Source organism: Bombina bombina, chromosome 4, assembly GCF_027579735.1.
Source record: "Bombina bombina isolate aBomBom1 chromosome 4, aBomBom1.pri, whole genome shotgun sequence".
NCBI lineage: Eukaryota > Metazoa > Chordata > Amphibia > Anura > Bombinatoridae > Bombina > Bombina bombina.
Genome location: NC_069502.1, coordinates 214,846,677 through 214,990,855, shown reverse-complemented (window position 1 = coordinate 214,990,855; position 144,179 = coordinate 214,846,677).

Below are 144,179 nucleotides of genomic sequence, written 5' to 3'. Positions count from 1 at the left end.
CAAGTTGGACCCCTAGATGTCGAAGGGTGGTTCGCGACCATTGGAAGGAGTACGATGTTTGTAGGATATCCAGTTCAAATGTTGGGATGTATACTGGTAGAGCCTCCGTTTTAGTGACATTTACCTTGTAGTAACTATGAGCTCTGAACTCAGTGATAATATCAAAGAGCGCTGGTAGGGAGCCTATTGGGTTTGTTAAAAAGAGCGTAACATCGTCTGCGTACAGTGCGATCTTCGCAGTCGCTCCTCCAAGTTGGACCCCTCTCACTATATGTGATTGCCTAATAGCCTGGGCTAGGGGTTCAATAGCCATGGAAAAAATTAAGGGTGACAGGGGGCATCCTTGTCTGGTGCCATTGGTGATACATATTTCTGGAGAGGCAAACCCCATCCCCTTAACCACTGCAGTGGGGCAGGAATACAGGGCGCGGATTGCCTTAATCACGTCCTCTGGTATGCCAAATTGAGCAAGCGTATGCCATAAGTATTCCCACCTGACCCTGTCAAACGCTTTTTCTGCATCCAGTGACAGGGCCAGCATGGGCAATCTCAAACGGGAGGCTTCTGTAAGTATGTTCAACATTTTTCGGGAATTGTCTGGGCCTTCTCTACCAAACGTAAAACCGACCTGGTCCGTATGTATCACCTTCGGGAGTAGGCTATTAAGGCGGTTAGCCCATAGCTTTGCGTATAGTTTTACGTCACCGTTGATCAAGGAGATCGGTCTGTAACTCGTACATAGTGAGGGATCTTTGTTTGGTTTAGGAATGGGCAGAATTACTGCTTGTAAAAATTCTTTATGGAATGATCCTGCCTCTCGGGCTTCAGAAAAGACTCAGAGGAGGATCCTATGCAATTCCGGTTTGAACAATTTATAGAAGGCTGTCGGGTACCCATCTGGACCTGGAGCCTTGTTATTCTGAGTATGTTCAATGGCTAAATTAAGCTCATTTAGGGAAAATGGAGTTTTGAGTGCATCTCCATCTTCGTCTGGGAGGGTTGGCAAACCCAGCGTCTGTAAGAAGTGTACTACCTCACGTGAGGAGGACTCATTGGTAGCCATCAAGGGCTTAAGATGGTACAGGTCAGAGTAATAATCCGCGAACTTCTCTCCAATTTCTTTAGGTGAGTAGACCAACATATTGCCTCTCTGGAGGGATAAGATCCTAGCTGCCGCTGTCCTGCTCCTTAATTTATGGGCAAGTAGGGTTGAGGCCTTATTACCTTGGCAGTACATCAGCTTCTTGAATCTAGCATAAGAGTCTTTAACTCTCTGCAGATCTCTATCCGCCAATTGCATTCGCAGTTCCTTAATTTTATCGGCTAAGCGTGTAGTTGGAGAGTTTTTATTCTCCTGCTCTACAGCACGAAGCTCGGCCATAAGGAGGCCCAAGGGCAGACCTTCTTGACGTCGTAGCATTGCTTGTCTTCGAATGCATATCCCTCTTACATACGCCTTCAAAGCAGCCCATACTGTTTGGGAGGACATATCCGGGGTTTCGTTTATTCTCAGAAACTCTACAATAGAGGCTTGTAAGGAGGTTCTGAATGTTTTATCTTGGAGCATTTGTTTTGGGAATTTCCAGCTAGGTCTAGATTCTGTAGTTAAATCAGTAGAGAGAGTGAACATCAGAATATCATGATCCGACCATGGACAGACCCTGATGTGTGATGTGAGGACTCTGTTAAGTGTCCATGAGTCAGTGAAGAAATGGTCGAGCCTCGAGTAGGAATTATGGGGTCTAGAAAAATATGTATGGTCTCTGTCATTGTGGTGCAATGCCCTCCAGATGTCATACAGATTATGTTGGATAATGCATTGCCGGAATTTGTTAGCAGTAGTTAGTAGTTAGAGTATGTGTCTATTGTTTTCCCACTCTGAACCTTCTTGTCTAGCAGGGGGTCCCATATCATGTTAAAGTCACCCCCTAGTATGGTCGTCCCCGCTTTGTGTTTCTCAATTTTTGACAGTGCTTCTTTCAGGAACTTAGACTGCAATTGGTTTGGGGCGTATATGTTCACTAGAGTGAATAGTATACCGTTTAGTTTACAATTGAGTAGTAGGAACTGCCCCTGGTTATCTTTCACAGCGTGAATATGTTCAAAATGCATGGATTTGTGTATGGCAATCGCTACCCCTCTAGATTTCTCAGTATGAGAAGATAGGACTACTACAGGATATTCCAAGGTCCTATAGGGGGCCAGGGTGGACGCCAACCAATGTGTCTCTTGTAAAAACATAACTTGTACTTTCAGAGACTTCATGGTATTGGTAAGCATACTTCTCTTTTCCTGTGAGTTAAGTCCTTTGACATTTAATGTTGCAAAGGAAATGTTATTAGGGGTTGATGCCATGTTGAGTTTGGAGGGGGGGGTATTGGATAGGGAAAGGGAAGTTAGAGGGAAGGGTTTTGGTGGTAGACTCATCCCGCCTGGATCTGCGCACCGAAGTGTGGCCCTCGTCCCAACTTGTAAATCGTATTAACGATCAAGAGGGACCACTAGGGATTATTTCCTGTATGGAGCTTAATTTTACCTAGAGAATGATGAAAAAGGGATATATTGAATAAGTGAACAAAAGACACAACTATTCAGTTCAGAAAATATAATAAATGTCTTATAAATTTAAACCAAGTGTATCGATGTTAGTAAGTGAGGTTTTAAATACTTTATCAGGTATGGTGAACCGCTGGATCACCAAAGGGAGAAGCGTGTCTAGATACTAAACTGACTTCTCCAGTCCCCGTAAGAGGGGATAACACAAATAGAATTTGCGTATATGGGGGGGGGAGGAAGTGGTACAAGTATTTAACTTGTATGTAGAGATTGACTGTCATTGGGGGAGTGTGAATAAAAGGAATATACCAATGTTTTTCCATTAAACTAAATAAAGCAACACAATTCTGCAAACATAGTAACACGTAAGGTCAGTAATATAAAATATGTTAGAAACTCTAGTATTACACTAAACATTTAGGTCATCAACATATAGGTGCCTGAGGGAGATTAAACCAACTGTGGGACTGAAAAGGAATGGGGAGACCCCGTAAGTCCCAACAGAGACAAATGGTTACTGAGGGAGTAGAGCAGGTGCTGCTGGGCAAGCGCCCGTTCTCCTATGGGAGGTCGCAGGTCTCCCCATATCCCTTGCGTGGTAGATAGCTAATATCTAGGAAATACATTTAACAATACATACATTTTTTCTTTTTTTTTCTCTTTCTTTTTCCCTTTTTTGTATTATTAGCTATAGACCAAAACTGTTTATTTATCATTTGGTAATCTATACACCAGTGTATTCTTCTTAAAACTAAATAAAACATCACGTTTCTGTGAGCACAGTCATATTTAACATTAGTGGTAGATAATACGCTTTAACTCCATTAACTCTCAGAACAATTTAGTACTATAACCTGTGTATGACTAAGGGAGATCAAGCAACCTATAAAGCTAGAAGAAGAGGGGGGATCCCACGAGTCCCATAAAAAAAAAATAAAAAAAAAATGGTGGTTAGTGAGGGAATAGAGCGGGTATCGCTGGGCATGTGCCCATTTCCCTATGGGAGATCGTAGGGTTCCCCCTCTCCTTTGGGGAATAGTTAACTAACATATGATAAATACATTTAACGGTGTTTTACTAGCCTCAGACCAGAGCTCTTTGTTTATCATTTGGAAGGCTTTTGTAGCCTAGGGGTAAAATCTGGGGCGCCCGCCCATATTTCAGTGGTAAGAGGAACGTCCTTTACATTCGATCTTTGTAACGGTTGGGTCATATCCGTAATATCCGACCGGTCCCTAGAGAGCAAAGAGTCAGTGTCCTTCCGGGGTTTAGGAGGAGCCAGGCCCCAGTCCTGTAACAGGTCGAAACCTTCTTTAGGGGTAAAAATCGTGTGAGTCTCACCATTTTTAGAAACTATAAGCCTTGTCGGATATCCCCATCTGTATCTGATATTTTCCGTTCTCAAAATTTGGGTGATGGCTCTGAAGGAATGTCTCTTCTGCAAAGTGTAGCTGGAAATGTCCGGGAACACCGCAATTTGTTGAAACTTATCAGGAAGTTGGGGTTTGTTAACCAGTTCTCTCATTATCTTCTCCTTGTGGGTAAAGAAATGGATCCTAGCTAGGACATCTCTAGGCTTTTCTTGAGAGACAGATCTGGGTCGGGCTACTCTGTGGACTCTGTCGAGTAGGAGACCAGGCATCTCCGCAGTGGACAGTAAGATATTACAGAACTCCAGAACATAAGACTCCAGGTCTTGAGGGCCAACCTCTTCAGGTATTCCGCGGAATCTCAGATTGTTCCGTCGGGAGCGATCTTCCATGTCGGCTAGTTTTAGTTCTAGGTCAGATATTTGAATTGCTAAGTTTTGGGAATAGGCTTGTAGGTGGGCATGGTCTACAGCTAGATCTTCTTGCTTACACTCCAAAGTTTTGGTGCGTTCTCCCAATGCACTAATTTCTCTAAGGAGCTCAGCTGTGGAACCCTTAATTTCCTTTGTCAGTGTCTCTTGAAGGAGGTTCATTCGCCTGGTTAAAACATCCACAATGTTTGCAGATAGAGTATCTGGTATAGGAGATTGGGAGTCTATACTGCCTTCAGATTCACTACCCTCCAATGCAGAGGTGGATTCCCTGTACATTTGGCCTTTTCCAGTATGATGGTTTTTAAAATGATCTGCAACTGTTTTTCCGGGAGGGTGAGACGGTTTAGTTTTCCTTTTGGAAGTTTGGGACATGGTTTCAAGCTTGTTCCTTCTGCCAAATCAGGTGTTGGAACCCTAGCTCTGTAGTGTAGAATATGTTAAAATAGAACAATGGTGAGGAGAGTGATACTAAAGTCCCCCTGACGTCAATCTTGGTTTAAGTAGCCATATTTAGCAGTGGTCTGATAGCCAAAGTGAAATTCTGCTGCTCCTCCCTTGGTATTATCAAATCTTGGTCAGTTCTCCTTACGGGTGGGTAAAGTGGGAATCTCAATAAACACCCTCTCCAGGGAAGCTGCCCTCACCTGGCCAGGACGGGAAAAGGAAATGAGGATATGACCTGCTGTCTCTTCGTACAGCAGGTAATGAATGGAGAGAGTGTCAGAGGCTATCAGAGGAGTTAGGCACTAATCTATAGTACCTGCTGAGTAGCAGCACATCCAGGGGTTTGTGCTACTGTAGTATCCTAGAAATTGGGTAGTTCAGTTGCACTCTTAAATTATGGATAAACAGTCTTTTATACAAAAGTATCTCGCTCTGAATCTAATACACAAGGACAGACAAATGCAGCCTTTCAAATGGCCAACCTGTAACTTGTAGATATTGGAAATATTATAGTAGGTAGGCCCTGTAGGTAAAAATAAGTGTTAGACAGATATAGTAAGTAAATAACACTCCACTCTGGGCTGAGAGCTCAGAGACACATAGGCTGACGCAGCAGCAATAATATAACACAGTAATGCTGCAGGTTATTGTGAGAATATAATTTCCACAGTCTATCTGAGGCTGTGCTGCATATATGTAACCACTGATAGAGGGCAGCTTCAGGCAAAGCGATTGGTGATGCCCCTGAGAGATACCAATTGGGGAATATTTGGATACCTAGAGCTCCTCTCTTAGATGGTACACTGAGGAGCCTCTAATTGCTCGTACTTTAAGGTGCTGCTCCCAGGGTCACTGGCAATATCAAGGTATGTGAGATGAAAATGTCCCAGAGAAGTACACTCTAAGTGCTTAGGTGGCTAATAGGATGCCTTTCAAACTTTCCCCCTTCTACTGCTCCTTCTTGTTTTGTTTGGGGGGTAATGGACCCTATGAGTGTTTTAATTTACGTTGGGGGTTAAACTAGTAAGTTTGGCTTCACGGTAAATACCAATCCAATAGTTACGTGGGTAAACCTCTAGATATATGTCCTAAGGGTATTCTCTCCCCTTTAGCACTGTGATAGAGCTCTATAGTTTCTCCATATAGTACAAGATGTTGCACAACATATGAACACAGTAGTTTACATATACATATATAGAAAATATTAATTGCAGCTGCAGTTTATAATGAGATTAGTGAGAGCAATATCCAGAACACAACAGTAGTAATATAACTTTATCAGGCTAAAACCTGTAAGAGACCTGTGAACAAGAGAATTGTTATTGTTAATGCAGGGTGTGAGATGAGACTACACCTCAGGTAGCAAACCTAAGGACTGTAACGCTGGTGCAGCAGCTCAAGTATCTGATGTGAAATCTGGGTAGAAACTCACCGCTGCAGGGGGTGGATGTATATCTGGAATTGTTATGTCGCAGATAGTCTTTGCACTATGGTATCTGTAGTATCAGGCTCCATGGGCCCATATATGGGAACAGCCCATGAACAAATGTAAGTTTAAGTATAAGTCACCTCAGGTTGGTAATGTATACCGTTGACTTAATGGGGCCTCCTGATAGTGGCAAGTTATATCTCTGGTGTGGCTCGAAAAACTAGTGGGAGAAGGATAGGGGGGAGTGTCTAGTAAGCTGGAAGGGTGTCTTCAAAGATGTGAAGCAAAGTGGCAAGGTGTAGGTTTAGGACTTTATAAGGTCAATACCTGTATGTCCGCGTGGGCCCAGCTATTATATCCAGGTTTTGTAGGCACAGGGTCTCACCGTTACTGTCTGGAGGCTGCTTTCATAGGCCGCTCTGTTAGGCACCCGTGGGGGTGAGGAACTAGCTATCTTCGGTCGTCTGGTAACGACAGCAGCGCTCCTCCAGATAGACTCTATTTGGGCCAAGTCGGAGCTAAGTGAGGAAGCAAGGCCCCAAGATGGCGCAGGTTCGCACCTTTTCCAGAGGACTGCGCAACAGGTAGGCCTGGCTACTATTTCTGTGGGAACCGGGAGCCTCGGCCTCTATATTTCCCTCTCCAATCAGGAAAGTGGTTGTCCTCTTGTTGATGTGCTGATCTTCAGAGTCCTTGAGCTACGGCAGGTTAGGATATCCAGTACCGACCTCTTCTAGACAGGTGTCCCGGCCTCTGGGTGCGGGCTCCGTAGCGGATCCCCGACCCTCCGGAGCAGAGTGACAGACAGCTGGGTAGTAGCTGGTGATAGCAGGGGGAAGTAGTTTCTGAGTCTCCGGAGCGGAGCCCCGACCCTCCGGAGATAAGGACTCGTAGTAGGTAGCAGCGAAGAATGGCCTCAGTGTCCGCCTCACCTCTGGCGGCTCTTCTCCCGCAATCAAGCAGGGTTCTCTAGGGAATAGTAGGTGCACAGTTAATAGATTCTCCGGAGCGGAGCCCCGACCCTCCGGAGAACTGGCTCCCTTGTCAGTGTTGTCCGCAGCCTCTTTTAGGTAGGTCCCGCTGTAAGCAAATGCAGGGATAGTAGGAAACTGGCTGATTTTATAAGGTTAGTCTCATTAATCTCCAAATGCAAGGGAGGGTCCAGCTTAGCTTTAAAGTAGTGCTTGGGCTGATATTTCAGCAGTAGATTCACTATTAAACACTGTTTTGTCATTATTTCAGAGCAGAGCTCCTCTCAGACACGTCTGCTCAGTTCAGCGGTTAGCTCCGCCCCCCTGTCTCACCTTTTTAATATAGTCTGATAATAAAAGTAGTTTCTTTCCACCAGCAAAACGACTCCCATTGAGTAAACCACCAGATAGAGAGTACCTATCTATACCCCTCTCTAAGATTTTGCACTATCTTGCACTTACTTACATTTTACATTTAAATTTTTTTTAAAAAAAATAAAAAAAAAATTAAATTTAAATTTTAAATTTTATTACACTTCCATTAGCTGTTTATCAATCTAGTCCGATTTAGAATGAAGCTCTCTAACCAAGTTTCTATACTTAGGTTCCAAACAATACACCTCAACCATATATCTTCTGGCTCCCATTTAAGTCCTTAATCCGAACTTTTAGCTTATTCCTAACTGTGTAGGCCCACTAGTAATGGTTTTTATGAGGAACACACTTTTTAATGTTTCGATCCTGCCCCTTATTCTAATGCTGCGTTCCAGTCCCTTTTGCAACTAAGTCCATCATAAGTATTCTTTGATTCATTATTATTTTCGGTCCGATATATTTTTGTCAGACATTATATAGGTCCCCTAACCAATTCACATCGCTTTATTTACTTTTCTATGACCCTTCTAGATCCGTTATTTAAGAGGAAAAATTTGTTAGTCTTTTTAGTCATACACTCTTTATTATATAGAAAAAAATCTTCTTTACGACTTTGTAACCTATATTTCATACAGTAAGGAATTGGGAGTCCATTTTAATAGGGCCTAGTTCATTTACATGTGAGCACCAATAAGCTGGTTATCCAAGTATTTGCACCTAATACTACCTGAATTTAATATTCCTAATTTTCAGCATCTTACAAATCCTATTGTTTACTTATGGGCACCTAATACTGCCTGAATTTAATATTCTAAACCGTCAGCACCTTACAAATCCAACTGTTCATTTATTTTTCACCTATAAATCTACAAACGTCTATAAAAATCCTATGGGAATATATTCCCTTTAGTGAGGTTGTCACTAGATATTTTTAAGAACCAAGTTTTAGATCTGCCCTCTTCTCTTTCTCAGTTCTTACTCTACTTTTCTAAAAAATAAAAAATCACACTGAGTGAATCGCTAGAGAATAGAATCCTCTATGCACAATTTACAGGATCCCTCTCAGCATAAATCGGAACAGGGATTATGGATTATCCGCTGTGTAACACTAGGTTAATCAACATATCCCATGTATTTAACATAATACACTATTCATACTGAATCTGAGGAGTTTTAATTCCGCCCAGATGATATGTAATACTGCTGCAAAATAAAGATGTTTTGCGTATTTATTTTCATCTCTCTTTTGTCCCAAAGCGAACCCTGCCCCGCCAATGAAATAACAGAAGAAGCCACACACCTCCAAAAAGGGCCAATTATGTAACTTTCAATATATGCCATTAAGAACTAAGGAACCACAGACACACCTTTTTTTCATCCAATTAGAGGCGCATACCCTATGTCGTGACGTCACGACCAATCAGGTTGGTCCGTTCACGGACCCAGTTATTGTTAGCCCACTATAGCAATTTCTTAAATGATAGATGTTTATTACATAAAAATACTCCATTTGAATTCCTCATTTGAAACCCACAATCTATATCCCTACGATTACTATTCTTAGATCGGACTAGTAACCTTGGACCGGAAGTGACGTCACGAATCAAACGAAGCTAAAAACATTTATCACGAAACTCAACTAATCAAAAAAGTATTAATTTTATAAAATCATCTTGTTCCTCCTGTCGAAATAAAATCTTAACAAATCTATATATTATACTTATTGGTTAAAGTGAAAAATAACGAAAATAACGAAACCGGAAGTAAACAAGTTTTGCTATATCCGGTCATTGACCCTATATAAGGCCACTATCCAGCACCTATAAACCAGTCTTGATAAAGGCCTAGCACGGGCCGAAACGCGTAGACCAGCACTGGTAAGCCTTATTCTATTATTGCCAACTTTAAAGGACAATCTACACTATATTTGTTTTGTTCTTTTTTCCACAGGTGGATCGTATATTTTTATATTTTTTTTTTTTTTTTTTTTTATTTTATTTTTTTTTTTTTCTTATTTTTTTTTTTTTCGGATTTCTTCTCAATATGGCACTGTGATTGCAGACTGTTTATTCTCACCACACTATATATATTATTATTTTTTATTTATTTTTTTGATTGACATTTACTACTACGCCCTTTTTCACTATATTGATACTTTATTATACATTGGATATCAACTAATTTGATTTGGATTCATTCCTCACTTTTTCATCACTGGATTCTATTAGCACCTAGTTATTTGAACTACCTTCATTATTTGGATATAAAAAAAATTTTGTGAACTATTGTGGACTTCGACAAAAAATTTTTTTTGTGAATTATTGTGGACTTTGACACATTTTTTACACTATTTTTTACACTATTTTTACACCTGTTTTTTGAAGAGTCAGGACTACCATTATTGTTTTTATTGTTTTATACTGTTGATTCATTTCTGGAACTGTTTTTCAATTGTTGTTGCATTTCTGTACCCCTTGTTTTTATTATCACTCATTGAAGGTTTTATCCCCCACTCATGGATCCATGAAGTGTACTTATTATATTACAACATCATTGTTTTTATAATTGTTATATATAAATTTTCTTATTGAAGTGTTTTGTGTAAAGTGGTATCTGTGAGGAATCACTTTTATTAAATTAAATTAAATTATTTTCAAGCCCTCTTCTGGTTCTTTTACCTTAGCCTCCTTAGGGTAGGCGCCTGGGTTCACTACTTTTTTCATACTATTTCCTTTAAGGGTACTAGCTAGGAGTCACCCGCCCCCAGGCACAGAGGTTTTCCTTTCGGCGCTTAGGTTTACTACCTCTCCACTATCTTAGATAAAATAACAGAAGAAGTTTAAACAGAAGTATCTGGACTTTGCTGGACAGATATAGGCTTTTACAAAAGGCTGTAGAAATGTTAATTGCAAAGTCTGATGTGATAGATACTCATAAGTGGTCACAATAAGTATAATACTGCTGAAGTTTTTTTTGTGTGTGAAAATATTCTCGCAAAGAATTGATAATTAAATTATTCCACAGTCGATATAATGCAATTTAAGAGCTGCGTGGTATTGAACGTGGTTAAATATGAAATTGTATGGAAAAAGCTGTGGTCAGGATATATACATAGTTTGATGTGATAGATGACTCATAGTTTGTTACAATAAGTTTTATATTGTTGAAAAGTGAATTTTCTTTTTCTCCCTGTACCCCTTAATGGTTATAAAAGAACTATCCCTGTAAAGAACCGATGGTGAATTGATATAATAGAATATGATGGGTGGTACAAGGTAAATATAGACTATTTATCTATTAGCTTAGGGTTTGAATTTAACTCTTCCTTAAAGAGCAGCTACTGATGCATATATTGCATACAGTTTGTCCAGGCACTATATTCATTTGGTAATGTAAAATATAATGTGCCAATGTAAAAAGTGAATACTTTCATTAATGGGATAACGAGCTGGACATTATGGGTATACTGACTTTAAAGGTCTATATACATATTTATAAGTATCTTGGTGTCAGGATAAGTTTAATATTGTATTTAGGATTCTAGAAATAATTCATGTTTGACACTAAACGGTACATAGAGCTCAATATACTAAGTTTAAACTAGTTACAGTACCCTAAACACAAAACAGAGAAGGGGAAAAAGGAAATATACATACAGTTAGTTGCCCTTAATTGGGTACTGTGTTTCCTGGGAATAGGGATAAGTATCCTTACTAAGTCAAGACTGCTTATGAGCGTTAATTACGGCATAGCCTTAGATTTTCTTTACTGCACTGGCACATTTCTTTTTTTTCCCCCTATTGGGTCCCTGAGGCCCCTGATGCACTTTTGTCCTGGAAAGGTCCTACACCAGTAGTTTTCTCTTTTTTTTTCTTCTTATTAATGGATACATTTTTTACACTTTCTTCCCACAAACCATTAGCTATGCCGCCCAAATCCAAAGATAGAAAAGGACCCAGGATTAGTGATATTTGCCCTAGCTCCCAGGAAGAGATCTCCTCCTTCTCTGGAGAGAATAAACAGCTATTAAAGCAAATGTCTGAGTTATTCACACCTCAATTAGAAGGTATCAAATCTGAACTAGCCAATCTTACGATAGAAGTTAGACAGTTTGCCAATAGGGTTGAGGAAGCAGAGTTGAGAATTTCTAGCTTAGAGGACCAAGTGAATAATCAAGAGATAAAGGTGAATATGCATGAAAAGGAAATTGCTACCTTGCATGCCAGGATTGAGGATCTCGAGGATAGGTCCAGACGCAATAATGTCAAATTAGTTGGTCTTCCGGAAAACACGGAGTATAAGGACCTTTTATATTTTGCATCTGACCTGCTCCCACAGTGCGTAGGCTTAGTAAATCAACCCCCTATTCTAATTGAAAGGGCACATAGAATAGGACCAATTAAGGAAAATTCCATTAGACATGCAAAACCTAGAACAGTTATAATAAAATTTCTCAATTTTCAAGATTAGATAAATATAATGCAAAATTATCGCAAAATGCAGGAGTGTAAAATGGAGCAACATAAACTATTAATTTTTCAGGATTTTTCAGCTGAAACTGCAGCTAAAAGGAGAAGAATGGCTCTATTTTGCACAAAACTTATTAACGCTAAATTTAATGCAAGGTTAGTCTACCCGGCTAAAATCATAGTTAATACGAATGGCACGACACAAATAATTACTGAAGTGGATGCTGCACAAACCTTATGTGAAGAACTAAAAATAAGTGACTAGAAGTAGCTGGGTTTTCTTTTCTTTTTTTTCTTCTTCTCTTATCCAGGCTATTGATAGAATCAGAGATGGCGAATGGCTGATATGATGATATGTGTTTATGTATGGTGTGTCTATGTGTTTTTTATCCCCTCCTCTCTCCTCCCCTTCTATTAGTTTCTCTTTATCCTAAATGAATATTAATAAAAATCATTTTTTTATCGTGGGATGTAGGTGGGATAACATTCCCTATTAAAATAAAGTCTATAATAAATTATTTAAATTCCTTTAACCCACAAATTGTTTTCTTGCAAGAGACCCATCTAAAACCTGAGGAGGCGTTAAAATTAAAATCTAAATGGGTTGGAAATATAGTATATTCACCTTATTGTGTAAGAAAAAGGGGAGTTGCGATTCTGTTTAATAGGAGTTTGCAATGTGATATCTTGTCGCAAAATATAGATTTGCAGGGGAGATACCTTATAATAGAAATATTAATCCAGGGGGTAAAGTTGGTTTTATGCAATGTATACTGCCCTAATAAACCTGACAAAGGATTTTGGGATAGCTTGAAGGCTAAATTATTGTACTATAATAATCAGAAAATTATTATAGGTGGAGATTTCAACATAAGCCCCCAGGCCTCGGCTGGATAGGTTTAAATGCGTAAATAAATGTGAGCAAGGTAGGAAAAGGATACTTTCAAATGTTGTCACAGACCTAAATTTAACTGATATTTGGCGTACCCGATTCCCTGACATTAAAGCATTTACATGCGAATCAAAGTCATTCCATACACTGTCGCATATAGATTTTTGTATTAAATCAAGTTATGTCTGCAGATATAAAGGATATTGTTATTTCAGATCATGCTGTGATATTGCTCCAAATCAAGGCTGGGCCAAATGGTGGCCCTAATTTTACTAGGCTCTCTTTTCCCTCTTATTTAATAAATAATTTACATTTTACCAATTGGCTGGTCGAGAAGTGGAATGAATATAAGCATAGTAATAGTTCATTTTTGTCCAAATCTGAGATTTATTGGGAAGCCTTTAAAGCATTTATTAGGGGTGAGATAAGAGCGTATTTATGTAAATGGAAAAAGAAAAACAGGGCTAGAGAAACTCAGTTAATCAATCAGGTTAGAAACACTTATGAAGCATACATTAATAACCCGGTTAAACTATTGTGGGATAAATATTTAGAGAAAAAAAAAGGAATGGGAGCGGATTTATAAGAGGGAGGAAACGAATATGCAGAATAAACAGAATAAACAACATTTCTGGAATAACTTTAAAATCCCTAAGATTGCGGAATAAGACCTAGACGCATTAAATCTTCCAATTACAGTTGCAGAAGTGTCAGATTAAAATAGCAAAAACAAATAAAGCCCCGGGCCTGATCAACTTCCTGCTGAACTATACAAAATCTTAAAAGATTATATTTCAGACACGTTAGTGAGTCTCTTTAATTCATACCTTATAGAGAACAAAACCCCTTCAAGGTATTTTTCGGCTTCTATTATCACTTTAATATATAAAAAGAATAAAGAATCAGAAAATATGTCTGCTTATACACCAATATCCTTACTAAATAGCGATTACAAAATTTGTATGTCTATTATAGCAAATAGGTTAAAAACTTATATGGGGAATTGAATACATACAGATCAAGTTGGGTTCATGCCAGGCAGAAATGTATCTAAAATTATACGTAGGGTTCTAACAATTTTTTAATATTTTTGGAATGAAAATAAGGGTAAAGAAACTCTGAATAGATCCAACTTGGCGTTATTAGCGATTGATGCTGAAAAGGCATTTGATCTCATTAATTGGGATCATCTATTTACATCACTCTTGCAGTTTGGATTTAAAGAGAATTTTTTAAGCTTAGTACAGGCAATTTATCAAAATCCAATCTCTAATCTACTTATTAATTCTGAACTTACACAAGATATTACTTTAGAAAAAGGCACCCACCAGGGCTGTCCCCTTTCACCTCTCCTGTTCAATCTATCTCTAGAACCATTCGCGATTAAATTTCGGCAAGAATTATCTGGGATAATGGTTGGGTCGATTAAAACAGTCCTTACTTTATATGCGGACAATTTACTCCTATTTGTGAATGACTCATATCATTCAATTGAGCATTTTCTAGTTCTGGCAACAAAATTTGTATCCTTTTCAGGCTACAAAATTAACCCTGAAAAGTCAGAAATCTTATGGATTATTCAAAAGAAGGCTTTAAACCTTCAGTGCCGTTTAAGTCAGTAGAATCAATTAATTACTTACGCCTAGATTTAGAGTTTTGTCGATAAAGACCCGCAGTGCTAACGCTCCTTTTTTTTACAGAGCACCCTTAAGACAACGCTGGTATTTAGAGTTGTCTGAATGGCAGCATTAGCCTCAGAAAAGGGAGCATTGAGCATAATTTAGCTCCACTTCAACCCTCAATACCAGCGCTGCTTACGGTAGCTGTAAGCTGGAAAAACGTGCTTGTGCACGATATCCCCATACGAAACAATGGGACTGAGCTGGCTGAAAAAAAACCTAACACCTGCAAAAAAGCAGCGTTCAGCTCCTAACGCAGCCCCATTGTTTCCTATGGGGAAACACTCTCTAAGTCTACACCTAACACCCTAACATGAACCCTGAGTTTAAAAAATCCTAACCTTACACTTATTAACCCCTAATCTGCCATCCCCGCTATCGCTGACACCTGCATAATGTTATTAACCCTTAATCTGCCGCTCCGGACACCACCGCAACCTACATTATAGCTATGAACCCCTTATCTGCTGCCCCTAACATCGCCAAAACCTATATAATATTTATTACCCCCTAATCTGCCACTCCAAACGTCGCTGCCGCCTACCTACAATTATTAACCCCTAATATGCTGCCCCCAACGTCGCCCTACTATAATAAAGTTATTAACCCCTAAACCTAAGTCTAACCCTAACCCTAACACCCCCTAACTTAAATATAATTTAAATTTAACAAAATAAATTTACTATAATTAAATAAATTAATCCTATTTAAAACTAAATACTTACCTATAAAATAAACCCTAATATAGCTACAATATAACTAATAGTTACATTGTAGCTATTTTAGGATTTATATTTATTTTACAGGCAACTTTTTATTTATTTTAACTAGGTACAATAGCTATTAAATAGTTCATAACTATTTAATAGCTACCTAGTTAAAATAATTAAGAAATTACCTGTAAAATAAATCCTAACCTAAGTTACAAATACACCTAACACTACACTATCAATAAATTAATTAAATAAATTACCTACAATTAGCTAAACTAAAATACAATTAAATAAACTATCTATAATACAAAAAAAAACACAAAATTACAGAAAATATTTTTTTTACAAGAAGTTTAAACTAATTACACCTAATCTAAGTCCCCTAATAAAATAAAAAATCCCCCCAAAATAATAAAATGCCCTACCCTATTCTAAATTACAAAGTAATCAGCTCTTTTACCAGCCCTTTAAAGGGCTTTTTGCAGGGCATTGCCCCAAAGTAATCAGACCACAGATCCCCTTACATCAATTGCATATCCTATCTTTTCTATGGGATTTGCCTAATGCTGGTATTACGAGTCTTGGAAGAAGTGAGCGATAGACCCTCTACCGACAAGACTCCTACCGTCAAAAAAGTCAGTAGTTAAGAGTTTTATGGTCTAACGCGGGAACATAAAGCTCTTAACTACTGTGCTATAAAGTACACTAACACATAATCTACCTATGAACCCCTAAACCGAGGCCCCCCCACATCGCAAACCCTATAATAATTTTTTTTTAATCTGCCGCTCCGGACACCGCTGAAGAGGTCCTCCATCCGGTAGAGGTCTTTATCCAAGAGGCGTCTTCTATCTTCATCCATCCGGAGCGTAGCCATCTTCCATACAGCCGACGCAGAGCCATCCTCTTCAACCGACGGACTAACGAAGAATGATGGTTCCTTTAAGGGACGTCATCCAAGATGGCGTCCCTCAAATTCCGATTGGCTGATAGGATTCTGTCAGCCAATCGGAATTAAGGTAGGATAAATCTGATTGGCTGATTCAATCAGCCAATTAGATTGAAGTTCAATCCGATTGGCTGATTGGCTGATCCAATCAGCCAATCGGATTGATCTTGCATTCTATTGGCTGATCGGAACAGCCAATAGAATGCGAGGTCAATCCGATTGGCTGATTGGATCAGCCAATCAGATTGAACTTCAATCTGATTGGCTGATTGAATCAACCAATCAGATTTTTCCTACCTTAATTCAGATTGGCTGATAGAATCCTAAAGGAACCGTCATTCGTCGTTACTCCATCGGTTGAAGAGGATGGCTCCGCGTCGGCTGTATGGAAGATGGCTCCACTCCGCTCCGGATGGATGAAGATAGAAGACCCCGCTTGGATAAAGACTTCTACCGGATGGAGGACCTCTTCTTACCCTGCTTGGATGAAGACTTCTACCGGATGGAGGACCTCTTCTTGCTCCGCTTGGATAAAGAATTCGGCTCGGCTTGGTGAAGACGACTCAAGGTAGGAAGATCTACAGGTGGTTAGTGCTTGGTTTATTTAAGGGGGGTTTGGGTGGGTTAGAGTAGGGGTATGTGGGTGGTGGGTTTTAATGTTGGGGGGGTTGTATTTTTTTTACAGGTATAAGAGCTGATTACTTTAGGGCAATGCCCCGCAAAAAGCCCTTTTAAGGGCTGGTAAAAGCTGATTACTTTGTAATTTAGAATAGGGTAGGGCATTTTATTATTTTGGGGGGCTTTTTTATTTTATTAGGGGGCTTAGATTAGGTGTAAATGGTTTAAACTTTTTGTATTTTTTTTTTATTTTCTGTAATTTAGTGTTTGTTTTTTTTGTATTATAGATTAGTTTATTTAATTGTATTTTAGTTTAGCTAATTTTAGGTAATTTATTTTATTAATTTATTGATAGTATAGTGATAGGTGTATTTGTAACTTAGGTTAGGATTTATTTTACAGGTAATGATCGGAACAGCCAATAGAATGCAAGGTCAATCCGATTGGCTGATTGGATCAGCCAATCGGCTTGAACTTCAATCTGATTGGCTGATTGAATCAGCCAATCAGATTTATCCTACCTTAATTCCGATTGGCTGATAGACTCCTATCAGCCAATCGGAATTAGAGGGACGCCATCTTGGATGACGTCCCTTAAAGGAACCGTCATTCATCGTTAGTCTGTCGGTTTGAAGAGGATGGCTCCGCGTCGGCTCTATGGAAGATGGCTCAGCTCCGCTCCGGATGGATGAAGATAGAAGACGCCGCTTGGATAAAGACTTCTACCGGGTGGAGGACCTCTTCAGCGGTGTCCGGAGCGGCAGATTAAAAAAAAATATTATTATAGGGTTTGTGATGTGGGGGGGGCCTCAGTTTAGGGGTTCATAGGTAGATTATGGGTGTTAGTGTACTTTATAGCACAGTAGTTAAGAGCTTTATGTTCCCGCGTTATACCATAAAACTCTTAACTACTGACTTTTTTTGACAGTAGGAGTCTTGTCGGTAGAGGGTCTACCGCTCACTTCTTCCAAGACTCATAATACCAGCATTAGGCAAATCCCATAGAAATGATAGGATACACAATTGATGTAAGGGGATCTGTGGTAGCCTTGAGTCGCGGAAAGAAAGTGAGTGGTAGACCCTTTCCTGTCTGACTCTAAATACCAGCGGGCGTTAAAAAGCACTGTTAGGACCCCTTAATGCTTTTTTTGACGGCTAACGCCAAACTCTAAAATCTAGCCGATAGGGATTAAAATTCATAGGGATCCTGCTGCTTGGTATGAATTAAATTATACACCTTATTTTTATAAGTATAAAAGAGATTTAGATAACTGGAAGACGCTTCCTATCTCACTTTCTGCTCGGGTCGCTATGATTAAGACAATTTTTTTTCCTCAACTGTTATACCTATTACAAAATCTTCCGTTTTTGATTAAGGCCAAAGATATTATTCTGTTTAATTTTGCAACAGCAGGATTCATTTGGAAACAAAAACGCAAATGAATTTCTACATATAATCTTAGTCTACATACATATGCAGGTGGATAAGCATTTCCTAACCTTAGGTACTACAACTTAGTCATGCTCAGTAAATATATTTTAGACTGGATCAATGAGAAAGAATACACAACAAACTTGCAACTAGAGTCAGGACTTGTAACACCATATTCTCTGAAAGCTCTGATGCATCTATCTAAGATAGAACTCCCTAAATGCATAGCATGGACGGGGATATTTCTAAATCGCATACTGGCTTGGCATAAACTATGTGATGAATTAGATATCAGTTGGAAATCCTCCAAATACTTACCAATATGTGGGAATCCAAAATTTCGTAGTGGGATTTCCTCTAGTAGGAATGAGACGCTTGATTTTGTTAAGTCTTTTACGGATTTACAGAAGGAGTATATGATCCATAAACATACGCCTAGATTTAGAGTTCTGCGTTAGCCGTCAAAACCAGCGTTAGGGGCTCCTAACGCTGGTTTTGGCTGCCCGCTGGTATTTAGAGTGAGTCATGAAAGGGTCTAACGCTCACTTTGCAGTCGCAACTTTTCCATACCGCAGATCCCCCTACACCATTTGCGTATCCTATCTTTTCAATGGGATCTTTCTAACCCTGGTATTTAGAGACTTGGCTGAAGTGAGCATTAAAAATCTAACGACAAGACTCCAGCCGCAGCAAAAAGCCAGGAGTTAAGAACTTTCTGGGCTAACGCCGGTTCATAAAGCTCTTAACTACTGTGCTCTAAAGTACACTAACACCCATAAACTACCTATGTACCCCTAAACCGAGGCCCCCCCACATCACCGCCACTCTATTACATTTTTTAACCCCTAATCTGCCGACCACACACCGCCGCAACCTACGTTATCCCTATGTACCCCTAATCTGCTGCCCCTAACATCGCCGACCCCTATATTATATTTATTATGTTCTGATCAGCAAATAGAATGCAAGCTCAATCTGATTGGCTGATTGGATCAGCCAATCGGATTGAACTTGAATCTGATTGGCTGATTCCATCAGTCAATCAGAATTTTCCTACCTTAATTCCGATTGGCTGATAGAATGCTATCAGCCAATCGGAATTCAAGGGACGCCATCTTGGATGACGTCCCTTAAAGGAACTGTCATTCATCGGGAAGTCGTCGGCCAGGATGGATGTTCCGCGTCGGGGGGATGAAGATGGATCCGGAAGAAAGAAGATTGAAGATGCCGCTTGATAGAAGACTTCAGCCCAATGATGGACCTCTTCAGCACCCGCTTGGATCAAGGCTTCAGCCCGATGATGGACCTCTTCAGCCTGATGATGGATCTCTTCAGCCCGATGATGGACTTCTTCAGCCCCCGCTTGGGCTTGGATGAAGACTTTGGAGGCTCCTCTGGACGGATCGGTGATACCCGGCGTGGTGAAGATAAGGTAGGGAGATCTTCAGGGGCTTAGTGTTAGGTTTATTTAAGGGGGGGTTTGGGTTAGATTAGGGGTATGTGGGTGGTGGGTTGTAATGTTGGGGGGGTATTGAATGTTTTTTTTTTACAGGCAAAAGAGCTGAATTCTTTGGGGCATGCCCCGCAAAAGGCCCTTTTAAGGGCTGGTAAGGTAAAAGAGCGTTTGTATTTGTATTTTAGAATAGGGTAGGGCATTTTTTTATTTTGGGGGGCTTTGTTATTTTATTAGGGGGCTTAGAGTAGGTGTAATTATCTTAAAATTGTTGTAATCTTTTTCTAATGTTTGTAAATAATTTTTTTATTTTTTGTAACTTAGTTCTTTTTTTATTTTTTGTACTTTAGTTAGTTTATTTAATTGTATTTATTTGTAGGTATTTTATTTCATTAATTTATTGATAGTGTAGTGTTAGGTTTAATTGTAACTTAGGTTAGGATTTATTTTACAGGTAATTTTGTAATTATTTTAACTAGGTAGCTATTAAATAGTTATTAACTATTTAATAGCTATTGTACCTGGTTAAAATAAATACAAAGTTGCCTGTAAAATAAATATTAATCCTAAAATAGCTACAATATAATTATAATTTATATTGTAGCTATATTAGGGTTTATTTTACAGGTAAGTATTTAGCTTTAATTGGGATTAATTTATTTAATAAGAGTTAATTTATTTTGTTAGATAAAAATTATATTTAATTTAGGGGGGTGTTAGTGTTAGGGATAGACTTAGCCTTAGGGATTAATACATTTAATAGAGTAGCGGTGAGGTCCGGTCGGCAGATTAGGGGTTAATACTTGAAGTTAGGTGTCAGCGGTGTTAGGGAGGGCAGATTAGGGGTTAATACTATTTATTATAGGGTTATTGAGGCGGGAGTGAGGTGGATTAGGGGTTAATACATTTATTATAGTAGCTGTGAGGTCCGGTCGGCAGATTAGGGGTTAATAAGTGTAAGTAGGTGGCGGCGACGTTGGGGCGGCAGATTAGGGGTTAATAAATATAATATAGGGGTCGGCGGTGTTAGGGGCAGCAGATTAGGGGTACATAGGGATAACGTAGGTTGCAGCGGTGTACAGAGCGGCAGATTAGGGGTTAATAATAATATACAGGGGTCATCGATAACGGGGGCGGCAGATTAGGGGTTAATAAGTGTAAGGTTAGGGGTGTTTAGACTCGGGGTACATGTTAGGGTGTTAGGTGCAGACTTAGGAAGTGTTTCCCCATAGGAAAAAATGGGGCTGCGTTAGGAGCTGAACACTGCCTTTTTGCAGGTGTTAGGTTTTTTTTCAGCTCAAACGTCCCCATTTTTTCCTATGGGGATATCGTACACGAGCACGTTTTTTAAGCTGGCCGCAACCGTAAGCACCGCTGGTATTAAGAGTTGCAGTGGCAGTAAATATGCCTATACGCTCCCTTTTTTTGGAGCCTAACGCAGCCCTTCTGTGAACACTAAATACCAGCGGTATTTAAAAGGTGCGGGAGAAAAAAAGCACGCGTAGCTAACGCACCCCTTTGGCTGCAGAACTCTAAATCTAGCGGATAGGTTTTTTGCCTATTTACAGTTGAGACATTTCCATTGGAAGCTTTGGGAAGATAACAAATCAGATTGGAAGCTAGGCGGTATTAATGCAGCAATTAATCTCTATAAACAAGGCACTGTGTCCATCTCTTTTACGTATAATATGTTGCTTAATAAAGCCGATCAGATGCGATTAAATGTGTTACTAATGAAATGGAAAACAAATTCTCCGTCCATTACTATTGCAGAGATAGAGGATAGTTTTAGATTAGTACAAAAAGCAACCACTATAACCTCCTGGAGAGAATCCCATTGCAAACTCTTAAATATGGTTTATGTAACTCCCGTGCAACTTAATAAATGGTACCAAGATGATAATAATGTTTGTTTGAAATGTAGCAATGTGAATGCTGACCTTATGCACTTTTTCTGGAGCTGCCCTAAGGTTAAACAATTTTGGAATAAGGTCAACTTTTGGTTTTCCTTAAGCATAGAGGAGGAATTTATTATAAGTCCACTAAAAATATTTTTTCTGTGTAACTATCAAAAATATAAACAATACAAGACAATTAATACATTGATTCTTGTAGGGCGTAACCTAATATTGTCGAATTGGAAATCCAATTGTTCACCGTCTTTCCAAACTTTTAAAGCTATGGTAGCCAATACAATTATATCTGAACAATATTACAGTGATATATATCTAGAGGGGAAAATGGAGAAATATCTCCAAAAATGGTTAGCTCTAATAAGAACCTTTCCTATTTAACTTCAGCAACAGTTTATAACTATCTTTAAAAAAACAACTCTCTTCTATTCATTGATCCAAATGGGTAGATTACCGGCGGATTGGGCATAGGTATGTTTTACTATCCGGGTCTGTCGGTAATAGTAAAGATGTTTTTTCTGAACGATGGGAAGGCATTACGGTAACAGGATGGGCGGCCAAGGTAGTAAAAGGGTGGTTGAGAGACCGGTAATGGGATATTTATTGTGTGTAGATATGGATGAATACGATGGTTGGATGTTGCGGTATAGATTGAGACTGGAGATTTACTGAAGTGTTGTAATCATAGGAAACTAAGGAAATACGGTATAAAAGATGAAAGAGACGGAGAAGAGGTGAGGAGAGTTGGAGGGGCTTTTTTTTTTTTCCCCTCTTCTTTTTTCCTTTTGTTGTTGTTTATTGTTTTTGTTGTATGGCAGGGACTATGCATGTTTTCTGGTTTATGTTTTGAGGCAAAATTAAAAACCTACCTAACAACATTCAAAATATTAGATGAAACTTAGAAAAGGTTACGATACTCTGATTATTAGACTGGTGACAGCATGTCATACACTTGGTTTGATTTTTATATGTTTAGAAATGTATCAACTGTCATTGGTCGCAGGCTTAAAATGCTATTTATTGCTTATTTATGTTTTATTAATCACCCTGCGTGGTGGACTGAATGTGTGTGATTTTAACACAACTTCTTTTGTTAACCTTTTGTAGTCTGATATGCTGTTGGTCTATAAATAAAGATTTTAAAAAAAAATTGTAAAAAATATTAAATCAGAGTTTCAGAGTCAGTTTACAAGATACACCATTGGTACAGATTTTTAGAATAGTTAATTATATGGAAATGTTCTTTACTTTATATATATGTTGAGGTATCTCTTATCCCCAAAAATATCTCAAATACATACATGCTTGACAAGTATAATTTGGGTTTCCAGCATAATATGCTGATTTGAACTCTACAGATTCCACAGAATAAATTAGCTTTAAATGCAAAATATCCTGGTCATGCTACAAATAAGTAGTCAGTGTGCTCTCACTGAAAACTTTATATAATTTCTTAAATAAACCTAGAGGCTACAAATAGTTTGATTATAGTAGCTGCCAAAGCTGAAATGTGTGTGTGTGTGTATATATATAATAGGATCCCAGTTGACAATATATAGTTAAGTTTCATCTCATCTTAAAGTATACACACAAATCATAATTCAAAGTAATCAAATCTCCATAGAAAATATGCTATGACGAGCAAATTTTATTTGATTTGTGAGTGATAAATTCACAATATTGTTTTGTGAGTCTGATCTTTGTGTGCATTACAATGGTCTTATTTTCAATGTTAACATTTCCTCAGTGGGTTTAATCACATCATAAACTGTGTCCCAAAAAGATGTCTGCATGCAAAACATTTGTAACAGTGAACATTATAGGAATTAACAGGATGCCATAAATAAAGCCAGAACTCTAGAAAAGGTAGTTAACCTAATGGAGAAGGTAAATAAAAATACCTTGATGCAACAAAATATGTATATGACCTGAAGTTTAAAGTTAATACAGTCTAGATTAAAATAGTTTTAGTGTTTAGAAAAATAAACCATTTTACCTTAAGAACCAGCAATGAAGTTTATTACACAATATTAAAAGTACCCCAATAAAAGGAAAAATCTAAGTTGCACACTACTTTTAAATTCATCTCCTTTTTCCAATGTTAAATGTTTTTTTGCACATGCTTAGATCACATATTAATGAACACAGTTGTTCTCAGGTGTGATTTAAAGGGACATAATACTCATATGCCAAATCTCTTGAATATGATGCAGCATAACTGTAAAAAGCTGACAGGAAAATATCACCTGAGCATCTCTATGTAAAAAAGGAAGATATTTTACCACAAGATGTCCTCAGATCACCGGAGTAAGTGCTCTTTAAACCGTTATCTTTCAGTTACGGCCCAGCTGCCGGTAAAAAAATAAAAATAAAAAAGGAAGAAATGAACAGCAGCCAATCAGCATCAGCAGTGCTGAGGTCATGAACTATTTTACTGTGATCTCATGAGCTTTCACTTAACCCTCATGAGATTTCATAGTAAACTTCCTTAAAGTGAATAAGGAAATAACATGAGTGTGCATGAGGCACACTCCCTCTGCAGGGAGTGGGGAATGGGTGTCATATGGCAATTTTTTGACTGGCCAGTTAGCAGCCTTGCTGCAGTGTTTTGTACCAACTGAAGGCGATGGAGTAGTTTTTCTGGGAGACCAAAAAAAGTGTATTGCAGAAGTCCAAACGTGATGTTGCCAAAGCATGCATGATCTTGGGATGATCTTCTATAGAAGGGTAGGTGCTTGATCCTGGCTATATTCTTTAAATGAAAAAATGAAGCTTGTACTATGGCTAATATATGACATTTCACGGAAAGTTCACTGTCAAGCATAACACCAATATTTTTTGCTAGATTTTAGATTTGTATTTGTGTGTCACATGCGCATGAAATTGTAAAAGCTTTGCAATAAATATCAAAATACTTTTCACCTTTATCTACCTTCCAAAAATAAAACACATATGATATTATGTATTATAATATATAAAACTAGACTATCTACAACTAAATAAACAGGAAAACAACCAAATATATTAATTAACCACAATGAAAACAAGTTTTACATGTATTAATAATGATATCCAAAAAAAAAAAAAATGTATGTATTTACAAATATGTATATTGTCTCAAGAGCCACACACAATAGAACAAATGTTGTGAGCTAAATCCAATTGTTTTCACAAACACTTGGTAACTTGATAGACACAGAACCATTCACTGGTAAGAAGATTATTTCCTTATTCATACTGTACAACTAATATAAATTTTTGCTATGTTTTTTATTTGTTCTCAGTAACATTTTTGACTTTCATATTCTTATAATGGGCTAGATTACAAGTGGAGCCAACCTATAACACAGGGTGCGGTATTCTTAGTGTGACCCTGCGCTAAGAATAATGCACAAGTGGTATAGTAAAATAGATTTACAAGAGAATCTTATTTATCACACATAGTGATAGCACAAGGTGTCCTGTTATCACTCATATTATAATTGGTTGCAACCAATCTCAATACAACATAGCGCTGGGAAATTTAGCCCTTTGTAGACCTGAAGTAAAGTGTTAACATTTGAATATATTCAAAAAACGCATGTGTAATATATTAAAGTAAAATATTGAACTCACAATTATACATTAGGTGACAATGGAGCCAAATTAAATGTACTTTATTGTCCCCAGTTTTTTAATATTTTTCATAACCTTTGCCTCCAAACCCTCTAATACTATCTGTAACAAAGCCCTATTGTGGTTCTTATTATATCTCTCTAATTGTAACTTCATCATATACTCCTCTAACACATTTTCTGCCCCCTTTATTAATAGTTGTTGGGTTACCACAAGGTTCAGTTATTGGTCTCCTTTTTTCAGTCTGCACATAAAATGTTGGGTTTTCTTAGGGCGGGGTTATTGGTCATGGTCACTTTCTCTTTTTAATTTACACATGATAATTAAGCTATTTGATTATGTACAGTGGCCTTGATTGCAAGTGGAGCAATACATTTTTATCACTCATGAGCGCTAACTGTGCTCAAGGCAAAACATTAGCACTCCCATGTTAGCACTGGTATTACCAGTTAAACGTTTGAGCGATAGCGAAAAACTCAGGCATGCTAACTTTAGCACTCTGGATATTGTGAACACACTAACTCCATCTCCCTTCCATGGGGCACTCTAAAAATCTTTTTCAATTTATTTCTCACGTGCTAACCCAAATATGGGCTAGACCAACTGCGCCAAGGTGTCAACTAAAACCAAAAACCAAGGTGCATTAGCGATACTTATACTTTAAATTCCTATGTTCTTCACTTAGAAGAAAATGTTCTTTTTATTTTTAAATATACATTTCTCTCTCTCTCTCTCTCTCTCTCTCTCTCTCTCTCTCTCTCTCTCTCTCTCTCTCTCTCTCTCTCTCTCTATATATATATATATATATATATACAGTATCTCACAAAATTGAGTAAACCCCTCACATTTTTCTAAATATTTTATTATATATATTTTATTTTCATGTGACAACACTGAAGAAATGGCACTTTGCTACAATGTAAAGTAGTGAGTGTACAGCCTGTATAACAGTGTAAATTTGCTGTCCCCTCAAAATAACTCAACACACAGCCATTAATGTCTAAACAGTTGACAACAAAAGTGAGTACACCCCTAAGAGGAAATGTCCAAATTGGGCCCAATTTATCATTTTCCCTCCCTGGTGTCATGTGACTCGTTAGTGTTACAAGGTTTCAGGTGTAAATGGGGATCAGGTGTGCTAAATTTGGTTTTATCGCTCTCACACTCTCTCATACTGGTCACTGGAAGTTCAACATGGCACCTAATTGTAAAGTACTCTCTGAGGATCTGAAAGAAAGAATTGTTGCTCTACATAAAGATAGCATAGGCTATAAGAAGATTGCCAAGACCCTGAAACTGAGCTGGAGCACGGTTGGCAAGACCATACAGTGGTTTCACAGGACAGGTTCCACTCAGAACATGCCACAACATGGTCGACCAAATAAGTTGAGTGCACGTGCTCAGCGTCATATACAGAGGTTGTCTTTGAGAAATAGATATATGAGTTCTGCCAGTATTGCTGCAGAGGTTGAAGGGGTGGGGGGTCAGCCTGTCAGTGCTCAGACCATATGCCGCACACTGCATCAAATTGATCTGCATGGCAGTCGTCCCAGAAGGAAGTCTCTTCTAAAGATGATGCACAAGAAAGCTCACAAACACTTTGCTGAAGACAAGCAGACTAAGGACGTGAATTACTGGAACCATGCCCTGTGGTCCAATGAGACCAAGATAAACACATTTGGTTCAGATGATGTCAAGTGTGTGTGACAGCAACCAGGTGAGGAGTACAAAGACAAGTGTATCTTGCCTACTGTCAAGCATGGTGGTGGGGGTGTCATTGTCTGGGCCTGCATGAGTGCTACCTGGGGAGCTACAGTTCATTGAGGGAACCATGAATGCCAACATTTACTGTGACATACTGAAGCAGAGCATGATCCCCTCCCTTCAGAGACTTGACCACAGGACAGTATTGCAACATGATAACAACCCCAAACACACCTCCAAGATGACCACTGCCTTGCTAAAGAAGCTGAGGGTAAAAGTGATGGACTGGCCAAGCATGTCTCCAGACTTAAACCCTATTGAGCATCTGTGGGGCATCCTCAAACGGAAGGTAGGGGAGCGCAAGGTCTCTAAAATCCACCAGCTCTGTGATGTTGTCATGGAGGAGTGGAAGAGGACTCCAGTGGCAACCTGTGAAGCTCTGGTGAACTCCATGACCAAGATGGTTAAGGCAGTGCTTGAAAATAATGGTGTCCACACAAAATATTGACACTTTGGTCCCAATTTGGACATTTCCACTTAGGGGTGTACTCAGTTTTGTTGCCAACGATTTAGACATTAATGGCTATGTGTGTGTGTATGTGTGTGTATGTTTATATGTATGCATATGTGCTTGACTGATGACATAGGGGGACAGAGAAATGAAAGAAAAATTAAATCTGTCAGAAAAAAAATATTGCTCATTTGAAATTCAAAGTAAGTGTTTATATTTAGTGATCATTTAAGTTTATAACTTATCAGCCTATAATAAATGTATTAACCCCTAAACCGCCACACTCCCGCCTTGCAAACACTATAATAAATAGTATTAACCCCTAATCTGCCCTCCATAACATCGCCGCCAACTACCTACAATCATTAACCCCTAATCTACCGCCCGCAACGTCTCCGCTACTATAATAAATTTATTAACCCATAAACCTATGTCTAACCCTAACACCCCTTAAGTTAAATATACTTTAAATGAAACAAAATAATATTCCTAAAATTAACTAAATTAATCCTATTTAAAACTAAATACTTACCTATAAAATAAACCCTAATATAGCTACAATGTTTTGTATTACAGAATAGTTTATTTTATTGTATTTTATTTTAGGTAATTGTAGGTAATTTATTTAATTAATTTATTGATAGTGTTGTGTTAGGTGTATTTGTAACTTTAAGGTTAGGATTTATTTTACAGGTAATTTTGTACTTATTTTAACTAGGTAGCTATTAAATAGTTATTAACTATTTAATAGCTATTGTACCTAGTTAAAATAAATACAAAGTTGCCTGTAAAATAAAAATAAATCCTAAAATAGCTACAATGTAATTATTAGCTATATTGTAGCTATATTAGGGTTTATTTTATAGGTAAGTATTTAGTTTTCAATAGGATTAATTTAGTTAATTTTAGGAATATTATTTTGTTTCATTTAAATTATATTTAATTTAGGGGGTGTTAGGGTTAGGGTTAGACTTAGGTTTAGGGGTTAATAAATTTATTATAGTAGCAGCAACGTTGCGGGCGATTAGGGGTTAATAATTGTAGGTAGGTGGCGGCGATGTTAGGGAGGGCAGATTAGGGGTTAATACTATTTATTCTAGTGTTTGCGAGGCGGGAGTGCGGCGGTTTAGGGGTTAATACATTTATTATAGTGGCGGCGAGGTCTGGTCGGCAGATTAGGGGTTAATAAGTGTATGTAAGCTAGCGGCGACATTGGGGGGGCAGATTAGGGGTTAATAAATATAATATAGGGGTCGGCGGATTAGGGGTTAATAGAGATAATGTAGGTTGCGGCGGTGTCCGGAGCGGCAGATTAGGGGTTAATAATATAATGCAGGTGTCAGCGATAGCGGGGCGGCAGATTAGGGGTTAATAAGTGTAAGTTTAGGGGTGTTTAGACTCAGGGTACATGTTAGGGTGTTAGGTGCAGACTTAGAGAGTGTTTCCCCATAGGAAACAATGGGGCTGCGTTAGGAGCTGAACGCTGCTTTTTTGCAGGTGTTAGGTTTTTTTTCAGCCCAAAATGCCCCATTGTTTCCTATGGGGATATCATGCACAAGCACGTTTTTCTAGCTTACCGCTACCATAGGCAACGCTGGTATTGAGGGTTGAAGTGGAGCTAAATTAGGCTCAACGCATCCTTTTTTGAGCTTAACGCAGCCCCTCAGACAACTCTAAATACCAGCAGTGTTGGAAGGGTGCGTTGGGATAAAAAAGCAGCGTTAGCTACGCGGGTCTTTACCGACAAAACTTGTGAGAGCGTGCACCCTAAGTTGCAATGGAAATGAACAGGCACGGAAGTTATTCTAGCTTTTGTTCTATCTCAGGAGTGCTGTTCTCTCTCTTTTGATATATATAAACATACATCTTTAGACATGTATATCTATGTATGTCTATGTTAAAACCCTTTGCCTGTCTTTTGATTTTCTAACACCTGAGACCTCATATCTTTGAGCCCTTATAGCTTTTATTGTGCATTTAAAAAAAAATACAAAAATATTAGATAGTGTTATTATGAATGTAACTGTACTTTTACTGTATTTTTAGTGTGTTTTGTGACAATTTTTTGTTTTGAGAAACATGTAACCAGAGCTCTGAGGACACGCTATACCGACACTAGTTAACTTTAATTGTTCTCAAGTGATCACATTTACTTTCAACGTACAATACGAGAGATAGATCTGAAGCTTGCAAACAGCAGCGATAAACCACTTTTCGCTTGCACATCGTATTTGATTGGGCTGATTTCTGTTCCCCGCCTCAGAGCAGGCGAACAAGTTATCGAGCAGCGGTCTTTAGACCGCTGTTTCATAACTTCTGTTTCCAGTGAGCCTAAAGGTTTGCCGGTAACAAGGGGCATTAAGCTCCATTCAGTGCTTGATAATTCAGCCCCATAGTATTGATATACAGTGTACTAATATGTTTTTAAAACAATACTTCCCCTTAATATTCATTAAATTCTTTAATTGGTAGCTAATTGAATTAAGAGATATAATAAATGTTGTGACAAAATAAATACAAATATTTTAGGTTTCTCAATACCATAACAATTTCATAGGTAACACATTTTCTATTAAATAAGATGCCTGTGCAATGAAATACAAAACCTAGTTTAGTGTAAGAAAGTATTTTAGTAAACCTAGGTAAAGTTGTGAGAAATATTTTAAGATTAAGATATTAATCAAGAAAAAAAACATTAGGAAAGAAAAATTAAAAATATAAATACTATACCACATACTAAAGTGATACAGAAACGTCTTTTAAACATTACTGTTTAAGACTTGGTTCAGAAGGTTGCTCAAACAATTTGTTTGGGAGAAAATACAATAAATTAGTTTAAATTAAGAAATCCTATTTGTAATTTTTACATTAAAAAGATTAAATACAATTTAAAATAGAATCTGTTTCAACGAACTGAAAAATGTAAACAATATTGTAGAAATAATGAGTAATTAAAGACCTAGAAAATGTAAACATCCATATAAATAATATAATTGAAATAACACTGGAGCACCATACCTTTAATTTGCAGAGACTATCTGGTCCTTGCTCTAGCCAAGCAATTGTTGAAATGTGTTGTTCCAAGTGCTGAACTTTCTGTTAACTCATTCTCTCGTACCTTCTGGTTTGCTGATACTGACATATCTGCTAGTTGTTGTAACTTCTAATCCTTGTTTACCTACAAGCTGCACTCAACCTTGTATTTATTTTATTAAGAATATTAAATAAAAAATGATAATAATATATTGCATTATATAGTAAAGCTAACAAAGAAAAAGTCTTCATATTTCTCATTAATAATCTAGTATTACCAATTTACTTTCTTAATCTAAAAATGTCTTAAAACTGAAAAAGAAGACTAAAGGGAAAAGTATGAGAAAAAGCCATTCTACATCAACATCAGTAAATGCAAAGACGTCTAGCAGTAATGAAACCAGTTGCGAATGGCTAGGTATTTCATTTAAAAAAAGTGTATAAACATTAAACAACGTTATGACTTGAATATGCTTTCTGTTTACTTAACACAGAAAATACTACAAGGAAAGTTCTCCAATACTAATATTTTTTCTTCACTAATATTTCTTTGTAGATTTTTCCCTGCAGTCTTGTTTTAAGAAAAGAAAGTTGAATATCTAAATTTGAAAATAAAACTCTGAGATTTACCTTACTACGCTCAGCTGCATGCAAGTAAAAGTATGTCAGCCTATTCTAGAAGATCCTCATTTATCAGCTCCTGCATTTAGTTTATTTTTCCAATTAAAGGGACAGTCTACATCAGAATTTGTATTGTTTTTAAAGATAGATAATCTCTTTATTACCCATTCCCTAGTTTTGCATAACCAGTTTTAATAATACACGTTTCACCTCTGTAATTACCTTGTATCCCTGCCTCTGCAAACTGCACACTTATTTCAGTTTTTTTTTTTAAAAACTTGCATTTAAGCCAATCAGTGCTGACTCCTAGGTAACTTCACTTGCGTGAGCTCAATGTTATCTATATGACACATATTAACTAACGCCCTCTAGTGGTGAAAAACTGTCAACATGCATTCAGATTAGAGGCAGCCTTCCCGGTCTATTAGCATATTAACTATTATATTATTCTAAAACAAATCCAAAATAATTTTATGTTTTTTTTTTTTTTTTCGAAAGATAACATGCAGCTAAACATATTACTATCATGATACTGAGAATCTAATGTGATGATGTAACACAGCTATCAAATGTACAGCAAGTTAGGGGGAACTTCCAGTGAGCGTCCATGTTCAGACACATAAATGCATGCTGCTTCAGCTTTTCAACAATAATCGTAAAATATAAACTTTTAAAGGAATCATCCATGAGAGAAATTCACAGAACTTAAATCTCCCATAGAAGATGCTCCAAACAAGCTCAGTAATACAGGAATTCCTGCTGGCATCAGTGCTCGCAGCCACTGTAACATCAAGGCCACCACTATACCCCTCGGCAGGGTGTACCTGGGCCCTGTTGTTACACAGCACTCTGTGTGCCTTACTCTAAACTTTATATTATATTACCTGTGGTGATGGGAGATCGTATTTTATTGATATTAACGAACTGTTGACTTCACGTTATGCATTTGCTGAATCTTTCGGTTTGCTTCCTGTTCCTTGCAGCAAGATACTATGGATATAGATACTTCTGTTAACCCTAGTGGTATCATCACTGAAGATAAACACAAGGACATTTTTACCTTCACAGACGAGGACGCTGAGTTTATCCGGTTTGGATCTATTGAAGAACAACAAGTTCATCAATTACAAACTATGTACAATACATTACCTAAGTTAAAACAGAGAGAAATAGACCTAAACCTTCATGGTTCATATTTGTCCGATTACCATAAAAAGAGGATGATACCAAGGGGCTTCAGAATCAGAAATATCCCCACGATTGGAAGGTCTAATAATGAATTTTGCATCAATTGGTGCAAAATTCTTAATAAATGTTCATTTGATTTAATGTTACTAGTTATTAGGGAGGTTGGTCGTCTCCTGAAAAAAGTTAAGACCAAAATACAATCATTTGAACTAGAGAAACAAGGACTTTTTGAATCTGATACCCGGACTGATTAGCTGACCAATAAACAGGAACTCATTGCTTTTAAAAACCACAAATTATACATGGTCACACAAGATTACACATACAAATCAATGTATAGATGGATGATGTCACCCGAAGAGAGGAGATCTTTCAGGCCTAGACGGGATAGAAGGTATACTACAAAAATCCATTACCACGGTGGATACGAGCTCTGGCGATAGCTCAGGGACCGAAACTCAACATGAGGATGCTACCATTGCCCATAGGGGAGTTACTACTAGATCAAGAGGAAACAGAAACCAATGGGAGTCATCCATTACTAACTCAGCATCATTACCTCCGTTGGCCGCTCATACATCAGCTAAGCGTTTTTTAGGAAGAGGCAGAGGTCACACATGAGGTGAGGGGGCACTGCCCACTGCCACCAACAACGGAGGCCATATAAAACATAGTTTTCAATATCAGTTAACAAACACTATCCAGGACTGAAGAGAGTCTGCTAAATAAAGGTCTATCTTTCATGCCCTCTTCCAAAACGACTTCGATGTGTACATTGACATCCAGAGATTTGATGGAAACCTCAGATTAAAATAATTTTTCAACACTAGTCTGGAACAAGGGGGTGATTTCAGGCCTAAAGGGGTCATTTGATCCATCCTCTAATAATTCGACCATTAGTACACTCACTGGCTTTCTCTTTAAGAAAATCAAGGATAGACCTCAAATGAGAATGAGGGATAATCTAACTAAGGATGAAGATTGGCCCTCAAATCCCTAAGAGAAGATACCTCAATTGTGATACGCCCCACAGATAAGTTATGTTAAGACATATCTACCTTTGGGGGGAGATCCCACTTCCCGTTTAAAAAAGAAAATTGACACACTACTTCTGGAGTTCAAAGAGAGAGCACTGATTACACAACAGGACTATAACTTCTTAAGTTGAGATCATCCACTTATTCCTCTCCTCTACACTCTACCAAAGATCCACAAAAATGCTGCTAAACCTCCAGGGAGGCCTATAGTTTTGGCCAGAGGCTCACTACTTCAACCTCTAGCCCAGTTTGCGGACTTCTATTTGCAACCTTTGGTCAAAACTATGCAATTCTATATATGGGATTCCAATGATTTCATCACCCGGATTACAGAGTTGGATAACATCACTGACCTTGACCTTTTGGTAACCCTTGATGTGTCAAGCCTCTACGCGGTCATTCCCCATCATAAGAGTATTATGGCCATAACCCAGGCTTTGAGAAAAGAGGTATATATTGGCCCCTCTGAAGAAGTAATAATTGATCTGCTTACATTATGCCTAACGGAGAATTACTTCTTATTTGACACAACATTTTATCTACAGATTTCCGGAACGGCAATGGGGTCGAATGTGGCCCCATCTTTGGCCAATCTGTTCATGGCACAAAATGAGTCATCTCTGATGAAAGTTTTTGAAAAAAACTACATTAGATATTATTCTCGTTATATAGATGATTTGTTCTTGGTATGGGGAGATGGAGAAAGAAGTTTACTTGATTGGATTGACCATCTAAATTCACTTGCGAGTCCCATCAAATTCACACATACAGTTAGCAACACAATGGTTGATTATCTAGATGTCAGGGTGTTTAAGGTGGAAGGAAGATTGGGAACAACCTTATTTTGCAAAGACACTGACTGCAACTCATTACTCCATGCAAGGAGCTGCCACCAACCAAGCCTCATTCGTAATATTATAAAAACAAAGAGTTATACAAAGATTCTACACTCAGACTCTTTGCTAATCCCAAAGGTGATGCAACCTCGAAACACTATCACCTCAATCAAAGATAGAAAGAAGAGGGGGGTGTGGGATAGTGCTTAGACAGCTGCGAGTCTTGTTAGATGAATTAGGTATATGTACTCCCAGATAGATTTTATATCTATACTTTCATCTACTTAGGAGGGTCCCTGATTAGGGTTCTCAAACTTGGATGTATCTGCCTTAGTGTATTATAAAGTGCTAACGTATGTGTTTCGGTCTTAAAACTGTGATATAAAGATTCTTAAATAGTTACTATATCTGAAAGGGGTCTTTATGCCTTATGACTTATATGTCACATATATGTCACACATAGGTTTGGAAAATGAAATCAAAGATTGGAGTTTGGTGTTAAAAATATATATATATATTATTCCTATACAGAAGAAAATCCTAAAAGAGGTTAATAAACAATAAAATCTAGCACATTGATGCCAGCATCTAAATCAATATTTAAAAAAATGTTAAAATTTTTATTCTTATACAGGTGTAGCACATTACCAATTTTTCTGATGATTCTATGTTCCTGTTTCAGTTTAGGAAAAAAGCTTTTATTTGTAACGTTACATTCAGATCGGATGGTTACTTTTTCTCATAAGGATGTATCACGTGATCTTAGTTATGTCTCTCTCGTGATATATTTTGATATAACGTTGCAAATATAGTTTTAGGGTATACTACTATCTATATAGGTGTGTTTATACCGTGTATTTGCAAACATACAATAGTATTCCTAATTAGTTACTGCTTAGTTTACACCCTTATTTCAATACATATATTTCTCACAGTGGTACATAGTTTTTTTCAATTTTTTCGTGATATCTTAGTGGAAATGTTCTTTGGAAAAGTGTCTCTTATTTAAAAACCTTGATACAGTGTCCGTATTCTGGATTCCTCAGTCCAAGTATGTGACCGGCCGGTCTCTTAGTTGTGAAGTGGCTCCGTCTATTTTCCTGTGCCGTCCTTCTCTTGGTTTTGGATCCGGGTCAGATTGTAGTCCTTGAGGTATTTCCCAGATCGAGTTGTTAAATTTTCCTTTATGTCTGTGTTACCCTTAGCTTGTGATTGGGGCTTACTGGGTCCTGGGGCAGGAATTACACATATGGAGTCTGTCCCTTTCAGTGTGGGATATGGCTCGATGTACCTGCCCTAACCAGCTCGAACACAACAAAGCCTCTCACCTGCTGGGTTGAATTCTTTGGTTATCGGATAACTGCAAGCAATCTCTACGCATTTCAGCCTGGGGCCTTTATCAATTATTATCATTCGTAATATTCCCAAGGAACAATATCAAAGAGTAATAAGAAATAACACCAATGAAGTATTGTGTGAACAACAACTACAAGAGATGACACAATGCTTTGTGGAAAGGGGAGATACAAAAAAAGAAGTCTATCTGAAATGAAAACCCAAGTGCTCCAAACTGTGGAGCCAGTAGATATTATCCCCCCTAATCCTATGGACCAACTAACTTTTGTGACCACATATTCTCCTGATGTCATACCGATAACACGGATAATTAAAGATGAATGGAAACTAGTGGAAGCTGATCACACCCTACCGTTCAAAAATTGGAGAGCACAGAGAATTGGCTTTAGATGAGGAAGAAACCTCAGAGATTATCTGGTTAAAGCCGATATCAATCCTGAAAGTGGTCCATGAACTTGGCTTAAGACAAAGAAAAAAGGATGTTACCGCTGTATTAGTTGTGTGACTTGCAGTGGGATGCTAACTGGTGCGCATTTTCATCACCCAGAAAGCAATAAATCTTATGAAATCAAATATTTCCTTACTTGCACCACCAAATTCATGATATATCTTCTGAACTGTCCTTGTGGTAAATTTTACACAGGCAAAACAACAGACGATGCTAAAACAAGGATGGCCAACCACAGGTCAAGTATCCGTTTGGCCATACGAAGTGGCAAGGTGGACCAGCCTGTGGCAAGACACTTCTTGGAGGCAGGACACTCAATTAATGATCTGAGATTCAGGTTTATTGACCATGTACCAATCCCCAAAAGAGGAGGAGACAGAGGAAACATGCTTTTACGCAAAGAATCAAGATGGATATATGAACTTGGGACGTTATATTCTAGAGGTCTTAATACACACGCAGGATGGCAATGCTATCTATGATAATCTATGAGAGTTCATTGTCCTTTTTCATCTGAGAGTCCACTGTCCATATACTGTCTCAGGGGGGTCTATGGCCTCATTACACACACACTCTCCCTCTCTCCCTTTTTGAGAGTGCAGTATTTTTTGAGAGTGTTGGAATTCTTGTGAGTTCAAGATTCTTCTTTTTTCAAGGGCCCATGATTTTTCAGATTTTTCTATTTTGAGAGTCCACGATCTAGAGATATGAGAGTCCTCCATTAGACACCATCTTTGGTTACTTTGGTGCCTATATTTTGTTTTGCCAGACCAATTATTGAGTCTTTCTCTACATCATATGTTGTTTATATACTTATAAGATTGCTATGATGTTGTTTATGATGCCTATTGTGTCTTGTATTTTGGGTCTCTTTTCCAGTCCTAGAGGTTTTGTAGGATATTAATAAATTAAACTGTATGATATCAGGTCCTATACCCCATATTAAGTCTTTACCAGTCCTCAATGTGCCAATTTTGTTTTTAAATTTCATATTCTGTAATTTTTAATATACATGTCTTATCACTGGTTTTATTTATATAGCTGTTATCCAGTCTTTGGTCTCTCTGGGGTTTTTTCAAGCCCTCCTTCTGATATATTTGGCATTTCTTAGCCCTCTTTTTGCTACTCTTTAACTGTTCACATTATGATAAGGTGGCAACTTACGTTGGTGCAATTGGGTTTAATTTTAGTTTTTTGTTTATTGATATGAACAAATTGTATTTCTCCTAGGCTTTGCCCTGATATGGAGATTTGATATGATAGCACATTTAATGCCCATTTCATGCCGGTGTTGGAGTTATGTGCTTTAAGAGTTAATAGTTTTCTTGTCTAATGTGCAATATAGCCAAATCTTTACTTGTGATTTTGATGTTTTAGTTTGTGTCACTTTATCCATGGAGTATTAGTTTTGTGTAGGTATGTGAGCTTTATTTTGTGGAGTAATTGCCTTTTCTTTTTCTTTTTATTGTTTGAGACCTTTATTCATTGCTTGAGATCAGTATAAACTTTTGTTGCCTTGGTTTTAGTAATTAGTTGTATCAGATGGTGTTGTTATTTGTATAGGATGGTGTAGTTATTTTACACTGGATGGTGTGGATTTATGTTCTAGTTATGTTTCTAAGATGGGACATTACTTTTGTTTTATTTTTATTAGTAGGATTTAGCAACAATGTTTCTAGTCAATGCATCACATCACTGTCTGTTCGCCTTCTCCAAAATGCCCCTTATCATGTCACTCTGGTTGCCATGACATGCTTGTATACACGCCTACTCTTAAATGATGTCCTATCATGTTATTCTGGTTGCCATGACACGCCTATATACACGCCTACTCTAGCACTGTGTCCTAACTTTGGTTTCCATGGATACCTTGTTTATTTACGTCTGAAACGATCAGATAGTGGCTAGCGGCGATGACCTATTGTTGTTATGTGATACATGCAGGTGGTATTGTTGGTGGTACTCTGCCGGCCACTAAGTTAGGGACATTGTTTTGGTCTCATTATTAGTCAGCGTTAGAAGGAGACACAGTCAAGGGCGGCATTCCGGTATAAATCTTTATCATTATTAACAACCGCTATCGTTAGAATGATTTTGATTGATTGTAGCTTGATATTTTATGTGATACACTGGAGTGTACTGTTGTGTGAGTACAATTATTTATTCTATAGTCTTGATCAGTTAATAATTCACTGAGCAGACAAGTGATCATTTCCAGTATATTGAGGAGGGTTGATCTGATTTGTTGTTCCTCCAGGCATCCTTAGTGACAGGGGGAGTAAGCCATGGTTGCTTTGCATGACGTATCAGATTCTTATGCAAAATGGATGCTGATTGGCCAGGAGGCTAACATTAAGGTTGTTTGTTTTTTTGTTTATATTTTGTCTTTTTATGCTTTCTATAACATGCCATTTAACATATGTCCGATTCGGGCATGATCACCTCTATGAGAGATTATTCTGGGTATGATTTTATTTAGGTTTTTGATCGATATTTTCACAGAATAACTATGTATAGATTTGTCACTGATTTTCATTGGTCACTGAAGGGGTGTGATTATCATTCGGCCTGGATTGGCTGATCTTGAGGGTAGTGTTATTTTGGGCCTATTTAAAGGCTGATTTTGCACATTGTTAACTTGTCAGAGGAAGGGACTTTTGTTGTCCCGAAACGTCACTAAAACTACATTAAATTTGTTTGCCACAGTTGGAGAAGGATCAGTGAGTGCTTCTTTTTTTGCATTTATATATATATATATATATAAATATATATATATGTATGTCTATGTTAAAACCCTTTGCATGGCTTTTTATTTTATTTTCTAACACCTGAGACCTCATATCTTTGAGCCCTTATAGCTTTTATTGTGCATTTTAAAAAAAATAAAAAAATATTAGATAGTGTTATTATAAATGTAACTGTACCTTTACATGTATTTTTAATGTGTTTTGTGACACTTTTTTGTTTTGAGAAACATGTAACCAGAGCTCTGAGGACACGCTATCCCGACACTAGTTTACTTTAATTGTGCTCAAGTGATCACATTTAAATTCAACGTACAATACGAGAGATAGATCTGAAGCTTGCAAACAGCAGCGATAAACAACTTTTCGCTTGAACATCGTATTCGATTGGGCTGATTTCTGTCCGCCGCCTCAGAGCAGGTGAACAAGTTATCGAGCAGCGGTCTTTAGACCACTGTTTCATAACTTCTGTTTCCAGTGAGCCTAAAGGTTTGCCGGTAACAAGGGGCATTAAGCTCCATTCGGAGCTTGATAATTCGGCCCCATAGTATTGATATACAGTGTACTAATATGTTTTTAAAACAATACTTCCCCTTAATATTTATTAATTTCTTTAATTGGTAGCTAACTGAATTAAGAGATATAATAAATGTTGTGACAAAATAAATACAAATATTTTAGGTTTCTCAATACCATAACATAACAATTTCATAAGTAACACATTTTCTATTAAATGAGATGCCTGTGCAATGAAATACAAAACCTAGTTTAGTGTAAGAAAGTATTTTAGTAAACCTAGGTAAAGTTGTGAGAAATATTTTAAGATTAAGATATTAATCAAGAAAAAAAAAACATTAGGAAACAAAAATTAAAAATATAAATACTATTTCCTATGTTGCTGGCAGAGGGACATGGGTACTGAGATCAGTGCAAAAGCCTGGTCGTTGATCTTCAACAAAGCTAAACGCGCATCAGTTTCGGCTAGAGTCCAGGGAATGCACTTTAAGTTCCAAAGCAGGTGGTACCTGACCCCACAGAGGTTGAAAAAAATATACCGACACGCAGGGGGGGAGTGCTGGAGGGGCTGCGGTGAGGAAGGATCAATACTACACATATGAAGGCAATGCCCACTAATACAGTCCTTTTGGGCGAGCGTATTTCATGAAATGGGCAGACTTTTGCAGATTATTCTCCCTCCGAACCCTAAATACTTGATTTACCATGAATTCCCAAAAATAGCAATGGAAGCTAAACGCCATTTGCTCCTCTTAATGATAAATGGGGCAAAAGGACTTATACCGAGACACTGGAAATCATTTCAGATACCAAGAGGAGTTGAGGGGAGTAGTTTGTGACTTGCTAAATTTGGAAAGATATCACTACCTCAAGACTGGGAAGCTTGAAACACATGAGTACATGACTTTGATCTGGGAAGGTAGAGACATATTGGACTATTACACATGAGGAGTGGGTGGTGACCCGCGGCACGCTGCTGTTGTGGTTTTTTTTTTTTTTTTTTTTTCTTCCCCTCCCCTTCACTCCCTTTCCATCCCTATCCTATCTACAGATTTCTTCCCCCTACCTTTCGCCATTTACCACTTTCACACCGCCTTTAAAAGCCACACCAGGCTAATTGTTATGAATACATGACTATGCTATGCACCAAGATATTGTAAAATACAGCTATATGCAAAAACTTTGGTTAATGCTTATATGATGCACTTACTCTGTGCAGGAGAAACGGTCAGATGTTATGTCATTGTATGTTAAATATGCCCCACCTGAAAAGGTCTATTCTCAACAGCATTAACTTAGACTCTGTAAATTGCATATACTGATGTTCATCAATATGATTTCAACTATAAACCTAAGAACAACAGTTAGCAAGCGTACAAACTGTCACTGACTGTATTCATCTTTGAATGTAACTATATTAGCATACAGAATGTATTGTGCAAATGTTATTAGATATGTTCATTAATAAAGCCTGTTTAAAAAAAAAAAATATATATATATATATATATATATATATATAAATACTATAACACATACTAAAAGTAATACAGAAACTTCTTTTAAACATTACTGTTTAAGACTTGGTTCAGAAGGTTTCTCAAACAATTTGTTTGGGAGAAAATACAATAAATTAGTTTAAATTAAGAAATCATATTTGTAATTTTTACATTAAAAAGATTAATTACAATTTAAAATAGAATCTGTTTCAAGGAACAGAAACATTTAAACAATAATGTAGAAATAATGAGTAATTAAAGACCTAGAAAATGTAAACATCCATATAAATAATATAATTGAAATAACACTGGAGCACCATACTTTTAATTTGCAGAGACTATCTGGTCCTTGCTCTAGCCAAGCAATTGTTGAAATGTGTTGTTCCAAGTGCTGAACTTTCTGTTAACTCATTCTCTCGTACCTGCTGGTTTGCTGATACTGACATATCTGCTAGTTGTTGTAACTTCTAATCCTTGTTTACCTACAAGCTGCACTCAACCTTGAATTTATTTTATTAAGAATATTAAATCAAAAATGATAATAATATATTGCATTATATAGTAAAGCTAACAAAGAAAAAGTCTTCATATTTCTCATTTCATCCAAAGGTGATTTTTTTTCTCCCTATATATTTTTTTTTTTTTCATGAAGTAAATAATCTAGTATTACCAATTTACTTTCTTAATCTAAAATGTCTTAAAACTGAAAAAGAAGACTAAAGGGAAAAGTATGAGAAAAAGCCATTCTACATCAACATCAGTAAATGCAAAGATGTCTAGCAGTAATGAAACCAGTTGTGAATGGCTAGGTATTTCATTTAAAAAAAAAGTGTATAAACATTAAACAACGTTATGACTTGAATATTCTTTCTGTTTACTTAACACAGAAAATACTACAAAGAAAGTTCTCCAATACTAATATTTCTTCTTCACTAATATTTCTTTGTAGATTTTTCCCTGCAGTCTTGTTTTACGAAAAGAAAGTTGAATATCTAAATTTGAAAATAAAACTCTGAGATTTACCTTACTACGCTCAGCTGCATGCAAGTAAAAGTATGTCAGCCTATTCTAGAAAATCTTCATTTATCAGCTCTTGCATTTAGTTTATTTTTCCAATTAAAGGGACAGTCTACATCAGAATTTGTATTGTTTTTAAAGATAGATTATCTCTTTATTACCCATTCCCTAGTTTTGCACAACCAGTTGTAATAATACACGTTTCACTTCTGTAATTACCTTGTATCTATGCCTCTGCAAACTGCACACTTATTTCATTTTTCTTAAAAAACTTGCATTTAAGCAACTCCTAGAGGCAGCCTTCAAGGTCTATTAGCATATTAACTATTATATTATTCTAAAAGAAATCCAAAATAATTTTATGTTTTTTTTTCCCGAAAGGATAACATGCAGCTAAACATATTACTATCATGATACTGAGAATCTAATGTGATGATGTAACACAGCTATCAAATGTACAGCAAGTTAGGGGGAACTTCCAGTTAGCGTCCATGTTCAGACACATAAATGCACGCTGCTTCAGCTTTTCAACAATAATCGTAAAATATCAACATTTAAAGGAATCATCCATGAGAGAAATTCACAGAACTTAAATCTCCTATAGAAGAAGCTCCAAACAAGCTCAGTAATACAGGAATTCCTGCTTGCATCAGTGCTCGCAGCCACTGTAACATCAAGGCCACCACTATACCCCCCCGTGCAGAGTGTACCTGGGCCCTGTTGTTACACAGCACTCTGTGTGCCTTACTCTAAACTTTATATTATATTGACTGTGGTGATGGGAGATCGTATTTTATTGATATTAATGAACTGTTGACTCCACTATATGCATTTGCTGAGACTTTCGGGTTGCTTCCTGTTCCTTGCAGCAAGATGTTCATCTTAACTTTTTGTCTGTGCATGCTAGAGATCACCATGCTGGGGTACTGAGGCAACAGCCATCCCTCTCTATGAGTGACAAAGCATACTTTGAAGCTGACAGCAGAGCTCTGATTGTGACATGTGCGGTTTTTAAGTTTACAACTAGTGGCAACAGAAGAGTAACAGAACTCTTGGATCCTCTGAAAGAGCCACATGAGACACCTCCTATTTTAGCCATGGGGGTCATTGAATCAGATGTCAAGCTATTTAGTTTACCAGAGAGTGAGGCTCCATACCATCGGCCCCCCAACTTACTTACCTACCCACTGCTTCCTCAGAACCCTGCCAATGTGCACCAAAGCAAGTAAACACTGATGACCAACAGAAAAGCTACAATGCCTGCACAAAGTCTCTGATAGTAAAGACTCCTGGCATCAACCCTTCAGAACCACAAGATTTCTTTGCACATCCTCATAGTGAAGAGACCTGGTTTTCTACTGCTCTTGAGACACAGTTTCCCTGACACTCCAAACGAAATTAAGTGGGACATTGCAAATACAGTTATTCTGTGTGCCTGCTACCAAAAAATGAGTAGTTTGGTCAGGCTTAGAAGCAGAATAGATTACCAGAGAGTTTATATTTTTGCCCTTATTATTTGTCTAATAACTCTGCCATAGTTAATCTGTTAATGTTAATCTGTTAATCTGTTAATCTTTTCTTTGTTTGCTATAATCTATGCCTCTCTGTCTGCGGCCGGTCAGCATGACTTGTCTATAGATATATTTCTGTTTTAGTAACTTAAACCACCTTAGGTTACCATATTTAATGGTAATACCATTCTTCAATAGGCCCCTTATACTTTTGTATTATAGGCTCTGTCACAACTAATCAAAGGATATGTTTCCCTCTACCATATTATACTCCCACAGTTTAGCCCATTTTAGTGCACTCCCAATGAGATATTTTCTATCTATATTTTTTTCTTTTATAGGACCTTTTAAGATCTTGCCAAGTTATGACTATGAGGCACATTTTAGTTAATAATGCCTATTCTAGTTTCAATTTCTCTTTATTAGAGAACTTAAACATGATTCACTATGTCACTCTAAAGATCTTTCAAAGTTATGTCTATGATGCACATTTTAGTTAGTAGTATATACCCTAGTTTAATATATTCCCCACTTGTTCTGTGTGTCTCTGTTTATTTTGTTCAAGAAATTTGCTATAAGAATATAATACAATAAAATAGAGGTTTAACATCTAAGACCCATGAGTGGTCTTCTCACATCAAGATAACTTCTGCTATAATATTTACTCTCTAAGTATGAGGTCCAAGAGTGGCCTCCTGAGCTTGCTCAGAAGGTTTACAGGTGCACTGGCATGCTATGTAAATGTTGGATATTAGAATATTGTCCTAAGCACCTATTTTTGGTAATATCACTAGCTATGTTACTCTTTCTTTGATATTGACTATTGTGAAGTGTATTATGCTTTGAGCTGTATTGTTTCTATCTTTTATTGCTGTGCATTGTCTGTATGCCTGACTTAAACCTCAATAAAAAAGAAAAAAAATGTACAGTAAGTAAATGAAAAATAACAGTCTTAACTATCCATGCAATGATATCCTTACAATGCTGATATTTTTTTCAGCACTGTATGGTTCTAACATTAAACACAGTACAATACAGTGATTTGTTTTTTAATAATGGAGTGGCTGACATAAGGAATTTTGTTTTCTTTGTTTTCATCATAATGAACTTGGATCAGCCAGCTTGTAGACTGCCCATCCTATCTGCAGTTTGGTAGTGCATTTCCTTTATGAGTAATGCTTCATATATAAGTATTGTGTGTCACATATGGGATTTATATACTGTACCAAGGAGGTGCTCTTTTTTTTCTGCTTTTTCTACATTACGTGTCCACAAAAGAACAAACCCCTGTGGTTTAAAGGAGCAGCCCATCTTTTGTTTATCAAATTTAAGGACAATCACAAATTTCAAATTCAATTAAGATATTTAACAACAATTTAACTTTACTCTCTTTGGAATTTTGTGCACCCTTTGGGGTACTCTGCTTGGATATCTCAATAACTTATTACATATTAAAAGTAAAAATAAGCAGGCAATGTATTATTTAAATGGAACTAGAATTAACCAAACAGAGGAGGAAAGGGATTGCGCAATTAGCTTATAAGGCTAATAAGATACTAGCATGTATTAAAAGAGGCATTCATTCAAACAAGTAAAGCATTCTTTAACTATATAAATTCCTGGTAAGATCTCACCTTGAGTACAGAGTGCAGTTCTGGGGACTAATTTTAAAAAAAGACATTGCAGACCTTGAAAAGGTTCAGAGAAGAGCCACAAAGCTAATAAGGGGAATGGAGAGTTTAACCTATGAGGAGAGGTTGGCCAAATCTGGTCTGTTTTCTCTAGAAAAAAGTGCTTGAGAGGTGACATGATTACTTTATATAATTATATTCAAGGCCCATATACAGAGATGGCAGAAGCTCAGTTTATTCCAAGAAAATTGTTTGTGGCTCGAGGTCAAAATTTAAAGCTGGAGGAAAGGAGATTTAATCTCCTGCAACGGAATCATTTTTTCACTGTAAGAGCAATAAATTTGTGTAACTCGGGGCGTGTCTCTGGGCAGTACCTTGAATGGTTGCAATATTGGCTGTGCTAGGTAGATCACAGATAATATGCCTATTATCGATAAATAGAAAGATCATCTAAGCTACAACATTGAACATCTAAAGCCAGCTACCCATACTGAACCTAATGATATACTCATTGTAGAATTTCTACTATTGTAAGCCGATCTGGAGCATTGAGGCCTAAGGAATACTCCTCAGGGAGAGGCACTCAACACCCCCTCCCCTGTATCTTGTAAGCCAGGTATGCAGTACACAGACATATTGACTCAAGAGACCAGAATGGCACATGAAACAGCTTTATTGCTGGAGAGGATCTATAGTATTCTGTCGGACCACTATTTGCAACTAGAGAGTCAAATGGCGGCGGCATGGATATATGAAGGTGAAGGGGAGCTTTCTGTTGCCGAACCCAAACTAACAGATGAAGGTCTGACACAAGATCACTGGTTCACAGAACAACCTGATAAACTATGATTGCTTGAGATACAGCATAGAAGTAACAACCTCAAAGACCATCGATTACCATGTACCGATACAGCTTTGGTCATGGCCTTCTTATGCAGCCCTACATTGGTCTGGCCTACGGAAGATGTTGGCCTGATTTCTACATAGGCAACACTGAGGAGAAACGCTGAGAAACAGCCCTATACTTACCGCCACTTCTCATGGATCTACACAGCCACAGCTCATTGTCGCCTCTGTTCTGAGCAGTGGCCGATTCATTTCTGGAGACGAAGCCATGGAAAACACTGGCATTGAGCCGGTCGGCGATATTGAGAGTGTGCACGTTTTCTGCCAGAGAGGAACTTACTGCATGTTGTCCTGCGGGACCATGCCGTGGTTGAAAGCGGGAATGATTGCAGACGAAGGACCCTGTGAAACTGGATCTCACAATATACTTGTTTATCCGCACATGCAAGCAGCAAAGATAACAACCAAGGGCCGTAAACTGATGAGGACCCCGCGGGAACATTTATTAACCTTCTGCCACTAAAATAGGTATTGGATGAACTCCCTAAAGTATACTATCCGGTTTGTGGGTATTGGCTCATATAACCATCTGAAGAACTGCCTTCACCTAAAGATTTGCTGCCTTAGATTTTCCAAGGTTAGAGTTATACCAAACATGCATGATTGTTCATTATTGCAACCCCTAATAAAGGCTTATTAGTCTGAAGTACGGTAGAATACCGAAGGACTTTGGTTTACTCTATTTTCTCACAGCATTTGTGTCAGGGTTTTTTCCCTCTTTTGTTTGCCATGTGCTGCTGGCAGCCATTTTACTCACCTCTCTTCCTGACTATGGTGCATTGTGGGGGATACTGCTCATTTCCTGCACTTCCTTTTATGGCCAGACTTGTGTGCATCATCCGTGTGAGACAGGATGCAGTCTCAGAATTGTGATGTCATCACTTAATATTTAAAGGGCCTCTGTTCAGTATGCTTTGCCTTTGCATTGTCTCAGACCTGTTTGTGAGAGTTCCTTTGTATTACCTGGCTGCCTGATGTCCTTCCTGGTTCCTGATCCCTGGCTTGTTCCTGACTCTGCTGTTTTCCTTGTTCCTTATTCCGGCTCGTCTGACTATGTGCTTTGGCTCCTGACTCGGCTCGTCTGACTACCAGCTCTTTTTTTTACTTCAGCCGCACTCACAAAACTGCTCCATTGTCCATGGCTGTTGGGGCTCTCCATTTTGAAACCCTCCAGTTCCAGGTGATAAACTCTCTGCATTTTCCAGTTGTTCTGGGTTATCCCTGGCTCCAAAAGCACAATCCCAGTCTCGACTGGCGCAGGTCCGAAATTTTTTTGTGGTCCCCTCAATGTATTTCCACTTGTCTTCGGAAACCAGTTAAAGTCTTGTGCACTTCTTTGGTATCTCAATTGCCAGAGGAGTACCGAGAGTTACTAGATGTTTTTGACAATGTGCATGCCGGTACGTTGCCTCCTCACCGGTCTTACAATTGTGCCATAGACCTTCAACCTGGAGCCATTCCTCCTCGGGGCCGGGTGTACCCTCTGTATGTTGCAGAGAATTGTGCTATGAAGGAGTATGTTGCCGATGCTCTGTTGTGGGGGATCATCTGCAAATTCTGCTCTCCTGCAGGGGCTGGCTTCTTTTTTGTGAAGAAAAAGGGTGTCAAGTTAAGACCATGCATCTATTATAGGGGTCTTAATCGTCTTACCATTACAAATTCTTACCATATTCCGCTCATTACGGAACTCTTTGACCACCTCAAGGGAGCAACGGTCTTTACTAAACTTGATTTGAGAGGAGTGTATAATCTCGTTAGGATTAAGGAGGGCCACGAATGGAAAACAGCATTTAATACCAGGAGCGGGCATTAAGTATCTTGTAATGCCCTTTAGCCTATGTAATACTCCTGCTGTTTTTTAGGAATGTATTAATGATGTCCTACGAGATATGTTGCAACAGTGTGTTGTGGTGTACTTAGATGACATCCTCATACACTCACCCATGCTTGAGGCTCATCGTTCTGATGTTACACAGGTTCTTCTTTGTTTACCATGTGCTGCTGGCAGCCATTTTACTCACCTCTCTTCCTGACTATGGTGCATTATGGGGGATGCTGCTCATTTCCTGCACTTCCTTTTATGGCCAGACTGGTGTGCATCATTCGTGTGAGACAGGATGCAGTCTCAGAATTGTGATGTCATCACTTATTATTTAAAGGGCCTCTGTTCAGTATGCTTTGCCTTTGCGTTGTCTCAGACCTGTTTGTGAGAGTTCCTGTGTATTACCTGGCTGCCTGACGTCCTTCTTGGTTCCTGATCCCTGGCTTGTTCCTGACTCTGCTGTTTTCCTTGTTCCTTATTCCGGCTCATCTGACTATGTGCTTTGGCTCCTGACTCGGCTCGTCTGACTACCAGCTCTTTTTTTTACTTCAGCTGCACTCACAAAACTGCTCCATTGTCCATGGCTGTTGGGGCTCTCCATTTTGAAACCCTCCAGTTCCAGGTTATAAACTCTCTGCATTTTCCAGTTGTTCTGGGTTATCCCTGGCTCCAAAAGCACAATCCCAGTCTCGACTGGAGCAGGTCCGAAATTTTTTTGTGGTCCCCTCAATGTATTTCCACTTGTCTTCGGAAACCATTTAAAGTCTTGTGCACTTCTTTGGTATCTCAATTGCCAGAGGAGTACCGAGAGTTACTAGACGTTTTTGACAATGTGCATGCCGGTACGTTGCCTCCTCACCGGTCTTACAATTGTGCCATAGACCTTCAACCTGGAGCCATTCCTCCTCGGGGCCGGGTGTACCCTCTGTATGTTGCAGAGAATTGTGCTATGAAGGAGTATGTTGCCGATGCTCTGTTGTGGGGGATCATCTGCAAATTCTGCTCTCCTGCAGGGGCTGGCTTCTTTTTTTGTGAAGAAAAAGGGTGGCGAGTTAAGACCATGCATCTATTATAGGGGTCTTAATCGTCTTAACATTACAAATTCTTACCCTATTCCGCTCATTACGGAACTCTTTGACCACCTCAAGGGAGCAACGGTCTTTACTAAAGTTGATTTGAGAGGAGTGTATAATCTTGTTAGGATTAAGGAGGGCCACGAATGGAAAACAGCATTTAATACCAGGAGCGGGCATTAAGTATCTTGTAATGCCCTTTAGCCTATGTAATGCTCCTGCTGTTTTTTAGGAATTTATTAATGATGTCCTACGAGATATGTTGCAACAGTGTGTTGTGGTGTACTTAGATGACATCCTCATACACTCACCCATGCTTGAGGCTCATCGTTCTGATGTTACACAGGTTCTTCTTTGTTTGCCATGTGCTGCTGGCAGCCATTTTACTCACCTCTCTTCCTGACTATGGTGCATTGTGGGGGATGCTGCTCATTTCCTGCACTTCCTTTTATGGCCAGACTGGTGTGCATCATTCATGTGAGACAGGATGCAGTCTCAGAATTGTGATGTCATCACTTATTATTTAAAGGGCCTCTGTTCAGTATGCTTTGCCTTTGCATTGTCTCAGACCTGTTTGTGAGAGTTCCTGTGTATTACCTGGCTGCCTGACGTCCTTCTTGGTTCCTGATCCCTGGCTTGTTCCTGACTCTGCTGTTTTCCTTCTTCCTGATTCCGGCTCATCTGACTATTCGCTTTGGCTCCTGACTCGGCTCGTCTGACTACCAGCTCTGGTTTTGACTTCTGGCTTGTTATTTGACTTGTGGACTTTTTATTATTTTTTGTTATTAATAAATGTGTAAATATTTTTGCACTTCTCGTCTCAGTCTGATTCCTGGCACCCTGACAGTTTGACCCTTCTACCCTGTTCACAGTCTGTACTTAAGGCTTGTGCCCATTATGTAACAATATATGCTAAACTGTGTGTACACTGTCAATGGCTGAGTTAGTGGTCACTTACAGATTCTTCTTATTCACTGCTACCAACCCTACGTTAAGGGCCATATGTATTTCATTAACTGATACAAACAATGGTGTAGCTAGTATGTATAGTTACCACTTGGGGCCTTGTAAGCACAAGTATTCATCCAAATAGTTGTGTATAGGCATATATGGTCAAATTTTTAAGAACCACACATCTCTAAATTGGGATGAAAAAAAGGGAGTGCCTCTGAACACAAAACTAACGCCTAGATTACAAGTTTTGTCGGTAAAAACTTGCGGAGCTAATGCTCCTTTTTTTTCAGCGCTCCCTTTAAACAACGCTGGTATTACGAGTTTTCTGAATGGCTGCGTTAGCCTCAGAAAAGTGAGCATTGAGCATAATTTAGCTCCACTTCTCACCTCAATACCAGCGTTGCTTACGGTAGCGGTAAGCTGGAAAAACGTGCTTGTGCACAATTTCCCCATAGGAAACAATGGGGCTGAGCTGGCTGAAAAAAACACCTGCACGTTCAGCTCTTAACGCAGCCCCATTGTTTCCTATGGGGAAATACTTTCTAAGTCTACACCTAACACCCTAACATGAACCCTGAGTCTACACACCCCTAACCTTACACTTATTAACCCCTAATCTGCCGCCCCCGCTATCACTGACACCTACATTATATTATTAACCCCTAACCTGCCGCTCCGGACACCGCCGCTACCTACATTATCCCTATAAACCCATAATCTGCTGCCCCCAACATCGCCGACACCTATATTTATTAACCCCTAATCTGCCACCCCCAACGTTGCCGCCACCTACCTACACTTATTAACCCCTAATCTGCCGACCAGACATCGCCGCCACTATAATAAATGTATTAACCCCTAAACAGCCGCACTTCCGCCTCGCAAACACTATAATAAATTTTATTAACCCATAATCTGCCCTCCCTAACATCGCCACCACCTACCTACAATTATTAACCCCTAATCTGCTGCCCCCAACATCGCCGCTACTTTAATAAAGTTATTAACCCCTAAACCTAAGTCTAACCCTAACACCCCCCCAAAGTTAAATATAATTGAAATAAAACGAACTAAAATTACTATAATTAAATAAATTAATCCTATTTAAAACTAAATACTTACCTATAAAATAAACCATAAGATAGCTACAATATAACTAATAGTTACATTGTAGCTATTTTAGGATTTATATTTAAATTATGCCAGGTAATACATCGCCGCCACCTAAATTATGTTACATAGCATTATTCACTCAATACACAAAGAACAATCGTTTCAAAGAATAAGGTCAGTATAACATTATTATGTGAGTTCAAATTGTTATACCATATAACAATTTGAACTCACATAAGGTTATACTGATCTTATTCTTTGAGACGATTGTTCTTTATGTATTGAGCGAATAATGCTATGTAACATAATATAACATAATAGCAGGAAGTGTTTATGCTGTGAAGAGGTGGCTAGCATATTAATGCAACTGTACACAGTAACCCTATGGTATAAATGAGGGGGAGTTTTCCTTTTTGTTTTGTTATTTTTTGGTATTTCTCATATATGGATACTTATATAACTCAAGTAAATCTTCTGTGTGCTGTTTTTAAATATTATGTATATACTCAATATTAATAACTTTTTGCATTACCCACCTTGTAACACTTTAAAGGGACATTCCAGTCAAAATTTAAATACCCATAGATTAATTACATCTTTGAATAGAAAGATATTAGCAATATAAATGTATTAGCAAAAATGTTTCTAGTAAAAATTATTACTGTTTTAGTTGTAACATTTTTCTCTGCACGTGCATGTGAAGCATAGCTAGATATTGTCACTGCACCCACATTTTAAATAATGTAGCTGCTCAGATCATCACTGAGGCTTGTATTATGTCAGCAATTAACAAATTGAGTCATTACCTGATGGTACAAGCACCTTAGGCTCTCTGATCAAGTGCTGTGTTTAAAATGCTGGTGCACGGCGCATACTTAAATACACTTTTGAGACAGCTATAGCTTTAATAAGAAGCATTTTTGCTAATGCATGTATATTACAAAATTTCTTCTGTTCAATACCGAAATGCACCCATGTGTTTTTAAATTTTGGCTGGAATATCCCTTTAAGTATATGTATGTATGCTATATGTATGCTTCTGTTACGCTATTTCACAATTTCGATCTGTCAGCATATAATATCATCTACTGTATGTCTTGCTAATTAATTAATTAAATGTATTTATCAATGTATTTAACAATGAATTGAACAACTGATATATTTAGTTAGTTAATTAATTATGTAAGGTAGTGAAGTGTATACTGGTCTAGTATTTAGGGAGTAGGCATGCTTTTGTTGTTATTAAGTAGGTTTCAACCAATTGATTTTAAGTGTGTGCTATATATGGATTGGGAGGAGTCCTAACACCTATGGCTATGATGACGGCAAATGCCAAAACGCGTAAGCCAGTCTAGATGGTATGCCTGCTTCCACTGAATGCTACCTGTTCCTGTTTTAAATGGTAAATAAAGCTTGTTTTTAACCAAGGACTGTCCGAACTTTCTTTGTTATCATGTTTTATCATACACAGAATGTTTAATCAGAAGTTGGGACCTGCTCCTCACCTAATCTCCTGTCAATCTACATATACAGAGCGACATTTAATACTGCTCATAGTAGATTACCAGAATAGATTTATACAGAGTACATAATCTGACAGTTTTCACCACCCTACTCCTGATGGAACTACATTGATACCTCTAAAATTATTAGGTTGTGTGGTAAGTACCTATATAACCAATAATGCACAGATCCCTTATGTTAATAGGGGACATTTTTACACTAAAGAGTATAGTCTGCTCCTTTCTCAGAGCCTTCTCATCTACTGCTATTAACTTAATATTAAGGGTCAAATATAATACATTAACTCATATATTCTGAATTTTTTAAATTTTATTGAGGAATTATTAGAAGATACAAGGTACAAGATTGATAAAATAAAATTGTACACACAACGTTTACATCTTCAAAGTTATATGAAAGATATATGATCATATTGCATGAAACTAGCAAAATGAATTCAGGTTACATAGTTAACCTTATCTATGATCACAGTCATTGCTTAACTCGATACAGAGGACTATAATGATTTCTTCTAGAGTATCACAAATATATACACACCTTCATAGTCTGTGCTTACTATAATGCTAAGTCATATATTATTATAAGCATTTTATGAGTCTAATACACCTGATCCTCCTCTTTTAAACAGTTTGTAAGCTATACCTCCAAATAATTATGAAACAATAAGCAAGAGAAATAATAATATACATGAAACGCGAGCTTATAAACATCTCTCGGATAACATACTAATTGTAGGTGGTATAAATGCGCAGTACAAATCTAAAGAAAAAGACTATACATTACTGATATGAAGCAGTGTCTTTTTCACATGGAGTTGCAACATGTCTGAGAACATAAAGACACTGTGACGGTCCCTTAGTTAGTATTTTTAGAACAACAGCGGGCCAAAGCCGCTCAAAAATTAGCCCAGTTACTCTGGGATAACAGTAAGTAACATATGATTTAGAAAACATATAAATATCTGATGAAATAGCAACTGCTGTATTGATAAGGGTAGATTAGCATAGAATGCACTGTAACTACAGGGAAGGTCTCTCTTGGACCTTAACATGCATATCACTAGAGGCTATTTCTGTTAGTAGTTACCATTAAACCACTTGAAAAAATTAAACCTAATCCTGGGGACATATGGTAATTAGTTTTAAACTATTTTTGGAAGATATCAGGCCTTAGAATATAAAGATCTTATTATGGACAGGAGTATAAGCTTAACCTAGGGAAGACAGTGTGATATCTAAATACTAGTCCAGTAGTATATTAGTTCACTTAAAGAGAGAACTGGTATATAATCATAGATATTATGAAAAAGGGACTAACATAGTTGAGGAGGCAATCCGCTTTTATAATGTAGCTCTAAGAGCATCTAATTAATAATATTAGCTTGTTCACAAGGGGAAAATCTTATATCTGGTTAACCATTAACTTCAATATATATACAGAGCAATTAGCTAGAACACATATCACCCCTGTAGTATGTTATGATCTGCCCCATAGACTCAGCCACGGTCCACAGTACATATACAAACTTCTATCTTATGTACTTTTTAGGGGTGTTCAAGAATTGTAAATCAAAGGCAATGGTCAACCGGCCACAACAAGCTATTGGTTCATAATACATCTGACAGACAATGTTTACATGAACTCCTTACTACACCTGTTATCGAAATATAGTTGCATTACTTATAAAAACAACATATAGTGCAGTTCAACGAGTAGTAATATGTAACTCAAAGTGGGTTTAGTGTGAAGGATCTCATGCTAACCTTCCAATAGGGTTACTGTCAGATGTGGCATAATGTTACAATAAAATATGTTACGAGAACATTTTCCTAAACATGTATAGTTAAGATTCAAAATGCAATCTATCTGATAACTAGCCAGGCGTTTTTATATTAATAAACAGTGAGTAGAGCAATGTTCAGTGACTGGTCGCATCACTAAAGGGTCCAATATTCGAGGGGTAGTTGGAGCTTGCCGGTAAATGTACCAGGTTCAGGATCTCAGCTCCGCTAAAGAAAGTGGAATAAGTTAGCCTACTCCAGACCTAAATAGGCAGTGGCCATGTTGTGGGTAGATCTTCCACCACTGCATTTGGCTGTAAAGCATTTGAATCTCAAAACGCCCAGTGATAGTTCACCCCAGTGTTCTATAAGTGACCGGGAGCCCCATCTTTGTCTCAGAGAGGAGCGAAAAGCAAGTCCAAAATCAAGTCCAGTAAAAATAGGGCAATGTTGTTTGTTACCTAGCTGATCATTCAATGGTGTTGCATTAACCTCGGTCGCTATAGCTCCTTGTTCAGGATATTCTATGAGGAGCAGCAAATGGGAAGAGTATTAAGAGTCCTCCGTTGGCTCCAAGTCCCTCATGTGATTTGTCTCGATATTCTCTGAACCAGTACCTTCTATCTTGCACAATTTACCCATATTCTGCTGCTCTAGGGTGTGAGATTCAGTTTTAAAGAGCACATGGCTGTTTCGAGTAACTTACAAATTTCCAGCTCTAACACGCTAAAGTGATCTTCAAGTATCTGCATGACCTCAGTCTCCCATTTATGTAGGCATTCCATGGTGTGGATAAGTTGGTCTTAGGTAGATTTAGGTAGTCCGCAGTATTAGAATAAAGCCTCTTGTTACAAGTGGGCTATTGAGGAAAGGAAAAGCAGTCCGTACTCGACTGCGCTACCCAGCTAAGTTGTGGGGGGGGGGGTCTGAAACCACATGTTAGGACGCCACCTGAGGCCTCAGTAGTCCAGATCAGGGCTCTGTAGTCATGAATATATTGGGATTTAGATCAATCATATCCACACAGTGGTCCAAATCTCCAATGTTGTACAAGTATAGCCCAATGTAGCAAACAAAAATCGTCAGCTTTGTTAAATCTTGCTGGAGCTCAAGATATTTTGACTGGTCATGCCTAACTCATATATTCTAATTGGTTGTTTAAGGTAATACTTTCACTAGCTTACATGTTTTATTGTGTACAAAATGTTCAGTCAGAAGTTGAGACCTGCTCTCCACTCAATCTCCTAACCATGTATCTCTATAACGTGACACTTCCCGCTGCACATAGTAGACTAATGAAATAGATTAATTCAGCAGAAATATCCTGGCAGTTTTTCACCACCTTACTTTTGATAGAATTGCACAGTTTGCTCTGAAATTATTAAGATATATGGTCTGTATCTACATAATCATGAACAAGCAGATCCTTTATTTTAATATGGGAAATAACTGCATTAAAATATCCAGTCTGCCCCTTTATCAGAGCCCTGCTAATACTGAGGTTATGATGATCCTGTATTATCACTGATAGCATAGCATACATAATCAAATTAAGACCTGAGAGATTGAACCCACAAAGTTTTACTTGTAGCTCAGTTTAGCAACATAGCTATTATACACTTAGAGAATATTCATGTAAGATATTCTTTATGGCAGGTCTTACTTCCTATATGTTTAAGTATACTAAATGTAACTATGCTGTATTATATATACAAATATTTCCATATTATTCAAGACAATATGTATCATGAGCTAGTAGTCTCCATCTGGGGTCCAAAAGTGGCCTATTTTGTTATTTTACTTTTCCCCCTGAAATTCCCCATTTTGACTGAAACTCTTCTTTAGGGGGTCCAAGAGAGGCCTCTATTTATCATGGAGGGAAATCACTTTGTTTGATTTTACATCTTATCTTAGGTGGATATTCATTAAATGATAATCTGAGATTTACTTTTATCTGTATAACTGGGTGATTATTTGTATTTCTTACTTTAACATTTAATATGCATATTTTTGTTGTGATTTTTCTCTGTCCCTGGAACTGTGATGGTATTTGCCTGTTTTGCTTCTTTACAGCCTCAATAAAAATATTATTAAAAAAATAAAATTTGCAACTCATTACCAAAGGAGGTAGTGAATGTTAATACCTTAGATACATTTAAAAATTGTTTGGATATATTTCTGGCTAGAAACAGAATCCATGGATATGATTGCTTGTGTTAAATGGGTCACCTTTTAATGGGATTAATTTAAGCTCAACTGGAGCTTTTTTGTAAGTATATTATATATGTATAGGTTGAACTAGGTGGACTTCAGTCTTTTTTTCAACCTCATCTACTATGTAACTATGTAAGATCAGGCCGTATCTTATGCTGTTGCTGGATGCCTGCACGTCAGTTTATCCAGCAACTGTCCAGTCACAATTAAGTATGAATGTCACTGTGTATACAATTTTTATTACTGCCAGTCACTGTGATTGTATACTTTAATGGACGAGATACTGGAATGTTAGTTTCAGACTCATTGGGCTATCACTGGATGCCTTATGAGTGAAGCAGTCCAGTCCAGGATGCCCAATTAAGTTCCCCATGATTATGTGATTATTGTGACAAAGCCTATGTGCACATAAAAGTTCTATAACTATAAACAAATACCCTTTATATACATATATATATATATACACACATATATACATACATACATACACATATATATATACACATATATATATATATATATATATATATATATATATATATATATATATAAAATGCAAGAAAAGATCCATACTCACCAACAACACGGCCAAAAAAGATCCAAATAGTAATCAATGTCCTGTGTTACTTGTTCTCATGTGACCAAGCCCTCCAAGAGGGGCCGAAACATTATGTCTGTTTATAAATAAATGGTGATATTGATATTCTCTGGTGCTGGCTGTCATTGCTGTGGATTAAATTGGATTACCACCGGAACCTGTCTCTCAGCGCTGATTACTATATATATATATACATACATACACATACATACATACACACACATACACACACACAGGCATACCTTGTTTTATTGTGATTCGCTTTATTGCGCTTCGCCGATATTTCTCTTTTTACAAATTGAAGGTTTCTAGCAACCTTGCCTCGAGCATATCTATCGGTGCCATTTTTTCAATATATATACACATATAAACACATAAATACATATGAATACACATAAATACACATGTATACACACATATACACATGTATACACACATATATACACACCACCAGCAAAAAGATTATGACTCGCTGAAGGCTCAGATGAGGGTTAGTATTTTTTTAGCAATAAAGTATTTTTTAAATAAGGCATGTACATGTTTTTTTAGACATAATGCTATTGCACATTTAATAGAATACATTTAAGGGTAAATATAACTTTTATATGCACTGGGAGACAAATAAATTAGTGTGACTCAGTTTATTGCTATATTTGCTTTATTGCGGTGGTCCGGAACCAAACCCGCAATATCTCTGAGATATGCCTGTATATAATGGGGCCTATTTATTATGGTATGAGTGGGCATAATCCGATATGTCCGCTGCTCTTCGATAAATGCCAAAAGCATACGCTGTCAGCATTTATCATTGCACCAGCAGTTCTGGTGAACTTCTGGTGCAATGCCGCCCCCTGCAGATTCGTGTCCAATCGGCCGCTAGCAGGGGGTGTCAATCAACCCGATCGTATTCAATCGGGTTGATTTCTTTCTGCCACCTCAAAGTAGGCGGACAAGTTATGGAGCAGCGGTTTTTAGACCGCTGCTTCATAACTCCTGTTTCCGACGAGCCTGAAGGCTCCATATGGAGTTTGATAAATATGCCCCATAGTCTCCAATAAAGAAAGCACTCTCTGGCTTAGGTATAGAAGCAAAACTTAGCTTTTATTAAAAAAAAAATCACTTAGATGATGAAATGTCCATGACATTTTGATGCCTAACTGGCATCTTTATCAAGTGGTCTCAAGTTCAATGCAAAGGGAAATATCAATGCATGATAGCCCAAAAAATTTTTTGGGGGGCTATCATGCATTGATATTTCCCTTTAGATTGAACTTGAGATCATTTGATAAAGATGCCAGTTAGGCATCTAAACTTCATGGACATCTCATCTTTTAAAGGGACATTATACACTAAATTTTTCTTTGCATAAATGTGTTGTAGATGATTCATTTATATAGCCCATACAGGTTTTTTTTTTTTTTTATAAATGTATAGTGTGGCCTATTTTTAAATAACATTGTTCTGATTTTCAGACTCCTAAACAAGCCCCAAATTTTTAGCTGAATACAGATGAATACCTACTCCAGCTTGCACCTGTTTGTGTAAAGGGTCTTTTCATATGCAGAGGAAGGGGGAGTGGGGAGTGTCTGCTTTCACTGGATGTTCCAGTCAACCTAATCAAAAGTACTTAACTGTGAGCTTCTAAGTAGTTTTTAAAAGGTTTTATGTTGGATTTTTAGATCAACATTTGTGCATATTATTAATAGTGTCTATTACATGCTGTTACGGTTGCCTCCAGGCTGGCTGGAAGTTGGACCGTAGAAAAGGATGCTCCTAGCGCTCACCAAAGGAGCAGCAGCACCGTAGACTCTATAACTGCTGCATAGCCACCATAAGTAATGCAGACTCTATGAACCACCGCTGCTGGGCTGGTATCTCGCCGTCTGCTCTGCGCCCTGGACCTACGACCAGGCTCCAGTAGGTGAACCTCTTCCTTCTGTAGCAATCCCTGTAGCTAAGGGAGTATGAAAAACATAGCAATCCCTGTAGTGATATAAGCTGTATCCTACAAACATGAGTCAAAGCTTCAAGTTAGAGGGTCAACATAGGTCTGATGTGCTGGAGCACACAGCCTCCTTTTATTGAGGTTACATGCAAACAGGACACTCTCAGGGGGAGGCATTGTTCACCAAAGTCACAATATGTCCCCAGACGGTTCCCAAAGGGCCACACACACCCAACAAAAGTCAATATACTCTCAGGGGCACAATCTTCCAGGGGCCATAGTCATGTGGAAGGAGGCTGGCAAATAGGCTTCTCCAAAATCCAGGGAAGCAGGGCAATTTTCCATTTAAAGGGCCAGTTACAAACAGCAGTTTGTAACATATCTCCCCTTTTGGAGGGAGACTAACCAGGCACCTGACCTTCTGCCGGTCAGTGCCTAAGTTAGTCTCGCAACCCACCCACAAATAATCGTTAGCAGCAAAGTAGCCCCCCCACAATACGTAGTACTGGCCTGTAAGTTCCAGGTTGTAGGATGAAAGTGTAGCATCCTCGGCCTTCCTGGCGCAGCTGGGCAAATAGCTGATGGTACTTGGGGGGCAGAGGCCAGCGGCACTCTGCCCTGGTGCCAGCGCTTCTGCTGGGGTGAGGGGTTTGCAGGCCAGTTCTGTAACAAGGACAAGGTCTGTAGGGCAGAGGCCAGCAGCGCTCTGTCCTGATGCCAGCTCTTCTGCTGGGGGAATTGGGGCATAGTCCTGCCCGGTGGCAAAGGGAACGTGGGGGTCAGTGGGGGTTAACATCTCCACTGTTAACCCCGGGCCCAAGTTAGGAGTTAGCTGGGGAGGGGGAGATTGGCTTACCTCCTCCTCCTGATACTCCGGCGGCCGTTGGGAAGGGAGGTCGATGCTCTCCGCTTCGTGTGGAACATGCTGCGGCTGGGGAGAGAGACCGGTTGTCTCCTCTCCCTGGAAGGCACACTCCAGCTGGGGAGGGAGGTCGATGCTCTCCCCTCCCTGTAGCTGGGTCTGTCGCTGGGGATCTGGGCCGCCTGCCCAGCATCCCTGTAGGGCCGGTAGAGAGACTGCGGTCCCATCTCCACCTGCCTGCTGGGGGTCCTCCCAGGACCAGTCTATGAGGCCTGCTGCCTCTGGTATCTCTGGTTGGGGTTGGGGAAGGAGACCGGTTGTCTCTTCCCTCTGCACAGTATACTGCCGCTGGGGAGGGAGGTCGCTGATCTCCTCTCCCTGTGGAACATGCTGCGACTGGGGAGAGAGACCAGGTGTCCATACCCTCAAACTCCACAGTTGGCGCTCAAAGGCTCGTGCCGCTTTGTTCTCTGTATCCAATTCCCGGATGATGCGACTGACTACCTCCTGCGCAGGGTCTGGACCATATCGGACTAGCCGCCTCTTTACCTCTGGAACGAAATCCGCGCCCTCATAGTGACGGATCCGGTTGAGGTGCTCTTCACATGGTTCTGACCAGTATCTTGTCAGCTCCATGCTGCTGTAGGTAGGGATGCTGCGCAGTGGCTAGCGTTGCCCTCAATTACTCTCCTACGATACCAGTGCTGTTGTGGTGCTGCTCCTTGCGCTAGGACGCCAATCCCACCGCTGCCACCAAATGTTACGGTTGCCTCCAGGCTGGCTGGAAGTTGGACCGTAGAAAAGGATGCTCCTAGCGCTCACCAAAGGAGCAGCAGCACTGTAGACTCTATAACTGCTGCATAGCCACCATAAGTAATGCAGACTCTATGAACCACCGCTGCTGGGCTGGTATCTCGCCGTCTGCTCTGCGCCCTGGACCTACGACCAGGCTCCAGTAGGTGAACCTCTTCCTTCTGTAGCAATCCCTGTAGCTAAGGGAGTATGAAAAACATAGCAATCCCTGTAGTGATATAAGCTGTATCCTACAAACATGAGTCAAAGCTTCAAGTTAGAGGGTCAACATAGGTCTGATGTGCTGGAGCACACAGCCTCCTTTTATTGAGGTTACATGCAAACAGGACACTCTCAGGGGGAGGCATTGTTCACCAAAGTCACAATATGTCCCCAGACGGTTCCCAAAGGGCCACACACACCCAACAAAAGTCAATATACTCTCAGGGGCACAATCTTCCAGGGGCCATAGTCATGTGGAAGGAGGCTGGCAAATAGGCTTCTCCAAAATCCAGGGAAGCAGGGCAATTTTCCATTTAAAGGGCCAGTTACAAACAGCAGTTTGTAACACATGCAGTTATATGAAAATTGGTGTATACTGTCCCTTTAATTGATTTTTTCAATAAAAGCTAAGTTTTTCTTCTATACCTAAGCCAGAGAGTGCTTTCTTAATTGGAGACTACATCTAACTGTACTGATTAGCACCCTGGTAGCTGCTGCTTTTGATGTATTTATACCTGGAGTGCATATCCTGATTGGGACTTATAAAGGTGTATATATATATATATATATATATATATATATTTATATATATATATATATATATATATATATATATATATATATATATATATATATATATATATATCCCTTTTACTTTTGACTAAAGCTTTTAGGGAAAAATGACACACATACACAAACTTATTTATTATTTTCTTAAAAAAATTATACATTTTTTGGACACATTTTATTGAACAGTACTTACATGTCATGATATATCCATCAACTAGTGGTACCGTTTAATCTGCTGGGTCTTCTGAAAAACAAACAATATATAATATGCATGTGCTTCTTTACTGTAAAATGGCAATAAGTAGGGCTTAAAGGGATAAGAAAATCAGAATTAAACTTGTGTGATTCAGAAAGAGCATGAAGTTTTAAGACACTTTTGTGTTCACTTCTATTTTAAAATGTGCTTCATTCTTTTCATATCCCTTGTTGCAAAACAATACACACATATCCTATAATAGTAGGAGATAGTTGCTGATTGGTGACTGCACACATTTGTCTCTTCTGATTGGCTAACTAGATGTGTTCATCTAGCTGCCAGTAGTGCAATGCTGTTATTTCAGCAAAGGATAACAAGAGAATGAAGCAAATTTGAAAATACTAACTTGGAAAGTTGTTTAAAATTGTATGTTCTATCCAATTCATGAAATAAATATATTGGGGTTTGCTATCCATTTAAAGATGAGCAGCATCTTCAATCACAAAACAGCTCAGTACAGTGGTGACTATATAATTTAAGCACAGCAACTGAGAAAAGTATCTCCAGTTAGGGGTTAATAACAAGCACAACATTGTATTTATTAACTTTATCTTTGTGTTATTTTATTGTTTATAACCCTTAAAAAAATTTTTACTCATTGATGAAAATGTTCATTAACTGTGAATCATTAAAAAATAATGTAAAGGGGTTATACTTCAAACACTAAAACACCTTTCTTCTCTTTCACTCTTGATAGTATTTGCCATTTGTATGTGTTCTATCCTGCTCATATATCCCCCTCCTTAGTGTTTACTTGAAAGCAATACATCACTAGTGATGTCCCCAACTTAAAATTTTCCGTTTGCGAACGGCGGACTCGAACTTCCGCAACTGTTTGCGAACAGGCGAACCGCCATTGACTTCAATAGGCAGGCGAATTTTAAAACCCACAGGGACTCTTTCTGGCCACAATAGTGATGGAAAAGTTGTTTCAAGGGGACTAACACCTGGACTGTGGCATGCCGGAGGGGGATCCATGGCAAAACTCCCACGGAAAATTACATAGTTGATGCAGAGTCTGGTTTTAAGTCATAAAGGGCATAAATCACCTAACATTCCTAAATTGTTTGGAATAATGTGATTTAAAACATCAGGTATGATGTTGTATCGATCAGGTAGTGTAAGGGTTACGCCCGCTTCACAGTGACAGACCAAACTCCCCATTTAACGCACCGCAAACAACCGCAAACAGTCCATTTGCACAACCACAAGATAGATAGATTTGATAGATACATAGATACATAGATTAGATAGATCAATAGATGCAATATACATTTGATAGATACGATATATAGATAGATAGATGATAGATAGATAGATAGATTTGATAGATAAATAGATAGATTTGATAGATATATAATTTCCCAGACAGAGAATTACAAGACGTGTGGTCTGGGACCCATGGTAAGGTTCCCAGAGACACGCTGGCAGGCAGGCAACTGCAATTAGATTACACTAGCAGACTGATGTTTCACAGTCAAAAAAGTTTTTTTTTTACAAAATTTACACTACTGTTACAACAGATATGAGTGGTGGCACTAGTTGGCAAGTGGTTCTGGCACACACGCTGGCAGGCAGGCAGGCAACTGCAATTAGATTACACTAGCAGATTGATGTTTCACATTCAAAAAAGTTTTTTTTTTTACAAAATTTACACTACTGTTACAACAGATATGAGTGGTGGCACTTAGCAAGTGGGCCTGGCACACACGCTGGCAGGCAGGCAACTGCAATTAGATTACACTAGCAGACTGATGTTTCACAGTCAAAAAAGTTTTTTTCTTAAAAATTTACTCTACTGTTACAACAGATATGAGTGGTGGCACTAGTCGGCAAGAGCGCCTGGCACACACGCTGGCAGGCAGGCAACTGCTATTAGATTACACTAGCAGACTGATGTTTCACAGTCAAAAAAGTTTTTTTTTTTAATATACACTATTGTTTTTTTTAAAACTTTTATTTATACCACAGGAGGGAGAAATAGGCACAAAGAAAGGAAAAACAATAACAGCATTGAAATGCAATACATACAAAAGAAAGTAAGTATATCTCAGCCTATACAGGATTCTGACCTTAGCATCATATAAAGAAAGTCCATTGAGTGTGACTTAATAGTCCTGCGTCAGGGTATCGTGGAAATCAAAGTTCATGCCTCCTCTCCTCTCCTTTTTCCTCATTTTCCTTTAAATATTTACAATAAACAACAACAATAAACACAGAAAAAGAAATAAAAAAAAAAGAAAAAGAAAAACTATAACAAACAAAGAAAAATAAAGAAAATAAAGAAAGAAAGAAAGAAAGAAAGGGGGGATACACCACCAGAGCCTGTGGTATCCCCTACTTACCCGGAGCTCCCCTGGACCGCCAGCCGCCTCGTGATATACTGGAGTAATAGGTGTAAGAGGTAAATTGTGTTGGAATGTACCTATCTATTGCGTGATTATGTTAGAAAAACACCACTTTCCCCTGAGGTTTTCCTTCAGGATGAATTTGCTGCCTCTAAATGGATGTAGGACACGTTCCCTAATAGTGTCAGGCAGATGTAGCAGATAAGGTTCCCATTTCTTTATGTACTTAGCTATCCTCTGTTCAATATTCCAACTAACATCCGCTTGTTCTATGAGCATCTGTGTGTGTATATTGGTAAGTAGTTTTCGGAAAGGTGGGGATGAACTATCTGCCCAGTGTTGTAGGATCACTTGTTTTGCAGTCAAAATAGACACAGAAATAAAAGTATCATAGGGGCGGACATTGTGTTCTGGAAGTAAGAACAAGACTCTTTGTGCCGAAAGGGAGACTCGAGTTTTTGTGACTTTAGATAACCAGTAGGTTAATTTACCCCAGAACCACTGTAGCTTAGGACAGTCCCAGAATAGGTGAATCCAGTCAGGATTCGCATAGTTACATTTAACACATACGTCCTGTGCTCCCGGGATCCATTTGGCCCTGAGAGCTGGGGTAATGTAAGCTTGTTGCAGAATTTTGATGTGCGTCTCTCTCAGGTTTGCTGATAATGTGATGGATCTAACTTCTGTTAAACTGTTTAGAAGCCGTTCGCCGTCAATCTGTATGATTCTACATCTGGACCATTTTGATGTCAGTTTTTGAGTGGTAAGGGTGCCATAACTTGCCCAGCTTGGCCCATGCTCTCAGTGGGTCTCTAAATAGTATATGATGTTGGATTTTTGGGGGTAAAGAGTTAAGCCTGGCATGTGGTAGGAAGGCTAGATGCATCGGGCATGCTATGCTAGTCTCTAGAATAGGGGTGGTAAAACGTCCATTTCCAGTCAGCCAGTCCAGTACTATTTTCGTCAGTGTCGCCCAGTTATACCAGGCAATATTTGGAAGGCGTAACCCTCCCTTCTCATACGGCATGGCCAAAGTCGTTCTATTTATTCTTTGTTTCTTACCTTGCCAGACGAATTGGCCTAAAGCAGATTGGAGTGTTTTAATGTCTTTGTGAGTTAGCAACAAGGGGAGCATTTGTAAGGGGTAGAGTATATTGGGTAGAGCTATCATTTTAAAAAGATGTATTCTACCAGTCAGTGACAGTGGAAGTCCGCTCCATCCTTGTAATGTGTCTCTAACGTTCTGGACCATCTTGCCTATGTTTAGGGGGTATAGTTTGGAGGGGTCAACGTGTACTTGTATGCCCAGATATTTAAATGTGCCCTCTGTCACTTTGAATCCGCTGTTTAATAGCGTGTTATGTGTATTGTTTTTCAGCCAAGTTAACTCTGATTTATCTCTGTTAATTTTGTAACCGGAGAATGATCCGAAACTGTCAATGATTTCGATAAGTTTGGGTATACTGAGCTCTGGGTTGCCTACAAACAAGAGGAGATCGTCAGCATAAAGCGAGAGGTGTTGTCTGATTCCGTTTATCTCTAATCCCTCACTGTGCTGTCGGATGTAACAAGCTAGGGGCTCTATGGCCAAGTCGAAGAGGAGGGGCGACAGGGGGCATCCCTGTCGAGTTCCCCTTTGTAGAGCAAAGGAAGTAGATAGCCCTCCATTGATAATCAATGAGGCTTTAGGAGCTGCATATAGCTTTTGGATGAGGTTAAAGAAAGCACCCGTGACGCCAAACTGTGTCATGGAGGAGTACAGGTGGTCCCACTCAATTCTATTGAAAGCCTTTTCGGCGTCTAACGCCAAAAGGCAAGCATCTGGTAAGTTAGAGTCTGTGTCTGAGTGGGTACCATACCAATAATGGGCGGACACCGCCAGGGTCTTTCTTAGATTTACCACTGAGGAGCGTCCGGTAATGAAACCCGTTTGGTCTGGGTGCACCAACAGGGGTAGAACATTTGCCAGTCTGTTTGCTAGTATGGTCGTCAGTAATTTATAGTCGCTGTTAAGCAACGAAATAGGTCTGTAAGAAGAGGTGAGTGTGGGGTCTCTGTCCGGTTTGGGAATGATGCAAATGTTAGCTTCAGTAAAGCGACAGTTGGGGCGGGTATTATGTAGCAGATATTCCGTGTATAGGGATGCTAATATGGGGCTAACCTCTTTCTCCAAAATCTTATAGTACTCTGCTGGCAGCCCATCAGGGCCTGCCGCTTTGTGTAGTTTGAGTCGCTTAATCCCCTTGGAGACTTCCTGCTGGGATATTGGGGCATTTCAATTTTCTCTTTGTTCGTCTGTGAGGGTAGGGACTACAAGATCTCTCCAGAATTCACTTTTTTTCCCTGTATCTATGTGTTGTTGGGAGTACAGAGTTTGGTAATATTTAACAAATTCAGTCAAGATCTCCTCAGACTGTGTTGTCAGTCCCGATTCCGTCCGAATAGCAGTAATAAATGACTTAGGGTTGTGGGCTTTGACCAAGTTGGCTAGTAATTTACCCGCCTTGTTGCCATGTCTATAAAAGTGTCCTTGTCTGTAGATAGTATGTCTACTGTCTTGTTGCTCTAAAAAGGTGTCTCTAGTTCTTCTTAGATCGTAGTATGTTTGTCTCGTTATATAGGAAGGTTTAGAAAGGTAGTTATTGTATGCCTCTGTTAATCGCGTCAAGAGATCGCTGTCTGTCTGTCTGGAAATTTTATTAGTATGTGCTACGAAGGCAGTAATATGACCCCTCAGGACTGCTTTAGAGGTATGCCATAGGAGGTCTAGGTTATCTAAAGGTTGGTTATTATCTGATAGATAATGCGTCCATGCCTGTGTAAGACACTGACGAAAGCCTATATTATTATACAGGTGGGAGGGGAATCTCCAGGATTTACTTGGTTGTTTCTGCGTTACAGGTTGCAATTTTATATGTATTGGGGCATGATCAGATATCGTGACCTGACCTATCGTAGGTGAGTGAATCTGGGGTAACAATGCTGCCGAGGTCAGGAAGAAGTCAATGCGTGACAAGGTACTATGTGACTTGGAAATGCAGGTATAGTCCCTCTGGTCTGGATTTTGTGTTCTCCATACATCAGTCAGGCCTAGTGTTTCCTTGAATGTATGTATTAGTCGAGTCTCCCTTCTATATCTGGATATGTCTTTATTGGTTGTGATCCCTAGGGAGGGGTCTCTAAACCTATCCAATGGCAGTGTTTGTGCTAAATTGAAATCTCCTCCAATTATTAAAAGTGAAGTGTTGTGAGTAGCCAATTTCGCAAGCAAGGTGGTCCAGAATGCAGGGCAATATGCATTGGGGCCATAAACATTGCACAGGATATAGGTGGCAGTTTGGATATGCATTGTTGTAATTAAGTATCTGCCTCCGCTGTCTACCTCCGTGTCTGTAAAGGAGATTGGTAGCCCTTTCCTAACCAGGATTGCCACTCCTCTCTTCCTACCCTCTGTTGGTGTGTAGAGAATTTGACCCACCCATCTAGATTTAAGTTTCTCATGTTCGTTGGCAGACAGTCTGGTTTCCTGAATCAGTGCTATATCAGATCTAAGTGTGTTGAGATGTTGAAGTATCATACTCCTCTTCTCTGGGGAGGTTACCCCCCCCACATTCCAAGAGGTAACCTTATAATTTATTGCCATAGTGGTATACTTATAATGAGGAGTATGCGAGCCACCAAGCGGGGGCTCCATAGTATTGTCCATAGTAAGTGATTGTGTGTATATGAGGTGAGTGTGGGTAAGACTCACTGCGGATGTTAGACCTTGTAGGTGCCAGCGGCTGACGGATCCGTAGGTACCCCGGGTTCAATCTAAAAGAAAGAGGAACAACAGACATTAGCAGTGCTTTATAGAGCATACATAATGGTAGTTTATCAGAGCAATACAGACTATGTCTCTTATGTCTAATTGGTTGAGCAGTGGAGCAGGAAATATTAGAACTGGGAAGCAAGGTCATTCCTTCTCGTTGGTCGTTTTTTTCCCCTCTGCATAGGGCATATGGGGTCCAGCCGTTATAAACAGTATAAGAAGAGGAGGGGGCACCTAAAGGGAGAATATCTCTCTTAGATATCTGGACATTATTCTGAGGGGCCAGACATGGTTTAATGGACTTAAGGGAGCAATTAGACACATAACCTTCATCTCCTCTAACTAGCGATAAGTCAGGTAGACTTGTAAACAGATCTGACACTGTGCGTGCCGGATGCCACCCAATAGTGATTAGGCTATGCAAGGCCACATATGCGTTGTATTCTGTTATAAGCATGTAGTCCATAGGGGACCATGCACCTGTGAGGATATTAAAGGCTGGGGGTATAGGAGGTGGCTGTAGTGTAGGCAAAACATAACATAAGGTGAACATAATAACAGGACATAATAATATAGTGTAAACAGTTGTGGCAAACAGTGCAATAACAGTAAAAACCATAATAACTTTAGAAATATAAATTTTCCAGTCCATTCCACTTTCCACCCGTGTGGTGGAAGCGGTGGGGGTCATAACCCCTTGTAAAGCAGTTGCCAAAATATGGCACCAGGTACATGTGCACCTCCATGGTGCTCCTTCTGTTCTGGAGATTATCCAGGAATCTCTCCTTCCATGGGAGAGCAATTGTGTTGTTAGATTGTCTATAGTAAGACAGAGAAGGGTTGGGAAATGGTTGTGCTTGGTCAGCGAACATCTCCCTGTTCCTCTGCATCCAAGTACGCTTGCAGGTCTTTAGGTGTGCGGAAGAACCTGGGTCCGGTCGGCGTCTGCAGCCTCAATTTGGCAGGGTACAGCAGGGAGGCCTGTCTCCCCTCCTTATAGAGGCGAGAGCAAAGAGGAGCAAAGTCCTTACGTAGTTTGGTTACTTCTGTAGAAAAGTCCTGAAAGATCAAGAGTTTTTTGCCTTCAAACATCAAGTCTCCCTTGTGGGCCCGGTAGGCTCGTAGGAGCGCAAGCTTCTCCTGATAATTGAGGCACTTAAAGATTGTTTGACGGGGTCTGGAGTTGGAGGTTTCTAGGCCATTATCTGGGCCTATTCGGTGCGCTCTTTCTATATCAAAAGGAAGATGGTCTGGATTTATCCTGAGCATTTTAGGGAGAGTCATTGCTGTAAATTCTAGGAGGTCTTTGCCTTTTACAGATTCGGGGAGTCCCACTATTCTGAGGTTGTTTCTCCGACTGCGGTTTTCTAAGTCCTCCACTTTTTCTTGCAGGGCTTGGTTTTGGCGTAAGAGTTGTCGTACAGATGTGGTGGTAGATTCTTGTTTGTCCTCCACATCAGAAATACGCTGCTCTGCCTGTGTTAGTCTCGTAGAGAATTGGCGAACCTCGCTGGTAAGGGTGTCCACACCCGCCTGGAGCGACTCCATTTTTGGCAAGAAAAAGGATTTGAGCTCTTGCAGCAAGCCCGTGGGATCTATGATAGAAGTATCTGAGGCTCTGGGTGGGGTCGAGGGGACTGCATGTATTTCAGCTGTGGCCTTTCTTTTGTCTAGCTGCTTGTTTCTGGAGGACATTTTCCCAACCAATGAATTGGGGATGGAAGGAAAATACGGATCCAACTTCATGCAAAGGCTCTGTAATAAATGCTGTGTAATAGCAAGGAAAGTCAGATGTAATGCTGCTCAGTGACCACTAGATGGTGCTGTAGGACTATGTTTGCACAGTAGTTAGCTATTTTGCAGCCAAGTAACGGTTCCTATCAAAGTTCCAAGGCCTTTCTTTATTGTTCTGCACGTTGTGGGAGCCACAAAAGTTTTCAAATGTAACAGGTCCCCCAGGTATTGAAATACAGTAGTTAGGCTGTGGTATTAGCAGTCCAGCGTATGAAAGGAAATCTCCCTGCAGATGTGTAAGTTCAGCAGGTCAAAAACCATGAACCGGGGCTTAAAAATTAAACAATAACTGTCCCAGAAAAAGTCCCAGTGTCTGTCTGGTGTATATTAAAGGCAGTAGTGTCCCAGATGTTAATGGGCAGAGTAGGCATAGCTTCTTCCCCCCAGGTTCTCCCAGGAATCACCCTCAACAATCTTACCGGCCTTTTGCTGTGTCTGGCTCGGTCTGTGGATTTCGAGGGCACAAGCTATCCCTCTGCTGGCTCCAGCTACAGAAGCGGTCTTCCTTGTGGCCCGGTAGCAGCGGCGGTGCGAGGGGGGCTTTTTCAAGATGGCGCCCGCAGATAGAAAGGCTCTGCGCAGCGTTGTGCCTTATTCCGGTCCTTCCCTGGGCAAGGGCGATCTCTGGCCCTTCACGGTATTCGGTCGGCTGGGGGGGGGGTTAGATGCCCAGCAAGACTTGATCGTGGGAAAACGGCTGGCAGCAAGTAATATAGGTTTTATACCATCTGGGTTGTGGAGCTCTTCTCTCCTGCTGCCAGCCGTCAGTGCCGCCCACCGGAAGTCCCAATATACACTACTGTTACAACAGATATGAGTGGTGGCACTGGTTGGCATTTGGGCCTGGCACACACGCTGGCAGGCAGGCAACTACAATTAGATTACACTAGTAGACTGATGTTTCTCAGTCAAAAAAGTTTTTTTTTAAAAAAATTTACACTACTGTTACAACAGATATGAGTGGTGGCACTGGTTGGCATTTGGGCCTGGCACACACGCTGGCAGGCAGGTGACTGCAATTAGATTACACTAGCAGACTGATGTTTCACAGTCAAAAAAGTTTTTTTTTTACAAAATTTTCACTACTGTTACAACAGATATGAGTGGTGGCACTAGTTGGCAAGTGGGGCTGGCACACATGCTGGCAGGCAGGCAACTGCAATTAGATTACACTAGCAGACTGATGTTTCACAGTCAAAAAAGTTTTTTAAAAAAAAATTTACACTACTGTTACAACAGATATGAGTGGTGGCACTAGTTGGCAAGTGGGCCTGGCACACACGCTGGCAGGCAGGCAACTGCTATTAGATTACACTAGCAGACTGATGTTTCACAGTCAAAAAAGTTTTTTTTTACAAAATTTACACTACTGTTACAACAGATATGAGTGGTGGCACTGCAGGCAGGCAACTGCAATTAGATTACACTAGCAGACTGATGTTTCACAGTCAAAATTACACAGGCAAAAAAAAAAAAAAAGATGTTCTAGCCCTAAAAAGGGCTTTTTGGGGTGCTGTACTTACAGCAGAGATCAGATGAGTCCTTCAGGACTGTAGTGGACACTGAATACACTAGCCTAGCTATCAATTTCCCTATAAAATCAGCAGCAGCTACACTAACCCTCCTCTCACTAAGAATGCAGGATCAGAATGAATCTGAAATGGCTGCTGTCCAGGAGCTGGGAGGGTCTGGGAGGGAGTGTCTGCTGCTGATTGGCTGAAATATGTCTGCAGACTGTGAGATACAGGGTCAAAGTTTACTCAATGATGACGAATAGGGGGCAGATCGAACATCGCATATGTTCGCCCGCTGCGGCGAACGCGAACAAGCTATGTTCGCCAGGGACTATTTGCCGGCAAACTATTCGCGACATCACAATACATCACCAGGACAATATATTTAAGTAAATAGAGATATAAAGATAAAGATAATCTTTATTAAATCTCTGTTGTTACACTATAAATGAGACAAAACCATTAAAGTGAAGAAATATACAAAGACACCAACATATACACATAAATCTAGTCACACCCATGTAGCTCTAGAGAATTATTTGCTCCATATACAAAATACAAATGTGCTTATGTAAATATATATATAAATATGTTTATATGCACTTTACACAAGATTTTTTATTTATCTTTTTATAAATGTAATATATCTTTAAAATGCATTTAGGAAAATGTTTAATGTCTAAGCACTAGTTTTCCTGATTTCTGTAAAGCAGTATTACATCCTAGTAAAAAAATTGAAAATTATATTTGTCAGATAATTTTTTGTTTAAATAAGTTCCCGTATTATACTATTTATCATCTTCAGCAAGGTTAAATGGACTTACAAGTGTAAAACCACATTTTCCTTTGTATCAAAGCATTTTATGATTTTACTTTTGCTGGCATATAACTGTGTTTAACCAATTCAGGAGTTAAACACATAGTTTAATTAATTTTCAGAACAGCAATGCATTACTAGGAGCAACCTGGTGATTGAGCCAATGACAAGAGGCATATGTACATAGTCAACAATCAACAGCTAGAACCAAGTAGATCATCACTGCTTCTTGGCCTACATAACTATGCTTTTCAACAAAGGATGCCAAAGTAATGCAAATTTGCTAATAAAGGTAAATTTAAAAAGTCTCTTATATTTGCATAGTCTACCTGAGTAATAAAAACTTAATTTTAGAGGGGGCGGAGCCAACTGCAGAGCTGGCTGGATGTGTGGATCTGGAGCTCCCACTACTAACCAGCCTATTTCCACTTAAAATCCCTTCTACAATTAGATAAACCCCCTCAAAATTATCCCATTTACCCCCTTAGTCATACAGCCCCATTAGCTTTTTCTTTTTTTTTCTTTTTTAAATATCTTTTTTTTCTCCGTTTTGTTCGTTACTCTCATACACCCTCAGCACCGCTCCTAGGAAACAACAACGCAGTGTCGCAGAGTGCCAATCCAGCACCCTACCTACTTCCCTCTGTTTCCTCAGCCTCTCCGGTGTCTCCGGTCGCTGGCCGGGGACCGGAGTGATTACAGCACATCACCTGGGATTCTCGGAGACTTGCTGCGCTTCTGAGAGAAAGCCCGCGAACGGCGGCCATCTTGGTTTCACAGCCGTACCTTACACAGCATCGCAGCGTGATCCGGGTGTCCCTCTGCAACATGGAGGATTACTCTTACCTCAGCACCTCTCCTTAGGGGTCACCTGAAGCCCTCAGCTTGCCTCTCTGCCCTTTGACTCTCCTGTGGGTCCTGCTGACGATCTTGAGACCTGGGTAAGAGACATTTATTATATATGCAAGGAGCCATAATTGAGACTTTACAACAATTGTATAATATTCTGTGTTGGGGATTCCCATATATCCTGCAGGCTTCTCAGACTCTTGCCATAAAAACCCAGCAACATACTTGTAATAAGGGCACCATTACAGCTTCAGATAACCGCTTATCTTCATAGTGGCCTATACAACATTGACCAGAAGCAGCTCTCAGAACGCACTTCCTCACACAGGAGGGCTGCTGGACTAAGCTTTTTTTCTTTCTCTTTTTGCCCCAAATAGTTTGTACACCTGTATTCTCTGGGACTACCCTCATTATTACCCAGACCCCACAGAGAACCATACCCATACAACCCATAATTACAACCTAAGACCAGACACAACATTCTACCCTATCCACGCTTTGGAGGATTAGAAAGATTAAAGAAAGATTGTAATTGGAGGCCCCAAGGACTATCTTGCATTTACTGTGCAGAGGCCCTATATCTACAAACTGACCAAGTATACAGCTCCATAGCAGGCCGCTGATTAATATTCCAGTGATTGATGTGACAAGGACCCTTCTCCTCCCTTTCCCGCAGGCAGCCTGCTGCGGGTCATATCCACTCTCCTTTTACCGGTCTCGCCCAGAGGTGGTATCAGCCCAGGAGAGGGGCTGTCATCCATTTATTTATCTACTGAGATATTCTTTGCTGGTATACCCTACTTTCTAAAAACCTAATATTTATACTCAATTTCAATCAAAAACCTAGAGAAATAATGGAGGGCTAAGGCTCCATGCCCTAGAGGTGTCGACCTCTCACCCCCCCAGCTGCCAACCATAACAGGAACACTTATCCCTAGAATCCAGATACTTGATTCCTCATATCATGGCGCACTCAGTTAAAAGGAAACCGAAACACCAAGAAAACCCTAAGAGGACTCTTACTGACCACTTCCATAGCAAACAACTGTCAGACCCGGATCTGTCAGAGGAGGATTCTAGAGACTCAACAGTCCTCCCCTCAAACATACTAGGCCTGATGTCTCCCGTAAAGATAAAGCAGCTCTATCACAGTCTACATTTCTGGAAACCATTAAAATACTAACTGATAAAATGGACACTCACTACTCATCTCTCAGACAGGATTTACGCCAGTCAGTGAGTGAATTGAAGCGAGAAATCTCCTCACTCGGTGAGAGAACAGAGATTTTAGAGAAAAAGCACGAAGATCTAGCTACTGACCACTCCAACCTTTTATCTTACTCACAGAGCCTAGCGGAACAAATTTCAGACTTGGAGACCAAACTTGCTGATCTAGAAGACAGGTCTCGCCGCAATAATCTTCGGATCAGAGGCATACCTGAAAGTGTATCCTCCTCAGACCTTCAGAACTACCTGACCTCTCTATTTAAGGCTCTCTTAAATACAACAGCTGATCAAGACCTCCTAATCGATAGAGCTCATAGGGCCATGCGCCCCCGCAACTCTACTCCTGACACCTCTAGAGATGTTGTTTTACGCCTACATTACTATACCACAAAGGAGAAAATTATGCGAGCTTCCTTCACCAACAAACCTCTCAAGGAACCCTACCAGGATTTACAAATCTTCCCGGACCTTTCTGTACACACACTGGCCAAGAGGAGAACTTTTCACCAGTTCACCTTAGCCCTAAGACACCATAAAATTAAATACAGATGGGGATTTCCCGTTAAGCTTTTTGTCCAATTCCAGGATCGTACCTACATAATCTCATCCTTGGAACAGGGCATGAAGCTGCTGAGCACCCTGGAACTTTCGAGGGCTCCTGACCCACTCTCCAAGACCCAGGGAAACATAAGTGGCCTAAACACACCAGCCCCAACATGGCGCTCTCAGAATTTAGCCTCTCAACACCAGGAGTCAGAGCAGACCTAACAGGACACTGGTCCCCCTTTGCCCATACCATGGCCTGGCTGTTCTGCTCTTCTGTTTAGAAGTCTGTGACTCTAATAAACTAGAGACATACAAGGAGGAGAGGAGTGCACTAACGGGTACATATCTTACTCTCTCTTCACTCCTCTCTCCTCACTCTCCATCAGCAAGATATCCTTTTAGTCAGCCTCCTTACAGGTAAACTGAGAGCTCACAAACGGGTACTTGTCTTACTCTTCTTCAGCTCTTGGTCCTACATTTATATGTTTATTGTTCTGTTTTTCTTCCTCAGATACAGAGTTTAAAGTTGTAAATGTTGTTATTATCATGTGCCTTACTTGTTTTCTTATACTGAACCTTAGAATTTAGTGTACCTTATATGTCAGAAAAGACAACCTTCAATATGGACACTCATCTGTTTACTGATCAGCAGGTGTACGGGGTTAACAATACCTAGAGATTTAGTCTCATTTCCAGGTTCCCTCCTAGCTAACTTTGTAACAGTCTGTTATCTATAGAAAATATTTGTGACAACTGTTAGATGCTTTCTGATACCATTCATATACCCTCCCTATATTATCTGACCTCATAATTGACCATCTGTTATCTTCTTTCTTTACATATTTATTCTTCTCTTCCTCATCCCCACTCCCTTGTGGGTACACCTGCGAACTCATACCTCCCTGTTTCTGTCCAACTAACTCACCTATTGTCACTGGGGGGGTGTCGTATATGACACCTCTCACCCCTATCACACCCTATACTTCATTCTCATTTTCCCTAGCTCCTATTAATTACTTACTCACTTTATACAGAAACTCCTATCTACTCTTCCTCTACCCTACAGTCAATCCCCACGCCCATCTTATTGTGGGCGACACCTTATTGGCTCCGCCCCCTCTTCCTCTTCCCTTCCATTCTCCCTTCCAAGCCTCTCACCTCCTTTAATACAATTCATTATACAGTTATTCTCGTCATACTAATTCTATCTCCTGATCCTTTACCGTCTTGTTTTTAACCTAAGCGGCTCTGGCCCGCTGCCACCCCCCTTTTCCCACAACATAATAACACTCAATCCTTTCTGCAAGTAGCTGGAATCTCGATTCCTCTCCTCCTTACTCAAAGCCTTTTGGGGTAAAGATAACAGATTCAGACTAAGTGCTCACCCTACCCCTCTTCCCCTACCCCTACACCCTCCTACACCCTCCCTCCTTTTTTTTTTTCTTTTTTTTTTTTTTCTCTTAATGGACGGGCTCCATCTCCTCACCCTCAATGTACAGGGACTTAACTCCCCGACCAAGCGTAGCCTCCTGTTTTCCTTCCTCCATAAAAACCACATAGACATAGCATTCATTCAAGAGACACATTGGACTCACACACCGGAAATTACTCGTACATCCAGACATTTCCCTACATTATTAGAAGCAACGTTCGCCTCGAAGTCCAGAGGTGTAGCCATATATATAGGTAAAAATGTTACTTTTGATCCGATCCATATTGAATCTGACCCTCAGGCCAGATTTATTATTGCTGTTTGTAAACTGAACTCCCAATTAGTCACCTTGCTCAATGTTTATGCCCCAAACATTAGACAATTAAAATTTTTTAGATCACTTCTTAAGACAGTAGCAACAATCAAGCAAGGTGATTTCATTTTAGGAGGCGACTGCAATCTGATTTGGGATGTTAAGTTAGACAGAATGGGACCCCCACTCTCCAGTGGCGACAGAGCTATTCATTCCCTCTCTTCTGCCTTTCAACTCCTAATGACACAATACAATCTTTACGATGTTTGGCGGGCCCTACACCCACAAGATAGGGAATATACGTTCTACTCTTCCCCACATAAGTAACACACACGTATTGATTACTTTTATACTGAGGCTACCTTCTTAGCGAACATTCACTCCATACTCATCACTTCAGTCTCTTGGTCTGACCACGACTCTATACACCTTCACCTGGGCCCGTCCCCTAGCCCCTCCCCCCGTATTTGGCGTATGCAGGATGGGACTATCACAGACCCAATTATCAAGACAGCCTTACAGGCACACATAACTGACTTCCTTGCCCTTAATGACAATAATCAGACCTCCTCACAGAATCTGTGGGCCACCTTGAAGGCAGTGATGAGGGGACATCTCATGCAGTATGAATCTGAAGCCCGTTTAAAGCACAGAACCACTTTACCTGCCTTGACCATCCAACTTAGAAAATTAAAGGCAGAACTTTCCCACTCCTACTCTCAGGCCATAAATGACGAAATTTCTAAAGTCCTGAAACAAATTCAAACCCTAGAACTTAAAAGGGTCCATAATATGATGGAAAAATTTTAAAAAATATATTACCATCAAGGTAATAAAGCCTCCACTCTCCTGGCCACTAAGCTTAGACATCGTACAGCCCAAGCAAGAATTCGGTCCATTCAAACCCCATCTGGGATGAATGTATCTGCCCCGACAGACATAGGAAACTCTTTTAAGCAGTACTACTGTTCACTCTACAACATTGAAGCCAATCTAGATATTCCAGTTTCCACTCCGGAAAAAAATTCTACTTTCCTTAACTCTCTCTCACTCCCTTCACTCTCTGAAAAGGCTATCTCCTCTCTCTCCTCCCCACTGACAATTGAGGAAGTTAAGATAACTATTCAAAATCTAAAACTAGGCAAGGCTCCAGGCCCAGATGGCTTTACAGCCAGATTTTATAAAACCTTTCTCCCCCTCCTAACCCCCGTACTTCACAGATTCTTCCAAGAGATATATTCTGGAGCTTCGTTTAAAGCAGAATTCCTAGAAGCAGTTATAATAACAATTTTGAAGCCCGGTAAACCACCCGATCTCTGTAGTAGTTACCGTCCCATTTCATTGATTAATATAGACACCAAGATTTATGCCAAACTCTTATCTAGTAGAGCTGCTAAAAGAATTCCTCCCCTCATAGCCAATGACCAAGTAGGGTTTATCCCAAACAGAGAGGGTTCCGATGCAACCAGAAGAATTCTTGATGTCCTGCACACTGCTTCACAAGGCACCTCTCCCTTCCTGGCCCTGTCACTAGACGCCGAAAAAGCGTTCGACAGGGTCAGATGGGATTACCTATGGGAGACCATGAGAATTTTCCATTTCCCCACTGCTTTCATTGCGGCGGTTAAGGCCCTCTATAACAACCCCTCGGCCATTGTACGGGGGGTTGGGTTCCAATCTCCCAAGTTCATGATCTCAAATGGCACTAGACAGGGGTGCCCTTTATCCCCTCTCCTGTTTGCTCTATCCATAGAACCCTTAGCCCAATCCATTAGACAAGATCCTAAAATTAGAGGCCTCCTCATCGGCACCTCCATACATAAAATCTCCCTATATGCCGATGACATCACCCTATTCCTGACATCTCCTGAGGAATCCCTCCCTGCAGTATTCACTACCCTACAACAGTTCGGAGACTTGAGCTTCTATAAGCTCAATGTCGCCAAAACAGAGGTTCTACCCATAAATGTCCCCCCCGATATTCTCACTTCCTTACAAACCACATTTCGCTTCCAATGGAAAACTACTTCTCTCAAGATTCTAGGGGTTCACCTGAGCCCAGACCCCGTGACGGTCATAGCTCTAAACTATTCAGACAGGCTTACGGAATATAGAAGGCTCCTTGAGACTTGGGAGTTCAGAGAGATCTCATGGACAGGTCGCATCGCAGCCATCAAAATGTCCTTCCTCCCCAAGATTACATACCTATTCCGATCTATCCCATATAATATCCCTAGAGCGCTCCTTAATAGACTTCAAAGCCTAATAACTACATATGTATGGAAAGATCGAACACCCAGAACATCTGGACGTACTTTAGAAAAACCGATCCCACAGGGAGGCCTAGCCTTACCAAACATAATCTCCTATTATAATGCAGCCAGGTTGTCGCATATCCTCCTCTGGAATAACCCTGAAAGACAGCTCAGTTGGTTTACCCTTGAATCCTCATTGCTGCCTTCTGGGCTATGCCTATCTGACCTACTTTGGATCCCTCTCCACCACAGACATGACATTGATGCCCTACACCCTATCTTTAAGCACGCGCTACGATTCTGGGACCAGATCAGGCTCAACCCTGCTATCTCCCCCTATCCTTCCCCTTTGCTTACAATCTCTGCTGCACTCTTCTGTCTCCCAGACTCTCATTATGACTTATGGCCTAATCCACATACACTTTTAGTTATGGACTTTTATGAGAACAATGTTTGGCTTTGCCACCCTGCACTCTGCACCAAACTTCAACTCCCTCCCAGGCTTATCTTTGAGGGGTTCCGCCTGAGCACGAGCTTGCGCACCTGGGGTTACCAAAAATCTTCATTACGACCTATGACAACATGGGAGAAGGCTTGGCGGGGAATTCATGACCTAAAACACCTACTGTCTTTCCATTACAATCTCCTCACTAATACACACATTACCCACAAAATCCCGCAACACCGCGCCTGGGAGAGAGAGATTGGGTTCACAGTAACAATAGATGTCTGGCACCTTAGAATTATGACAACCAAAAAACTCCTACATTGCGCCACCTTATGGGAGCTTTACTATAAAGTGTTAGTTCGCTGGCACTTGGTCCCAGTCACTCTACACAGGATATACCGATCTCACTCTCCTTACTGTTGGAGAAATTGTGGAGACGTCGGCACAGCACTTCATACCTGGTGGGCTTGTCCTATAATCCAACCCCTGTGGAGGAAAGTTTATGCACTCCTTCGCTCACTCAATCTTACTCCTCCGTATACTCCAGAAGTAGCCCTTCTCCACATGCATATGCCTAACCTATCTCCCCCTGGAGAAGCGCTTACAATCTATGTTCTTATGGCAGCGAAATTGGCACTTGCCAGAGCTTGGAAACAGGTTGGACCTCCCTCTCTCTCTCAGGTGATTTCCATTGTACACTTTGTGGGACAAATGGAACAGTACTCTTACAAAGTTTTAGATCAGGTTGACTCCTTCTATGGGATCTGGTCCCCTTGGATTACAAAATTCCCACAGTTGGACACCAGACCCCAACATACCTCTTAAGAGACTCCGCTCTCCTCCCCTCCCTTAATATATATATATATATTTTTATATTTTTTTTCTCTTCTTCCTCTTCCTCCTTCTCTCCTTCCCTCCTATCCTTCCTTCCCTCTCGCACCCCCCCCCTAAGTCTGACTCGCTCATGCCCATATTTCTTAATAACTCCCATTATTATTGCCTCAATACCTATTTTGGTAACAGCTACTTGCTATATACCTTATGCTAAACCCCTAAAAAAAAAGAGACCCTTGGTTCGATATATTGTGCCTATTCTTATATCTCATTTTTAAGTGGTTCATACTTGTTTACTGTTTATCTGTTAAACTGAACTATTGATGACTTGTATTTGCCATCTTGTTACAGCACTATTGTTTTGCCTGTGCATTTGTCTCAATAAAAAATTTATGATTAAAAAAAAAAAAACAACTTAATTTTAACTTATTTATCAAAGTACATATACTCCATAATGCCAGTGGATACCTGGAGCATGGTTATTTATTGCGTGCCTGCAAATGGGCAAATTTTCCCATTTGCTGGTGCACAATAAATGAGCACTTCACTTGTAATCTAGCCCCATATTTGTATTCTGATGTAAGTGGTGCAGTATTAAAGAACTATATGCAAATCGCCTGATTCTTTTCTCTAGAAGCTGAATTCTATATTATTTGTTGCTCTTACATTTCCAAAGATTTGCTGCATTTGCATACAGTAAAACTGTATTTTAAAATAAATGCCTTTAAAACAGTATGTGATGAGTTGTACCAATTTGTCAATTAGTTTGTGTGATGGATACCCCAGCTACCCCGACTGGGTAGCTCCGCCAAACAGGTCCTGCTTCCTCCCTGCCAACTGCAGCTATGTAGCTGGCAAGTGACCACAGCCTTTAGCCACCTATGATGCCTGAAAGCACCAGTATTCAGGGTCCCACCCTGTTGCAGACTCCGGCTACACTGACTAGGTAGCTCTGCCAGAGGGTCCTTCCTCTTCCAGACAAGGGCTGATATGTAGCGGAGAAGAAGTGATTTAGCAGGAGCCCACCCAAATAACTATACATACTAGCATTCAGGTAAAATAAGAGCTAACTTTATTGGAAAACACACACTCTTTTTATACTCAAAGCTCATCTTGATAAGATACTGGACAATCCCATGATTTTCAAACCATTCCTTCCCCTCCAGACAGGCGGGCGCCTCCATAGCAGCCAGTGTACCACAATATCCCAGTACCCAGTGGTGGAGGTTTTGGGGTGATCCCGGTGGAGTAGCGACACTTCCAGGGTGTCATTTTAAAGCTCTCGGTCACCAGATAACACAGTCCAAAAAACGCTGTGATTCATTGCTGGGGACCAGAGATACAGTCCTTTGAATTTATGGGGGTAGGGGTGTCCTAAACCCCCGGTTCCCAAAGGAGCTTCCCTCAGGTAATTCCCCCACCTCTTGTCCACTCTAGGGACTACCAGTCCTCAAAAGAGCAGTGCTATGGGGCAAAGGGCTACTGAAGCGACCAGGGGTAAAGTTATCAGGTGTCCTGCTGTTCTGTGGCCGACTGGGTGTAGGGTTACTTCTTTTGTTTCTTAGCTCTGCTCTGGCTGATAAGGGTGCAGCACACGTTTTCTTCAGGGCCCTTTGGTGACCACTGAAATCACACACACATGCAACTGAGTGTTTTCACAAGAGTCCCCTTTATTAAAGAACACACAAAGATTTTATAGTAATGTATACGTCATACATGAGGTCACAGGAAATATATAAAAAACGTAGTTAACTTCACATCTGCATAAGGGGCCCACAGGAAATAATAATGTTGTTATAGCACATAACAGAATATGCCCATATAACCATTTGTAGAGAGGATCTTATATTACAACCATATGTTACAACTTATACAAAATAAACTTGTGGAATGCTGCATTATAAACATTTGATACAAGATTTAAGGCTACCCTCAATATGCTTAATATGTGAGATTCAAATTACCCATATAACATAATATATATAATATATATATATATATATATATATATATATATATATATATACATATATATATATATATATATATATAACCATCATTCCCCTCTTTGATCACATCGTGATCACATAACCTGTAATGTTCCTACAATATAAACTATCTGGGTCTACCTCTAATTAAATTTTGCAGTTGAACTTTTTCTGCATCTTGTATCATACCTGATATTTTCTTTCATAAACTACAAGACATGTAACAGTTAAACAATGTTAATAATAGTAAACAAAATAGCTGTAAAGTGTTCAGCATCTTCAGGTGAGTAATAACATGTCGTTATTAATACTATTGGGATATACACAAAGATCAATATCCCCATTAGGAAAAGGAAGATCTTGCAGAAATGTCTTGGATCCATGATTGAGATCGTCATCCTGGTCTTTGTGAGGAGTGATCGATACCTTATCACCCACTTCTCCTTTGTGAGGGGTGACCGATAGCTTGTCACCCGCTTCTCCTCTCTTTGGACAGAGTTTCACTCGTGAAGCGTGTATCCAGATGTCCTTGTCGTCAGTCAGTACGGCAGTCCTGGTTACAGCGATCACAGTGACTGGCTTGCTGAACGGGAAACCTCCTTTCTTTGCTTTATTCAGCTGGCGAATGCAGACCAGATCTCAAGGCTTGAAAGGATGGGTTGGTTCCTGTGAGGGAAGAGGTAAACGGGAAGACACATCACCATAGATGCCATTCAATTTATCAATCAATTGTTTTACATATTGTTCCTTAATACAATCTAAATCACCATTTTTAATGATATGTGGGCCTTTTACCCATGGAGTCGGGAATGGTCTACCCATTAGGACCTCAAATGGAGACAACCTGGTTGTCCTATTTGGGGTCATTCTGATTTCTGCTAAAATCGCAGGTAAATAGTTTTGCCATTTAACCCATGTACCTGCTGTTGCCTTTAAAAGTTTTTCCTTGATATTTTGCGATTCATTCTTTCTACAATCCCTGAGCTTTGAGGATGGTAGGGAATGTGAAAGTTCCAATTAATCTGTAACCATTCTACTAACTCATGTGTGATTTTACTAATGAACGCTGGACCGTTATCAGAATTAATCTGAAGTGGACAACCAAATCTGGGAATTATTTCAGTGGCTAAAATTTTAGCTACTGTTTTTGCATCTTCCCTCTGGGTAACAAAAGCTTCTGGCCACTTAGAAAATTGGTCAACTATTACAAGCAGATATAATTGTTTAGTGCCAGTTTTTGGAATGTGTGTAAAATCAATTTGTAGATGTGTGAATGGGGCTGTAGGTGGGGGTAAGTGGTCATGCTGGGCTTTATTGGGGATGGTTGCATTGGTCTGTAAGCAATATACACATCTATTAATATATGCCTTACAATGATCACCTATACCTCTAATGTAGAAAGATTGCTTCAACAAGTTAGTTGTTGGTTTTATACCTAGGTGTCCAACACCATGGGCTTGTGCTATAAAGAGTGGTGCACTGCTTTCCGGTATGCCCACCTTCCCCTCTTTAGAAAACAAACCATTCTCATCTAAAGTTAACCCATTAGTAGTCCAGAAAGATATGTCACTAGGAATGGCATGTCCCTGGAGTTCAAGAAGCATATGGTCTGTAGGACATGAAGGTGGGGCTAAAACAGCATAAATACGGATGGTGGATCCGGGTGGATGATAAACATAAGCAGCCTCTTTAGCAATTTTATCTGCAAGCGCATTACCCAAGGAAATAGGGTCAGACTTGTATGTATGTGCACAGCAATGTATGCTCGCTATGTCCTTTGGGAGTTGTATGGCCTCTAAAAGGTTCATTAATCAGGTCTGTATGAGAGATGGTCTTGCCATCTGCTGAAACAAAACCACCACATTGTTTCCATATCATACCAAAATCATGCACAACCCCAAAAGCATAGCGAGAGTCAGTGTAAATGTTAACAGATTTATTTTCAAACAATTTACATGCTTTTGTAAGTGCTATTAATTCTGCAGCTTGTGCAGAAGGATAAGGAATGGGGCCTGCATCTAGAACAATGTCTGGTAGTTGCACAACGGCATAGCCTGTCTTATAAATACCGTCACTAGGTCGGGAACAAGAACCATCAACAAACACATTATCAGCATGGTCAAAAGGTTTATCCATCAAGTCAGGTCTTGGTGTGGTAATGTGGTGTATTACCTCTATACAATCATGGTCTGTTGGAAAGTCTGGTGATCCTGTAAGTAAGGCACTAAGTATTTGAGTTGGCCCTGAGGATACACTACTATATTTAATAGTCAGATTTGTATTATTCAGTAATATACATTCATAACCAGAAAGTCTTTGAGAAGTCATGTGTTGGGTAGTGACATTTTTTACAAGATGTAAAACTTGGTGACTAGTGTGTAGTACTATTGGATGGCCTAATGTGATTGTTTCAACCATCTCTACAGCCATGGCGCAAGCCGCCAATGCTCGGAGACACGCCGGCATCCCTTGTACCGGTATTGGAACTACTTTGGAAAAGAAAGCTACGGGACGCATATTGCCTCCACCATGCTCTTGGGCACAGACAGCAGTCATGGTTTTACAATTGTCCCTCGCATACAAGTGAAATGGTTTACAATAATCAGGTAGTCCTAAAGCAGGGGCACTAATAATGCTAGTCTTCAGAGCTATGTAGGATTTAGTCATGTCTGTGGTCCATTGTATATGTTCAGGGCTATCCCCATTTGTGGCTTGCCTTAGAATGGTGGGAGCACTCAGGAATCCATTGTCTGCAATAATTAATCATACCTAGAAAGGTGAGCATGTCCTTTCTAGTAACTGGCTTTGGGATCTGTTGAATCGCTTGGATTCGTTTGGGACTAATGGACTGATGGCCTTGGGAAAGCACAAAACCAAGGTAATCCACTTTTGTCACTCCTACTTGTAGCTTATGTTTTGCTATTTTATGACATTCAGCAGCAAGGTGTTTTAACAGACTTATTGTATCTACTGTATTAGCCTCCTGGTTAGGACTACACAACAGTAGGTCATCGACGTACTGAAGGAGGACGGAACCTTGGCTGGGAGTCCATGACCGCAAAGTACGTTGGAGCACCAGCGAGTAGACCGCAGGTGAGGCCACATAGCCTTGAGGGAGGCGTGTCCAGGTAAGCTGATGCCCATCATAATAAAAAGCGATAAGTAGCTGTGTCTCAGGGTACAATCGGACTGAAAAAAATGCGTTAGCTAAATCAATGACTGTAAATATACAGGCATCATGTGGAATGGCTGTGAGTAAGGTTGTAACATCTGGGACTATTGGGGCAATTGGGATTACTATTTCATTAATTGCCCTTAGGTCTTGTACTAACCTATATTCATTGTCTTTCTTTGGGATCGGATTTATGGGGGTATTATAGGGAGAAACTACTGGACGGAGGATTCCTTGTTTAAGGAATTCCTCTATCATGGGTCTTATCCCTTCTTTCTTTTCTCTAGACAATGGATATTGTTTAATAAACAATGGAGTAGTATTAGGTTTTAATCTGGCTTTATATGGGGTACACTGAACTAAACCAAAGTCAAGTTTTGAAGATGCCCATACAGAGGATGGGACATCTGTCAATATGTCATTAAAAAAACACAGGTTAGTGGACCCTAGACTCACGTCTCACCCACCCTGTCTAGTGACAGCTACTTTCACTCCAAGGGGACCCATAAGATCACGACCCAAAAGATTAAGGGGACACCCAGTTATAATACGAAATGGGTGCAAAAGTTGTTGGCCAGTACAGGGTATCCTAACTTCAAGTGGCGGTGTGATGCGAGTCTGAGTCAGCACTCCATTAATCCCTAAAGAAGGTTCAGATTTTCCAGTAATGCCATCATACATATCTGAGCATAAGGCAGAGCATGTAGCTCCTGTGTCTACTAGAAATGGTAGGGGTTCTCCCTCCACTTCTAGGACTAAGAACGGTTGCTCATGATAACTTGTTGACACCACTGGAAAAATTGGAGTGCTACCTTCTAGGCACCCCTATGGCCATTGTATGTTGTGTTTGGGTGCCTCCATGGGTGCAGGGGCTATGTAAGGCTGTCTGTTATACTGTCGGGGATTGTAAGGGGGGCCAGAATTATTAGGGGGTTTTGGGCATTCATTTTTCCAATGTTCCTATTCCCCACAGTTAAAACAATGTGTTCTGTTTAAAGTATAATTCCCTCTAGCTCTTCCTCTAGCTCTCCCTCTACCTCTCACATACATTCTATTACTCCCTGTATTATCCCTTTCCCTGGCCTGGAATGGATCACAATGTTGTAAACTCTGCTTTTGATAAAAAGCAGCGTTTTTTCCCTCTAATTTCCTGATGTCAAAACAACCTGCCCCTTCTTTTTCATGAATTCTTTTCAAGAATTCTGCTGGAGTCAACTCTGGCCAATTAGAGACAAGTTGTTTCACCAACAAAGAAAGCTGAGGTTGCATATTACTAATGCAAGTCTGGACCTTCAGAGAGCCCATTTCATCTCCTGATTCCATCCCAGCCTCTTCCTTCCAGCATTTATAAAAACGCTTAACAAATTCTACTACTGTTTCCTTTGTATTCTGTTTGCACGCTAGTGCAATTGACATACTTTGTTTATCCTTCCATATTCTATGCATTTCTATACTTAATTCTGTCCACATTTCATCAAGTCCTTCACGTTTGTTTAGGGCATAGTTAATTGTTGGATCTCGACTCAATTTTCTAATATTCTTTACATTACCCCACTCCCAACCTGATTCAGGGTCATAGTCTAGAAGTGCATCAATGATAATTCTTATGTCTGTCTGTGTCATGTTTTGTCCTTGTAATATTCTTTTTAAATACATAATACAAGCTGATGGATGTTGACGGGGGTTTGGGGCTCCCTTGGTAATTTCCCTTAATTCACCCGGGGACAAAGGTTTAATAATTCATTGGTCTCCCACAATAAGAAATGGCATACTAGCTTCTGGTACAGCTGCCTCCTCCTCCTCTACTTCTTCATTCCCTCTTTTATATTGTGGGGTTATTGTAGGGGGGTAGGAAGGTGCTACTGGTTCAAACTTAATCGGGGGTTTGGGCATAATTGGGGGTTTAGTGACCTGGTATCGGGGAGTTATAGCAATAGCAATAGTCTCTAGATCTATGTCACTAGGAGATGGGAGGCTAGGATATAGTCTGTTATATGATGGCAAAGGTAGGTGAGGGGCATTATATGGGGCAGGGGGGGGTGAAAATGCTCTCTGTCTTTGCTTCTCACTTTTACCCTTCTTTTTATTCCCATCTATATCAATATATTGCCAGTATGGAGCAACAGTCAGCCAATTTTCCCCACCCTTTTTCATATAATCCATATTCCATCTTGGATCACTTTTATACCATGGAAATGCCTCTTCATCACCTAGACACAACCCTTTTACCATATTCATATGAAATTTATCATTATCCCCCTCTCTGGGGAATGGATCAGAGCTTCTCATAGCTTCTGTCCAATCTGCCATATTCTCCCACATAATCTTTACATGTTTCTCCTTACCTAGGTGATGGAAATTGTCTAGACTGGGATTTGCCCATTCTCAACTCCTAACTTATCATTTAAAACTTTTACAACAAAATATAATACAAAACAAAAAAATAAAAAATAAAAAAATAATAAAAAATAATATAAATAAAAAAATACAATACCTTTACCTTTAAAAGCAATTAATTATTGAATCTTTTTGCAAAAACCACATTAACTAGAATGGTGGTACTCCGTTACCAGTTATTGTGCTTAATGCTTAAGTTTACAACAAGAGAAAGAAAAAAAATATCACTATGATGATTCTTTCAGTAGTTTCTGGCATTAATTATCTCTAGGTCAAAGGTCACCCTTCACCAGAAAAAAATGTAGCCTTTTTACTAACATTCAGAAACAGCAATACAAATTAGCAACAGTTTACTTTCTTAATACTATATACAATAAGCAGTATTTTACTTCCTTAACACTTTATACAATAAATAGTATTTTGCCATACAGCATATTTAAAAAGCAAGCAGCATAAGAATTCATATAAACAATGCAGTATTTAGCTTATAACTTTAAATCAATGTTAGCCATACAGCGTATTTCAAAAGCAAGCAGCAAGAAAATGTGTGGTTTAACCCTTCAGCCCCGACTTTATATAATCTGATTTCTACCAAAGAAATCTATTATTCCCCTTTTTATTTAGCCTACCAAAGACTTAATTATTATTAATTAAAATCTACCAAAGATTTAATTAGAATCTACCAAAGATTCATATATATATTTTACCTGATTTCTACCAAAGAAATCTACTATTCCTCTTTTTAGACAATAGTTAGAATCTACCAAAGATTCACATATATATTCCCAACTATTCCTATGTAAAATGAAACTTAAGGGGTCTCGTGGTAAGAGAAAAAAGATCAGAATAAAAAGGACTCTTTGTCACTCACCTTCCGAGAGTTCCCTGTTTCATCCCACGTGTCTGACACCAGTTTGTAGGGTTACTTCTTTTGTTTCTTAGCTCTGCTCTGGCTGATAAAGGTGCAACACACGTTTTCTTCAGGGCCCTGAGGTGACCACTGAAATCACACACACATGCAACTGAGTGTTTTCACAAGAGTCCCCTTTATTGAAGAACACACAAAGATTTTATAGTAATGTATACGTCATACATGAGGTCACAGGAAATATATAAAAAATGTAGTTAACTTCACATCTGCATAAGGGGCCCACAGGAAATAAGAATGTTGTTATAGCACATAACAGAATATGCCCATATAACCATTTGTAGAGAGGATCTTATATTACAACCATATGTTACAACTTATACAAAAGAAACTTGTGGAATGCTGCATTATAAACATTTGATATAAGATTTAAGGCTACCCTCAATATGCTTAATATATAATATATATATATATGCTTTATATATATAATATATATATATATATATATATATATATATATATCTATATATATATATATATATATATATATACCCATCACTGGGAGTTCCAGGAGCCCGGCCAGCCTGAGAGGGATTAGGCAGATGTCTGTTGTCACGGCGGCCGATTGGGAGTTCCAAGAGCCCGGCCAGCCTAGGAGGGTTTTTCCGGTCAGAGACCAACTCTTCTCTGACAAGGTACTCATAACCAAATAAAGGAAAAGCTCTGGGAGATTGTGGTTGCTCTCCGGAGCCCAAATCCACTGAGAAACAGGAGGGGGTGAGGTGGTAGGGGTTCAACTCTTGCGGCCTGGCACAGCATGGCAAAACAGTAGATTGCAAGAGACAGCAAGATTCTGCTAGCCATGAAAGGGCCATTTCTGGTGTGATAAGGAGTCAGGCAGGCAGTAGGAGGGAGGGGTGGGGGCAACCTTGGCTGTCTGGTATCTGTGACATCTCCCCCTCTCCAGTTTGGCAGACCTGGCTAGACCCTTAACGGGTAGGCCTGGGGCTATCCGATGGTGGCCCTCCACTTCTCGGTTTCTTGGGGGGTTATCTCATCTCTCCTGGGATTTGGTGCAGGGATAGTCACACGATGCAAAGTCCCAAACAAGTTTGCGAAGGCTGGCTACCAAACAGTTGCTCTCACACAAGTTCCAGTGTCTTTAAGTTCTATGGCCACACTGCCTCCCTCTGTGACACTCGGTTGAGTACCAGCTGACCCACCCACAAACAAAGCCATTGCCGGTTTCCTGGCTGTATTCCGACTCCAGACTGGAGGGTGAGGTTGCTCCTTGGTGGGGCAGGCAAGATTCAGGTGCCCAAACTTGTGGCACCATCTGCAGGGCCGGGTCTCCCCCTAGCCCAATGTCATGTCTGTCCCATATGGAAAATCCTCCTGGGCAGAAAAAGGGTAGTGATCATGCCCAGCTACTGGGAAGAGAGGCTGGCTGTCTCTTCTCCAGGGTAGGGGTTCTGCCACTGGGGAGGGAGGCCAGCTACCTCTGCTCCCTGAGAGACTGTGCTGCTGTTGGGGAGGGAGACTGGCTGTTTCTGCTCTCTTGAAGGGGTGCGGCCGCTGGGGAGAGAGGTCTGCCACCTCTGCTCCCTGGAAGAGGTGCTGCTGCTGAGGAGGGAGACTGGCTGTCTCCGCTTCCTGGAAGGGGTGCTGCCGTGGGAGAGGTAGACCATTAGTCTCCACTCCCTGCAAGGGGCTCTGTTGCTAGGGAGGGAGACCGACTGTCTCTGCTCCCTGGAAGGGGTTCTGCCGCTGGGAAGAGATACCGACATCCGTCTCTCCCTGCAAGAGGTTCTGTCACCGGGGATAGAGACCATCTGTCTCCTCTCCCAGGAAGGGATTCTGCTGCTGGGGAGAGTTATGGACACCCGTCGCAACTTGCAAGGGGTTCTTCCTACGGGAAGGGAGGATGACTATCTCTGCTCCCAGGGGATTGCTCTGCCGCTGGGGAGAGAGACTGGTTATCTCCTCTCCCTGTACCTGGCTCTGCCTCTGGGGAGAGAGACCGACTGCCTCCTCTCCTGGGAAGGGGATCTGCTGCTGGGGAGAGAGATTGACTGTCTCCTCTCCCATGAAGGGGTTCTGCTGTTGGGGAGAGATATCGAGATTCGTCTCACTCCCTGCAAGGGGTGCTGCCGCTGGGGAGAGAGACCAACTGTCTCCTCTCCTTGCAAGGGGTTCTGCTGCTGGGGAGAGAGACCAACTGTCTCCTCTCCCAGGAATGGGTTCTGCCGCTGGGGAGAGATATCGATATCCGTCTCCCTCCCTGCAAGGGTTGCTGCCACTGGGGAGAGAGACCAACTGTCTCCTCTCCCTGCAAGGGGTTCTGCCGCTTGTGAGAGAGACCAACTATCTCATCTCCCAGGAAGGGGTTCTGCCGCTAGGGAGAGATATCGATATCCATCTATCCCTGCAAGTGGTGCTGCCGCTGGGGAGAGAGACCAACTGTTTCCTCTCTCTGTAAGGGGTTCTGCTTCTGGGGGGAGATATTGACATACGTCTCTCCCTGCAAGGGGTGCTGCTGCTGGGGAGAGAGACCAACTGTCTCCTCTCCCTGCAAGGGGTTCTGCCACTGGGGAGAGAGACCGAATGTCTCCTCTCCCTGCAAGGGGTTCTGTTGGTGGGGAGAGAGGTCAGTGACCTCTGTTCCCTTGTTTCTTGGAGCTGCTACAGGTGCTGGACAGAGGCCACAGATTTGAGGCTTATGTGGGATGTCAGTGCATTCAAAAAGTACATAGAATCTCTAAGAATCCCAAGAGGTCTACGCATCAAAAAATATCCTACATTTGAGTTTGAAGATGCCACTGACCTGGATGACTGGAACACTGCTCTGACAGACTGCTATATAACTTTACTCCATATCCTGGTCAGGGTTAAGGAAAAGAAAGAGCTAAATTGAAGCCAGAGATTGAAGCAAAGCAAGATGAACTCAAACAATTTGAGAATCATTCAAGCTATTCCGTACATAAATCCAAAATGGATGAGTTCATTTCCAATATTGATGGGGAGCAGGCGACAATCAAAGGCAAGAAATTTCTAAGGGACCAAGAAGACTACAAACAAGACAGAGTGTACAACTGGGCTGCTGTGCTCAGACAACAACGCGATAATAAGAACAAATACAAGTTCCAGAAGAACTCTTACAAGCCACACTCCCAGCAATTACAGAAAAATATTGAAAACACACCTAAATCCATTCTCAAAAAGAACAAAAGAAAAGTAGCCTTTAGCACGTCAGAAGGAGAATCCACTGACTCTGAGAACTTTGTGTCCTCAAATTCTGTGTCTTCCTTTTCTTCCTCTTCTTCTCCCTCTTCTTGTTTGTCTTCCTCTTCTTTTTTACAGGAGACATCGGGGGAAGAGTCGGGGGAATGCCAGCCAGTAGCGTGTCCCAAAACACGCAAGACAGCACAACTAGAACGAGAAGGAAACGCAAATGGAGAAAAAGGAGGCAAAGAAGAAAAAAGGACACTAAATACTAACATAGATACTTCCTTTGAAAACTTTAGCATCATAAATATTTCAAAGTATAATCTTGATGCATCAGAAAAAGTTCTTTGGTTTCAGTACATTGCTGGATGTTAATAAGTTTGTCAGGAAGCTTACCCTAAAAAGGTTTTTCTCTTTAAATACTGACGAACTAGAGCATCCTGTCAATGCTGACCCAGACAACATTGTTGATTTGAATTCTGCATCGTATTTGTCTTTCCATGATGCCTGTGATTTAGCTACCCTTAAAGACCTACATAGTTACACAGTTGACTGTACTCCACACAAATTACAAAGACCCATTAAGATTGATTCTGACTTTTATCTTATCCAACATAGGGGGGCCATTCTGAAAGCCTTTCAAAAGGCAGTTCAGGATGACATCTTGTCCTTAGAGGCCAATACTGGTTACAATGCTGCCGCCCCTAATCTTACATATAAGGAACGCATGGCTATCAAATCTTTAAAAAAACAACCATGACATTGTGATAAAAAGTTCTGATAAGGGCGGCAGCATTGTAATCATGGAGCCCATAGACAGCTATATGATGACAGCACATATCAGAAGCTATCAGTTAACCCAACTGGTTTTTTTTTTCAAAAAAGAACTAACTTTAGTACAAGAAGGAAGATGGGCATTCTCACTCCAAATGATTTAAATACACTGGTACCACAGAACCCCATTACACCAATCTTCTACCATGTACCTAAAGTACATAAAAATATTGAACATCCTCCAGGTAGACAAATTGTCTCCAGCATTGGCTCCAGCATTCTTGTTCTCAAGCTCCTTCTTGGTTAAGACACACAGGAAATTACAGATGCGGCAGTAGAAATTGTAATACTTGTGTGTTGATATTAAGAGGAAATATTTTCATGTCCAGTACCACTAATCAAACTTTTGACATACAATTCTATGCCAACTGTGGGACTCAGTTGGTGGTTTACTTGCTCACCTGCAATATTTGCAAAAGCCAATACATTGGACAAAACTCTAGGGAGCTCAGAAAGCGAATAGGGGAGCATCTTAGAGATACTAAGAATTACGTTAAGGAGTCAGTTGTGGACAGCCACTTCAACAGCATACATTTTTCCAATAAAGCTGACATCTCAGTTTAAGTGATTGATCTAGCCAGAAATATAAGAGGTGGAAACCAAAATAAGGTCTTAGATAAAAAGGAATTATTCTGGATTCTAAAATTAAGTACAAGAGCACCTCTTCGTATAAATAAAGAGTTCAATATCAGCTACTTTATTGACAATTAAATGTACTGGCATATATATATATATATATATATATATATGTTATCTTGCCATCTGAGCTACACTATTTTTGATCCAAATATACTGTCTAACATATTTAGCAGCTGTCGACCTCTTGTTAATTTATAACACACTCACCTAGATTTAGAGTTTTGTCGTAGCTAACGCATGCTTTTTTTTCCCTGCACCTTTTAAATACCGCTGGTATTTAAAGTTCACAGAATGGCTGCGTTAGGCTCCAAAAAGGGAGCGTAGAGCATAATTTACCGCCACTGCAACTCTCAATACCAGCGGTGCTTACGGACGCGGCCAGCTTAAAAAACGTGCTCGTGCACGATTCCCCCATAGGAAACAATGGGGCAGTTTGAGCTGAAAAAAAACCTAACACCTGCAAAAAAAGCAGCGTTAAGCTCCTAACGCAGCCCCATTGTTTCCTAAGGGGAAACACTTCCTAAGTCTGCACCTAACACCCTAACATGTACCCCGAGTCTAAACACCCCTAACCTTACACTTATTAACCCCTAATCTGCCGCCCCCGCTATCGCTGACACCTGCATATTTTTTTAACCCCTAATCTGCCGCTCCGTACACCGCCGCAACCTACGTTATCCCTATGTACCCCTAATCTGCTGCCCCTAACACCGCCGACCCCTATATTATATTTATTAACCCCTAATCTGCCGCCCCCAACGTCGCCTCCACCTACCTACAATAATTAACCCCTAATCTGCCGACCGGACCTCACCGCTACTATAATAAATGTATTAACCCCTAATCTGCCTCACTAACCCTATAATAAATAGTATTAACCCCTAATCTGCCCTCCCTAACATCGCCAACACCTAACTTCAAGTATTAACCCCTAATCTGCCGACCGGACCTCACCGCTACTATAATAAAGTTATTAACCCCTAATCCGCCTCATTAACCCTATAATAAATAGTTTGAACCCCTAATCTGCCCTCCCTAACATTGCCGACACCTAACTTCAAGTATTAACCCCTAATCTGCCGACCGGACCTCGCCGCTACTCTATTAAATTTATTAACCCCTAAAGCTAAGTCTAACCCTAACACTAACACCCCCCTAAGTTAAATATAATTTTTATCTAACTAAATAAATTAACTCTTATTAAATAAATTATTCCTATTTAAAGCTAAATACTTACCTGTAAAATAAACCCTAATTTAGCTACAATATAAATTATAATTATATTGTAGCTATTTTAGGATTAATATTTATTTTACAGGCAACTTTGTATTTATTTTAACTATTTACAATAGCTATTAAATAGTTAAGAACTATTTAATAGCTACCTAGTTAAAATAATTACAAAATTACCTGTAAAATAAATCCTAACCTAAGTTACAATTAAACCTAACACTACACTAGCAATAAATTAATTAAATAAAATACCTACAATTATCTACAATTAACCTAACACTAAACTATTAATAAATAAATTAAATAAAATACCTACAAATAAATACAATGAAATAAACTAACTAAAGTACAAAAAATAAAAAAAGCTAAGTTACAAAAAATAAAAAAAATAATTACAAACATAATAATTCAGCTCTTTTGCCTGTAATAAATAAACCTAACACTAAGCCCCTGAAGATCTTCCTACCTTGTCTTCACCATGCCAGGTATTACTGATCGCTCCAGGCTCCGAAGTCTTCATCCAAGCCCAAGGAGGGCAGATTAGGGGTTAATACTATTTATTATAGGGTTATTGAGGTGGGAGTGAGGCGGATTAGGGGTTAATACATTTATTAGAGTGGCGGTGAGGTCCGGTCGGCAGATTAGGGGTTAATAATTGTAGGTAGGTGGAGGCGACATTGGGGGCGGCAGATTAGGGGTTAATAAATATAATATAGGTGTCGGTGATATTAGAGGCAGCAGATTAGGGGTACATAGGGATAATGTAAGTGGCGGCGGTGTGCGGTCGGCAGATTAGGGGTTAAAAATTTTTAATAGAGTGGCGGCGATGTGGGGGGGCCTCGGTTTAGGGGTACATAGGTAGTTTATGGGTGTTTTGCATTGGTTACCAATAGGTTTCATCAGCAAAGCTATAGTTTACTGTTTTTTCAGTTTTTTCTATTTCACCTACTTTCGAGTAGTCATTGTAAACTATAATGCTAATTTCTGAAAGAAAAACCAGTTGCATAGTAAAAAATTGCTTTACTTATCCCCTTTTTTTTTATGCACCAACACCACCAAATTTTTACCGTGGTCACTCCCTTGATACTTTTAGGTTCAGCAATAGTGTTATTATTTTTTGCTAACAATTTTATGAAGGGTAGTATGTTAATCAATTACTTATTTTCTAACAACCACATTTGAACATTCATATGTTAGTTTACACCTCTCTCCATTTCTCTGTTTTTAAATGTACTGTTGTTTTTATTTACAGAATTTTCCTCTTGCTGTTGTTCCGTTTGGGACTGCTAGGGTTAATTCATTTATCATTAAGGGTATAAATGTCCTGTGTGCATCCCTATACTCTACTATACCACTAGGGGGCGTGAAACGCGTTAGACTGTCTCTACTATGCCTGCCCTCTGTTTGGGAACCTCTCATGTTTTAATCGTTAATTAATAAAAGGTATGTTTTACGGGGAGCGGAGCCAGCTACTGAAGCAACTAGACGTGTTTCTCTGTAGCGCCTGGCTTTCAATTATATATTAATATAATAAAATCACACTTGTAAGTCTGGAGCTACTCTGCTGCTCAACAGAACTTAAATATTGGCTATCCCAAGCTACAAGTAGTGGAGATTATACTGTAATCATGTTTTCTCCCTAAAATAACTCCTTCATCTATACCGTGTGGGAACGCCATTTGCATACAGTTAACCCAGCTAAGATGGAAGCCCTACAGGCTTGGGAGCAGAGCATGGAGCAACTGTTAGAGGGACACTTCCGGAGCCTAACAGAAGATTTGTTGCTGCTACTAGATTATGTGTCTGAGCCACGAATTCAGAAGCCCAGGGGTGATGACCTGCGGTTACTCAGTGGGAGCCGTGATACTACTGAGAGCCCAGCTAAGGTGAGAGTGGAGACCCGACCAAGTTTGACCTCTTTGGTAACAGTGGGCGAGGAAGTTGGGCAATTGCTAGAATCTCAGCCATCTACCGACTCCATTGACTACTTATCAGCTCTGACCCCGGGGGATGCGGCCGACCCGCTGGGGGCGGAAATCCCTACTGAAATAAAGGCTTCGATGGTATGTGTGGAGTCATTGGCATCTCGCAGTCTCTTACAGATCGTACCAATTCTTCTATCAAGTGCCCAGCTACCTTACATCAGAGCGGGTGGTTCCCCTTACCCTTCGGACTATACAATATATGTTTCCAGCAGGGGACTAGCACCCGTACGCCAGTACCTCATGAGACCCTCCTTAGCAGGTATTAATGCACTCTCTATCCCATATACCCACCCGGTACCTTCTACCCTGGTAGCAGGGTTACACTTAGGTCTTTTCTGGCAATATTTTACCACGCTTTGCTCAGCCCTTTGACATGGCCTCAGCCGTAGTGTGATTACCGCTTCTAGAAGAGGAATTAGGTAGCGTCCCAGTATCCCATGCAGCTCCTCATATCGCACTGATAATCTGCTGGCTCGATACTTCGGTGTGAATTGGGGACACTACCTGAACACACCTGGCTCTGTTTGTGGGCTTAACATCTGGGAGCACTATAAGACATACTCACTATTCTGGATATTATACTCTACCCCACTTACCAGGATTTGCGGACTGCTTTGCCTTAATCTTCAGGTTCATTTTATTGTTAATTACATTTTTATATATTTGAAATATAAGCCTATGGTGTGCTTTTATTTTGTATCTCTCATTACCTTCTATCAATGTCCAATAACATCTGCCCTCTGTTGTGAGTGAAATTTTACCCAAAATGGCGATCTTGAGGTCTGATGAATAGGTTACCAAATACAATTCAAACTGCCTGATGGCTGCATCTAAATCCCTGAAGACCTGTAGAATTAGAGCTCAATGACCACCCCATGTAGAACAGGTCTTAATATTTACAATTGCTACTATAGGCTATTGCCTAGATGGGATAAGTGCATATTTACTGTATACACTGAAGTAAATGAGTTAGCGGTTGGCCTCATTCCCCATCTCCTCACTCTTATTTACTATGAGGTCTTATGAGGGTTAAAGCTTATTAATACTCAGATACCATTATGTACACTATTTGATGTTAGCAATGTTCAACATGTTTTGTATACTTATGTCTTATTAGGCTCATTGATAAAAAGTTCTTAGTTACTATCCTGATTTCTACACCAGCATATGCATCTATTTCTGGGCCTCTGGAGAACTCCATAATTTGCTCTCTATACTTTTTAGTATGTTGTCATAATTCATGGGACATATTATAATCTGCCTAACCGTGCTTTTTCCAATTCACTGCAGGATGGATTTATTGACTGCACATGTGTCTCATATGTTATTTACGATATTCTTACTCTTAGGGGCATGTGTTTAGGAGCGAGTAATGTATAGCTTTAGGCCATACCAGATCTATTATTACTGTACTATTGATAACATGCATATTAATGTTATTATTAACCCTACCTTAGGTAACAACAGTTCATAGAGGTGTACACTATGCAAAGTGCATACTAGGAAGGGCAAAATCATTCATATTCTCTATATTGTCGCCAAGTGTTTTATAGTATTCATATTGGTGCACTGCTACTTACTGCAACCTTTAATATTGTACACAATGTGATTAGAATTTAACTATATAGTAGACAGCTACAGATGTGACTCCCCATATATTTGAAACACTTACTCTTCAATACACAGGTCCATCTTTATACGCAGTAATACATATTGCTTTAGTTGGCCACTTGAGATATGCATAGATCAATATTTGCTTTTCACATGTTGGGGCGATTTGTGTATCTCGAATGGATATGGTGCTTAGCACTCAAGATAATTAAAGTACCCATATACTCTGTACCATAGTGTAAGACCTTTGTATAGACATCCTGGGATAACTATCACGCCTCTAATAGACATTAAGGCTTATTTGTTAGAGACTACACACATAGGTTACACTAAAACATAGACATATAGCTGGGATAACCTTTAATATACTAGTTCCTCTTGTAGTATCACATAGTCTATTGCCACTAAAAGTCTCAGCATGTATATAGTTGCAATGCTCTACAAACCCTAATATTGCAGATTTGTAGTTTCAGACACAGTATCACCTCACTACCAGTGCACATAATTTATTTTTGTTGGGCTCCTCTCCTCCCTTTCCCGCCGGTACTTGTTGCCTGCGGGTCATACCCCTTCTCCCTTTTCCCACATCACCTATAGCTGGCATCTCCCCAGGAGAGGAGCTCATTCAGAAGCCCCCCAAATCTCATCTTCTATCATATTTTAGATCATATATCTTATACCTTATATTGTACAATGCATGCATCCTAATATCCCTCCTTGAGAATAACGGCGCCAGGATGTAATATTAATCATTCTGTACACAAAAGTCCAGGGACCGTTATCAGGTCTCTACTTAAGGGTACTCATAGAATACAACTATAATAATAACAGCCTGGGAAACTTGTTATCTCCAATATAACCTATGGCTCCGCCCTCCACTCTCTCCCCTTTATCTAGAGCGGTGCTTACCCGCTGAATATCCCCCCCCCCCCCTTGCTATAGACGCATTACTTCTATTCTGGAAACTCTTAAAGAGCTGCTTACCTGACCATTAGCTATTTTTTTTCTTTTTTACAATGCTGGTCCATTGGGCCTAAAACTATGTTTCCATCTGGTCAGTCATATATGCTACTTCATTGAAAAATCGAGGTTTCATTAGCCTACCACTATTGTTTTATATAATTGTCAAAATGTTTTCCTCAATCTTGTTTGTAACTTTTTCTTCATTGAAAAAGAAAAAAAGGCGTATTATGTTATATGTTTGATATGCAATACCTCAATAAAAAATTATTTAAAAAAAAAGGTATGTTTTACTTTTACTTAACCTGAGTGCCTGCATCCATTATTTTTGCCAGCAACTTTCTGCCCTGTTGCCAGTGCTTCTGCTGGGGTGGCCCCCTTGTCCAGGACCATAAGCTGATTGGGATCTAGCAGCTCTGGGTCGCTTAATCCTCGGAGACCACCTCTCATGAATCCCAGATTGATACACCACAGCTCCACACATAATCCGTGGCATGCTGCTGAATGAGGTCTAGCAGCCTCTTGTAGCATACTAGCATTCAGGTAAAACAAGAACTAACTTTATTGGAAAACACACACTCCTATTATACACAAAGCTCATCTTGATAAGATACTGGACAATCCCCCGATTTTCCCACCATTCCCGCCCCTCCAGACAGGCTGGCGCCTCCATAGCAGCCAGTGTCCCACAGAATCCCAGTACCCAGGGGTGGCGGTTTTGGGGTGATCCATAATGCCAGTGGATACCTGGAGCATGGTTATTTATAGTGTGCCTGCAAATGGGCACATTTTCCCGTTTGCTGGTGCGCAATAAATGAGCACTCCACTTTTAATCTAGTCCTATATTTGTATTCTTATGTAATTGGCGCAGTATTAAAGAACTATATGCAAATCGCCTGATTCTTTTCTCTAGAAGCTGAATTCTATATTATTTGTTGCTCTTACATTTCCAAAGATTTTCTGCATTTGCATTCAGTAAAACTGGATTTTAAAATAAATGCCTTTAAAACAGTATGTGATGAGTTGTACCAATTTGTCAATTACTTTGTGTGATGGATACCCCGGCTACCCCGACTGGGTAGCTCCGCCAAATGGGTCCTGCTTCCTCCCTGCCGACTGCAGCTATGTAGCTGGCAAGTGACCACAGCCTGTAGCCACCCCTGATACCTGAAAGCACCAGTATTCAGGGTCCCACCCTGTTGCAGACTCCGGCTACACAGACTAGGTAGCTCTGTCAGAGGGTCCTTCCTCTTCCAGACAAGGGCTGATATGCAGTGGAGAAGAAGTGATTTAGAAGGAGCCCACCCAAATAACTATACATACTAGCATTCAGGTAAAACAAGAACTAACTTTATTGGAAAACACACACTCCTTTTATACACAAAGCTCATCTTGATAAGATACTGGACAATCCCATGATTTTCACGCCATTCCTGCCCCTCCAGACAGGCTGGCGCTTCCATAGCAGCCAGTGTACCACAGAATCCCAGTACCCGGGTGTTATTTTAAAGCTCTTGGTCACCAGATGCCACAGTCCAAAAAATGCTGTGATTCATTGCTGGGGACCAGAGATAAAGTCCTTTGAATTTATGGGGGTAGGGGTGTCCTAAACCCTCGGTTCCCAAAGGAGCTTCCCTCAGGTAATTCCCCCACCTCTTGTCCATCCTAGGGGCTACTAGTCCCCAAAAGAGCGCTGCTCTGGGGCAAAGGGCCACTGAAGCGACCAGGGGTAAAGTTATCAGGGGTCCTTCTGTTCTGTGGCCGACCGGGAGTTCCAGGAGCCTGGCCAGCCTGAGAGGGATTAGGCAGATGTCTGTTGTCATGGCGGCCGATTGGGAGTTCCAAGAGCCCGGCCAGCCTCGGAGACTCTTCTCCTACAAGGTACTCATGACCAAATAAAGGAAAAGCTCTGGGAGATTGTGGTTGCTCTCCGCAGCCCAAATCTGCTGAGAAACAGGAGGGGGTGAGGTGGTAGGGGTTCAACTCTTGTGGCCTGGCACAGCATGGCAAAACAGTAGATTGCAAGAGACAGTAAGATCCCGCTAGCCATGAAAGGGCCATATCTGGTGTGATAAGGAGTCAGGCAGGCAGTAGGAGGGAGGGGTGGGGCAGCCTTGGCTGTCTGGTATCTGTGACATCATCCCCCCCTCCAGTTTGGCAGACTTGGCTAGACCCTTATGGTGGCCCCCCACTTCTCGGTTTCTTGGGGGGTTATCTCATCTCTCCTGGGATTTGGTGCAGGGATAGTAACACAATGCAAATTCTTAAACAAGTTTGCGAAGGCCAGTTTCCAAACAGTTGCTCTCCCACAAGTTCCAGTGTCTTTAAGTTCTATGTCCACACTGCCTCCCTCTGTGACACTCAGTTTAGTACCGGCTGACCCACCCACAAACAAAGCCATTTCCGGTTTCCTGGCTGTTTTCCAACTCCAGACTGGAGCTTGAGGTTGCTCATTGGTGGGGCGGGCAAGACTCGGGTGCCCAAACTTGTGGCACCATCTGTAGGGCCGGGTCTCCCCCTGGCCCAATGTCATGTCTGTCCCCTATGGAAAATCCTCCTGGGCAGAAAAAGGGTAGTGATCATGCCCAGCTACTGGGAAGAGAGGCTGGCTGTCTCTTCTTCAGGGTAGGGGTTCTGCCACTGGGGAGGGAGGCCGGCTACCTCCGCTCCCTGAGAAACTATGCTGCTGTTGGGGAGGGAGACTGGCTGTTTCTGCTCCCTTGAAGGGGTGCGGCTGCTGGGGAGAGAGGTCTGCCACCTCTGCTCTCTGGAAGGGGTGCTGCTGCTGAGGAGGGAAACTGGCTGTCTCCGCTCCCTGTAAGGGGTTCTGCTGCTTGTGGAGGGAGACCAGCAGTCTCCACTCCCTGCACGGGGCTCTGTTGCTGGGGAGGGAGACCGACTGTCTCTGCTCCCTGGAAGAGGTTCTGCCGCTGGGAAGAGATACCGACATCCGTCTCTCCCTGCAAGAGGTTCTGTCACCGGGGAGAGAGACCATATGTCTCCTTTCCCAGGATGGGATTCTGCTGCCGGGGAGAGTTATGGACACCCGTCTCTACCTGCAAGGGGTTCTGCCTACGGGAAGGGAGGATGACTACCTCCGCTCCCAGGAGAGAGAGACTGGTTATCTCCTCTCCCTGTACCTGTTTGACACCGGAGGCCGCAGCTGCTGTGGTGGGCCTGTTTAAGGCCTTAACTGCAGTCATAGTGCCGTCAGCGGCCTTGCCGCCGGGGGTTGTGGGTCAAGTGCATCCGGCCCCAGGGCAGGATGGGCCAGACCCGAGTACCACATTGGTGGCTCAAGTGGGCCCTGCCACGGCCAGGCCTGGCTTAGTTTGCGGCCTAGCGCTGGATGGCATGGCATCATTGGTGGCTCAGTCGGTCCCCTCTACTTCTGGGGCTGGTTCCAATTGCGGCCTACCGCTAGCCACGCCCACTTCCGGTCCTGCGCCTCCAACGTCTGTAGCATATGATGTCACTTCTGGGAGTGACACGCAGAGGCGAGGAGCGCTGGGAACGGTGAGGGGAGCACTACAAAAGAAGAGGCCAAGCCGGGTACTTACTGCAGGTGAGTGGGGAGTACCCGAGCAGGCCAGCTCCGCTGCCCAGCACTCTGCAAAGACATTGAGGGGTGCGAGAGCGGCGCTTATGCACAGGGGGCGTGAATTATCAAGAGGGTGTCTCAGAGGGGCAAGGCCCATCAGGGCAAGTAGTGGTAGCATGAGGGATACCCACAGGGGGCGGTTTGGAGTGGGTCACTGTGGGCTGCATGAGGGCCGCAGGAGTGTTGTAGCGGCAAGTGTATCAAGGGCAAACATAGGTGGTGAAGCTGCACAGGGCATATCTGCAGTGAGTGTTGGGGGTTATGTTGTGACTGCGGCTGAGTGGCAGATGACAAGCGATATAGCGGATATGAATGGGGTTGCTGATGGCAGTAGCCCAATGGTGTCTACACCCTACAGTGGGCACGGCAGGGGTGCAGCTGTGGCCAGCATGGGTACTCCCCTCTCTTTTCTCTCTCCTTCACAGGGTGCTGGAGCTTCCACTTCATCTGCGGCAATGGCCAGTGTGCTGGATCCATCATCATCCATGCAGGCAGGAGAAGGATCATCAGAAACTGTGTGAGCAACAGTTGCCCCTTCCACTTCAGCGGCTGGTGAGACTCAATTGTCTATATTGTCACACACACTTAACCCACACACTTAACCTAGACTCTAGCACTGACTCAGATTGTGATGGGGGTAGGAAGCTGGGGCTGAACAGCAAAGGGCAGAGGCGTATGTTTAAAATGCTGAAGCTGTTAGTGGCAGAGCGTTCACAGAGTAGGGGCGTAGGCCAGGCTGGGCAGTAACAGGCGGTGTCAGAGCAGGGTGAGTTCGCTGCCGGGGGAAACACTACCCCGGGGGCGGGAGGTGCCGTGCAGCCACGGGGGAGTTTCGCTAGTGCTAGGCAAGTGGCTCTACAGGGGGACTCCTACCCCTGTAAGATCCACTGCCTTCATGCTCACTTGAAGGCTAAGACAGTTAAAAAAATTAAAGAGCACAAATATGTGAATATGTTTGAGCTGTCAATGGAGGCCCAGAGAGAGAAGGAGCGGAGCGAGGATGGTACAGGTCCCAAAAAAATACCAGCGGCCAGACACATTCGAGGAATGGAGGCGTTGCTTCCGGGTTTTCTCGTCCTGCTATATAGAGCAGAGGCCTGAGGCTGCAGGGGATGTAATCAAGTACGCCGAGATCATTGAACAGATCTATAATAGGTTCGTCGAGGGTATGTGGCAAAAGGGCATGGACAAAAGGGCGCCAACGCCTCTGAGGCTGGATACAATTAGGCATTGGCTGGCGGCCTACCCTGATAGGGGGGCCGCCGGCCTTCTCCTTGGGGGGATAGTGGAGGAGTTCCGAATCCCAACACAGGGGACAGTGGTGGGGTCCTCATCCCACAGGAATTTAAAATCGGCTTACGAGATGCCGTGGGAGGTTAGGGTGAAACTAGAGAAGGAAATTTCCCTGGGCCGCTTAGCTGGCCCATTTGAGAGGTTACCCATCCCTGGGCTGGTGATATTACCGCTTGGGGTAGTCCCCAAGAAGGACCCAGGGAAGTTTCGCCTGATTCAACATTTGTCATACCCAAAGGAGGGGTCAGTTAATGACGCGATTGAACCCACGATCAGTTCGGTGTCATATCAGTCGTTCGACCAGGCACTGGAACTGGTTAGGGCGGCCAGGCCGGATGCCCTGCTGGCCAAGTTGGACATAGAGTCCACCTTCCGGTTGCTGCCGATACACCCCGCGTAGTTCAGACTGATGGGGTGCAAATTTGAAGGCCACTATTATGTGGACAAATGCCTCCTCATGGGATGCTCAGTGTCTTGCACATATTTTGAAGCATTTAGCACGTTTCTGCATTGGGCGATCACGACATCAGAACGTAGCAGGGCGGTGGCACACTACCTCGATGATTTCCTGCTGGTTGGCAGGGCATGTGCTCAACTCATGGCAGTAATGCGGGGGTTGATGGCCAAATTTGGGGTACCGCTTGCCGAGGACAAGACCCAAGGGCCCTGTACCAGGCTTACATTCCTGGGCATTGAGATAGACACTGCTGCAAGGCTATGTCATCTCCCTGCCAAAAAGGTGGGAGCTATGCTCGCGGTGGTCCGTAGGGCAGTTGGGGCATCAACCATGCACTTAAAGGTGCTGCAGTCAGTGTTGGGTCTCCTCAATTTTGCATGTAAGGTGATTCCTATGGGTCGGGCATTCAATAGGAGGATGGAGGCCAAGTTGGCCGCTCCTCTGTGTTTGCGGGCCATCAAAGTATCGGAGGAAATGAGAGAGGACCTTTCTGGTATGGGAGAGATTTCTCATAGGCTTTAATGGGACGCTGCTATGGAGGGCACCACTGGCTTCTAGCCAGGTCATCCACCATTTCACTGACGCAGCTGGGGGGTTTGGTTATGGGGCGTACCTAGATGGTCAGTGGAGTGCTGAACCATGGCCGTTGTCATGGGTACAGGCAAGGCTGACTAGGAACCTAACGCTGTTAGAGCTCTTTCCCATAATGGTGGCAATGGAGCTGTGGGGTCCGGTACTAAGAAATCGGTTCATTGTGTTTTGGACGGACAACCCTAGCGTTGTGTTCACCATTAATAGGTTATCCGCATCTTCACCAGTGGTCATTAGATATATACGGCACTTGGTACTTGATGCTTGCAGTATAACATACAATTTGCGGCACGGCACGTCCCGGGGGTGAATAACACCCTGGCGGACGCACTATCTAGGTTTCAGTGGGAACAGTTCCGTAGGCTGGCGCCTAATGCAGCAGTGCACACGGCTTACCCTGTCCCCCCTCTGTTTGGCAGGTGGCGGGGCTTGGAATGCCATTCGGCACTTAGTGCATGCTTCGCTGGCTCTGAACACCTGGAGGGCTTACTCACAACATTGGGGTGAGAGTGTAGAGTATTGCTCGGCGCATTGCGTACACTTAAGGGGAGTCCCACGGGAATTGTTACTCCGTTGGCTTGACTGGCAACGGCTAGGGATATCAAAGGGGGCAATCTCTATTAAGCTAGCCGCTATATCCTTCTTCAGCAACCTGCTAGAATACCTCAATGTTACTAAAGGGTTTTTAGTGAGGCAGATAGTCAAGGGTTGGGGCAGGCTGGAAGGAAGAGTACGAGATGCGAGAGAGCCTGTGACGCTGCACAGGCTTCTCGGGCTGATCAGGGCTTTGGATTCTGTTTGTATAGACACCTTTGAGAAGGCCTTGTTTGAATGTGCCTTCTCGTTGGCATTCTTTGCTGCCCTAAGGCCCGGGGAGTTGGTCTCTGCCTCCAAGCAGGCAACTAAGTCTGGGATACAGATGGCTCATGTTAAGTGGGCTGGGGTTAATTTGATATTGTTTATCCCACATTCCAAGATGGACCAGGATGGAAAGGGAGCATGAGTGAACCTGACCCCGTCGATTTCAGAAGCTTGACCGGTGCGAGCAACTAGGGCTTACATAGCGCAGTGTACGCACGGCCAGCCGTAGTTCCTGATACACGCTGACGGATCTAACCTTTCCAGGTACCAGTTCGCTGCGGTCCTGAAGCAAGCAGCGATCACGGCTGGTCTGGGGAACTGTAAGATTACCCCTCACTCATTCTGCATAGGGGCGGCAACCAGCGTGGCTGCGTTGGGATGGGAGGTGCAAGGCATTCAGAGATTGGGTAGATGGAAATCTAATTGCTACAAGGGTTACATGCATCCTCCAACTCAGGCATAGTAGACAAGGAGGGGAAGACTAATTGCTAGTTAACGCGTGTCCTGGCTTCGTTTGGCATTACAGTTATTGATCATTGTAATCCATTTTATGTGTGGCGGGGGGCCCTACCCGCGTTTGGATCGTAGGGCACTCATATGTTCACTGGGCGGCCCTGCGGGCTCTCTCCCATCCCGACGGGCAGCAGCTGGGGCTAGCAGTATCAAAGGCCTCAGTAAGATGGTTGGGTCGTAGAGGCTTACAATGGAAAGGTTTGCCTGCCCTCCTTCAAGATGCCCGGCACAGATGGGGACAGCCTCATATCATCATCCTGCACATGGAGGGCAATGACTTAGATTGTGCGCCGGCGTTGGATCTCATCAACATCATGAGATCTGACTTGCGGTGGATTTGTGCAACATTTCCGGGGGTACGTTTTGGCATGGTCCAACATAATCCCCCGGTTGTGTTGGTGTTTCTTATAGAGTGAGGAAAAAGGTGAACAGGGAGCTGGGTAGAGCAGTTGTGGCTGTAGGTGGTTTTGTGGTTCGCCATGAGCAGATTTCAGCTGATAAGAAGCAGCTATATCGCCCAGACGGCGTGCACTTGACTGATGAAGGGCTGTTAATCTTCATGGCGGACCTCAAAAGAGCCTTGGTTACTCATATTAAGATGGTGGCGGCATGAGTCCATTTTTCAGAGAAACCCTGTCTCTTGTGGCGGGAGGTGGCAGCCATAAACACCTGAGGGCAGAGTCTGTAGGGGTGACAGTTGGGCTAATAAGCTGGGGAGATGTCCTCAGGTCGTGACCTGGGGACCCCCGCCCCACCGGTCTGATGGCTGAAGATCCTATAGGACGTCTGTGCCTCCTAGAAGGAATGGGGTGGAGCCACGTTTTGCGGCCCCCCTTTACGATGTCCAATTCCATAACACCTGGCTGCGACCTCTAGTCATATGGAGCTGTTATATTATTTTACTAGGCCTCGAATGCCGCCACGAGTTAAACATTTAGTTATGACTTCTGTTGAAGTCAGGTTTATTTAAAGGTTAAATAAACGCGAGCATGATATGGTCTTATACCCAGCTCTCTGTGTCTGTGTGTTTATTATTCTTAGTAGAGTAAATAAGTAAGCATAGTTTAAAGGGGTTGTAGCTACCAAATTAGAGCATCAGCCCTTAGGGGAATGTAAGGTAGCAAAGTCTCCTGTAATGGAGTTAAGGGCCTGGGCATGACAGGGTAGTGACAATCCCAGTGTAGTGTGTTAGCAACAATGTTGCAAGGTTATGGGAGGTCTTAAGACTCACCAGTTTATAAGGAAGGTTCTAGAAGATTCCTGCCTCTTCTCCCTGGGATTTTCAAAGAAGAAAGTTTTTCCCTCCCTCCCAACCCCAATGTTTATGGTTATACCAATAATGTTAGTGGCGTCATTCAGGCAAATGGCTTCCTTTCTGGTTGCTGGCTCTTTAGAGGCTTAAGGCGGGGATAGGGTTAGTTGGCCTAATCGATGTAAGACCTTACCGGTAATTTAGTTGCTTCCTGGTGGTGATTGCTGTAAGTCTTTTTTCATACCAGTGCCTTATAGGTAGAAGCAAAGACAAGTCATATCTCCTAGCAGCGGGAGGTCGCGGCCATAAACACCTGAGGGTAGAGTCTGTAGGGGTGACAGTCGGGCTAATGGGCAGGGGAGATGTCTTTAGGTTGTGACCTGGGGGCCCCCGCCCCACGGGTCTGCTGGCTGAAGATCCTTTAGGATGTCTGTGCCTCCTAGAAGGAATGGGGTGGAGCCACGTTTTGCGTCCCCCCTTTAGATGTCCAATTCCATAACACCTGGCTATTTTTCTGCACCGTGTACGATATAGCTATGTACAATGAATTTAAGTAAATTGCTGGGTGATGGATATGAGTGTTCTTTGTTTTCTTTTTCTTTATAATATCATGCCATTAACACTCACAGTGCACTGTATAGGGCATATCTAATGTTGAATGCTGCTATATAAATAGCATTCTCATTCTATTAATCTTGTGGTGCTGATAAATGTTTATATATATATATATATATATATATATATATATATATATATATATATATATATATATATATATCCCAATAAGGATAATAACAGTCTTACATATTCATCATAGCCGCCAGGGTGCACTTTATATTCATGTAAACAATCTCCATCGTAGAAAAAGGCACTCACTGGACTTTAGCAAAATATCCAATTTTAATTCAGAAAAGTATCACCAAGACATAATGTTTTGGTGTTATATTAACACCTTTGTCAAATGTCAATTCACAAAACAGAACTCCTGAGGAGATTCTTTGGGGACACGTTCTGTTTTGTGAATTGACATTTGACAAAGGTGTTAATATAACACCGAAATGTTATGTCTTGGTAATACTTTTTTTAATTAAAATTGGATATTTTGCTAAAGTCCAGTGAGTGCCTTTTTCTACGATGGAGATTGTTTACATTTATATTTATGTATTTATATGTGTATATATGTATTTAAAGACATATAAACATGTAAATACATATGCATACATGTATAGACTTATATAGAAATACATTCGAGCCCTTTGCCGTTACAGAGACAGTCAACACCAGATTTTTTGTTGATTAAAAAGATAGATAATCCCTTTATTACCCATTCCCCAGTTTTGCATAATCTAACACAGATATAATAATACACTTTTTACCCCTGTGATTACCTTGTATCAAAGCCTCAGCAAACTGCCCCCTTATTTCAGTTATTTTGACAGACTTGCATTTTAGCCAATCAGTGCTTACTCCTAGGTAATTTCACGTGTGTGAGCTCAATGTTATCTATATTACACACATGAACTAACGCCCTCTAGTGTTGAAAAACTGTCAAAATTCATTCACATAAGAGGTGGCATTCAAGGTCTAAGAAATTAGCATATGAGCCTACCTAGGTTTAGCTTTCAACTAAGAATACCAAGAGAACAAAACAAAAGTGTTGATAAAAGTAAATTGGAAAGCAGTTTAACATTGCATGCCCTATTTGAATCATGAATATTTATCTGTATATATCTATACCTACATATTATTTATTTATAAAATATTTTACCAGGAAGGATACATTAAGATTTCTCTCGTTTTCAAGTATGTCCTGGGTACACAAAACATTGCATTGATACAATGGATACAATAAAATACAAAACAATAATAATACATGATATATGCACAATTTTTTTTAACATAGAACAGGTAGGAAATATATAATCAACAATGACAGGTGCATTCTGTTTTGAGATATGTAGAGAGGGATCTCTTAAAGGATATTAGGCATGGGGAAGGTTTGAAAGTGTGCGGGAGGTCGTTCCATAATTGTGGTGCTCTGTAGGAAAAGGAGGATCGAGCTGCTTTCTTTTTGTATTGAGGCACGCTAAATAATGTGCTGGTACTGGATCGGAGGTTATAGGAGGTGGGAATAACCGGTGAGAGCATACTGCTCAGGTAGGGTGGGAGCTTCCCAGAAAAGCTTTTAAACACTAGGCATGAAAGATGGAGGGTGCGTCTGGATTCCAGCTACAGCCAGTTTAGTTCTTTTAGCATGTCACAATGGTGGGTCCTGTAGTTACATTGTAGCACAAAGCGGCAGAACAAGTTATACAATGTATTAAGTTTATTAAGTTGAGTTTGCGGTGCTGGTGCATATACTACATCCCCATAATCCACGATTGGCATCAGCATTTGCTGTACAATCTTTTCCTTTACAGTAGGGCTGAGGCAGGATTTGTTTCTGTACAGGGCACCTATTTTTGGATAAAGTTTAGATGCCAGTTTTTCTATATGGAGGCCAAAAGATAGATTGGGGTCTAACAACATACCCAAGTATTTAAAAGAGTGGACTGCGGTCAGTGTGCAATTTGATTTTGTTTTGATGCATAGATGGGAATTTTGTAGTTTGTGTAGTTTAGGTCCTGTTCCAAAGATCATTGTGACAGTTTTGTCAGTGTTTAGGAAGAGTTTGTTTTTTGAGATCCACTTTTCTACCTCTGTGAACTGGTCTAATCATCTACACATATAGGGATGAATATATATTGTACCAAAATATCATGAGATATATGTAAAAATATTTATTTATGAATAAATAGAAAATATTCTATTACTGGCAAAATATGGAATATGAAATATTAATATTTTCATGTCAGGTTAGCACAAATGAGAATATGCGATCGTGTTTGCGCAAAAGTGAGGTGTTAGGTTTTTTCTTTTTTAAGACACGATGAGTCCATGGATCATCTTAATTACTAATGGGATATTCACCTCCTGGTCAGCAGGAGGAGGCAAAGAGCACCACAGCAGAGCTGTTAAATAGCTCCTCCTTTCCCTCCCACTCCAGTCATTCTCTTTGCCTACGTTAGTGATAGGAAGAGGTAACGTGAGGTGTTAGATTAGATTCTTCAATCAAGGGTTTATTATTTTTAAAGTAGTGCCAGAGTGTGCTGCTTTGTCCTAGGTTGTAGCCGTAGTTCATATTAGTCTCTACAGTAGAGCTTTGGTGGCTTTAGAGCAATGGGAACTTGTGGGACATAATTTACTTGCTGCCCTTTCCTTTAGTCTGAGATATTTTGGTCACTCAGCTGTTTTATTTCCTCAGGTAACTTAGGTTAGGATTTATTTTACAGGTAAATTTGTAATTATTTTAACTATTTTAGCTATTAAATAGTTCTCAACTATTTAATAGCTATTGTACCTGGTTAAAATAAATACAAAGTTACCTGTAAAATAAATATTAATCCTAAAATAGCTATAATATAATTATAATTTATATTGTAGCTATATTAGGATTTATTTTACAGGTAAGTATTTAGCTTTAAATAGGAATAATTTATTTAATAAGAGTTAATTAATTTCGTTAGATTAAAATTATATTTAATTTAGGGGGGTGTTAGGGTTAGGGTTAGACTTAGCTTTAGGGGTTAATACATTTATTAGAATAGCGGTGAGCTCCGGTCAGCAGATTAGGGGTTAATGTTTGAAGTTAGGTGTTGGCGATGTTAGGGAGGGCAGATTAGGGGTTAATACTATTTATTATAGGGTTAGTGAGGCGGATTAGGGGTTAATAACTTTATTATAATAGCGGTGCGGTCCGGTCGGCAGATTAGGGGTTAATAAGTGTAGGCAGGTGGAGGTGACGTTGAGGGCAGCAGATTAGGGGTTAATAAATATAATATAGGGGTCGGCGGTGTTAGGGGCAGCAGATTAGGGGTACATAGCTATAATGTAGGTGGCAGCGCTTTGCGGTGGGCAGATTAGGGGTTAATTATTGTAGGTAGCTGGCGGCGATGTTGTGGGGGGCAGGTTAGGTGTTAATAAATATAATATAGGGGTCGGCGGTGTTAGGGGCAGCAGATTAGGGGTACATAAGTATAACGTAGGTGGCGGTCGGCAGATTAGGGGTTAAAAAAATTTAATCGAGTGTCGGCGATGTGGGGGGACCTCGGTTTAGGGGTACATAGGTAGTTTATGGGTGTTAGTGTACTTTAGGGCACAGTAGTTAAGAGCTTTATGAACCGGCGTTAGCCCAGAAAGCTCTTAACTACTGACTTTTTTCTGCGGCTGGAGTTTTGTCGTTAGAATTCTAACGCTCACTTCAGACACGACTCTAAATACCGGAGTTAGAAAGATCCCATTGAAAAGATAGGATACGCAATTTACGTAAGGGGATCTGCAGTATGGAAAAGTCGCGGCTGAAAAGTGAGCGTTAGACCCTTTTTTGACTGACTCCAAATACCGGAGGAAGCCTAAAACCAGCGTTAGGAGCCTCTAACGCTGGTTTTCACGGCTACCGCCAAACTCCAAATCTAGGCCTAAGATAGCTACAATATAATTAATAATTACATTGTAGCTATCTTAGGATTTTTATTTATTTTACAGGTAACTTTGTATTTATTTTAGCTAGTTAGAATAGTTATTAAATAGTTATTAACTATGTAATAACTACCTAGCTAAAAGAAATACAAAATTACCTGTAAAATAAATCCTAACCTAAGTTACAATTAAACCTAACACTACACTATCATTAAATTAATTAAATAAATTAACTACAAATAACTACAATTAAATACAATTACATAAACTAACTAAAGTACAAAAAATAAAAAAAGCTAAGTTACAAAAAATAAAAAAAATAAGTTACAAACATTTAAAACATATTACAACAATTTTAAGCTACTTACACCTAATTTAAGCCCCCTAATAAAATAACAAAGCCCCCCAAAATATAAAAATGCCCTACCCTATTCTAAATTAAAAAAGTTCAAAGCTCTTTTACTTTACCAGGCCTTAAAAGGGCCTTTCGTGGGGCATGCCGCAAAGAATTCAGCTCTTTTGCCTGTAAAAGAAAAATACAACCCCCCAACATTAAAACCCACCACCCACATACCCCTAATCTAACCCAAACCCCCCTTAAAAAAACCTAACACTACCCCCTGAAGATCATCCTACCTTGAGTCGTCTTCACTCAGCCGAGCAGAGATGGAACCGAAGAGGAGATCCGGAGCAGCAGACGTTATCCTCCAAGGTGCGCTGAAGAAATCTTTCATCCGATGAAGTGATCCTCCAAGCGGCGCTGAAGAAGTCTTCCATCCGATGAAGTGATCCTCCAAGCGGCGCTGAAGAAGTCTTCCATTCGATGAAGTGATCCTCCAAGCGGCGCTGAAGAAGTCTTCCATCCGGGCGATGTCATCTTCCAAGCGGGGTCTTCAATCTTCTTCTTCAGGATCCATCTTCATTCCGCCGACGTGGAACATCCTTCTTTCCCAACAGACTACCGACGAATGAAGGCTCCTTTAAGGGACGTCATCCAAGATGGCGTCCCTTCAATTCCGATTGGCTGATAGGATTCTATCAGCCAATCGGAATTAAGGTAGGAAAAATCTGGTTTAGGGGTTTATTACAGTGGCGGCGGTGTAGTGGGGGGCAGGATAGGGGTTAATAAATTTATTATAGGTGGCGACGGTGTGGGGGGGGCAGGATAGGGGTTAATAAATTTAATATAGGTTGCGGCGGGGTCCGGGAGCGGCGGTTTAGGGGTTAATACATATATTATAGTTGCTGCGGGGTCAGGGAGCGGCGGTTTAGGGGTTAAACTATTTATTTAGTTGCAGCGAGGTGCGGGATCAGCAGGATAGGGGTTAATAAATTTATTATAGAGAGCGGCGGTATAGGGGGGGCAGGATAGGGGTTACTAGGTATAATGTAGGTTGCGGCGGTGTCCGGGAGCGGCAGTTTAGGGGTTAATACATTTATAAGAGTTGTGGCGGGGTCTAGGAGCGGCGGTTTAGGGGTTACTAACTTGATTTAGTTGCGGGGGGCTCCGGGGGCACCGGTATAGGGGGTAGAACAGTGTAGTTTAGTGTGGGTGCTTAGTGACAGGCTAGCAAGAAAGCTGTAAAAAAGCGAAAGAGCAGCGAGATCGGATGAGTGATAACTCTCACAGTCCGCTGCTCATCACCCCTTACTTGGTGCACGGCTTTTTGACAGCTTTTTTGATAATTTAGGCAAATTTTTGCAGGTCCGCGGCGGCGATGTGAGGCGAGCTTAGGCGGGCGTATTGGGACGGCGAAGGCAGGTAAAGTAAACACGTTGATAACTACCCCCCTTGGTCTGCGGATGTGTCATCTAAGTTTAAACTTCTAGCCATTCCTTACAAGCAGAAGACTTTGTTCGGACCCGATCTGAAGGAGATTTTTTCTGATATTACGGGAAGTAAGGGTCATCTTCTCCCGCAAGACAAGAGAAATAAACAAAAAGGACGACAAAGCAATTTTCGTTCCTTTCAAAATTTCAAGGGAAACTCTTCTTCATCCTCCTCTAAGCAGAAACAGTCTAAACCTACATGGAGACCCAGCCAGTCTTGGAACAAAGTAAAGCAGTCTAAGAAGCCGGTCAGTGATTCCAAGACAGCATGAAGGGCATGCCCCCGATCCGGGACCGGATCCTGTAGAGGGCAGACTTTCCTTCTCCGTTCAAGCCTGGGTTCGGGATGTCCAGGATCCCTGGGCAATAGAAATAGTGTCTCAGGGATACAAACTGGAGATCAAGGTTTTTCCTCCCAGAGGCAGATTTCTAATTTCAAGATTATCTGCAGACCAGACAAAGAGAGAGGCGTTCTTACACTGTGTAGGAGACCTCTCCGTTCTGGAAGTGATTGTTCCCGTTCCAATTCAGGAACAGGGACTGGGGTTTTATTCCAATCTATTCGTGGTTCCCAAAAAAGAGGGTACGTTCAGACCAATTCTAAACCTCAAGGGTTTAAACAAGTTTCTCAGGGTACCGTCCTTCAAGATGGAAACTATTTGTTCCATTCTTCCATTGATCCAAGAGGGTCAATTTATGACAACAGTGGATTTAAAGGACGTGTACCTACATGTTCCCATTCACAGGGATCATCACAAGTTCTTAAGGTTTGCCTTTCTGGACAAACACTACCAGTTTGTGGCTCTTCCTTTTGGTCTTGCTACAGCCCCCAGAATCTTCACAAAGGTTCTGGGATCTCTGTTGGCAGTACTTTGATCAAAAGGCATTGCAGTTGCACCTTAACTGGATGACATTCTAGTTCAGGCGCCGTCCTTACAGCTACCAAGATCTCACATGGACTTGCTGTTTTCCTTCCTAAGATCCCTCATTCTTGCTGTCTGTCAGCGATCTACATCCCAGGGGTGGACAACTGGGAGGCGGATTTTTTGAGCAGGCAGACCTTTCATCCGGGGGAGTGGGAAATGTTCTCCAGTCTAATCCTCAATTGGGGTCAGCCGGAGTTAGATCTCATGGCATTGAGGCAGAATGCCAAGTTACCAAGATACGGGTCAAGATCCAGGGACCCCCAGGCGGAACTTATAGATGCTCTGGCGGCCCCTTGGACCTTCAATCTAGCATACCTGTTTCCTCCGTTTGCTCTTTTTCCTCGAGTAATTGCTCGAATCAAACAGGAAAGTGCCTCCGTGATCCTCATAGCACCGGCCTGGCCTCGCAGGATTTGGTATGCAGATCTGGTGGAGATGACATCTCTTCCACTTTGGAGACTTCCATTGCAGAAGGACCTTCTGATTCAGGGCCCTTCCTTCACCCAAACCTAGTTTCTCTGAAGCTGACTGCTTGGAGATTGAACGCTTGATTTTATCCAAGCGGGGGTTTTCTGATTTGGTCATAGAGACAGTGATTCAGGCTCGTAAACCTGTAACTAGAAGGATTTACCATAAGATTTGGCATAAATATCTTTATTGGTGTGAATCCAAGGGCTACTCATGGAGTAGAGTTAGGATTCCTAGGATTTTGTCTTTTCTTCTGGAAGGTTTGGAGAAAGGTTTATCAACAAGTTCCCTAAAGGGTCAAATCTCGGCTTTATATATCTTGTTACACAAATGTCTGGTGGATGTCCAAAATGTTCAGTCTTTTTGTCAGGCCTTGGTCAGGATCAGGCCTGTGATCAAACCAGTTACTTTTCCGTGGAGTCTTAATTTAGTTCTAAATGTTCTTCAAGGGGCTCCGTTTGAGCCTATGCATTCCTTAGATATTAAGTTGTTATCGTGGAAGGTTTTATTTCTGGTGGCTATTTCTTCTGCTCAGAGAGTATCAGAACTCTCGGCATTACAGTATGAGTCTCCTTATCTTACTCTCCATGCAGATAAGGTAGTTTTGCGTACCAAATTAGGATTTCTTCCTAAGGTTGTTTCTGATCTGAACATTAATCAGGAGATTGTTGTGCCTTCTTTGTGTCCTAATCCTTCTTCTAAGAAGGAAAGACTTTTGCACAATTTGGACGTGGTCCATGCTTTAAAGTTTTACCTGCAGGCGACTAAGGACTTTCGTCAGTCTTCTTCTTTGTTTGTGGTTTTCTCGGGAAAAAGCAAGGGACATAAAGCTACGGTTACTTCTCTTTCTTTTTGGCTGAGGAGCATCATACATTTTGCATATGAGACTGCTGGACAGCAGTCTCCTGAGAGAATTACCGCTCATTCCACAAGGGCTGTTGCTTCCTCATGGGCATTCAAAAGTGAAGCTTCTGTGGAACAGATTTGCAAGGCTGCGACTTGGTCCTCTATTCACACTTTTTCTAAGTTTTACAAATTTGACACTTTTGTCTCGGCTGAGGCTGTTTTTGAGAGAAAGGTTCTTCAAGCAGTGGTGCCTTCCATTTAAGTTCCCTGTCTTGTCCCTCCCGTATCATCTGTGTACTCTAGCTTGGGTATTAAATCCCATTAGTAATTAAGATGATCCATGGACTCATCGTGTCTTAAAAAAAGAAAAGAAAATTTATGCTTACCTGATAAATTTATCTTCTTTTAGACACGATGAGTCAACGGCCCGCCCTGTTCTTTTAGACAGGTTGTGGGTTATGTAAACTTCAGACACCTCTACACCTTGGCTTTTCCTTTCTCTTCCTAACTTCGGTCGAATGATTGGAGTGGGAGGGAAGGGAGGAGCTATTTAACAGCTCTGCTGTGGTGCTCTTTGCCTCCTCCTGCTGACCAGGAGGTGAATATCCCATTAGTAATTAAGATGATCCGTGGACTCATCGTGTCAAAAAAGAAATAAATTTATCAGGTAAGCATAAATTTTCTTTTTTCCCCATTTTTTTTCTCATTTGGCTTCTATGGGGGAATATGTGAACATGCACGCAATATTATAACTTCAGATTTTTACCCTCGTCGGGTTACCACTAGAGCAAAAACAGTTTACTTTCAACTCATAATATGAGCGCAGCCCGGCAAGGGCAAAAATCTTTATTCTCAAGCAATTGGCTCACCCAATGTGTTAACTAGTTTCCAGTATTGCATTGCTACTTCTTCAAAAAAGAATAACAAAGAGAATGAAGCAAATTAGATAATAGAAGTAAATTGGAAAGTTGTTTAAAATAGGGCTCTTTATCTAAGGATCAGATTACGAGTGAACTGGTATTTTGAACTTCCGCTTGCTTGCTAACTCCACTTGAAGTAAGCTTTTTGCATGTGTCGGATAGCGCTCGTAATTCAAGTTGAAAGTAAAAAGCCGTACTTCAAATTTCGCATACCACATTTACCTATTCCCCCATAGACATCAAAGGATAGCAAGAAGTGGGGAAAAAAACACTCTACTTGAGCACAAACCCGATCGCATTTTCTTAAGTGCACTTCAGACATGAAAATATTAATATTTCACATTCCAATGTTCTTCATATACCAGAATATGTTCTATTTGGATTGAGATCTGGTGACTGTGGAGGCCATTGGAGTACAGTGAACTCATTGTAATGTTCAAGAAACCAGTTTGAGATGATTTGAGCTTTGTGACATGGTGCATTATCCTGCTGGAAGTAACCATCAGAAGATAGGTACACTGTAGTCATAAAGGAATTGACATGGTCAGCAACAACCATGCTTGGTACCAAACGATGCTCAATTGGTACCAAGGGGCTCAAAAAGTGTGCAGTGAAATTATCTCCCACACCATTACACAATCACCACCAGCCGGGACCGTAGATACAAGGCAGGATGGATCCATTCTTTCATGTTGTTTATGCCAAATTCTGACCCTACCATCTGAATATCGCAGCTGAAATCGAGACTTATCAAACTAGGCAACGTTTTTTCCAATCTTCTATTGTCCCATTTTTGGTGAGCCTGTGCGAATTGTAGTCTCAGTTTCCTGTTCTTATCTGACAGGAGTGGCACCCAGTGTGGTCTTCTGCTGCTGTAGCCCATCTGCTTCAAGGTTTGACGTGTTTTGCGTTCAGAGATGGTATTCTTCATATCTTGGTTGTAAAAAGTGGTTATTTGAGTTACTGTTGCCTTTCTATCATCTCAAACCAGTCTGCCCATTCTCCTCTGAACTCTGACATCAACAAGGCATTGTCATTCTCACAACTGATGCTCACTGGATATTTTCACTTTTTTTTGGACCTGTAAACCCTAGAGATGGTTGTGCATAAAAATCCCAGTAGATAAGCAGTTTTTTAAATACTCAGACCAGTCGATCTAGCACCAACAATCATGTCACGTTTAAAGTCACTTAAATCCCCTTTCTTCCCCACTCTGATGCTCGGTTTGAACTTTAGCAAGTCGTCTTCACCACATCTAGATGCTAAATGCATTGAGTTGCTGCCATGTGATTGGCTGATTACCAATTTGTGTAACAAAGCAATTGAACAGGTATACCTAATAAAGTGGCCGGTGAGAGTGTATATATATATATATATATATATATATATATATATATATATTAAAGTATCTATAACAATATTTATTAATTATTAATATTTTATATGTAATATTTCAATAATGCACCTTAAAATAACTAAGTTGTTATGTGTGCAAAACTGATAATGTGTTAGAATTAAAATGCGAAACAATGTAATTTGTATGCTCCTAATAAAGAAGACCTGATATTCTGGGGGAGGTTAAGAACAAAACTTATGAGCTTTAATGGGAAAAAAATTATAGTAGCAGGAGACTTTAATATGGTACCAAGTATAAACTAGTCCCAGAAGGAATAAAAACTTTAAATATCACACCCAAGATTTAAAATTACAAGATTTTTGGCGTCTGCAAAACCCTGACAAAAAAGAGTCTATACATGTGAGTAAAAGACACATGGATCTTTTTCACGGATAGATCTCCTCTTGATATCTGAGACTCTTATGGGAAACACGATAAAAGCAGACATCAAAGAATTTTGTATCTCAGATCATGCAGTCATTTCTTTACAAATACAAAATCATCCCCCCCCCCACTTCCCGGATTTTCGTCTTTATCTTACCCCAGATATCTGACAGATAATATCCATTTTAATAATTGGCTTAAGGAAAAGTGGAAAGAATTATCTTATAATAACAGAGAAGCCTTAGCTAAACCAGAAATATTCTGGGAGACTTTTAAGGCTTTTATTAGAGGGGAAACTTTAGCATATATGTGTAAACGGAAAAAATATATAAATAGCGGGACAGGTTAAAAATAGTTATGAAAGATATATTAGGGCACCAACAAAAGACTCCTGGGAAAAATATTATCTAAGTAGACAGGAGAGAGAATTGTTACTAAAACAAAGAGATCTACAGAAAGATAGAAAAAGGAAATTTAGGTATAGGAGTAGCTTCAGAAGATCTGCCAAATTTCTCTCCATTCTGATTAAAAACAATGCTGACTATTTAAAAAAAAAAAAAATAAAGATCCCAAAATCATACATTCCTACAGGCCCATAGCCCTTCTTAACAATGATTAGAACATTTTGAAGTCTATTCTAGCAAATCGACTAAAAAATATTTAGGCTCCTTGATTCATAAAGATCAAGTGGGGTACTTACAATAACAAAGTATTTTTGGAATAAGGAGAATGAAAATAGAAAGACTAGCAATACTTCCGGTCGATGCCAAAAGGCTTTCAACCTAATTAGCTGGGACCATCTTGGTACGGCTCTGAATAGTTTTGGGTTCCAGGGGAATTTTTCAAATCTTATACAACTGTTTTATAAACAGCCTGTATCTAATCTAAAAATCAACAATTGTTATTCTGATAATTTTATTTTGGAGAGAGGGACAAGACAGGGATGCCTGCTTTCCCCAGTATTATTTAATATCTCGCTGGAACCACTGGCGATTCTTTTACATCAGGAGATGGCAGGGATTATGGTGGGTCAATTTAAATCTGTCTTAACATTTTTTGCAGATGATCTGCTTTTATTTTTAAGTAACTTAGAATCTACCATTACACAGTTTATCGCTCTTGCAGATTTATTTGGATCAATTTCCAGATATAAGATCAACTTGGAAAAATCAGAGCTTTTACGGATCATTCCTTCTTATTCAAGTAATTTTCATTGTCCCTTTAAAATAGCAGACTCAATACATTACTTGGGAATCAAAATCTGTAGAGATCCAAATAGGTGGTATAATCTTAATTTCACCCCCTTATTTATAAAACTAGAGGAAGATCTAAAAAGGTGGTCACAACTACAAATTTCTTTATCAGCTAGAATTTCCCTAATTAAAACTATCTTTTTTCCTCAGCTCCTGTTCTTACTACAAAATCTCCCTTTCATTATACACACTAAAGACATATTAAACTTTAATAGAGCCATAGCAAGATTTATTTGGCGACAGAAAAAAAAATAGAATCTCGGCCAACAATGTCTTTTTCTTTGTTTTGTATGTAGGTAGAATTTATTATACTTGTCTATACCAGATTAGGATTGAAGTTTAGTAATTTCAACTTATTCTAGTTAGCGTTGGCAGAGTATCTAAAGATAGACTATGAGGGTTACGAACCTGACCTCACATGCCTAAAAAGGAGCTTAACCAAAAATTTGTTATTTTGTGTTTAGAAGTAGTGATTCTACTGTTATTTTATGTTAAAAAGCAAAATGCCCAACAATGTTATCTGCAACAGGCAGAAAGAAATACTGATGCTTCTTTGTTTCTACTTGCAGACCTGCGTGGCGCTCAGATTGTATATTGATTATATTGTTGGATTTAAAATAAAGAATTAAAAAAAAAAAAGAATTAAAACGCGAAACACGAATCGTGTTAGGCATATTGTCCATTCCTTTGTTCTTCATATAGAAAAAAAATATTTTTCATTAAAAAATATATCTGATACTGTTAATGTAGAAATAGATATAAAGGTATTGGTATATACAGATATACACACATATATATATATATATATATATATATATATACAGACATGAAAATAATACAGCAACAAGCGAAAGCACTCTCAGGACTTGTTAGTAGTGGGTAATAAACTAGTGTTTATTTGACGTTTCGGAGTTCACACAGACCCCTTCATCAGAATAAAAAACAGTGTCACATCACAATTTTATATAGTGTTAAACAATCAAAATCATAAAACAATATAAACCACCTGTGCCAGATAAATAAGTTCCTGTATAGTGCAGTGGAACGCACGCCATGTGTTCCACTGAAACCGGATGTTACTTCACTCTCGGTAATAGAGTGGAATGTTATAACTTAATTACAATGTTAAAGAAAAAGAAAGAAAAAAGGCCAATTATAGTCATAATCATAAACATGGTCACTTATAGTGCTTCATAAAAAATTAATACTGAGGTATAAGACCAAACCGAGAGTTAAATCAAACACTCCCATTTGTTATACATTTGTGTTTGGAACGCATATATGCATTTCAGTTAACCGGAAGTTTCTTACACGATTTTTCGTAAAACCAGAAGTGAAGACACTTTCCGATTAACTGAAACGCATATATGCGTTCTGTTAGGTGTTTCCCCAGGGGGGTGTCAAGTCAGGCCGAAGCCACGGGCCCACGGTACCACCTGAGGCAGATGTAGATTATCTGATAAGGATCCCTTAGAATGACTCAGACCACGCAGCAATATGATCTAAAGCCAATCATGTTTATTGAACAGTGCAAGCCTATCTTATAGACTTCAGTAACAGCATACAGGGTTAAGGGGATGACACGTTAGGACCGCGTCATCTTACACAGTTCTACAGAGTAAAGCACAGTGTGATTCTGGAAATTCACTAGATCATAACAATAGCCATAATAAGCTAACATCTGCAGAGACAACAAGGTCTCTGGACCATCTTATTGACATTATATTCTTCAGCCAGGAAGCTTCTACAAGGCCGAACAGCTAAGGAAACTACCATAACAAGCACATAGTTCCCACTACTTAATAACCCAGTATAATAAAGTCTAATCATTACAAAATGGATGCTAATCATCACAAGATGGCTGCGAGGAACAAGATGGCGCCCAAAAACAAGATGGCGCTAGTCAGATTCACATTAACCCCTAACATACCATCCTTTTATTCTAACAGAATAACATAAAAAATAGACAGGCATAGAAAATTAGTAAAGCCTTATATTATGGTAACAGAACTCTATGTGAGAATACTAAAGAGAAAAATATTCCTATGTTGTGATATACTTTTATAGGCTAATTGTCACTGCTTATAGGTACAGCCCCTCCAATACCTTCCATCTATCTTCCAGCCTTCCCAAAACTACCGGTCTACCGGCACAGAGACCCAACCAGCCCCCCCATCTACCCCCAAACAACGCTGCATCGTTTATTCCTCACCTGCATTGCTAGCACCCCCCAATATGTCCAACAGTTCCTTCTCCACAGTAAAGCATGACATAGCAACAGCACAACTGTCTCTAGGTGGCCTCTGAGCACTTTAAGAACAGTCTTTGTCCATTTGAGAGCGCTACACCATGACACTTTGCTATATTGTCCAACAGTTCATTTGCAGTAGGGGTGCTTATCCAATGTTCTTCCGCATGGAGATGCTGGAAATCTGATGGTTTGTTCATGGGGTAGACAAGGCAACCAGTGGATACCCATGGCAAGCAAACACTCGAGTCACAGGGAGTCTAGGAAGCAAACAGAAACAGTACAGGATGAGTACACACCGCAATACAATCACAATTATGTCCAAATACAACGTCACTTTCATCCTATGTCATTTAAAATCAAACAAAACATTGTTGATATATAATACAAACTAAATACATTGATATTTCTCAGAGAATAATTGACAACTTCTCTATATACTTTTAAATGATACTTCATGAATACTAAGCAAGTGAAAACCTGCCAAACTTCATCAAGGGACTGAATGGTTATGCTAAAACTTATGCTAAGGCCTGCCCTGTAGCAAAAATGAAAAAAAGAAAACAGTCAATAAAAATAAATGTTAGGAAAGAGGACAACAAAAAAGAGGCGCCGATGGTGCAGATCAATGGTGCTTATGTGGTGTGCCAATATGGTGTGAACACAAGGTACTCACAAATGACAAAGGCAATCGATTATGCCAGTAGGGGCGAATACCATACACAGCACTCAGAGTGGATATATATAAATACATATTTATTAAAAACTATAAAAAAGTTTACCACTCATCTTAGTGCCATAATATGGCTTGTGGAGTACATGGCTTTTCTCCACAAGCCATATACTATTTGGCACTAAGATGAGTGGTAAACTTTTTTATAGTTTTTAATAAATATGTTTTTATATATATCCACTCTGAGTGCTGTGTCTGGTATTCTGCTATGCTACTTGTAGAGTGATAATGCTTGGATACCCATATACTGATATTGGACGTTGGACCAGCCAGCTGGATTGCTGTTAAAATCCAGCCTGTCCCTATAGGCATAAGTGATTGCCTTCAATACATGTATATCACTGTATAATAATATCTCTATCAGACCACCATTGATCTGCACCATTGGCGCCTCCATCTATTGCTTTTACTAATAAAAATAAATTAATTTCTTTATACTGTCACTTTTAACTTCTAAAAAATAAAAGAACCTCATGTTGCTTTATTCTGCATGGCTGCTATCTATAATGTTTATAATTCTCCAACTATGATCTTAATATTCAACAATCTCATCTGATATAAACACTACTAGTTTACTAATTATTTTATGTAACCTAAGGCCTAGATTTAGAATTGGGCGGTAGCCGTCAAAACCAGCGTTAGAGGCTCCTAACGCTGGTTTTGGGCTACCGCCGGTATTTGGAGTCAGTCAGGAAAGGGTCTAACGCTCACTTTCCAGCCGCGACTTTTCCATACCACAGATCCCCTTACGTCATTTGCGTATCCTATCTTTTCAATGGGATCTTTCTAACGCCGGTATTTAGAGTCGTGGCTGAAGTGAGCGTTAGAAATCTAACGACAAAACTCCAGCCGCAGAAAAAAGTCAGTAGTTAAGAGCTTTCTGGGCTAACGTCGGTTTATAAAGCTCTTAACTACTGTGCTCTAAAGTACACTAACACCCATAAACTACATATGTTACCCCTAAACCGAGGTCCCCCCACATCGCCGCAACTCGATTACATTTTTTTATCCCCTAATCTGCCGACCGCCACCTACGTTATACTTATGTACCCCTAATCTGCTGGCCCTAACACCGCCGACCCCTATATTATATTTATTAACCCCTAATCTGCCCCCCTCAACGTCGCCTCCACCTGCCTAGACTTATTAACCCCTAATCTGCCGAGCGGACCGCACCGCTACTATAATATAGTTATTAACCCCTAATCCGCCTCACTCCCGCCTCAATAACCCTAATAACTAATCTGCCCTCCCTAACATCGCCGACACCTAACTTCAATTATTAACCCCTAATCTGCCGACCGAATCTCGCCGCTACTGCAATAAATGGATTAACCCCTAAAGCTAAGTCTAAACCTAACACTAACACCCCCCTAAGTTAAATATAATTTAAATCTAACTAAATAAATTAACTCTTATTAAATAAATTATTCCTATTTAAAGCTAAATACTTACCTATAAAATAAACCCTAATATAGCTACAATATAAATTATAATTATATTATAGCTATTTTAGGAATTATATTTATTTTACAGGTAACTTTGTATTTATTCTAACCAGGTACAATAGCTATTAAATAGTTAAGAACTATTTAATAGCTAAAATAGTCAAAATAATTACAAAATTACCTGTAAAATAAATCCTAACCTAAGTTACAATTAAACCTAACACTACACGATCAATAAATTAATTAAATAAAATACCTACAATTATCTACAATTAAACCTAACACTACACTATCAATAAATTAATTAAATACAATATCTACAAATAAATACAATGAAATAAACTAACTAATAAGTACAAAAAATAAAAAAGAACTAAGTTACAAAAAATAAAAAAATATTTACAAACATTAGAAAAATATTACAACAATTTTAAACTAATTACACCTACTCTAAGCCCCCTAATAAAATAACAAAGCCCCCCAAAATAAAAAAATGCCCTACCCTATTCAAAATTAAAAAAGTTCAAAGCTCTTTTACCTTACCAGCCCTGAACAGGGCCCTTTGCGGGGCATGCCCCAAAGAATTCAGCTCTTTTGCCTGTAAAAAAAACACATACAATACCCCCCCCAACATTACAACCCACTACCCACATACCCCTAATCTAACCCAAACCCCCCTTAAATAAACCTAACACTAAGCCCCTGAAGATCTTCCTACCTTATCTTCACCATACCAGATTCACCGATCCGTCCTCGGAAGTCTTGATCCAAGCCTCGGAAGTGTTGATCCAAGCCCAAGCGGGGGGCTGAAGAGTGACGTCCATCCTCGGGCTGAAGTCTGGATCCAAGCGGCGGCTGAAGAACTTCATCATCGGGCTGAAGTCGAAAGTCCATAATCGGGATGAAGTCTTCTATCAAGCAGCATCTTCAATCTTCTTTCTTCTGGGGCGGAGCAGAGCCATCTTCTTTCCAACCGACGCGGATCCAACCTCTTCAACCGACGCCTACTCGCCGAATGACGGTTCCTTTAAAAGACGTCATCCAAGATGGCGTCCCTCGAATTCCGATTGGCTGATAGAATTCTATCAGCCAATCGGAAATTAAGGTAGGAATATTCTGAATCAGAATCAAGTTCAATCCGATTGGCTGATCCAATCAGCCAATCAGATTGAGCTCGCATTCTATTGGCTGTTCCGATCAGCCAATAGAATGCGAGCTCAATCTGATTGGCTGATTGGATCAGCCAATCGGATTGAACTTGATTCTGATTGGCTGATTCCATCAGCCAATCAGAATTTTCCTACCTTAATTCCGATTGGCTGATAGAATCCTATCAGCCAATCGGAATTCGAGGGACGCCATCTTGGATGACGTCATTTAAAGGAACCGTCATTCGGCGAGTAGGCGTCGGTTGAAGAGGTTGGATCCGCGTCGGTTGGAAAGAAGATGGCTCCGCTCCAGAAGAAAGAAGATTGAAGATGCGGCTTGATAGAAGACTTCATCCTGATGATGGACTTCCGACTTCAGCCCGATGATGGAGTTCTTCAGCCGCCGCTTGGATCCAGACTTCAGCCCGAGGATGGACGTCACTCTTCAGCCCCCCGCTTGGGCTTGGATCAACACTTCCGAGGCTTGGATCAAGACTTCCGAGGACGGATCGGTGAGCCTGGTATGGTGAAGATAAGGTAGGAAGATCTTCAGGGGCTTAGTGTTAGGTTTATTTAAGGGGGGGTTTGGGTTAGATTAGGGGTATGTGGGTGGTGGGTTGTAATGTTGGGGGGGGTATTGTATGTGTTTTTTTTACAGGCAAAAGAGCTGAATTCTTTGGGGCATGCCCCGCAAAGGGCCCTGTTCAGGGCTGGTAAGGTAAAAGAGCTTTGAACTTTTTTAATTTTGAATAGGGTAGGGCATTTTTTTATTTTGGGGGGCTTAGAGTAGGTGTAATTAGTTTAAAATTGTTGTAATATTTTTCTAATGTTTGTAAATATTTTTTTATTTTTTGTAACTTAGTTCTTTTTTATTTTTTGTACTTTAGGTAGTTTATTTAATTGTAGTTATTTGTAGGTATTGTATTTAAATAGTTTATTGATAGTGTAGTGTTAGGTTTAATTGTAACTTAGGTTAGGATTTATTTTACAGGTAATTTTGTAATTATTTTAACTAGGTAACTATTAAATAGTTATTAACTATTTAATAGCTATTGTACCTGGTTAATATAATTACAAAGTTGCCTGTAAAATAAATATTAATCCTAAAATAGCTACAATATAATTATAATTTATATTGTAGCTATATTAGGGTTTATTTTACAGGTAAGTATTTAGCTTTAAATAGGAATAAGTTATTTAATAATAGTTAATTTAATTCGTTAGATAAAAATTATATTTAACTTAGGGGGGTGTTAGGGTTAGGGTTAGAATTAGCTTTAGGGGTTAATAAATTTATTAGAATAGCGGTGAGCTCCAGTCGGCAGATTAGGGGTTAATGTTTGAAGTTAGGTGTCGGCGATGTTAGGGAGAGCAGATTAGGGGTTAATACTATTTATTATAGGGTTATTGAGGCGGGAGTGAGGTGGATTAGGGGTTAATAACTTTATTATAATATGGCGCGGTCCGGTCGGCAGATTAGGGGTTAATAAGTGTAGGCAGGTAGAGGCGACGTTGTGGGGGGCAGATTAGGAGTTAATTAATATAATATAGGGGTCGGCGGTGTTAGGGGCAGCAGATTAGGGGTACATAGGGATAATATAAGTAGCGGTGGTTTACGGAGCGGCAGATTAGGGGTTAAAAAAAATATGCAGGTGTCAGCGATAGCGGGGGCGGCAGATTAGAGGTTAATAAGTATAAGGTTAGGGGTGTTTAGACTCGGGGTACATGTTAGGGTGTTAGGTGCAGACGTAGGAAGTGTTTCCCCATAGAAAACAATGGGGCTGCGTTAGGAGCTGAACGCGGCTTTTTTGCAGGTGTTAGGTTTTTTTTCAGCTCAAACAGCCCCATTGTTTTCTATGGGGGAATCGTGCACGAGCACATTTTTGAAGCTGGCCGCGTCCGTAAGCACCGCTGGTATCGAGATTTGAAGTTGCGGTAAATATGCTATACGCTCCTTTTTTGGAGCCTAACGCAGCCCTTCTGTGAACTCTAAATACCAGCGGTATTTAAAAGGTGCGGCCAGAAAAAAGCACGCGTAGCTAACGCACCCCTTTGGCCGCAAAACTCTAAATCTAGGCGAAAATTCTCTCACACTCCTGTATGAGGAAAGCATACAAACAGAACATCATTTCAAACTACAAACTCTTTTAAAGATAAACACATCTTTATGGTAAGATAATTACTCTCTTTGACAAACATCAGGAATGACCAAATTCACTTTGCAGATACCATACCAATTAATAAAAGGGAAAAACACATTTGCTTTCATAGACTATAATTATGTTATTCCCTAAACAAATATTTATCCGTATATTTAATATAAACTTCTAGCTGAGACGTGTCCTCCTTATGTTCTAGAGGGTGAAGGGTCTAAAATATTATGATATATTACAGCATTTTCCTTAAACATATTTTTATACTCAGTGGGTCATTCAATAGGGTACAATACTGCGAAGTTCACAGTTACATTTATCTAAAGGGTTACTATGTTAAGAACATAAACTACAATGTGCACTAATACCAGTAAACCATATGATCGCTTATACCAAATTTGATCAATAAAAATAAAACAAATACAAGAGAATACAAAACAAGCAATATAAGGAATCGAGTTAAAACAATACTCCCCTAATTTAATTGGTTGACCCTGTAACAGCATAACAGGTCCTCCATATCGAGCGGCAAGGCACAGTCCAGAAAAGGATAGTCTTTATGTCCTGAAGACACACATCAGAGGAAACAGTCGTGGATTACCCAGAGTCCAGTTCTGGGGCTGGTACCAGCATGCAAAGCAAAGAATGGATCCAAAGATAGTTCAGCAACTTTTACTGCAGTATGGTGGTTAAAACAAGCTTGACAAAAGGTCTTTCATCTTCATCTTTTCTTTCTTTAAAGGTTTACTTGCTTTCAATCTTTAATCTTTTGAAGAGTGCACTTATGGAATTTTGCCTGTACAGATTTTACCTAAATATGGAAACTCAAAAATAATTCAGTTAGTGTCTTTTAATCTCTGGATACAGCAGCATACTCTCATCCGGCAAATACAAATATTGTGTTAAGAACCAAATAGAAAAATAAAACATTTTAGGCATCTGAAATATGAGAGCAAAATACAACACAGAGAGACAATGAAGAGATCTAATCCACCAGGGAGGGAAAAAGGAGTGGGGTCTGGGTCTACAGGCTACGACCGGGGTGGCCATCAAGGTAGATGATGTCCGTGGCCAGATTCACAATGAAGGAAAGTTCTAGACAATCCTAGGGACGTAGTGCATCCTGCATTGGGATAAGACAGGGACATTTAGGGCACAGCTGGTGGTTAGGCAATAACATTGTAAGAGGAGATTCAAAACGTTTTAGGTTCACCTCCTAAAAACAATCACCCCCACTACATAAAGATACTCATCAATACTCATCAATACTTCCCCCTTGTTTGCGTGAAACATCTCATGTGGCACGCAAACACAACATAACAAGAAACTAAACGACAAATCATGCACTCCACTCATGCAGAGACAATTCTCAATAGTACGCAAAATCAAAGACACTTCACTATTCAATATGCTGTCCATACAGCATGCTTCCACACGCAGTCACAAAAGAGAAAAACAAAAGAAACAAACATTGAAAACCAATTGTTCTAGTCTTTCACAAAAACAAAACATTAGCTGCCGATACAAATTTCAAACAACCACAATTAACCTAAAATTCAACACATATTCTGACATTCATTGAAATGCAACACTCGCAAAATACTACAAACAATTAAAAACATCCACTATGTACAAAACTTTGATATCACACAAATAAAGCAATCACAGCAGATGCCCAAGAAACTTCAGTTGCAGATTTTACAAATAAAATTGTGCTTATTTGGGAACGATCAGATAACCATGGTACAGCCACCGTTCTCCTGCCGCATGCACCGTGCAAATCCACTGTTAAAGGGACATACTAGTATAAATGAAAATTTCATTATTCAGATAGGACTTTTAATTTTAACCAACTTCCTAGATTAAACCAAACATAGGCCTAGATTTGGAGTTTTGTCGGTAAAGACCCGCGTAGCTAACGCCGGCTTTTTTCTGGCCGCACCATAAAAATAACTCTGGTATTGAGAGTCCACATAAAGGCTGCGTTAGGCTCCAAAAAAGGAGCGTAGAGCATTTTTAACGCAGCTTCAACTCTCGATACCAGAGTTGCTTACGCACCCGGCCAGCCTCAAAAACGTGCTTGTGCGCGATTCTCCCATAGGAAACAATGAGGCTGTTTGAGCTGAAAAAAAACCTAACACCAGCAAAAAAGCCGCGTTCAGCTCCTAACGCAGCCCCATTGTTTGCTATGCGGAAACACGTCCTACGTCTGCACCTAACACCCTAACATGTACCCCGAGTCTAAAAACCCCTAACCTTACACTTATTAACCCCTAATCTGCCGCCCCCGCTATCGCTGACCCCTGCATATTATTATTAACCCCTAATCTGCTGCTCCGTAAACCGCCGCTACTTACATTATCCCTATGTACCCCTAATCTGCTGCCCTAACATCGCCGACCCCTATATTATATTTATTAACCCCTAATCTGCCCCCCACAACATCGCCTCCACCTGCCTACACTTATTAACCCCTAATCTGCCGACCGGACCTGAGCGCTACTATAATAAAGTTATTAACCCCTAATCCGCCTCACTAACCCTATAATAAATAGTATTAACCCCTAATCTGCCCTCCCTAACATCGCCGACACCTAACTTCAATTATTAACCCCTAATCTGCCGACTGGAGCTCACCGCTATTCTAATAAATGTATTAACCCCTAAAGCTAAGTCTAACCCTAACACTAACACCCCCCTAAGTTAAATAAAATTTACATCTAACGAAATTAATTATCTCTTATTAAATAAATTATTCCTATTTAAAGCTAAATACTTACCTGTAAAATAAATCCTAATATAGCTACAATATAAATTATAATTATATTATAGCTATTTTAGGATTAATATTTATTTGACAGGCAACTTTGTAATTATTTTAACCAGGTACAATAGCTATTAAATAGTTAAGAACTATTTAATAGCTACCTAGTTAAAATAATTACAAAATTACCTGTAAAATAAATCCTAACCTAAGTTACAATTAAACCTAACACTATACTATCATTAAATTAATTAAATACAATACCTACAATTACCTACAATTAAACCTAACACTACACTATCAATAAATAAATTAAATACAATTCCTACAAATAACTACAATGAAATAAACTAACTAAAGAACAAAAAATAAAAAAGAACTAAGTTACAAAAAATATGTTCCGATCAGCCAATAGAATGCGAGCTCAATCTGATTGGCTGATTGGATCAGCCAATCGGATTGAACTTGATTCTGATTGGCTGATTCCATCAGCCAATCAGAATATTCCTACCTTAATTCCGATTGGCTGATAGAATCCTATCAGCCAATCGGAATTCGAGGGACACCATCTTGGATGACGTCCCTTAAAGGAACCGTCATTCGGCTAGAAGGCGTCGGGAGAAGAGGATGTTCCGCGTCGGAGGTCTGCAAGATGGATCCGGAAGAAAGAAGATTGAAGATGCCGTTGATAGAAGACTTCATCCGGATCATGGACATCTTCAGCTCCCGCTTGGATGAAGACTTCATACGGATCATGGACCTCTTCAGCTCCCGCTTGGATGAAGACTTCAGCCGGATCATGGACCTCTTCAGCCCCCCGCTTGGGCTTGGATCAGGACATCAGAGGAGCTCTTCAGGAGGAATCGGTGAACCTGGTATGGTGAAGATAAGGTAGGAAGATCTTCAGGGGCTTAGTGTTAGGCTTATTTAAGGGGGGTTTGGGTTAGATTAGGGGTATGTGGGTGGTGGGTTGTAATGTTGGGGGGGGTATTGTATGTTTTTTATTTTTACAGGCAAAAGAGCTGAACTTCTTGGGGCATGCCCTGCAAAGGACCCTGTTCAGGGCTGGTAAGGTAAAAGAGCTTTGAACTTTAGTAATTTAGAATAGGGTAGGGCATTTTTTTATTTTGGGGGTCTTTGTTATTTTATTAGGGGGCTTAGAGTAGGTGTAATTAGTTTAAAATTGTTGTAATATTTTTCTTATGTTTGTAAATATTTTTTTATTTTTTGTAACTTAGTTCTTTTTTATTTAGTTAGTTTATTTCATTGTAGTTATTTGTAGGAATTGTATTTAATTTATTTATTGAGAGTGTAGTGTTAGATTTAATTGTAGCTAATTGTAGGTATTTTATTTAATTAATTTAATGATAGTATAGTGTTAGGTATAATTGTAACTTAGGTTAGGATTTATTTTACAGGTAATTTTGTAATTATTTTAACTAGGTAGCTATTAAAGAGTTCTTAACTATTTAATAGCTATTGTACCTGGTTAAAATAATTACAAAGTTGCCTGTCAAATAAATATTAATCCTAAAATAGCTACAATGTAATTATAATATATATTGTAGCTATATTAGGATTTATTTTACAGGTAAGTATTTATCTTTAAATAGGAATAATTTATTTAATAAGAGTTAATTAATTTCGTTAGATTAAAATTATATTTAATTTAGGGGGGGTGTTAGTGTTAGGGTTAGACTTAGCTTTAGGGGTTAATACATTTATTAGAATAGCGGTGAGCTCCAGTCAGCAGATTAGGGGTTAATAAGTGTAGGCAGGTGGAGGCGACGTTGTGGGGGGCAGATTAGGGGTTAATAAATATAATATAGGGGTCGGCGGTGTTAGGGGCAGCAGATTAGGGGTACATAAGGATAACGTAGGTGGCGGCGCTTTGCGGTCGGCAGATTAGGGGTTAATAAGTGTAGGTAGGTGGAGGCGACGTTGTGGGGGGCAGGTTAAGGGTTAATAAATATAATATAGGGGTCGGCGGTTTTAGGGGCAGCAGATTAGGGGTACATAAGTATAACGTAGGTGGCGGTCGGCAGATTAGGGGTTAAAAAAATTTAATCGAGTGGCGGCGATGTGGGGGGACCTCGGTTTAGGGGTACATAGGTAGTTTATGGGTGTTAGTGTACTTTAGAGCACAGTAGAGCTTTATAAACTGGCGTTAGCCCAGAAAGCTCTTAACTACTGACTTTTTTCCTGCGGCTGGAGTTTTGTCGTTAGATGTCTAACGCTCACTTCAGACACGACTCTAAATACCGGAGTTAGAAAGATCCCATTGAAAAGATAGAATACGCAATTTACGTAAGGGGATCTGCGGTATGGAAAAGTCGCGGCTGAAAAGTGAGCGTTAGACCCTATTTTGAGTGACTCCAAATACCGGAGGTAGCCTAAAACCAGCGTTAGGAGCCTCTAACGCTGGTTTTCACGGCTAACGCCAAACTCCAAATCTAGGCCATAGGTAGGCTCATATGCTAATTTTTAAGCCTTTGAAGGCTGCCTCTTATCACAGGCTGTTTATATCTCTTTGCAACACCAGGAGACAAAATACACGTAAGCCATATAAATAAAACTGTGTGGTGGAAGAAGGCCCCTAGACACAAGGCATGTCAAAACTATAATCAGATAAATTAGCAAGTTATGTAAATGCAGTAGAATCAGATAAATTGTGCATCATTTGTTTGCCGTCCCCTATTGCCTTAATATAGGGGTGTTTATAGTAGACACATTATAGACCACGGCTTAGCTGTTAAGCAGCAATCAAACTTATTGCAATTATAGTTGTAGACTAGTTAGTAACCAAATAACTATATATATATATATATTTTAAAGTGTCACTTAAATCACTTCATTAAATAATATCTCATGTATTTATTGAACACAGTGGGGGTTATTTTAATAAGTTGAGTTCTGTAATATCTGTGAGATACAGTTTGACAGCAGATGGCCACAGAATCAAAATTATCAGTTTTAAGCTATATTCTGTGACAGAATATAATATAAATACTGGTTTCTTTGTAGTGAGCAATTTATATTAATCATTTTTTATAACATAGAACACCAGTACTACCGCTTTAAATGTAAAGTACAAATCTTTCTCTCTGCGACAAAGCCAAACACAAGAGAGAACTTTTTTTTTTTTTTTTTTTTTTTTTAAAGAAAAGCAAAACAGCTTAAAGTTTAATTTTTACTTAAAGGAGAAACACTGTTTACTGCTTAAAAATATAAAATTCACACTAAAACTTGATAAATGCTACTTATTTCCACAACAACAAAATTATTGGATTTAACGTTGTGTATAATTTGATATTCACCATTCTGCAGCTCTCCAGCCAAATATAACAATTGCATATAACACAAAAATATGCTTTCTACAAAAGAATAATAATAAAATTTCCCCTTTAAATTATTCCCAATGATCCATTGGCCTTACTTATAATAAAAAATGTATACTGACGATCATTAAATAGCCTAAGCAAGCATAAGCAGCATAAGAACGCACTCACAGTGGGATGCAGGCTAGTTAAAGGGACATTTTACACAAACTAAAAAATAATCTTTAATTGAAACTGCTAACACAGTGAAATATACTAGTGTTAGGCTCACAGTAAACCTCATTGTCTTTATGTAAATATTCCCTTAAATTCTCAGATGTTATATCAGTTTGCCTGTATCCCTTTAAATATTTTCACTCCTCTGTTTTGTTTTGTTTTTCTTGTGTTTTTTTTTTCCGCTAGTCTCACAGATCGCTACACTAAAATTGTAGACAACTTATCACTTCACTTTGCATTACAGAGAGAATTAAGTTATACTGCAAAAATAAATATCTGCTATCTAAACGGCAGATTTAAAATAAATATATACAAAGAAAGGTCTCTTAAAATATATTTTGCAAACTACTAATACAGTGTTATTGCTGCTCCTGAACTCCTTTCACCAGAGTGAACTGATCCTTTAAATAATAAAATTACAATTTTCTATTGCTCCGTCTACGCACTGAGCTCTGATTTTACAGACAAATATAAGATAAGGATTATCCGAAATTCAACCCATTACAATTTACATCAGCTATACACAAACTTACAAATGCAACTTCTCCTACATTTTATACTATGCAGCTTGTATAACAAGTCATTGAAAATACACTAATATAAAAACAATTGTACAGTGGACTGTCCCTTTAAGGACTAACCATTCATCACGTAAATTACATATATATATCCCAACCATAATTTAGGCTGCTTGTATGATTTACCACACAAATTCCACCTCTGTACTGTAGCATGACCTGCAGATTAATTTACTTGCAACAAAAACGGACGCACTTTTAGATAAACTTTCAATTACAGCCAATAACTATATTTCATTGTGTGCACTAACTCCGTGCACAGACCTTACAAATACAACATACGTTAACCCATTAATCATACCAGAAACAGTTTCATATTTACCAGAGCGTGACAAAAAATCGCACACACCATCGCACTTTCAAAGCCACTTTCAAAGCCGTTACTTCACTTGCAAAAACAATATCATATATTTACATGCCGAAAAACAATTATCACTTAAAACTAAAACTGCTTATTAATGCCACATACTTAAAACATGCTGTTGACTTTAAAATACAGGTATATAAAAATAACACTACAAAATATCTTCTTACAACGTCTGATTTCCCAGCAGAGAAACAGAAAGAAACATTTTTACAGCGATACAGACACACAAGCTCATTCCATCTTGCATACCAAAGATTCACTCCCTTTTTTCCTTTCTCAGAAAAACATCTATTTCATAGCGTACCAAATACATATAAAAGACCACAAGATTAACTTGTCACCAAGTTCAAAACGTATTTCATTCCGAATCCACGCAAAATGGCCATTTTTGCACGGATTGGGACAATCATTTTCAAATAATACATGCATACCACAGTGAGAACCGACAGACCATTACACATTATGCATCTCAATATACAAAATTTCCTTTTCATTACTGCAAGCAAATAAAAAGTCTTACAAACGAAGCTGCTGTAACAGTTTCTTTTTTTTTTCTTCTGATCTATGTGCGCACTCAGTGGTGGCCCCCCTTCTTTGCCTGCTACATTTTTTAACACAGAGATTTCTCTATTTACCACACAGTAGTGCTCACTGACAGTGTTTTAAAAATATTTCTGTCTTTTGTAGAAACTATTAACTCTTTTTTTTTTTCGACCTTATACATGTAATTTTCTCTGTGCATTATTATCTATAAGCAGATCCCATTTCTCAACACAATAATAGCCACAATAATAACATGCATAGCCAATTAATATTTTCTAAGCAATTATATAGCAGCAAAACACAACCAAAGCAAGCATCAGATATCAACATGAGTTTCAGGTGGGTAACAAAACTCTATTATGGGAATGAATATGGGAAACTTTAACACACGTGAGACGCACTCACTGCCAACTTGTCCAGGGGAGCTTAGCTTAAAAACTAACGTCAAATGGCATTCATTTATTTCTTGCGCGCTTATCACAGACAGGACTCACAATACCTGTCGTAACCCAGCACAGGGCTCTTAACCTGTCTGGAGGGGTTATCACAACTGCCGGCAGGACTATAACCTCCGCAAACCTGCGTCTCAACCACAGGAACCCCTTAACCCTTTATCATATATTATCAACACCTATTACCAGACTAAATTTAGGTTCAGATTCACAGAAGGAAAGCATGGTAAAAGCACTCATACTCACCCACGGCGAATCCCACATAACTGACACCAAAATTGTTAGGTGTTTCCCCAGGGGGGTAAGTGTCAAGTCAGGCCGAAGCCACGGGCCCACTGTACCACCTGAGGCAGATGTAGATTATCTGATAAGGATCCCTTAGAATGACTCAGACCACGCAGCAATATGATCTAAAGCCAATCATGTTTGTTGAACAGTGCAAGCCTATCTTATAGACTTCAGTAACAGCATACAGGAGTAAGGGGATGACACGTTAGGACCGCGTCATCTTACACAGTTCTACAGAGTAAAGCACAGTGTGATTCTGGAAATTCACTAGATCATAACAATAATCGATAGTCATAATAAGCTAACATCTGCAGAGACAACAAGGTCTCTGGACCATCTTATTGACATTATATTCTTCTGGGCGTTCAGCCAGGAAGCTTCTACAAGGCCGAACAGCTAAGAAAACTAGCATAAGAAGCACATAGTTCCCACTACATAATAACCCAGTATAATAAAGTCTAATCATTACAAAATGGATGCTAATCATCACAAGATGGCTGCGAGGAACAAGATGGCGCCCAAAAACAAGATGGCGCTAGTCAGGCTCACATTAACCCCTAACACGTTCCAAACACGAATGTATAACATATGGGAGTGTTTGATTTAACTCTCGGCTTGGTCTTATACCTCACAAGTATTAATTTTTTATGAAGCACTATAAGTGACCATGTTTATGATTATGACTATAATTGGCCTTTTTTCTTTCTTTTTCTTTTAACAATGTAATTAATTTATAACATTCCACTCTATTACCGGAAGTGAAGTAACATCCGGTTTCAGTGGAACACATGGCGTGCGTTCCACTGCACTATACAGGAACTTATTTATCTGGCACAGGTGGTTTATATTGTTTTATGATTTTGATTGTTTAACACTATATAAAATTGTGATGTGACACTGTTTTTTATTCTGATGAAGGGGTCTGTGTGAACCCCGAAACGTCAAATAAACACTAGTTTATGACCCACCACTAACAAGTCCTGAGAGTGCTTTCGCTTGTTGCTGTATATATATATATATATATATATATATATATATATATATATATATATATATATATATATATATATATATATACAAATACAAATGTTTCTGCACACCTTACAAAATTATTTTATTAATATTACTTCTTAGGGGTGCAAGCAACCAAATAATTACACAAAATAGAATATTGCCGCACATCCACTTCTATATTACCAAAACTTTTTAAATATTGCAAAAAATCAGCTAAGTTCATATTTTAATATTGGGATCTTAGTCACACAATATGACCATATTTTGCTTAAGCCAGTCACCAACTTACAAGGTGTCCCAATGTTGACTGGTCCTAACACTGAAATGTTATGCCTTTCTGGGCTGTAACATTCCTGCTTTTACTATGCATCTAAAAATGAGCCTCTCTGGCTTTATACACACTTCCAATGCACTATAACGAGAGCACCTGAGCAACTGGGTGGGGTTCTAGAAACCATGAAGATGGTTAGTCTTCCTTTAAATACAAATACAAATGTTCCTGCACACCTTACAAAATTATTTTATTAGTATTACTTCTTAGGGGTGCAAGCAACCAACCAAATAATTACACAACATAGAATATTGCCGCATATCCACTTCTATATATCAAAACATTTTAAATATTGCAAAAAAGCACCTAAGCTCATATTTTAAAATTGGGATCTTAGTCACACAATATGGCCATATTTTGCTTAAGCCAGTCACCAACTTACAAGGTGTCCAAACGTTGACTGGTCCTAACACTGCAATGTGATACCTTTCTGGGCTTTATACACACTTCCAATGCACTATAATGAGAGCACCTGAGCAACTGGGTGGAGTGTTAGAAACCATGAAGATGGTAAGTCTTCTTTTAACCCCTTAACAACTAACTTCGTTGGTCGTTATGCCCTTAAGGACCAGTCCTGGGCTTCTCTCTGCCACAATCTCGCTCAAAATAGCGAGATTGTGCTATTTCTGAATGCCCTACGAGTGGGGCACTGCAGAAATAGAGTTGCATAGTTGTCGACGAAGAGAAGTCCACTCTATGGCCCTCTCTGCATCGGCCAGCGATGGTGCCGTTTGTTGGTGGGTGGGAGCAGTAGCAGGGAGGTTGGTTGGCGGCCAATCATTTAAGGACTTCCTGTTCCTGTAGTGCACACAAGACATCAGGAGCGTGTGGGGGGCGGTAGCGTGCGCATGCTACAACTACATTAGATTGATGGAGGGAGAGGGAGGAAGAGAGAGGGAAATTCATTTTTGTAAAGGGATCGGGGAAGGGTAGGGTGTTGAGGGGGGTGCAGCTACACTACAGAAAATGATTTAGAATAGAAAGAAAAAAAGACACGTTTATTATGGCAAAATGGTTACTGGCAGACAGCTGCCAGTACCCAAGATGGTGGAAGATTGGTAGAGGGCTGAAGGTTAGAGAGCTGTATGGGGGGGTCAGAAATGTTGGGGGCTCCATCACTGCAAAATATATATATTTTTTTTAAATGCCTTTTATTTTAGTACTGGCAGACTTTCTGCCAATACTTAGGATGGCAATGACAATTGTGAGGTGGGGGATGGAAGAGAGCTGTTTGAGGGGGGTCAGGAAGGGATCAGGGGGTGGGATGTGTCAGGTGGGAGGCTGATGTCTACACTAAATCTAAAATTAACCCTACAAGCTACCTAATTAACACCTTCACTGCTGGGCATTATACAAGTGTTCTGCGCAGCAGCATTTAGCAGCCTTTTAATTACCAAAAAGCAATGCCAAATATGTCTGCTATTTCTGAAGGCATCACATTGCAGTGTTATGACCAGTCAACATTGGGACACCTTGTAAGTTGGTGACTGGCTTAAGCAAAATATGGCCATATTGTGTGACTAAGATCCCAATTTTAAAATATAAGCTTAGGTGAATTTTTGCAATATTTAAAATGTTTTGATAATATGGAAGTGGATGTGCGGCAATATTCTGTTTTGTATATATCGGAACACCCAATAGAATGCGAGGTCAATCTGATTGGCTGATTGGATCAGCCAATCGGATTGAACTTGAATCTGATTGGCTGATTGAATCAGCCAATCAGATTTTCCTACCTTAATTCCGATTGGCTGATAGAATCCTATCAGCCAATCAGAATTCAAGGGACGCCATCTTGGATGACGTCACTTAAAGGTACAGTCATTTAGTCGTCGGATCAAGAAAGAAGAGGATGCTCCGCTTCGGATGTCTTCAGGATGCTGCCACTCCGCTCCGGATGGATGAACATAGAAGATGCCGCCTGGATCAAGACTTCTGATGGATGGAAGACCTCTTCTTGCCCCGCTTGGATGAAGATTTCTGCCGGTCTGGATGTCCTCTTCTGCCCCATCGGATAAAGACTTCGGCCCGGCTGGGTGAACACGACTCAAGGTAGGGAGATCTTCAAGGGGGTAGTGTTAGGTTTATTTAAGGGGGGTTTGGGTTGGAGTAGGGGTATGTGGGTGGTGGGTTGTAATGTGGGGGGGGGTATTGTTTTTTTTTACAGGCAAAAGAGCTGTTTTCTTTGGGGCATGCCCCGCAAAAGGCCCTTTTAAGGGCTGGTAAGGTAATAGAGCTGTTAACTTTTGTAATTTAGTATAGGGTAGGGCATTTTTTTTATTTTGGGGGGCTTTGTTATTTTATTAGGGGGCTTAGATTTGGTGTAATTAGTTTAAAATATTAAAATATTTTTTTATTTTTTTGTAATTTAGTTTTTTTTGTACTTTAGTTTAGTTTATTTAATTGTATTTAATTGTAGGTACTTGTAGTTAATTTATTTAATTTATTTAATGATAGTGTAGTGTTAGGTTTAATTGTAACTTAGGTTAGGATTTATTTTACAGGTAATTTTGTAATTATTTTAACTAGGTAGCTATTAAATAGTAAATAACTATTTAATAGCTATTTTACCTAGTTAAAATAAATACAAAGTTGCCTGTAAAATAAATATAAATCCTAAAATTGCTACAATGTAACTATTAGTTATATTGTAGCTATATTAGGGTTTATTTTACAGGTAAGTATTTAGTTTTAAATAGGATTCATTTATTTAATTAATTTAATGATAGTGTAGTGTTAGGTGTAATTGTAACTTAGGTTAGGATTTATTTTACAGGTAAATTTGTATTTATTTTAGCTAGGTAGTTATTAAATAGTTATTAACTATTTAATAACTATTGTACCTAGTTAAAATAAATACAAAGTTGCCTGTAAAATAAATATAAATCCTAAAAGAGCTACAATGTAACTATTAGTTATATTGTAGCTATATTAATAGCTAGTAGGGGGCTTAGATTAGGTGTAATTAGTTTAAAATTCTTGTAATATTTTATTATTTTTGGTAATTTAGTGTTTGTTTGTTTTTTGGTACTTTTCTGATGGATGGAAGACCTCTTCTTCCCCCGCTTGGATGAAGACTTCTGCCGGTCTGGATGTCCTCTTCTGCCCCATCGGATGAAGACTTCAGCCCAGCTGGGTGAACTCGACTCAAGGTAGGGAGATCTTCAGGGGGGTAGTGTTAGGTTTATTTAAGGGGGGTTGGGTTAGAGTAGGGGTATGTGGGTGGTGGGTTGTAATGTGGGGGGGTATTGTTTTTTTCTTTACAGGCAAAAGAGCTGTTTTCTTTGAGGCATGCCCCGCAAAAGGCCCTTTTAAGGGCTGGTAAGGTAATAGAGCTGTTAACCTTTGTAATTTAGTATAGGGTAGGGCATTTTTTTATTTTGGGGGGCTTTGTTATTTTATTAGGGGGCTTAGATTAGGTGTAATTAGTTTAAAATTCTTGTAATATTTTTTTATTTTTTGTAATTTAGTTTTTTTTTTTTTGTACTTTAGTTTAGTTTATTTACTTGTATTTAATTGTGGGTAGTTGTAGTTAAGTAATTTAATGATAGTGTAGTGTTAGGTTTAATTGTAACTTAGGTTAGGATTTATTTTACAGGTAATTTTGTAATTATTTTAACTAGGTAGCTATTAAATAGTCAATAACTATTTAATAGCTATTGTACCTAGTTAAAATAAATACAAAGTTGCCTGTAAAATAAATATAAATCCTAAAATAGCTACAATGTAACTATTAGTTATATTGCAGCTATATTAGGGTTTATTTTACAGGTAAGTATTTAGTTTTAAATAGGATTCATTTATTTAATTAATTTAATGATAGTGTAGTGTTAGGTGTAATTGTAACTTAGGTTAGGATTTATTTTACAGGTAAATTTGTATTTATTTTAGCTAGGTAGTTATTAAATAGTTATTAACTATTTAATAACTATTGTACCTAGTTATAATAAATACAAAGTTGCCTGTAAAATAAATATAAATCCTAAAATAGCTACAATGTAAATATTAGTTATATTGTAGCTATATTAATAGGTAGTAGGGCTTAGATTAGGTGTAATTAGTTTAAAATTCTTGTAATATTTTATTATTTTTGGTAATTTAGTGTTTGTTTGTTTTTTGGTACTTTTCTGATGGATGGAAGACATCCTCTTGCCCCGCTTGGATGAAGACTTCTGCCGGTCTGGATGTCTTCTTCTGACCCATCGGATGAAGACTTCAGCCCGGCTGGGTGAACACGACTCAAGGTAGGGAGATCTTCAGGGGGTAGTGTTAGGTTTATTTAAGGGGGGTTTGGGTTAGAGTAGGGGTATGTGGGTGGTGGGTTGTAATGTTGGGGGCTGGTATTGTGTTTTTTTTTTACAGGCAAAATAGCTGTTTTCTTTGGGGCATGCCCCTGCAAAAGGCCCTTTTAAGGGCTGGTAAGGTAATAGAGCTGTTAACTTTTGTAATTTAGTATAGGGTAGGGCATTTTTTTTATTTTGGGGGGCTTTGATATTTTATTAGGGGGCTTAGATTAGCTGTAATTAGTTTAAAATTGCCGGTCTGGATGTCCTCTTCTGCCCCATCGGATGAAGACTTCGGCCCGGCTGGGTGAACACGACTCAAGGTAGGGAGATCTTCAGGGGGGTAGTGTTAGGTTTATTCAAGGGGGGTTTGGGTTAGAGTAGGGGTATGTGGGTGGTGGGTTGTAATTTATTTTGGGGGGCTTTGTTATTTTATTAGGGGACTTAGATTAGGTGTAATTAGTTTAAAATTCTTGAAATATTTTTTTATTTTTTGTAATTTAGTGTTTGTTTTTTTGTAATTTAGTGTTTGTTTTTTATACTTTAGTTTAGTTTATTTAATTGTAGATAATTGTAGCTACTTGTAGTTAATTTATTTAATGATAGTGTAGTGTTAGGTTTAATTGTAACTTAGGTTAGGATTTATTTTACAGGTAATTTTGTAATTATTTTAACTAGGTAGCTATTAAATAGTCAATAACTATTTAATAGCTATTGTACCTAGTTAAAATAAATACAAAGTTGCCTGTAAAATAAATATAAATCCTAAGATAGCTACAATGGAACTATTAGTTATATTGTAGCTATATTAGGGTTTATTTTACAGGTAAGTATTTAGTTTTAAATAGGATTCATTTATTTAATTAATTTAATGATAGTGTAGTGTTAGGTGTAATTGTAACTTAGGTTAGGATTTATTTTACAGGTAAATTTGTATTTATTTTAGCTAGGTAGTTATTAAATAGTTAATAACTATTTAATAACTATTGTACCTAGTTAAAATAAATACAAACTTGCCTGTAAAATAAAAATAAACCCTAAGATAGCTACAATGTAACTATTAGTTATATTGTAGCTATCTTAGGGTTTATTTTATAGGTAAGTATTTAGTTTTAAATAGGATTCATTTATTTAATTATAGTAAATTTATTTCATTTTATTTAAATTATATTTAAGTTAGGGGGTGTTAGGGTTAGGGTTAGACTTAGGTTTAGGGGTTAATAACCTTATTATAGTAGCGGCAACGTTGGGGGTGGGAGATTAGGGGTTAATAATTGTAGGTAGGTGGCGGCGATGTTAGGGAGGGCAGATTAGGGGTTAATAAAATTTATTATAGTGTTTGCGAGGCGGTCGGCAGATTAGGGGTTAATACTTGTAGTTAGATTGCGGCAACGTTGGGGGGGCAGATTAGGGGTTAATAACTATAATGTAGGGGTAGGCGATGTTAGGGACAGCAGATTAGGGGTTAATAGCTATAATGTAGGTGGCGGCGGTGTCCGGTAGGCAGATTAGGGGTTAATACTTGTAGTTAGGTTGCGGCGACATGGGGGGGGGGAGATTAGGGGTTAATAACTATAATGTAGGGGTCGGCGATGTTAGGGACAGCAGATTAGTGGTTAATAGTTATAATGTAGATGGCGGCTGTGTACGGTCGGCAGATTAGGGGTTAATACTTGTAGTTAGATTGCGGTGACGTTGGGGGGGGCAGATTAGGGGTTAATAACAATAATGTAGGGGTCGGCGATGTTAGGGACAGCAGATTAGGGGTTAATAGCTATAATGTAGGTGGCGGTGGTGTCCGGTCAGCAGATTAGGGGTTAATACTTGTAGTTAGATTGCGGCGACATTGGGGGGGGCATATTAGGGGTTAATGACAATTATTATAGTGTTTGCGAGGCGGGAGTGCAGCGGTTTAGGGGTTAATACATTTATTATAGTGGCGGCGATATCCGGTCGGCAGATTAGGGGTTAATAAGATAATGCAGGTGTCAGCGATAGCGGGGGCGGCAGATTAGGGGTTAATAAGTGTTAGATTAGGGGTGTTTAGAGACTCGGGGTACATGTTAGGGTGTTAGGTGCAGACTTAGTGTTTCGCCATAGGAAACAATGGGGCTGCGATGTTAGTTTTTTTTTCAGCCTAAACTCCCCATTGTTTCCTATGGGGAAATGCTGAATTTTACCGAGCTAATTCGGATTTATTCTGAGATACGGCAGCTATTTCGGATTCATTCAGTAGATTTGGAAGTATTTTAATTCGGAAATTCCGAATCTCCGAATTTACCGAATTTTCTGAATTTCCGAATAAATCCGAAACGAATCGCACATGTCTACAATAGAGTACAGGTATGGCATTGATTTGAGAAACCCGGAGATAATTTAGAGGAACTGGGAATATTGAACAAAAAATGTGCTTGGACACCCAGTACAGGTCGTTCGCCTTCAGCCTTTTTATACGATGGCCCACGACTCTCAA